Consider the following 137468-nt stretch of genomic DNA (forward strand, 5'->3'; position numbering starts at 1 on the left):
GGAGGTGCAATGCTGCACAGGCTTTAATGGCAGCTGCCTTTGAGGCAGCCACATCGGACGGACCCACCGTGAGCTTCCCCACCTGGATCTGGAAAGTTCCTTTTTTCTGCACTGCAGCTCCCAGAATCCTCCGCCATCCCTGGCCAATGTGCCCAGGAATGCTCTCTGCTCTGTGTGACAGATGGAATGGGTCTTTGTTGCATTGTGGTCTGAATGTGTGTGTGCTTCCTTTTTGGACTACATGTCCCACAAAGGGGAGCTCCTTTTTCAGACTACAACTCCCAGAATCAGTCAGGAAGCGTGCTGACCATGGATGATGGGAGCTTGTGTCCAGAACCAAAGCAAAGTCCTGCAAAGTTCTAGGTTTCTGGGTGTGGGAAACAAAGCCTGGCTCTCAGGGACTCTGTGTGCCCCCCAGATCTCTTCCTGTCCCCCCAACAACTGCCTCCGCCTGTCCCTTTAAACCCCCCTCCCGTCTCCCACGTGCCCCGTCTGGTTGTGCTGGAGACCATGACGCACTTCTGACGTCAATGGGGGCTGGGGGGGGGAGAGACGTAGTTTCATTTGCATTTAAAGGGCCAAGCTGTCTTGAGGGGGAGCAGATTACTTTGGAGGGGTGCACTTTGGAGGGTGCAAATAGGGAGAAGGAAAAGGAGGGGACCCAGTCTGGGAAAAGTGTGTGGAGTGCATCCCCGGTGGAGCCTTGCAAAAGTCTTTGGCTAGGCTCCCCATTGCAGCTGCCCATCAATGCCAGCAGTAAACAGGGTGTCCTTCCGCCATCATGGCCAGCCCCAAATAGTCCCTCTTCCTCCTCTTCTGTGGGGCCTGCAGGCTGGAGCAGAGGGGTCAGGAGGGGGGCTGCTTCTGTTGACCCTGGCCTGGCCTGCAAAAGCAGATGGCCTCCTCCTTCTGCTTTGCCAGGGCTGGGAGGGTGCCAACGTCCCCCTGCAGGCTCTGCTCCTCTGCCTTTATCACCTTCACAGCCCCAGATGGAGCACTTTGGGAGGGCTTTCTCCCCTTCCTCCTCCTCCTTGCTCTGCCCAAAAGAGAGCATCATCTCCAGCACCCAAAAGGAATGAAACCAAGACAAATAAAACTGAGTGCATGCACGAACATGCATTGCATGGGTTTCCAAGGGAAGAGGGCCAGTTTCCTTTTGCATCCATTGGAGCGTCTCTAAATACAAGGGCCCTTACAAGCAAACTCTTCTTTGCTGGCAGCCATTGCTGCTGTTGTTATCTGTCATCAAGCCAACTTCAAGTGTTGCCCGCCCTTTGAATGAACGATCTCCAGTATCCCATCATCCACTGCCCTGCCATTCAGGTCTTCCAAACTCCTGGCTCCACCTGTAATACAAACAGAAGGCTGGTTGTTGGTGCTTTGCTTTTGCCATGTGCAAAACAAGTCAGTTTCAACCCATGAGTTAGAATAATGCCCAAGACCCATAAAAAAGCAACACAGTGGGTCCTTGTTATCCGCTGGGGTTTGGTCCAAGACAACAGAATCTGTGGATGTCCATGTCCCATTAAATATAATGGCACAGCAAAATGGTGTTTCTTATACAAAATGGAAAATGAAGGTTTGCTATTTGGAAGTGATACTTTTTTGACTATTTCCAGTCCATGGATGCTTGCCTGCTTCCAGTCCTCACTGGCAGCTCAGGGAAAGGCTTCTTTCGTGGCTTCATTCCTGAGGCTTGGAAGGCTTGGGATGTGGATGAGGGACGGTCTGGATGGCAGCGTTGAAACCCAATGGTCCTATGAGCCGAATGCAGCCAAGGAAGGGGGCCTGGGTTCGATCCAGCAACCAGACCAGGGTCAGTGAAAGCTCCCATTGCCACGCATGGTTTGCGTGGGCAGGCTTTCCAGAGACCTTGGTCACCCAAACTGGAAAGTCATTATTATTATTATTATTATTATTATTATTATTTATACCCTGCCTTTCTCCCAGTAGAGGGACTCAAGGTGCACCCTGAAGCTGGAAGATGCCCTAAACAGTTGGAGGGACTCCCCCCAGGAAAGCATGGCTGCTGCCCTGAGTTTGCAAGACCTGAGCAGGCCTGGGGTGGGGGGGGCTCTCCTTCCAAGGGCTCTTTCCTAAGCCCCAGCCAACTTCAGGGTGGTTCATATACGCCCCCCCCCCCCCGCCTTGCAACTGTGGCCTGTCTCCTTGCAAATGGAAAGGAACCATATGTGCAATGTTTGCCAAATCTCCCCCGTTAAATGGAAAAAGATTTGTTTTCAAAAGGGGGGGGTGAACCCTACTTCTGCAACCCCCCTCCCTCCCTCCCAATTGAATGCCCTCCTGGGAGCCCCAGAACTGGAGCACCCCTTGGAGCCTTGGCTTGCCTTGGCCAGAGAGCGGAAGGATCTATGGAGCAGCTGCTGCAACCCAACATGGAGGCGCTCTCTCTCTTTTTTGTGTGGGGGGGAGGACTCTTCAGGGGCGGGGTCGTGCTTGGCCCCTCCCTCCCTCCCGTCCAGTCCCTGCCTCCCATTGGTCCGGGTGCCCTCTTTCCCTGCCTCCCCCAAAGGCCAGCCCCACCTTTGCCATTGCCTTGCCTTTGCCATTGCTGCTGCTTCTGGGCTGGGAGCCTTGGAGAGCCCCCTCCTTCCTTCCTTCCTTCCTTCCCTCTCTCTCTCTCTCTCTCTCTTTGGCTTCTGCTCCTCTCCATTAATTTATTTATTTTTAATTGTCGCCAGGAAGAGAGAGAGCTACACAAGGAAAGAAAGAAAGGAGGAAGGGAGGGAAGGAGGGAGGAAGAGAAAGCCAAAGACCTGAAGCTGGATTGCAAGACTGCTGTTGATTTGCAAGAACTTTACGCACAAAGGGTCCCTTTCTCCAGACAGAAAGAGACCGAGGAAAGCTCTCAGCGGAAGGCTCTTCTTTCCTTGGCCTGGCTTTGGGGAAAGGCCCTCGGCCTTTTTAACTCCCTTTTGCCCCCTTTTGGGGGACTGAGTCTCTTGTTTTTGGGGCGCAAGGAGAGCAGGAGGAGAGAGGTGAGTGCCAGGGGGGCATCGCTGGGGCTGGCACTTTGGGGGGCTTGCTTTCTGGGGGGGGATTTGTATAGAAAACGGGGGCTGTTTGGGGGGAAAATTGGAGGGATATATATATATATATATATATCTATCTATCTATCTATCTATCTATCTATCTCTAGCAAGCTCTCTGGGAGAGAGGAAGGAAGGGGGAAGAAAATGGAGAAGGGCTCTTTGCAGCCCATCCTGGCACAGCTGTGTTTTCTTCTTCTTCCTCCAAAACAAACCATCAAAATGGTGCAGATGAAGGAAAGCAAAAGGGGGAGGGAGAATGGGGGGCTTTGGGGGGAAGGAAAGAGATGGAGGCAGAGGAGGCTCTGTTTGCAAGCCCTGAAGCTGAAGAAGGGCTGATCCATTTTGTGTTGATGGGAGGAGACTGGATGTTGAAGGGGCAGAGAAGAAAAAGGCCCAAGGACTAGTCGAATAGATATATAGATATATAGATATATAGATATGGCTTTGTGTGTGTTTTGAAGTCTGGTGATGGAGCATTCAGGGTGCAAGCCCCTTCATGATGCTGGAAGGTTTGGGGTTTTTGGAGGGGATCAAGTGTTGTGATGTCCCTGCAAAGAGGGGAAAGGGTCCCCAAAGTCTGGCAAGGACATGAAACTCCCAAGTCTTGCTGGGGGCTTTGGGGACCTCCTGCAGTGGAGCCCTGAGGACTGGCCAGAGAGGGGCCCAAGGTCCAGGGAGAGCCACTTTGGGGGTTGGGGATGCTGGGGGTAAGAGTTGGTGCATCTCTGAAGGGGGTCCAGAAGGGTCTTTTGGGAACTGGAAGCCAGGTGTTCACCCTCCATCTCTTGGGCTCCTGGAAGTGGGCCACACCCTTTGGATCCCAGTCCCTAGAAGTGGAGGGGACCCCCATTTAGTCCAGCCTTGGTCCCCCCCCCCCATTTCCATCAGGGGAGAGTCGAGGCCTGGAGAGACAGGAAACCCAACCCTAAGGGTGCCTGCTCCCAAATGGGCTCCTGGGTTTGGGGGTCTGTCGGAAGAGTGCCCTCGGAATTGCCCAAAGCAACTGCCCCAGGATTTCCAGCCCTGGGTCGCTTGGATGGCTGGGAAGGGGGTCCTGGGGTTGTGTTTTTGGGGGGCAGCAGAGGGAAAGGCAGGGCAGGTGGATGGGGCCTCTGGCAGCAGTGTCCCCTCCTGTTGCAAAAGCAGGCGTGTGTCTTGTGCGTTGTGTGTCTTCCTTGTCAGCTGTCACAGTGGAGCAACCCATCAGGAGACTGGCCTCTCAGTCTGTCGAAGGAGGGCTTTGGGCCCAGCATCTCTATGGATGGATTGGGGTTTGTTTTCGGAGGTCGGGGGTCCCTGCGACTCCTGGTTTGTCTTTCACGCAGGTCAAGCCTCTTTGAGTATTTAGGAGACTCATGGCATGAATTCAGGGTCTTAATATTCTACTAGGAAGCAGAAGGCCTTGAAGCTGCGCTAAGCCTCTGCTTGGGATGGGTCCCTTCTTGGCCTGGGGCTGTGCAGACTCCGCACGGGGCACAATCCGAAGCCTTCTGCATCCCCTGGAAACCTCCTGGGTTTCTATGCTGTTCAACACTGTCCTGGTCACAATTCCCATTTCTTGGTGGCCTTTTTGTGTGACGAAAAGTCTTCTGGAGTTGTGTTGATGTGGCCTGCCATCCCATTGACTGAGGGTGACCATGTTGCTTTCTCCCCATGTGCTGGCATTGGAAGAGGCCATAGTCAATGGGGTTTATGGAAATGATGCCCATTGGAGAGGGAAGCATGCGTGCGAATTATGCAGCCCAGGTGGCGGCAGGGGACACGGGACCAAGTGTGTGTTGGAAAGACTGATAACTTTTAATACTATCCCCGTTGTTGTTGTTGTTGTTGTTGTTGTTGTGTGCCTTGAAGTCCTATCAGACTTATGGTGACCCTGTCCTGATGTTTCCTTGGCGAGTTTCTTCAGAGAGGGTTTGCCATTGCCATCCTCTGAGGCTGAGAGAGAGTGACTCACCCAAAGTCACCCAGTGGACTTCGTGGCTAAGCCAGGATTCGAACCCTGGCCTTCCTTGGGAGCCATTTCAGTCCCCTTGTTTCTGTGACCTCTTTTGGTTCATGCGCTTGCACTTATATGTGCAACCTTGTGGCTGTTGTCTGTACAGATTTCGGCTTTTGGCTTTGCTGTCTGCCTTTGCACCCTCCCTTGTGTTGGCGTTGTTTTGGGTGTGACTTTAGGGGACACATGCCACCCACAAACCCCCTTTTCACTCTCACATCCAGTTCCTCCTTTCGTCCCTTTCCTCCTGACCTTCCTTGCCCTTTAAAAAGAAAAAACATTGCAAGCCTTGATCTGTTGACGCTTGGCCTGGTAGGGACCTTAATGTAAAAGTGTGCATCTTGACCCTTCTTGGATGTTGCCCAGCCGCATGTGTCCTTATTTCCTTGGGAAGGGTTGGAGGGCATGGGTTCAGGTGTGTTAACCTCTCCCTTTACAAACCCTGAGCCTCATGCTATGCTCCGTAGATGGGAGGCAGCATCATTACATCTGGCTGATGTCCGCCCTTCCAGGCTGCACCCAAACATTTTTACTAAGGAGGAAGTCTAACTTTTAAGACTTCGAAGGATGTCTGGGTGCCCCCAATATTTGTACCAAATTCCAGCTTTCTGGGCGGCCTGTCATTTGGGGGACATCAGCCTGAATCCTGTTGTTAGTCCTAGACCCAGAGGCTTTGCATTTGCTTGACTCGCCATCCAACACTGGAGTCAGGATGGATCCATCCTGCTGTCTCTATGGATGGATTTCTGTGTTTCTGGGCAAATGGTTCAGATTTTTAGGCAAAGCATGAAGCCCACTGACTTACGGTATATTTTTCAATCTCCTCTTTTGCAAAGGATTTTTAAAAAGTTCAGTTTTCATACCCCCCCCCCCCCCACGCAAAAAAACCCAACCCCTTCTTAACCAGGCCACATTCATGGGATTTACGTCATGGGGAAATGGTTGCCCCAGAGGTGTGTTTATGGGGGAGTCTCCCAAAATAAGAACTTTATCATCCCAATGAAAGGGTCCTGTGTCCCTCAAAGTTCAACTTCTATCGAAAAGCTAGAATTTTCCTTTGGTCCCCAAACATCAAGTATTAAATGCCCCTGTTAACCTGTTTTGGTTTTGCACTCAAGCCTTTGCTCTCTCCTTTATCTCTCCTTCTGCATACATTAATGCCAGTGCGCTCAACTTTTGGGCCATTGTGCAACTGTGGCATTCGGTTCAAGCTTGAGAAAGGTGGAGTTATGCATTTGTGGTGCCTTTGAATATGGCCAGGTGTTGTTGTTGTGTGTGTGTTGTTGTGGTGCATAATGATGTGCAAGAAGCATTTAGTTGCTTACCCTCACCATACTCCCAACAAGGTGGTGCAGCGCAACCGAGGTGTGACTTGGTAAACATAACGTTACCTTATGCTGCGTTGTTGTTGTTGCTATATACATTTATATCTCATTAATGAGTTTCAAGGTGGCTACGGATGTATTTAGGGTTAGGGTCCCTTGTGTCCCATGGCTGGTTGTTGTCCTCCAGTGCCCTGAATAGTTTGAGGTTGGGGGAGACATGGAGGGGCCCCCCATACTGCCCTTCTCAGGGGTCTCTTTATCTCTTAGAAAGCCTTACTTTCTGGCACAATCTAGGGCAGCAGAGGAGACCATGCCACCCTCCAGACATTGTGGGACTGCAATGCCTACCCACCTGGGCTGTGATGTGGAATATGGGGCCTGCAGTCATCCAGGGGCTGCATGATTTCCCAGCCCTGGTTGGTAGCATTTCCATGTCTTTCTGTTGAGTCTGATTATGAAGATGATCCACTGGATCTCTCTGAGTGACCTCCTTAGCAATAGCTGGAAGGATGCCAGGCTGAGTTGGCCCTGAGCCCCTGACTGGGATTGAACTGGCAACCTTGTGGTTTGTGAGTGAGTGAGTGAGGGGCAGCAGTGCTGGCATGGAGCCCCTGTGCCCCCAGGGCCCCTACTCCCCCGTAGATCCACTTGGGCCTTAAGGGCGTCTGGAGAGGGCCTCCAAGGGCTTCTCCTTTGGGCCTTAAGAAGCATGCCCCCCACAATGCAAGGGTTGCCCCCATCCTCAAAGCAGCTTTGAAAGCAAGCGGATGGCTTTGCTGTGGCTCCCGGACTGGGGCTGGGTGACCAACTGATTAGGCTTAAGCCAGGCGGAGGAGCGGCTAAGCCGCCGGGGCCAAATGCCTTGCCAGACCTCAGCTGCTTTGCACGCACCCAAAGAGGCATCGCCAAAGCTGAGCTGCCAAGAACCAAGGGAAGGGAAGACGCTGAGCCCTATATTGGGAGAAAGGCAGGATATATAAGTGAATAAAGTATGAATAGTTGTGTGCTAAACACAGTGGATGGAAAAATCACAAATGGACACATGAGTTTTGCAGATTCCCCTTCCGCTCTGGAACTGGCATCTCTGTGGGAACCCTTCCTTTGTAATCTGGCATCTCCAGGTGATGTCATGGGACTGCAGTTCCCAGCAGCCACAGCCTGGGAGTTGGAGTCCATCCACATTTGGAGGGCTGCTCTTTCTCCTTCCCTTTGCGGCCCTCTTTGCTTTTTGATGCCCACTTTATCTGATGGGCGGCTTTTCGTCTGCCGTGTCGACGTTTGAGAATCCAAACCATGGTTAGGCCCCACCATGGTTTGGCGTTTCGCCACCGCTCTTGTGGCTTCCAAGAGCACCTTTGGATCTCTTATTTAGAGATGACTTGTTTTAAATAACACACAAAGATGCATAACTGATGTGTTTGTATGGGTTTCTTTTTTTAATGTTGATTTTAATGATTTCTAAGCCACCATCACTCCCCCCTATAAGAAGCTTATTATTAATTTGCCAATTTGGATTTGGTTTCATCTGGCGCTGTTTTTAATTACCTTTTTAACGGCTCCATTTTCTCTTAATATCAAATGGAATCAAAGCCCATTGCTGAGTTTGTGATTTTATTTCGTGGTTTTTGCGTGTCTGCAGAGGGCAGGACCTGAACTCGGACCTCTGGGTTGAGAAATTTGGGGCTGACTCGTTCTTTCTGGAAGGAAGTCGCTCTCAAACGTGAGCAAAGTTTTGGAACAACGATAACCGCTTTTGCTTCTTTTGCCTACTTTTGCACTCCATTTCTGCACATTTTGGGGGATTAAGGCTGTTTCTTTCCTTTAAGTGCAAGGGAACATCTGTTTCTGGTGTGACTTGTTCATTAAATGATGGCGGTGTTGCACCAAGGTTTCTGCCTTTTTGCTCACCACAAGCGCAGCCTCGAACCCAGGACTGGAGGGATTCGACTGCTCAGATTTAATTACAGTCGCCCCTGAAAGTCTGCGGACTTAATCCACGGACTTGAAAATATGCCAAGGGGTGACCACCATTAACCTTAATGGGGCAAGCACCCCGCACGCATGTGCCCCATCTAAGCCTATGGGGCTTGAATATGCATACCTACCTAAAGAATAGGAAGCTTTTCTTCTTGTAAGAGCTGTTCAACGGTGGAACAGATTACCTTGGACTAGGATTCTCCTTCTTTGGAGGCCGTCTTTAAGCAGAGGCTGGATGGCCGTCTGTCAATGGGGATGCTTTGACTGAGAGTTCCTGCATGGCAGAAGAATGGGGTTGGACTGGATCAGAGCCCTTCTTGGGGTCTCTTCTGACTCTGTTAGACTATGTATTCCAGCACGGAAGAATGGAGTTCAGCTATAAGGTCCTTGGGGTCTCTTCTGACTCTAGGATGGCAGGAATGCATAGGATGGCGAGTAAAGACGTTTTGGGGCTGCCTTTTAGGATGATAAGGGCTGGGTTTTTAAATGTTGTCCTACATGAATTTTAATGGTTTGCATTTTTAACACGTTACGTTTTAATTTATAACTGTTTTAACTCTTAAAATTGTTTAATTGGTTTCTAAATTTTATATTTATATATATTTTAATATAGTTGTAAAACTGTGCCGATTTATACTCGGGGTTCGCCGCCTTGAGTCCCTATATTGGGAGGAAGGCGGGATATAAGAAAATAATAATAATAATAATAATAATAATAATAATAATAATAATAATAATATCAGTTTCCGCTTGACCTGGAAAGGGACGCTAGAGCCCTGGACCGGCTTTAAAGGAGAGTCTCCTGACGTTGGAGCCTTCCTCTTAACCCCGGTTGGCGGCCTTTTCCCAGGTCAACTCACCCATCGCTGATTTTATTGGCGGCACACCTTCTGTGCGCTGGCGCCTTGGAAAGGGCTGACGGAGGAGCCTTGGGTTCAAACGCCTCAAAGGTCTGGAGGCCCTCCTGGTTTGAGGGCATTTTGTTGGAGGCGTCCTCCAGCCTCTGCCTCCCTCTCTTTGCTGAAAAGCGCCTCGTCCTAATTGCGAACCTTGACTTCTTTTACAGGCTGTAAAATGCTCCTCTGCCGCGAGGCGCTCGGCTCCAGCTGCTTCCGACGGCGTTCGTCCCGAAAGGAGGAAACCGATTGGATCTGAAGCCCTACGGAAAAGAGCAAGGCGGGTTTCAAGGTACGGGTTTTGCATCATGGCTGGTCATCTGCCGTCTCTTCTTGTTGTTTTCCTTTGCAAGAATTAATGCAGAATCCACAAGGCCCAGATCATGTCCTAACTTTGGGAAGACATTGCAAGATTGATTGATTGACTGACTGGTGGGCACACTCCTGGTGCCTGTGTGTGTGGGAATGTGCTTTAGTGGCCTGTCTGCTTTGGTGGCATTTTCTCAGGCAAGGCATCCTCGGAGGGGCTTCTGCCAGTTCCTTCCTCTGAAATAGAGCCTCCAGCACCCATAATAAATAAAATAAATACAGTAACTTTATTTATATACCGCCCTTCGAAACATCAGGGCAGTTAACAGCAATATTCAATACAATTTATAAAAACAATACCATTAAAACAGTAATAAAAGAACTTGTGCCAGATCACAAACAACTGACAGAAAGGGGAAGAGGACTCTCAGGGCAAAGAATCAGGGGTAAGCCTGCTTGAAAAAGAATGTTTTTAGCCCCTTCTTAAATTGGGCCAGGGAGGGTGCTGAACGGAGCTCAATGGGCAGTGAGTTCCAGAGGGTGGGGGCCGAGGTGGAAAAGGCCCTTCTAGTGGTGTTAACCGATCTAGCCTCCGGAACTCATAACAAATGCTGCCCGGTGGATCTGAGTGTGCGGGGCGGATTGTACGGAGAGAGGCGGTCCTTTAAGTACCCTGGGCCCAAGCCATTTAGGGCTTTATTCCAGGTGAAAATGTGCATCCTCTTTTTTTCTCCATTTCTTAGCGGCTTCATAGGATTTGTTACCCTTCTCCTCCTTTCCAGTCGGGAGCACCCATTCATTTTGGGGTGCGTGGATGGGGTTGCCCCAAATCTCTCTCTCTTAAGGGCAGTGCAGAAAAGGGCAATTTCAGCTGGCTTTGCTCCTGGTGGCATGGCAAACATCGCCATCCAAAGTTTTCCTTTTCCACCCTTCAAGGGATGGGAGGTTGCTCTGGTTTTCATCCTGGCAAATCCTACGGAGAGCCAGCGAGGTGCAATGGTTTGAACATTGCGTTATGACTCTGGAGGCCAGAGTTCAAATCCTTGCTCAGCCATGCGCTTCATAGATCCTCTCGTCCCTTCCTACAACAGTCCTGGGATCTCTATGTTAAGCTTTTAGGAGCCACTGGCCAGGGCACCCAGTAGCCCAGGGATGGCAATGGTCTGGGGGATGCTGGGTTGCCATGGCAACCCAGTTCCCTCTCCCCCCCCCTCCCCACCAGCAGCCAAGAGGTTTTTATTGCTCTTGCCCAAATCTAGGCCAAGCGACGCATAAATGTGTATTTATAGCCTGTAAGGGAAGCGATGAGTCTGTGTGTTTTTGTTTTATATGGAGAAGTGTGTGTGAAGAGCAGGAGCCCTGGATGCAGCGCCCTCCTGGCCTCCCTCCGCCTGCCTTCGGAGGCTTCCATGGCCTGGGGCTTGGGACCGGTCACTCCTGCGGTCAAGAGAAGAGGGACGCTGCCCAGGAACCATCTGCAGCCTCCTCTCTGGGACTGGAGGGGGGTCTCTTTTGGGTCCAACTTACATTTCAAAGGATGGGAACTGGGAGAGCAAATGGCTTCCATGTCACTGGATGCCAAATCTGCTTTCTACATTTTACTCCCAATTTTGGAGGAGCTCCCCAAGACATTTAATATTAATATTAATATTTGGGGGTTGTGGGTTGGAAAGCTGCTTTGTAGTTCATCCTAAAGCCAGGCGTGGATTGACTGCAGCCATCTCTTGCTGGGAGTCTTCAAACTGCATTAATGCTGCAGTGTGGCTGCAACTTAAGCCAAAGGTGGGAAGGATGCACCCTCCAGATGTTGTTGGACTACACCTCCCAGCATGCCTTGCTCTTAGCTCTACTGCCTGGGGTTGCATTTATTCTGCTGGGAATCCTATTCTGGCAACCTCTGGAGGGGATGCTTTGCTGCATCACAAGGCTTTCTTGGCAATGTTTGTTCAGCGGCGGTTTGCCTTTGCCTTTCTCTGAGGCTGAGAGAGTGTGACTTCTTGCCGAAGGTCAGCCAGTGGGTTTCTGGGGATTCAAACTCTGGTCTCCTGGAGCCCTAGTGCAGTGCTGAAACCACTCTGCCACACTGCTGCCTCTCTTCCCATTGTGTTTTCTTTTCTCCTCCCTCTATCCTGCGTTCCTCCTTTTCTTTTCTCCTCCTCCGAAGGGTTCTTGCTTTCAGCCTCAAATGCGGCGGTTGATTAATGAGATTAAACTCTTAAATTCTTAGTGATTGTGTTTTGCATCTGGCTTTCCCAGGATTTCTTTTCCCTCCCCTTCTTTTCGGTTGTGTTTTTGTTGTTTGAGTCCGAGGGAGGAACAGACTGTTCTGGATCCTGGTTTGGCTTTCATTTTGATTTTTGTTTTCAAGAAAAGCAAAGCGAAGGAGGGCTGCTGCGGAGGGAAGGGAGGGAAGCCCCTCTGGTTCCTTCGGGACGATGATTCTTTCGGAGGCCATTTGCGTCACCAGCAAACAGCTGGGCTGCCTCCAGACACTGGAGCTGGGTTCGCTCTTTGGGGCAGATGTTTCTAGTCCTCATCCTCGCTCTGCTTTGGAGGCGTCTCCAAAATGGGAGCCCCGGATTACTCTTTGCAAAGGACTGGGGTGGCTGCATGCAACATATATATAATACATATATATATTACATACACTTTAGGCTTTGTCTCTGACTTTCCCCGCAGTAGTCCTCTATGGGCAATTGTGCCTTCTGGAAAGAAACCTGGAGGGTCAGCCACAAAGCCTCCACAAAGCACCCCTTTTTGCAAAGTCTTCCTATGCCTTTTCCTCTGTCCAGCTGGAGATTTTAAAGCGGCTTTGGCATTGGGAGGATGGGGAAGGAGGGCTGGAGGAAGACAGGTAGTTCAGTGCTTGGGCTGCAACGGCGTCTTTGCAGTAAACAAAGCATGAAGTCTGAACTGGGAAAGAAGGGGATTCTCCTGTATGTGATCCCACTGTAGTCGTGTGTGATACACACCGCAGGCAAGGAAAACAGCAGCTTCACTTTGTGCTTTATGGAGGCAAAGCAACTCCATCTTCTCCATGAGGTCCCTTCAGATTTTTAAAGGGGCCCTGTTGTGTCGCCTCTTAGTCTTCTCCAAGCTGAAGTCACCGAACTCCTCCCTTGAACCTTGGTCCCCAGAGCCCTAGCCCAGCATCCGCGCCATTAAGGAGACTTTTCCATGGGGTCCCTCTTGATAGTCCCTTCCTCGGCGTCTTCATTATCTCCAAGCACAGCCCTGCCGCCTCCTTCCTTTCTGACTCAGAAAGTCTTGGTGTGCCGCGAGGACCAGTGTGTGTGAGTGTGTGTGGAAGTGTGTGTTTTGCACAAAGTCTGACCCGGTTTCCAGGCCTGTACAGTATAGGATGGCAGGAAGCCAAGGCTAATTATAGGGACGGAGGAAGCGGGATCTGGGAAAAAAAGAGAGAGCAGAGGCTTTGGGGAAGAGAGAGAAGGCAACGCCTCGCCCGGCCGGCCGGAGACGGAGGACGGAGAGCGTCGCCTCAGGCCTCGCTCTCTATAGGACACACAAACACATATGTACGCATGGGACTGCTTCGTGGCCCCCCAGGAAAGACACACTGATCCTTAAATAAAGGGCTTGGATTTGTAGGGGGGGTGAGGACCACCCCGAGGACACCTCAGAGGGGTCCTTGCCTTCCAGGGAGGATTGTGCCTCCATGCTTCTCTATGGACAGACCAAGGATGGTCCTGGGAAGGTCCTGGTCCACCTGGACACAGGTAGCAAAAGATTGGGAGTCGTGTCCACCTGGCAAGTGTGTCTCTAGACCAGTTCTCAACCTCTGGTCCTCCAGATGCTTTTGACTCCATCTCCTAGATGCCCTCCTTTATTCTGGCAAAGGCTTCTGGGTGCTGAAGTCCAGAACAGCTGGAGGACCAAAGGTTGAGAACCCCTGCTCTAGACCATGACTCTGGAAAGCTAAGAGGATCAGACCTTCCGTGCCAATATTGATTTAAAAGGGGAGGGGGTTCCTGGTCTTTGGGCCGTGTGTCTAGGTCAGAGTGGACAGGCCCTGGAAGGCCAGTGGCATGGAGAGGACCGCTGCCCTTCTCCGCAGGGAGGCCAGGACTCCTGGAGAACGAAGCTCCCAGTCCACTCTCCCAGAGGCGAGGAGGAAGTCTTGCCAGGATGCCTTTGGCGTTCACCCTGCACCATGATAGCCCTGGGATCTTGCTTGAACAACAGGCATGGCTCCGTCTCATGGAGCCCTGGGATTTGTAGTTTCGGGGGAGCAACTTGGAATCCCAGCTGAAGAGGTTGGAAACTGATATAACTGTGGAAATGCGGACAGCCCCTTAGAAGGTCTTTGGTATCCCTTGCCTTGTTCTGCTTTGAGAACTCCTGGTTTTCTTTCCTCGGCATCACAGTTAGCACAGTTTGGGTTCTGGATGGTGGCACCCGGGCGCAGGCGTTGTGCGGAGAGGGATGTGGTTTTGTGGTTCCTTTTGGATTAAGTCAAAGTGTGTTGGGTTGGCAGCTGGAGACTGAGCTCAAAAGGGGCTTATATGGCCTCTCTGCCCAGGACTGCTGCCCAAAGTCTCCCTCCCATTTCCAAAGTGTTTTCCTCTGCTTTCCATGGTTTTCTCTGTTTGTTTCTTTGCTCCCTTTGGGCATTTGATGTATTAATGTGTTTTCTGTGTACCTTTTGACTCTGTGTGTTGTGAACTGCGCTCGCCACAATAAATCTCCTTAAATGCGCTTTGTGACAGCTGGGCTGCCAGGAGGGTGCTTGGCTCTTCTGGCTAAAAATGAATGCCGAACGGCTGCTGGCTGTTCAAACGCCCCAGAACATGGGGCAAAGGTTGCTTTCTCCAAACAAGAGCAACACCCAGAATCCCCCCTGGCCTGCTCTGGCAGGAGGATTCTGGGAGTTGTAGTCCAAGGGCAGAGGCCTGCTGGTGCATGGCATGAGGCAGCCGGAGCGGTGAAGGAAAAGGAAGATGCCCAAAGTCTGGTAGCTCCAATCATTGTATTGTTGCCCTTGGAGAAGTTACTTTCCTCATGGCCATTGCATCCGGTTCTTTCCTGCCGTCTTCACTTATGTTTAGCTTGGAGAAGATGGAGAGGTGACTTGTGCGGCCATCTTTAGATATCTGAAGGCACCCCATAGAATCACAGAGCTGGAAGAGGCCACAAGGGCCACCCAGCGCAACCCCCTTCTGCCATGCAGGAACTCTCATGCAGAAGATGGAGCCAGCTTGTTTGCTGCTGCTCCAGAGACTAGGGAACGAACCAAGAGGAGTGGAAGGGACTGCGTCGTTGGGCAGAGGACTCTTTTGTAGGAGGTCTTCAAACCGTGGTTGAATGGGCATCTTTTTGGAGTGCATTAGTTGTTTGAGAGCCAGTGTAACATAGTGCTTTGGGTGTTGGGCAGCAACTCTGAGGACCAGGGTTCGAATCCCTGCTTGGCCATGGAAACCCACTGGGGGACCTTGGGCAAGTCACACTCTCTCATCCTCAGAGGAAGACAACAGTGGCAAAACCCATCTGAACAAATCTTGTCCAAAACAACCCCATGATAAGTTCAACTTAGGGGTCACATAAGTGGGAAAGGGACGGCTGGAGGGGTTGTGTGTCCCTTCCAGCCCTTGGATCCTATGGCTCTCCGGAAGGCTCCCAGCTGGCCTTCGCCTGACCATCCTCCGCCATTTGGGGAAGGAGCTTTGAACCCTGGCGCTCCTCTCCTTTGGCAGAGGAAGAGGGAGTTGCGTTGCAGATGGGTTTCTACCCTTCGCCGCATGCACCCATGAGTGTGTGTGTGCGTGTGCGTGTGTGTGTGTGTGTATGTGTGTGTGTTTGGTTGCCATGGCAAGGATGACAGGCTGGGCTGTCACTCCACCTTGAGAGGGGTTTGTGTGTGTTGTGTGGCTTTGTGGTGTGTGTGTGTGTGGGAGGGAGGCGTGGGCCCTTCTTGCAAGCTGCTGACTCACAGGGAGTGCAAGCATGGTGTGTGTGTGTGTGTGTTTGAGAGAGAGAGTTAGAAAGGAAGGAAGGAAGGAAGGAAGGGAGGAAGGAAGGAAGGAAGGAAGGAAGGAAGGAAGGAAGGAAGGAGGGAAGAGAGAAAGAGGGAGCAATCTATCCCTTTCTCCTCCTCTTCCTCAAACCCCTTTCCAAGCATCCCAAGAAAGCAGCATCACCTCCTCTATCCTTTGCCTTTCCCTCCTTCAACCCACTGCAATTCATTCCTTTAGTAATATTAAAACCCAGGGCTGCTGCTTTGGGCCAGTTTTCCACCTGGAGCCCCCTGAGGATTGCCAAAAAGCATTCCCAAATAGGAAAGGAAAGCCAGGAAAGCTGCTGGGTTCGAAATCTGGCGCGTATATATATATATATCACAAAATCCTGAGCAGTGACAGCATTCTTTGTTGTCGAAGGCACTCTTAACTAAAGTGTCAAACATAGCAGGCAACCAAGACTGTCCCAGAAAGGGAAGATCCAGGATCAGCTTGTGATAAAACAAAATCCCCATATTGTGTACACAAAGAATAGCCAGAGTTGTCTGTCTAGAAAGGAGTTTGCATACATTTTAAAAAGGCGACATACAAAGGGGCTTCTTGGTCAGAGGCTTCGTTGGCTGAGGTCTGCATTGACTTGTTTGAATGCTCTGTTTTTCAGTTCTGAGAAGAAAGGAGGAGGAAAAGCCAGTTTTAAGACAGGCACCTTCCTTCCTAAAATGCATCTTCTGTTTTGGGGAAAATGTCCTACTTTGCTCTGTTTGAATTTCATTTTAATCTGTTTTCTAACCTGGGTGAGCTTTCCAATTCATGAACCCAATGGATCCCAATGTACAGGGACCTAACCAACTCCTAGGCCAGAGGTGCCCAGGGCTCCCTTGCCAGGCTTGCTGTGGATGAGGGTTTGCATCGTCCTTTCCGACCCTTTAGGTCCGTGCAAAAGCCCTTCTCCCCGTTTCCTGCTCCATTGGCCAAACGAAAGAAAGGCCAAAGGCTTTCCGGAGCCTGTGAAACCCACCTTCTTAGGGCACTCTGTGTGTTTGGATTTGTCATTTTGCCCATGGGTCTCTGGAAAGCCAAGCATTTCTGACCCCGGATGGCAGAGGACTGGCTTTCCCATGCGATCGACTCTCCTGGGATTTTAAAACAAGCAAATGGCCAGTGAGCTATTCCAAGGGAGAGACGGTCTTTGTGAGTGTGGGTTTTTCGGAGAGAGGGAGGGAGGCTGCGGGGGCAACGTGGGAAGCACCGTCTGGGCTGGCAAACGTGGGAATCGGGCATCTGTGAAGCCAGGCCTGGTCCTGGCACCGGGTGCCCAAGGCCTGCCAACCGAGTGGGCACCAGAGAGCAACCCTCCTCCTCCTCCGGGGCTTGAAGGTGCCGCCGGGTGGCAGAGAGAAGCGGCCGGATTATATAACACTGCAGCCTTACCTTGGCATGCGATTAGCCAGCGGCTCCTAAATCATTAATGCCTTTGCAATCTTGCGCTTAAGTAGGTCAGAAAGGAGGCGAGGGTTTGGAGGGCAATGAGAGAGAGAGAGGGACCAAGAGCGGGGCGGTTGGCGAGGCTTACCTTGGCAAGGCTCACCTGGGCACCTTTTGCAAGGGATAACGGAGCAGAGGCCGCTGGGGAAATGCAGTGTCCCCTGCCTTAAGAAAGGGGCCCTTAGCCTTGCACCGGCAGCGTTGCCCTGGATCTGGGTTTAAAGCATTCCCTTGCTGTTGCTGCTGCTACAAATGGTCCTCTCTAAAGGACTGAATGTTGGATTAGGACTCCTCTGGGAGACCAGGGTTTGAGTCCCTGCTCCCCAGTGGAAACCCCTTGTTGACCTTGCGCAAGTCACACACTCTCAGCCTCGGAGGAAGGCAGTTGCACCCCTCCTCTGAAGGAATCTGGCTCAGAAAACCCTTCTAAAGGATTGCTGTAAATTAGAAATGCTTGCAGACGCTCAAGAAGCACAGAAATTAAGACTTAAAAGCACAACCATTAAAAAGAAAACGACAAATAGGCCATATACATACTGAACGGCATGCGTTCTGACCCGAGCTGTATGTGGCTTTATGGGTCGTGATCAGACTCTCTTTTTCACATGCAAACCATAGACAAGTGTGTTAGTTAGTTACTCAGAAAACCCAGCAGCCACACTGGCTGGGGATTCTGGGAGTTGCAGGGGGAAAAAGAGAGAGAGAGACCTTTTGCATTACCTCGGAAACAGAACTCCAAGTGGGTTGGACTTGGCTTGGACCCTTGATGCATTTTGGAAGGTGGGGTTTGAATGGGTAAAAGTAATGAGGAAGAGGAGGCTGGAGCTGATGGCCACTTCCCCCTGTCTGCCTTGAGACACCCTGCAAGATCCTGGCCACCCCATGACTTCCGTTTGGGTCATCTGAGTGACCAAATGCCCCACGGAGGAAGACCTGGCCCCACACCCTCCTGGCCGGCAATTCAAGGAGGGACCCTTGGCTCCCACCGACCCCCTGCCATCTCCACAGCAGCCATGCGCAGCCCACTGGCCTCCGTTGCTTGTGGTTGTGAGGAGTGGTGTGAACCCCACTGTCCTCCCACATGCATGCATGCACCTCTGTTCCCTCTCTCTGCTCCCTCCATCTGTGGGTTTCACTTCTGCCTCTCCTCCTTCAAGGAGGAAGTGGCTCAGTGAGAGCGAAACTCGTGGGTCTAACAGTCCCAGGCCCTTGTTGGCCTCTGGACCCAAAGCCACTTGGACGGAGCTCTTTTGCAGACGCTCCTGCCCTCCCTGCTGCATCCTGTTTTTCCTCCTTGATCATGTCTGCTGGCCTTCCGTCTCTTCCCCTTCTGAGCTGACAGACATTATGTTTGCTGAAAGGGCTGCCTCTTTTCCCAGCAGAATGAGGGGCATGCTTGCAGTTTGGACTGCAAATCCCATCATCCCCTTGCCCTTCGCTGATGGGCAGGAATGCTTGGAATTGCATCCCAACACCAGGAGAGAAGCTTGGTGTCCACAGTTGTTGTAATACGGCTGGTCTGTAGATGCAGATCCACAGAACTAACCACTTCCCTCTCCATGATGTGGTGCATCTTCCATTTACTCTCCAGCAAGCCTTCTTTAAGTGATTTGGAGGCCAGGAAGGTGTTTCTTCTCTGGGATGGAGGTTGTCCAGCGGGGAGTTCTGGATCTGGAGATCTGGAATGTGTTCTAGATAAGATCTGCAAGTGTAGAGATATCACTGAACACCAAAGTTAGGCTTGTCCATGCCGTTGTGTTTCCCATTTTGATGTATGGCTGTGAAAGCTGCATAATGAAGAAAGCTGGTGGGAAGAGGAATTATCCCATTTGAAACACAATGCTGGAGGAGAGTTCCACAGAGACTCCTGCAGAGGCCACTAAATGGCTCCAAGGGACCCATGCGCGCGCATGCCTGCAGATGGGGTCCGCTTCCCCAGCCCCAGCAAGGAGGGCCACCTGGGGTTAATGCTCTGTCACCTTCTCCTTGACAAGCCAGATTAGAGCTGGCACTTGCGTTTGGCCTTATCAATTAGAGCTAAGGAGATTACGCCTGGCTCCAGGAACGCTGGGAACTTGGGAGATCGCATGCGGAAGAGGAGGGGAGGGGGCCGCGAAGGAGGAGACCCTCCCTCCTCAAGGCCCTGTGGATGGGAAAACAATTCCAGTGGCTATTGCCGTGGGCAGTGTGTGTGTGTGTGTGTGTTTGCAGGAACACATGGCTGTGGTCCTCACTAGTTGCAAAGGAATAGCTGAGTGATCTTGAATCTGAGTCTGGAAGAAAGGCAAGGTATAAATGCACTTTCCCTTTGGGTCCAGCCATGGAAGCTGAAGTGGCAGCAAAGTGCTCTAGTTGTGCAAAAATGTTGTCCAGTGGACTGGTCTCCTCTGGAAGGTCATTCCACAATCTGAGGGCGGCCATTTTGAGTGGTGTGCGCCGGTTGTGGTAATAGCAAAGATTGAGAAAGGAAGATGAGCTAGAACAATGTTGCCTCCTCTTTCTCTCTCTTGATGTAAATGAACGTATGGCTCCATTTTCCCTTCATCTCGTCGTAATTTATATCCTCGTTTTGCTGCTGTTACTGTAAGGGCAAGCATCGTTTTCCGCCCGTAATGCGATTGCGGCCTGCCATGTGCGGAGAAGACTCTTCTCGGGTTTTTCTCTGTCTCTCCTCTACCGCTTTTTGAATTTGATAAAGGCTCTGGCTTTGGAGTAATGCGCATTCTGCCAGTCAGAAATCAATGAGGGGAAAGGAAAGAAATAAAACATGAAAGTCAATGTTTTGGGAGTCTCAGCCATGCACCGTAAATGGAGGAGTGGGCTCCAAAGTGAGGGCACCCTAATTCTCCCTCTTGTGCAAAATCCACACTGGTGCAAAATTTCAGAGGAGTTTGAGGGAGGAAATAAAAACCCCAAATCCTTGCTGTGGCAAATATTTCCCAGTGCACAAAATGGCAAGATCACTTGGGTCATCGCCAGGGCATGGCGTGCGTGTGTTTGTGTTGGCAAATTCTTCACACACACACACACATGCACACCCCACAGACACAGACCCCTCTTTCTTTTTCCCCGACTGAGGGCTTGGGCCTCCTTCCTGGGCCACAAAGGAAGCGTGCCGCCGGGGCTTTTGTGCAGCTGTTCGGCCGAGGCAGCCGCCTCTGCCCTCCTCCCTCTGCATCTGTTCCTGTCCTTTAGAGAGCCTGGCAGCCAGTGGCCACCCTCCCCAACCCACCCCAGGACTTGACCATGATGATGATGATGTTTGGGCAAAGGGGACGGTGGCTGCTCAGCCCCACAGCCGAGGAGGAGGAGGAAGAGGAGGGGGGAGAGGAGGCTGTGACATTTTGGGACATTTGCTCAGCCGGTGGGCAGAGCCAGCGGGGAAGAGGGGCCGAGCGTCTCCCTTTTGGGCAGGCTGTCCAACGCCAACCTGGCCTTGCCAACTTCCTCTCCCTCTCTGAGACTTCCATGGGGCGCATACGTGGAAAAGGACGGACGCCACCCTGTCTCCCGTGAGTAGCCCCACGCCTCACTCTTTCCACCGGTGAGTTAAAATTAGCCTCTCTCTTCACCCTCCGTCCTCTCCACCTCCTTCCTTCTTCCCTCCTTTTTCTCCCTCCCGTCTTCTTCTTGCAAAGGACAGGCCAGGCTTGAACGAGACCCAAGAACCGCAGAGGTCATGTTGCTTTTTATAAAGCCAGGGATGGCCTTTGACGTGTTTTGGGAAACCGGGGCCTGGAGGCGGCCTGAGGCCCGGGCACCTCATGGGCATTTTGGACTCAGAGAGAGAGAGAGAGAGAGAGAGAGCGCAGTCCTTGGAAGGCCACCAAGAGACTTGGGAATGCAGTCCAGTCGGGTGTCTCATTGTGCGCTTTTCCTGTTGGTGTCAAGCTCTTTCCGTTTTTGGGTTGTGTGTGTGGCTTTGTTATTTTTTTGGAAATTCCCAAAATAGACCTTGGAGGCGTGTTGGCTGGGATGGGGTTTGTTTTTCCCCGGCGCAGGGTGTTGTTGTTGTGGTTGTGGTTCTGCAGTGGCTTCTACAACTTCTCCCCTCCGGCTTCCTCACCGGATGCAGCACCCCTCTTTGGCTCCTTGGGGCCCGGCCCCTAACAGTTCTCTCCATCCGAGGGGCAAAGCTTTGGCAATCCCTTCTCCCTGTTGCAGCCTCATTGCAGCACTTGCTTCGTCGTGTCTCTTTAGGAAATTTGGTCAACCTGAGAGCCAAGACCTAAGGCCAGACCCAAGCCGGGGCATGGCTACACCAAGATCACTGCTACACCCATGATCCCCATAAATCCCGAGAGTTAGAAGACGATGTTTGCTTTCAGGAAGATCAGAAAGAGAGAAATTATCATCATTTAAGTCCCACCTTTCCCCAAAAGTAATGGGGCTCAGTGCAGCCTTTGTGTGCAATGTCTGTGCCTTCATGGCACTCATCCATTTATGGCAGTGGTTCCCAACCTTCCTAATGCCGCGACCCTTTAATACAGTTCCTCATATTGTGGTGACCCCAACCATACAATTGTTTTTCATCGCTGCATGCAAACATGTGTTTTCCGATGGTCTTAGGAGACCCCTGTGAAAGGGTCGTTCGACCCCAAAGGGGTCCCGACCCACAGGTTGGGAACCACTGATTTATGGAAACCTGGGTCTCCATTCCTCAAAGCCACCCCCAAAATGTGTGGGACTTTGGGGTGCATTTACACCGTAGAAATAATGCAAGTTTGACATCACACCAATGGGGCTATAGCACCATTCCATGGGAATCCTGGGATTTTACAAGGCCTTCAGCCTCCTCTGCCCAAGGGTTCTGGTGCCGCACCAAACTACAAATCCCTAGATTCTGTCGCATGGAGCCATGGCAGTTAAAGTGGGGCTGAACTGCAATATTTCTACCATGTAGATGTGACTTCTGACAGCTGTGCACATTCTTTTGGGGGACTTTGTTTTTGGGGGCGGCGTGGATCTCAACTGTGGACCATGGGAAATGGCCAGTGGTCCCAAGGGATGCTTGGTGTGTCCCTCTCCCACAACCTTAGCTTGGAAAAGTTACCTTTTGGGACTAGGTCTTCAAGCCCCAGCAAGTGGGCAAACTGGGGCAGGAGGTGTAGTCCCAAGAAGTGCATTTCCCAGGTTTGAGAAATGTGGTTCTGTGAGTGAGAAATAAAGAGAGCTCACTCAATGGAGGATTGTCCATACTACTGTTGTTGCCCTCTCTTGTTGAGACAGTCAGCCCTCCAGAGCCACAGATTCAGGCCTCCATGACTTGAAAATATTCCACACAAATATAAATTCCCCCAAACAAACCTTGATTTTGCCATTGTATACAATGGGCCCCATTCCACTATACCACTGTACTTAATGGGACTTGAGTATCCATGGATTTTGGTGTCTGTGAGGGTCCTGGAATCAGACCCCAATGGATACCAAGGACCCCCACTGTATGCCTTTTTATTTGCTCCTAAAGTCTTTGCTCTTCTGTGCCGTGTTTGAGTCCGAACCTCCAGAAAGACGGTTGCCCCGGCCCCTCCACTGTAGGGAGAGGTTTGTTTCTCCCTCCCAGCCCCAGTTTTGGAAGGAGGGCTTGGAAACAGCTGCCTTTGGGACGGAGGGAGGGTCTCGGCCTCTTTCTCTTTTGGAGCCGATGGAGAAGCTGAGTCATGAGGCCGCCGGGGCCAGTGCCGTTCTTGACGCGAGACGCAAAGCCCTGCCGCAAGGAAGCCACAGAAGCAAAGAATTTAGCACATTCCCAAAGAGGAATTGGACAATCAATAAAGCATTATACCCCCGATCAACAGAAGAGCATCTCAAACGTTGAATGGTGGCTGGTTGGAGACTCAGGAAGCCACTGCTCCGCTTCCAAACGGAAACTGGGCACATTGACCAATTGTGTTGAAGAGACCCAGAAGGTCATCCAGTCCATCCCTCCATCTCAGGACACTGCGGCCGCAGGGGAAGCGTCGCTCCTCCTGGACATCTCAGACGAAGGCCGCCGCTGGAATGTTTTGTGACGCCGAAGCCCAAAAATCCTGCGTGGTCAGTTTCCCTATAATGAAGCCTGAGCCAAACAGCTCAGAGAAGGGCTGGTCCTGTTTTGGAGTCCTTGCTGGGCTTATGACTCAAGGGAGAGTCAAGCGTTGGGTCTTGTCAGCTGCAGGATTGGATTATTCATAGCTAAGCCGCATGTATGGACAGGGCTTAAGGAGAGCAGCTCTCCTCCTCCTCCTCCATCGTGTGGTGAAACTGGACATGAAGGAGAACGTGAAGTCCTGACAATAGGTCCATGTGTTGTTTGGTTTTTAAAAAGCATATGACACAATTTCTTCAGAGGGCCTTGCAAACTTGCCTTCCAGCAACTGAGCAGAAAACAAAGCATGCTAGATGCAAGGTACAGAGGTGAGGACAAGGCGAGTGAGTTACTCGAGTTGTAGCAGCTGGGAAATAGTTTCTCCCGTCAGGCAAGAGAAAAGGCCAAAATGCCCGGATGGGGAGAAACTTCCTGCCCAGATGGTGATACTGGGCATGGTCCTAAGGGAAAGAGAGGCTGCTTTAGGGGAAGTAATGCTCTTCTCGTGGAGAGATGCCAGCCTGGGTCTCTGGGTTTGATGCTGGTGTCCAGGTGGCATCCCAAAAGCCCTTCCATTGGCGGATAGGCTTTGCAGACCCCAAAAGAGGGCCGTTTAAGGTTCTGAAGCCCCCCTGAGAGGTGGCCATGATCCAAACTCTGTTTAAAAGCCTCCAGTGAAAGAGGGTCCGTTACCTTCCGGCGGAGTCCAAGAGTTTCGGCAAAGCCCTCCATGCGCAGGAGAGTCCTTCCAGTTTCTCTGGATTCCTTGGCGGCTGTGTTCCTGCGAACGCTTCCCTCCCGGCTTCTCAAAATGTGCTTTTGTTTCGTTTAGGTGGGAGGCTGGGAGGGTGGTGGGTGCGCAGAGACAGATGCACACAGAGAGAGATGGAGGAGGTGCGCATGGGAGAGCGCTTTCTCCATAAGCCAAGCCGATGCCTCTCCCCAGAGAAGGGGGCAGTTGGCTTGGATGCCTCCCTGCAACCCATGGAAGGAAATGGGGGAGACCCTTGCAGCTCCCCATCCCAAACTCCCAGCCTGCTTTGCCCAGGTTAGCTCTTTGGCGTTCCTGATTCGCCACACCAAAGCAGCTGCTAATCCTTTATCGCAATACGCCCAGAAAGATGATCAACTGAGCACTGCTTAATGGCACATTAATATCTCTATTTCTTGTTTTAAAAAGTGACAACAAAGAGTGACTAACCGAGTGGGACTGCAAACAAACGGCTGCCACAGTTCCACAGCCTTTCTTTCCCTCTTGGAAGGCTGGGTTTCTCCTCCTCGGCCTCCTTCTCTTGCAGGTAGCATAAGGCTCTGGGTATTTTCTCTCTCTAAGGGCTTTAATTCATCCAGAGGGGATTAGAGCGCCCTGAGAATCCCAGGGAGCCTTCCCCAAAACTACAGATCACAGGATGAAGCCGCAGCAGTTAAAGCGGCATGGGACTTCTGCAACTGTGCATGTGCAGATGCGTTGTTGTCAATTGCTATCAAGTTGAGTTGGACTCAGGGCAGCCGTGAGAATGAGAGACCCCCCAAAAGCCCCTTGGGTCACCAATGGTCCTGCTCAGGCCTTGCAAACCGAAGGCCAGCTGGGGCTTCCTTGGCGGAGTCCCTCCGCCTCTGATGCAGCCTTCCTCTTTTCCTGACGCCTTCCACTTCTTTCTCTTGGGTCCTTTCTTCTGGCAATACGTCCAAAGTATGACAGCCTCAGCTTAGCCATCATGGCTCCGACGGAGAGGCCAGGCTTGGTTTGCTCTCAGACCCATTTATCTGACTTTCTTTTAGCAGTTCAGGATGTCTGCAGAACTCTTTGCTCCACGTTTGGAAGGAGCTGGTTTTCTTCCTATCAGCTTTCTTCACTGTCTGGGTTTCACAGCTTTACATAGAAACCGGAAGCATGATGGCATGAGCCATCATATTTCCCATGATATAATTTGATATCCAATGATATATATGCACACACACACACACACCAGCATCTGGTTAGTTCCTTCCTATCTGCCCTTCCAAGCCCTCTTCTCATTTCTTGACTGCAGTCTCTGTTTTGACTTATTTCCTTGCCCAAGAAAACCCTATGAAATCCATGAGGGTACCCTAAGTTTGCGACTTAATGGCAGATATGCACATGCTATACAAAACCTTTTAACTATTTCAGTCTCTTCACCACTTGCTGCCAATTTGTGCAAATCACCTGTGATCATAATGTTTGTTGTCTTTATATTAAGCTGTAGCCTTTCCTTCCTTGCCTTTCCTTGGTAGTCCTTCGGAGCCTTTGCCATTTTCTGTGCCAGAATGTCATCTGCCGATCTCAAACGTTTGGCGTTCCTTCGCTCAGCGTTCACACCTGCTTCCTCTCCAGCGCATCCTGCTCTCCGTATGATATGCTCTGCATATAAATGGAACAGATTGATGTGAGAAAGAGACAGAGAAGAGACAAATGCTCTAGAAAGCTGGGTTTGGGTTTGGGAGCTTGGTCCTCATCTCTCTCACAAAGAATCCTAGGTAACAGTTGCAATGGGGCTGGTGTCCGCTCCGGACTACAAATCCCAGGCCTCCATCAGGTGGAACTATGCTGGTTAAAGTGGCGCGAAACCTTTGTAATGATACAATGTAGAGACACACAAGGTGCATCCGTTTGGAGTTGAGGAGCATGGCTCCCTCTGGACTGAGAGAGGCCTTGCTTTATGGCCTCCAACCAAACCGATGCTCCGTATCTCATCCCCAGTCTCTGCCCTGAAGGCAAATGGTCCACTTCTGGAAGGTCTGTTTCTTCTGGTTGCACAAACACACACACACACACACACACCATACCAAGATCTGAACCCAGAACCCTCTCCTCTCACACTAGGGGCATATGAAGCTGCTTCTTGTTGCCTGCATTGTGTTGAAAGAGATTTCCCAAGGAAAGGCCCCAAAGTAGGGTCTCCTGCTGGCCTAGGCTTGTCTACTTGGTTCAGTAGAAAGAGGATTCTGCCATTGATTTTCAAGTCAGTCCATGGCAGGGAGGGTCTCGCCTGGTTCCTACTCTTCCGGTTTATGATCTGTTAATAGGCAGGTGCTGGATGGGAGTCAAGGACAGAGCCCCTGCTTTGCACACAGGAGGCCCTGGGTTCAAGTGCAGCCCAAGAAATGTTGCTGCCCAGGGCTGAAGGCAAGATGGTGCCACATACATACCCCTTGCAGAGGCCAGCTGTGGGGTGCCAGCTGATCCATCACATGTCAACAGTTGCAATGGGGCCAATGTCCAGCCCTGGCTTTATTCATGGCCCTGGAGGGGTTGTGTTGTGTGCGGCACGCACAGCTCCGTCCTTCGTCTCATGTTACAAGGCCAGGGAGGGCCTCTGGAAAACCCACCGGAGGCCAACTGGGCACCACCAATGGCTGACGGGGCAGATGGGTGCGCCAAGGTGCATTTTGCCAGGCTTGCTAGAGAATTGCAGCGTGCCCCGAAAAGGAGTGCCAGGCAGCCCACCGCAGACCCATTTGATGCTGGGAAACCCTTGCATCGGGGTAGAAAATGCCTCTTCCTTCTGAGTGAGCGGCTGCAGCTGATCCTCAGCTGTCCTAGTTGTCTGAGGGTTGCTCTGCATTTTCAGCTGCTGCTTAAAAGCCAGCGAGAGATGCCACAGGGTGGTGTGTGCGTGTGTGTGTATTTGTGTGTACCCACAATGGCACAGCTTTTCCATTTGCCTGGTGGTGAGAGATCATGGAGGCCCAGAGAGTGATGGAGAGGTCAGGCGTCCAGGCGGCCAGAGGAGTCGCCGCTTGCCCCCGGCCCTCATCCTCCAACAGTCCCTCTTTCTCATATATATATATATATATATATATATATATATATATATATATATCCCTGTTTCCTGCTTTGTATTTCAACCAAAAAGCAAACGTGGCTCTTGCCGTTTTATGTAAGGGATACCATTTCCCTATCCATATTATATAATGGGGCTTGGACTTGGACAGATGCTTGTCTCCATTTGGTGATGCTCCCGTTGAGGATGGGTCTGAAACCTTCATGTGCAATTGATTTTAGGGGTAGCGATTCCTCGTTGGGCAATTAATTTGTCACGTTGCGTTGTTAGCAAATGAATCTGATGTTGGGTGGCTCTTCTCGCTGAGCGCATTAATTTGTAATTTTTGCCATTTGAAAGCATTTTACTGGTTTTTGCATGTTTATCAGTTATTCATTGCAAAATATATACAGCCAAGAGTGGCTGTGATACATAGGAAATGGCAGCAGAATGAGCAGTCGTGGGCCATTAGTTATTTTGAGGCCATGATGGGGCTGTTCCTGCTCTGTTCTTGTCATGGTCTTTGCAGGAGCAGGGAGGGATTTAGCTGGTGAGGAATTTGGGGATATACCTTTGCAGTGTCTGGATGGTCTAACTCCCCGCATGGAGAAAGCTAGCATCTTGGGATACCTATGTGTTTTGGAGCAGTGCAAATTGAGCTTCCCCTAATTTTTCTATTTGGGGAACATCACATACACACCAGTCTATTATATAGGAATGCAAAAGCACATTCTTCCACCTCTAGTATGAAGCGATGTGATGGAGAAGGGACATGGCACTGGTCAGAATATGGCCCTCATTGCCACTTGCAAGTGCCCCCCATAATTTCCTGTTCTGAATCCTGGGGTGGCTTTGTGAGCAAGAAGAGCTCCTTCCTGGGAAGAAGAGGCACAAGGCTTCCTCATTTGCCTATTGTCTGTCTTATTTTTAACAAGCGCCTCATTATCTGAGATTTGAATTTCCAGAGTGACAGGGAGAGATCTCACTGCAGCCTCACCTCCGAAAGAGAGCAGGCGACGGGTGGTTATTTCATGCCCCGCAGCGGCGCCCAAAGGGGTCTGGGAGGGGGTCCTGGAGACTGCGCCAAGCTTTTAATGACGTCTCCTTCCTTCTGGTCCCAGAGGCCGGGAGACCATTTCAGTGCACTCCACCTGGGCCACGCTTTCAGGTGTCTTTGGGTCCAAAATTGGTCCCAGTCCGGTCCCCGTGACTCTCCATTCTTGTACTTGACTTCATCTGCTTCAGGATTGCAAGGCTGGGGTTTGCAAACCCCTGGGTTTGGAAGAAGCAAGTTACAACTTCTTGGTAAATTTAATTACCAGTGTCGTGTTATGTCTTTCCTCCTGGAAGTCAAGGCGCAATTGCTGGCTCACCTTGGAGAGGGAGAAGGCAGTTGGCCAGAGGCTTACTGAGAGATGCACCTCACCTGGGAGTCCCTGCCCAGCGCTCTTTCCCCGCTCTCTGTCCAGGGCTATCTTCCGATCAGGATCATGGGATAGATCAGACTGAGAAACACTGTGGGGCCTCTGGGATTTGTAGTTTGGTGAGGCACCATTGGTTCTGAAATGAAACAGCTCTATGGGTAACTTAGGCCCCGTACAGACAGGCCAAAATAAAGCTGCTTTGGGTTGCTTTGGAGGTCTGCTGTTTAAATGATGCATGTGTCCTAAGAGTCTGGAAGCCAAGCCAAAGCCGTGCTCAGTCCTGAGTGCAGCTTCTGGACTCTTAGGACACATGCTTCATTTAAACAGCAGACCTCCAAAGCGACCCGAAGCAGCTTTATTTTGGCCTGTCTGTATGGGCCCATGGTTACCTGTAACACACCATTTCTTTGAGCAGCAAATACACACTCCAAAACCTATTTAAGACATAAGAATGAAGATATTGTCTTGTTGCACCCATTCTGTTGTTGTTGTTGTTGTTGTTGTTGTTCTTGGATCTGACCTTTAAAGGATTTCTCACCCATGCCAATTGCTAGCCACGGGTTCAGGACCATGGAAAACAGCTTCCAAGTTCAGGCTTGGGATGTGATTCCTCAAGGCTTTTTGCCTCTTTGCTTCTGGGGATGGAGAGCTTTGGGGGCAGGCTATGGGTCTGGTTGCCTTCTCTGTCTTCTGCAAAACTCGGAAGGTCTCCCTATATAAGGACGCTTGCTGTTTCCAACCCGTTGCCATGGGCACCGGCTTTTGTGGCGATGCGGAAGGTTTGCCATCCTGAGAGTTGCACCGGTTTCAGTCGGAGTGGCTCCTGAGTCGGTCCCTGAAATTAGGCAGAGGAGCCGATGGACCACTCCAGGCCAAAATTGGCCTCCCAGCCCTTTGGGAGTCTGGGAAAATGCTTGCTTATGTTGATGGTGGCCTGTTTTGGGGGTGAGAGGATAAAACTGAGGGATTTCAGTCACTAGTGGGTCTGTGCCCACGCCTGAGAAACCTGGAGTCACCGATGGAGACGCAAGGGAGTTTACCGATTAAACCAGAGACAATATAGATGACACACAAATGGTTCAGATTGAGAAGCAAAAGCCTGTGGCTCCAGGGGACTTCATGCTGGGGCCCAATCCAGAAGCCTCCCATGAACGCTGGTGGCCACTGGGGCCAAGCAGTAGCCAGTCTCTCCCATGTTAACAGGTTGGAGAACCTGCTTTGTGTTGCTTTTAAAGGAACCATCCAGGGCTATTCTGAATAGGTTCAACACCAAGGAGAGCTCTTGGAGCCTCTTGTGGATGCACTGCCCCACGGACACAGGACCCACTGACCACCGGTGGCTGTGGCCACAATCCACTTTGCCACCGGCTGTCCAGCGTTTTCATTGGAGCCAGGGCTAGGCTGGTGCTTAAAGTGGGCAGAGCAAAGAGCGGGTGAGCCATGGGGGGGGGGGTCTTGCTTCTTTCCCAGAGGTCCATTAAATTTTTTTATCCTTTCTGAATCCAAGGGGAGGCTCCTCAGGGTCGCAGTGTTGCTCTTGCCATCCTTCCACAGCCGGGTGAGAAACTTGGCAAGGGCCCTTGGAGCTGCAGCCGGCACCCGATATTTTCCAGAGAACGCTCCAATCTGGGTCAGGAATATTATCTCTTCCTCGCTGCCGCCTGCTGCTCTCCCTTTCTCCCTCCCTCCTTCATTCTGTGCTTTTCAATGCCATCGGGTGGCATCTGACCTCTGCTTCGCTCTCCCTTCAGCTGCTGCCAACCTGTGCAGGGCGTGTGTGTGTTTGTGTTTGTCTGTGTGCTTGAATTTGCTCCTTGCAAGTTGGGGCAGGGGCCTGGCTGGCGCTCCTTGGCACAAGGGCAACGCTTGCCCTTTTCTCTCTCTATGGGTCTTTAAGCCAAGGGCAGACCTTCTAGACGATGCAAGGCTGCAACTCACAGCCTCCCTAACGCTGTGCTGCCCAGGGGATGCTGGGAATTGCAATCTGTTGACCTCTGGAGGAAGATGGAGAGAAAGCTGGCTTGGGTGGGCACTGGATTCACAGAGCAGGCTGCAGTTCAACTGGGAAAGGAGCTAGAAACTGGTAAAGGCCGCTTTGGGGACACTGGAGCTGGGCCCAGAGTCCAGATCTTGAGCGTGCGTTTCATAGTATTGGGACACTCAAAGAGGTTTATTTATTTCCATTGACTCTCTCTTGAACTCCAGGTTGAGATCTTCTGGGCTCCGTCTGTGAGATTCATTTGGAGAACCCTGCCTCACTTTCCCCTCCGGAGATTTTGCCTCCGTAGCTCCGTCCTCTGGTCCTTTTCCTCTTCTATCTCTTTCCTTTCCCAAATCCGTTTATTGTCTCCTGTGTGTATCGTTCTTTTCTCCCAGAAACGGACTCTTCCTCCTCTCCACTGTCTTTTACTCCTCCATTTGAGGCAATTTAGGAGGAGTTGGCTATGAATTCCTGGGGGCCTAAGAAGAAGCCCTCCTTCTGGGGCATTGACTGGGCTGCGAATGGCGGGGAGCATCGTCCTCCTCGGGTGCAGAACAGTTTCTGTGTATCTCTGTGTGTATGTTGCATTTCTAGCAGCCTGGAGCTTGCTTGCAAAGCCTGTCCTGCAGAGCTGGGCCCTCACTTCTCTCCCTTTGCAGGGGATGCTGGCTGTTTGTGGTCATCTTGGGCTTTGTGAAGCTTCTGGGATGCTGGCCATGCTGTTGTTGTGTTTTGCTGTTGTTGTTATGACAAACACTGTACTTCAGCACTACAAGCTTCTTTGGATTCCGCACTGGGAGAAAAACAGACTATAGAATAAATAACAATGAAATATATATGCGTGCATGCATGCACACTTGTTGTTGTTAACCCTATGAATGAGAGCCCTCCATGACCTTGTGCTCAGGCCTTGCACATTCAGGGCGGCCTTTGTGGCTTCCTTGATGGAGCCTCTCCGTCTGGAATGTGGGCGCCTCCTTCTCACTTTGCAGAGCATTTATAATCTTTTGTGAGTCCCATCATCTCATGATATCTCCAAAGTATGACAGCCTCGGCTTAGTCACCTTCGCCTCTTAAGGAGCGTTCAGGCCCCCAGGAATACTCTGACCCTTCCAGAAAACCCCCCAAGGGTTTCCAGCTGTGCCCATGATGCACATTTGAGGATCAAGCCCAACCCATGTTGCCCCTGGGGACACCATGCTTTTGGGTCTGGAGATGCCATCTTTTCTGGATCTGGCTTCCTTATAGCACCTTAAAAAACCCTTTAAAGAGTCTGTTTAATGTAAAGGTTTTTGTGTCTCCAAGGAGCCCCAAATGTGTTTATCCAGTCCATGCCTGATATCCCCCCCATCCATCCATCCGTCCATCCATCCGTCCATCCGTCCATCCTTCTTTCTGGTTGCCTACTGAACTGAGGGGAAGGGAAGGGAAGATGGGAGAAATAACCAAAGGACTGTTGCATGGTGATAGTTGCCATGGCGACCTCCTAGTCTGCAGCATCCCTGCATCCCAAGAGCTGCTGGCTTTCCTGCCCACTTCCTCTCCTTTCCCTTTCCCTTCTCTCTTGTCTCTCAGCAAATCTGAGAGAGAGAGAGCAAGGACCTGGCCAGGGCTAGGGCTGGCATTGAAGCGGAGGAGAGTAATTCCCAGCACCAACACCAACATCATGTTCAACGGCGATGGAGGGAGGAAGGAAGGAAGGGGAAGAGCCTAATTGGTGGGGAGAGTTTCCATAAAAGCCATTTGGGCTCCAGATGCCGTTTAAAACCATTTTGAGTTGGCAAAAGGGCAAAGAGGGGGTTGGAGAGGTTTTCGACGGTGTGCGCGCTTTGCTTTGTGCGTAGCAGATAGGAAAGCCTCCTGGTCACGCTGGTCGTTTGGCAAAACTTGGGCGCCTTCATACTCCTCCTTGGCGCCGTCTCTTTCCTTGCACCCCCAAGTCCTCTTTGCCGGTCTTTTCTGCCCCTTCTCATTGGGGGAGGTGGGTCTACTCCAGTCTCCACTTGAAAAGAGGGTCTCCAAGTTGCTGTGCACCCTTGTCCCCCCAAAAAAGGGGCTAAGCGCTTTGGATAGCTCCTTGAAAGTTCAGTCTGAGGCTCAGAGTGGGTCACCTTGGCTGACATGGGAGCCCCAAGGCAGGAGGGCACTTCAGGGTTAGGAAGAAGGGCTTGGAGCATAAGAGCTGGTCAGCAGTGGAGCAGTGTGCTTCTGCCTCGGAGGGAGGTGGGCTGTAAAGAGATGGCATCTGGATGAGCATCTCTCAGGAGGGCTTTAGTTGGGGGTCCCTGCATGGCAGCATCAGGCTGAACTGCATGGACCTTGGGGTCCCTTCCAGCTCCGTGAGTCTCCATAGTATAATCTGCTGTCCTGTCTAACATTTCATTTTGAGGAGGAGGAAACCCTGTGCTGATGGAACTATAATCTTATTATTGTGTGGATAAGACAGACTTGCGCTGTGAGGGTTGCACCGTTCTTATCTGCAGTAATCCAGACCAGGAGAAATGTTTTTAACCCGCCTCCTGGCTGGTAAAAACCCTGCTTCCTCCCTCATTCTGGGCTCTTTTCTGACCCCAAAGAGAGTCCCAATGCCTCCCGAGGGGCTACATTGGCCCCAGTGTTGACAGGAGCGTTTGTGGGGCAGAATCCAAACCCAAAGGCCTGGAGCCAGAAAAAGCATCTCTGAGTAGAGGCCTCCCCTCCATCGTTTCAAAACAAAATTGCAATGGATTTGCTGGGACAATTTTGGTGCCAGATTCCCCCCCCCCCTTGGTCTTTTGAAACTTGACTTGGGGAGTATTGAAATTAAGGGGTGTCATTGGCAAGGCTTTGCAAAACACCTGCCTTGCAGGTCTGGTCCCAGGTGAGAATTCAGCCGTGGGGGAGTCAAGCATCCCACTGACTTGGAGGAGGGTTGAACATGGAAATGGCGCATCTTGTCAGGAGCTGGACAGCCAGAAGGTCAACCTGCTGGTCTTTTCCTTGTGGCTTTGGTTGCCCAAGTCCCAGTGGGCATGAGGTGAGGGTTGGAGGATTATTTGGGGCTCTGATTAAGGGGAAGGTGCCATAGAAAACATGGCCCCGCTTCCATCATCATCATCATCATCACCACCACCACTACTAATGTGCTAAAGATGCCCGGTGTTCCCCTCCACCCCAAACTCAATGTAGCTGAGGCTCTTCTTGACTTCTGTTTCCTTAAACATGGGTTCTTCTCTGTGGCCCACATCGCCTCCACCAAGAGCTGCCAGGAGGCATGAAAGACGGAGCCAGTTGTTCGTTTTGTACCAGCTGCTGCCAGGTGCTCCGCGAACACCTTCCTGTTTACGGCCGCGATGCCTTTAGGGCGGTTTCTTTTTCTGAGTCGGAAAGGCTTCCTGGGGCTGAGGAAGGGGCTCTCCTCTCCATTGGGGGAACCTGACCCCCAGAAAGGAAAGGAAGCCAGGGTTGCTTCAGCCTTGCTGGCAAAAAAAGCGTGCACCATTTTGCTAAAGGAACACAGCAACCTTGTGGTATGCCTTAATGCCTTCTCATGTTATCCTTTGGCATTCTCTCTCTCCAACACACACACACACACACACACACACACACTTATGCATTCCAGAATATGGGTTAAAGAAAAGTTGTGACCCCCAGGTCTTTCTCTCAAGCAAGCAATGCCTGGTATTAAGAAGTTCTGAAACTCCTTCGTGAAGGTGCAGCTACACTGTAGAAATAACCCAGTTTGGCACCGCTTGGCTCAAGGCTATGGAATTCTGGGAGTTGGAGTTTGTTGTGGAGCCCAGAGCGGAGCAGAGCTGGGCCTTGCAGAATTGGGATGTCTCATCTATCTGTGTTTTGCCTGTCATTTTTAATAGTTACGTTCTTTAGCTGGTTTTAATTTTACGGGTACTTTAATTATATTTTTAACGTTGGAATGTGGAGCAGAAACTCTGCCCAGTGATGCTAAGATGCAGGCATATATCCGCCATTGAAGTTGGCTTGCCGTTTGCAACCAGTCCATGCTTCCTGCCTCTTGCACAGTCATGCAGTGATTTGAACTGAGACTTATCCTCATCTGAGTCTGGAGAACAAAGCCTAGGAGGAAAGGCGGAGGGAGCTGGGGAAGAGAAGATGGAGGAGAGGCATGGTTGCCTTCCTTAAATATCCCCAGGGCTGCTCCAGAGGGTAGGACCAGGTCTAAGGGCTGAAAGTTACAAGAGGATGGAGCCAAGGGCCTCTCTTTTGATGGAGAGCTCCCAAAAGAGGCTGGACAGCACTCTATCTGGAGACCCTGGACTGAGGAGTGGGTTGGATTTCGAGGCGTCCGGGGGACCCTTCCATCTCTACATTTCTAGGGTTGTTTGATTCTGTATCATGGGGAGGGTTTAGGCTGTTTTCTGCATATGGGCCATAAGAGGGGAGTTTTGCTACCTTCGTACTAATTCCTTTTCTCCATTTCTTGTTTTGTTGCAGGTTCCTGCTCCTTCCTCTTTGACCGTCCAGCCTCCCCTCCGTCCTCCTGGATTTACTCAGACGAGTGGAGAACCATGAACTGAATGCCAGGCAAATGTCTGTTTTTGCTTTGTCATTTTAAAACAACTCTCTTTATCTGGTATTATATTTTTGGCTTCTGAAGAAGAGCTCTTCTGGGGTTTTTGGATGACCGTGCTTTGAAGAACAAGGGTTTTTTCGTCTTCGTTTTTTATTTTGACTTGAAGAACAACCGCCTCACCTTCGGGAGAGTGAGGATCTCAGGAGAACATGGGGAGGAAAAAGATCCAAATCCAGCGGATTACGGACGAGAGGAACCGGCAGGTCAGTCGGAGCAACTCCATTCCCATTCATTAGGTTCCCTTTGGAAATGTCAGTCTTTCTTAAAGCCTTGCTACAGAAAGCATGGCACAGACTGGAATGGCTTGCACAGGAGTGTCGCTTGCCTTGTGTTGTCTGCCACCCAGGGATCTGGGGATTCTGGGAGCTGTAGTCCAAAAGACAAGCTCCTCCAAGCTCTAAAGGGACCATAGCAATTGCTGGCGGTTAAAAGTTTCAAGACAGGGGCATTTATTTGTGTGTGCATGACTGCAGAGGTGTCTAATGCGATGGGTTGCTCCTAGCTGCCTTTCCGACTTCTGCAAAAGTCTGGCTGGCGCAGATTCCTTCCCTGCCTTTCGCTGGGCACCTGAACAGCCGTCTCTGGCGCTGGGTGGCTGGCACAGGGATGGCTGATGGGCGGCGAATCTTCTGCGGCAAACCTTTCCCTCCCCTCCAGGGAAGCGCCCTGAAGGTTGCGAGGCCTTAAGAGTAACCCGTCCTGACAGGTGGCCTAGTTAGGGTTTCCAGCAGCCCAGCAGGTCTCTCCTCTTGGCAGCGGCTCCTGGAGGCTGGGGGCACCTGAGCAAACTGCAAATCCCATGACGAGGAATGGCAACACACACACACACACACACACACACCCCTATGTTGCATCAAAGTCAGGTTGGCAACATCCTGGGAAGGAGGGAGAGGTTTGGAAACATCCGGGATGCTTCTGCAGGGCTGGTTTTAAGGGTCTCCAAGACTCATAATCTGCTCCTCATCCTCTTTATCTCCTGTTGTTGTTGTTGTTGTTGTTGTTGTTGTTGTTGTTGTTCTGTGCCTTTCAGGTCATTTCCTGCCCCTAAGGTGAACTTCTCAAGGGGTTTTCTTGTCAAGATGGATTAGAGGAGGCTTGCCACCGTGGCTTTCCTCTGCGGCTGAGAGAGTGTGACTGATGGGGATTCAAAACCTTGGTCTCCCAAAGCCTTGCTCTAGCGCTCTTACCACTGAACCATGCTGCCCCTCCTAGGGCCTTCTTGGCCAGATTTATTCCACTGAGAGTTGAGGCTTGGTTTACTCCTCCGTTTCCTTATCGCTTTATTGTCAACAACCCCCTACATTGTTGTTGTTGTTGCTCCGCTTGGCTTTCAGGGTTTGCATTTGCTGTCTGAACTGTTTCAGAAGTGAATTCTAGGGTTGTTTTTAGAGAGCTTTTAGCAGTTTGCAAAGAGCATTTTAAAGTGGGTTTTTAAATCTTTGTATTGTTTTAATTGTTTTTAATTCCTTGCCTTGGAAGCCCTTGTGGGCTGGGAGGCGATAGAGAACTGCTTGGAATAAATGAATAGCCATCAAAATGGCTTTGGCTTCTGGAGACCTTCCAAAGGAGAGCCCTGGCCTTCGGCTTCTCTGCTGAGGCCTTGCAAAGGCAGAAGAGCAGCTGTGGCTTCTTGGGTGGACTCTGTCGTCTTCTTTCCCTATTGCCTCCTGCCTTCTATGGGCCTCCAAGTCGCCTGCCAACTTATGGGTGGCCCCCATGGTTTCCCATAGGGTTTTCTTAGGTGGTCTCCCATCCATGGACTCACCAGGGCTGCCCCTGCTTTAAGCTGAGAGGGGTTCCCCACCTTCACTGTTTGAGGTCCATTTCATGTTCAGCTTTGATGCAGCTTGGATTCCACTTGCATTAGATGCAAACCACACGCGACGGATTGAACGGTTTGGCATTGGCTGGCGCAGGCATAAAACACCAGCAGTCAATGCGTTGCCAGGCATTCCTCCAGATAACGCAGCCATAAATAAGTCCATCCTAGAAACGATGCTTGAACCCTTCCCCTTTCATTGACTTTCCTGCCTTAGCGGCATGAAATACGGACGAGGGCTGGAGGCTGAGACCTATTTTTCCCATCCAGGTGGAAATGCAATTGATTCTGTTGACGTTCCTTCTTGTGTTTCACTTGATCTGTATCTCGGAGGTTAGTAAGAGAATTGAAAGGGACCATTGATTTTTGCTAATTATGCTTTGGACAATCTTGTCTTTGGCATCCTTCAGACGCAGGGAAAGGGTCCAGAGAAGGGATAGAGGCATACCTGAGTTAATGCAGCAGATCTTATTCCTGGGCATGACCTCTTTAAACAGAAACGTTGGTACCAGAGGCAGAAATAGCATGGAAAGAATAAGGAGAGGTGCCTTTACCATCAAAAAAGGCAGAGCAGTTCAGCATGCTTTGGCAAACTTTTTATGCACCTGTGAAATGGCAGGCGAAGTCAACAAACACATTGTGAGCCCCCCAGAGACCACTTGCAAGCTTCTTCCCAAATGCATCCAGTTTTGTTTCCCTTCGCCGCTCTGTGCTTCTTCCATCTCTTTTCTCTTCCTCCCCTGCATCCTCCTCTTCATGCTGATGCTGCTAAAAAGCCTTCCAGTTAGGTTCAAAATGTGGCCAGATTTGTCCTGGCTAGGAAGGAGTTTTCTGGCATTTGATGTGGGCCAATGGAGGCTTGCATAATTTGCATTGGGATGGTGCTGAGCTGAGGTCAGGTTTAAAGGACGTGGCTTGATGCGTCTCGAACTCGCATCCCCTCCGCTCCACCCATGATTTCGCCTTAGTGAGCCTCTCACCCCCGTTTTGGGTCATCCTCTTGCAAACCGGGCACTGCTCCGAACAGCAGTTTCCATTGGACTGGGTTTTCTCTCTCCATCTCGGAACCAGTTTTCCTTACGAAAAGGTTTACTGGGAAAGTGCAGAGTGGCAGCAAACTCTGAAATCACCCTCATTGTCCAAAGCGTTATTTGGGTTTTAAGAGCTGCATAGTTGGTTTTGGAGTAGTTTTGTATTAAGAAAGCACACTGGGGGGGGGGGGGGGGTTTGGAGGGAGACTTTCTATTGAACCAGGGATGGGGAACCCAGTGCCACAGACACACCGAAACAAGGGCTGTTCTTGCCGCCTTTCTTGGGAGCTGCAAAAGTGAGCGGAAAAGGCTTTGCAGCCGAGGGAGTTGCTCAGGGCTTCGGTGGAGGCTCCAGGAAAGGAGGACTCTGGAGAGGAGGAGCAGCCTTCCTTGCCAAGGAGCAAAGCCAGGCTGATCCTCCGTTTCCATCCCTTTTTCCACTGCCGCTCTTTGTGTCCCTCTTGCAAAGGTCAGAGAACAATCTCTCTCTTGAGAGCAGCAGTTTGAGCCTATTTCTGCATTAAGATGTAGGTCTGTTTAACCTGCCTGTCTGTCTTTCTATCTCCTCCCCTCCATATTATCAAATCTCAGCGTGGCTGATGACTGAAAACCGTTGAAACCATGGGATGTGAAACAGCCAAGGTGGACCGGTTGCAACCTGTGGACTGTTTGTGGCCCTGAACCAATGTATTTACTTTTTGTAGGGTTCTTTTCCTTTTAAGGTTTTCCAGGATAGATCCAGAAACGTGAGATGGGGGTCCATGATGCAGCCAGTGGTCTGCCACAGAGGAAAGCACTTTCTGCTGGTGGGATCCAGCATCCCAAGAATAAAACTGGGGCCCCAAACAAATTCTCCCCAGGCTTCTCCATTGGCCAGCAATAATGTTTGGGGAGTGCCTGGGCTGGAATACACCTTTGACCAGGCTGAGACCCAGGGAAGATATAAAGGGATACATAAAGGAAACCCACATGTGACCCATCTCCTTCCAATAGCGATGGAAATGGTGCCAATAGGGGAGCAATAGAGGAGCATCCACTCCCTGGTTCCTTCTCAGCCTTTGTACTTTTCCCAGTCTCAAACTGCCAGCTGAATGCAGAAAAGTATTCAGTGTCAATGGATCCTTTCTCTATTCCAGGCAGGTGCTAGCATTTGGCCGTGATGATGCTAAGCTATCTGTTTTCTGGTGGCAGGACATTGCTCATTCCCTCCTGCCTTGGGGCTTCCCTGCATCCTCCAGGGACACAAATACACACATATACATCTACACATACACACTCAGGCGACTCCTGGGGTTAAATCAGCACACGGCCGGCCCAGTGCAAGCCCCAGGCCAGGGGCCCCCAGTGGCCTGTAATAGCCCCTAATGGCATTACCAGGATTTGCTGAGCCGATTTGCCCACAGAGGTTCAGTCCTGTGTTTCTGCCGGGGTCGGGCAAGAGAGAAGGCTGGGTGGGCGGCTGGGCAGCGGCCAGTTGTCCAGTCCCTTGGAAGGGGCCCTGGAGCCCTGCCCTCCCCTGGTCTATGGGGCAGGCTGGCCCTGGGGGCAATTCCCTTCCCAGCTCTCCTCCTCCTCCTCCTCCTCCTCCTCCTGCGAGCAGCTTACTTACGGCAGCCCTTTGGAAGGAGATCTGATTCCCTCTTAGTCTTAAAAGGTTAATGCCTCCAGATGAGGAGCAGGAGGAGGAGGAGGGAAACACGGGTAAACCTTAGCAAAGGAGGAAAGGCCTTCCATGTTTTGCCCTCCACTCCCAGACTCTGTGGATACAAAGGTGAGAGTTGGGCTGGAGGTTTCCAAGATGCCCCTTTTCTCATTCAGTTGGTTCATGAGTGGAAGCTTCTCTGCTATAGAGGAGAGGAGAGAGAGAAGGAAGGAAAGAGGGGCTTTCCGAATACAAACACGTTGGCTGGAATCCCATCTTCATAAATAGACTTGCGTCCATGGGATTAGAATTGGGCATTTCCGCAATGCCCATTTCTAGCAAGAAGCGGCTGGTACATTATTACGCAGAGGAGCTGGCAAAGAGACCGGTTCATGTTGGTGCCGTTGTGCATTGAGATCCAGTGTCACTGTGCAATTGGGACACTCTTTGGCCATGCCTGGCACCATTTTGAGAAGGACCGTAGAGGAAAAGGGAGGTACAGGTTGAGCATCCCTAACTGAAATGCTCCAAAATCCCAAAATTCCACACCTGACTTCATGAGTTGTGGATGCTGGGCTTGTTATATATGAAACAGTGTGGGGCAATGGTAGAGGCAGCGTTGGCAAGACTGGTTCAGAGGTGGCTTGCCCTGACCTTCCCCTGAAGCTTGAGGGCATAGGACTTTGCAAGGTCTCCCATTGGGTTCCATGGGACGCCTATGGACTGTCACAAAGGTCCCCTGCATCCACTGTGGGGCTTCATGGCAGGATGCCTTTCTGCCTCTGGTGCTTGGTATTTCTGCAACGTTTGGATGCAAATCTTACAAGTCTTACATTTTGAAAAGTGCCAAATGGAAGCAAATGCAAAACCGAAATTACCCAGAAATCCTTGTTTATTTTGACGATCTCTTCCTTATTCTTGAGATGTTACAAGATCCACCATCAAGTGCCAAGCTCTGGAGCGGAGGATATTTGTGGCTCAGCCGGTGCCAAAGAGTTGCAACATTGGAGATGTTTTGGTGGCAGGTTTTTTAGTCGCGTTTCGTTTTTGCTTCAGAGCATTAAGGGAGGTCATTTGGAGGATTTCTTGGCACTTTTTGACCTTTTCTGGAGGAGAAGGTTTTTGCAAATGTCTTCAAAATTAATTTTCAAAGGACACTCAGCCGACCATTAACACAATGCATCACTTTCTTGCTGATCAATGAGGAGAAGCCACAATGAATCGCTTTTCTGTTAAGTAATGCAGTCCGCTGGCTTTGGAAGCAGAAGGCAAGAACCATTCCACCTCCCGGGTACTTGATGGACTGCAACCCCCAGCATTCCTCACCGATGTCTAGGCTGGCAGAGGGGGGATGATGGGAGAGTCCCTGCTCTCTCTTTTCCTTCTCTCTTCAAGGCGGGGAGAAGGAGAGAGAGGGAACGTGGCATGGACAGGTGAAGGCAGCAGCAAGGCTTGTTGGCCTTTGGCAGCTGAAGGAGCGAAAGCGGAGGAAGGCCAAGCGTGGCAGCCGCCATTGAGAAATGGGGAACAGCTGACCCAAGCCCTGGGAGAGGAGAGAAGGCAAGGGCCCCCAGGAAACACTGTTTGCGCATCAGAGGCCATGCGCTTTTGTTGGGAGGTTGAGAGGTGGCTTTGCTCAAGTCGCCCCTCTTTGCTATGGCAGTCCCTCTGTGCAGCAGCAGTGCTTCCCCTGATATCTGGAGTGTAACTTCAGCAAAAGGTTTCCAAACCTCTGGAGGGTCTTCCTAATCTCCAAGTGGAATCTCTTCCACGTTAGAGAGGAATTTCTGGCGATAGGAGCAGCAGATTTCCTCCGAAGGCGGTGGGCTCTAATATAAAGAGAGGCAAGAAGATCATCTCTTGAGGGGGATGACCGGTGGATTGATGGGGCTTTGACAAGGTGACCCCCGAGGTCCCTCCCAACTCTTGGATCCTGTGATTCCCTGATTCTGCAAGGGTGGATTTGGAGTTGGACAGGCGGAAGCTATTTTCGACCCCAAAAAGCACTATTGAGGTGTGAGATTCCAATGGGTCAGATACTGAGTGCACAGTTGTTGGTTTATTCCCTTATTCTTCATGAATTTTATAACTGCTTCTGGCCCATTTTCCTCTCAGGGGGATGATTCTACCTTGCGGCGCTTCCCCCTCTGTTCCAAAAACAGCTTCTGGGTTTGGCAGACCCCCCCCCCCCAAAGAAAACAAAGGCATCCTTGCAAGGCCTGGAGGCTGCCGGGTTCCTCTCCTGGGCCAAGTTTCCCTTCAGGCTCTTCTGCTATTTCCCTCTTGGTTAATGATGGGGGCATTATATCCAGATTGTGTCTCATAAACCTCTGTTACACATTAATTGTGATGCCCAACTGCAATGTTAAACGGCAACATTGCGCAGCTGAACCAAGGCACCCAGTGTACAACCAAATGCTCAAAGAAAATCCATGCACAATGGTGCACCTCATGCAAATGCATCAGACAAAAATTCCCGTTTTCAAGGAGAATTTTGCAGACGAATAAGAGACCAATACGATTCCAGCTGGCAGGGACCATCCACACAGATACTGCACAGTGATTCCACTGTAACCGCCACGGCTATGGACTCCTGAGACTGGCAGAGATGCCTGTGTAAAAGGAAAGTACCCCATTTTGTGGGTCTGGCTAAGCCAGTACCATGCTGGCCTTTTGGCTCTTTGCCGTGGTGGCCATTTCTGGAGGTGAGAGGAGGTAGTCCTTAGAGCTTGGATCTGGGAAGCGGCAGCTTGAAAGGCTCCAACTTGGTCTCCAGGGTCCATTTTGGGGCATCCCCCAGACTCCTTGCCAGGGACCCAGTTGGGAGGATGGCACCCAGAAGCCAGGGTCAGTGCCCAGAGTGAGGCCTCCTCCTGGCTGTGGCGTGCCATCTGTTGGCAGGCAGGAAGCGCAGCAGCAGTGGAGGGAGGTCAGGGCCTGCCACTGACCCCAGCTTTGATGGCCGAAGAGCGTTCAGGGGGGCAGACGGGGACCCCGGCAACGTGACATTTGGAGGTGGCCAGGAGGCAGCGGAGAGCCCAGAAGACAACAGCCCAGCCGGCTTAGCCTCCTCACGTGGGGGGGAACAGCTGCGTCGTGTGCCATCCTTGTGCGCCCAGAGCGGCCGGGAGGTCGATTAGAGCCCAATCTTGTTAACCGCTTTGAGCAAATCGGGGAGAGAGAGAATGAGAAAGAGAAGCGGAGGGAGGGAGGGGAGGAAGGAAGGAATGTTCTCCATCCTGTGTTGCTGTTTCATAAAGCCCCGCTTTACACTAACCCTCCAGCCTTAACTGTATCAACAACCCCAGAGTGCCCTCCTTGGTGGCAAAATGTGACCCCCTTGGCCCCGGTCTGGCTGTGTTTGCCATCCCAAGGTGTCCCCCATCATCCCTTTTGTTTATGACCCAGCAAAGGCGGACTTTGTCTCCTGGGAGCCTTCCAGGGGGGTGATTCTCCTTTGCTGGTTGTGGAGTTGCTTTTCCGCCCCAGACCCATGCGCTGGGGAAGGAGGGTCATGGGCTTCCAGCCTTGATAGCTATCTTTCCTGGAGCATCTGGATGGGCTTGATGGGGACTGGGTTCAAGTCCAGACAGATCCTCCCTCTGACCTAAGAGGATAGTTCCTGCATCTGGTTCTCTCTTTCAGGAGGAGGGTACTTAATGCCCATGTTTCTCCTTGGTGGGTTATCTAGCCATGTGCCTCTCCCCAAAGTCCAGGGCAAGTTCCCTTGAGAAGCCTGGTTCATCCGTGGTTTCTCTTCTGCCCCAGACCTCTCTTGCTGAGAGCCTGACCGGCCTCCCCTTTCCCTGCAGGTGACGTTCACCAAGCGGAAGTTTGGGCTGATGAAGAAGGCCTACGAGCTGAGCGTCCTCTGCGACTGCGAGATCGCCCTCATCATCTTCAACCACTCCAACAAGCTCTTCCAGTATGCCAGCACCGACATGGACAAGGTGCTCCTCAAGTACACCGAGTACAACGAGCCCCACGAGAGCCGGACCAACGCTGACATCATTGAGGTAGGACCCTTCTTTCCCGCCCGAAGCAACACCCGCCCCATGCACTCCCTCTCCTCTCGCTCTCTGGGTGCATCGACACTGCAGAAACCACTCAGCTTGGCACCGCTTTAAGTGCAGTAGCTCCATCCCATGGAATCCTGGGGTTTGTAGTTTTGCAAGGCTCTTAGCCTTCCTGGCCAAAGAGTGCAGGTACTCACACAGCTACAAATCCCATTCTGTAGGATGGAGCCATGGCAATTGGAGCGGAGTCAAACTGCATGATTTGTACATTATAGATGCACCTTCAGAGGAAGAGGAGGAAGGGCTCTTCCATTCTTCCAGTCACCACCATCACCACCAAATGGAGCCTCCAATCTCAGAGGAAGTCCACCTTGAGCAAGCAAGCCAGCAAACAACAGCCTCGCTTGGATGGCCCTGCCGGCATAAAGGCCACTTGCACATTTTCTTGGCCTCAGTGAGAGCAGAGTTCTCCAATGGTTTGTTCTTGCAGGAACTCATGCCATGAGTGAAGATTTGCCATCCTAATGCTATGGTCACCGTGTTGGCAAAGCTTAACACTTATATACATTATTTAATGTACATCCCACCTTTCTGCCAACATGGGACCCAAGGTGGCTTCCAACAAGTTTAAAACCAGACACTGAAAAAACATGATTGCCATCAAAGCTTTCTTAAAAATCAAATTAGATATCATGCTAAAACATCATTGGTTTAAAATGGTGCAAAATGGAATGGAATTTAAAGCGCACAATAAAAATGTTGTGCCATACAGTTCTTACACAAATTCGATATCCTTATCTTTTCAGCTGTTGCTCCGCTAAGATAAAGTGTGGATGCTGATGTTCCAGTGCGATTTCCTTTAATGCTTTTGAACATATTTGTGTGTGTGTGTGTGTGTGTGTTTCATATCAGTGAATTACAAATGTTTGGAAAGTCTGTGAGAAGACTTTAACCTCTTTCGGACTCTTTGCAGGATAACTCTTGGTTTTGTTTTCCAAAGAGGACTGGAAACCTGTGGGTTACTCCTCACAAGTGATAGACCCATTGGGTCAGTGGTTGAATGGTGATTTCTCACGTGGGTAAATGATTCAGTGGGTCTATTCCAAGGTTTCCCAGCCTTTGGTCCTCCATTTGTTTTGGACGTCATTTTCCATAATCCCTGACTGTTGGCCATGTTGGCTGGGACTTCTGGAGCTGAGGTCCACAACAAACAGAGGACCAAACTTTGGCATCCACTGGTCTGTTCTAACCAAGAATAACAGGGGCATTTGCTTAGAGATATGTGTCTGTTCCTCAGTGGGTTGAGGCACCTTTTCTTGCCCAGAGTAAGCAGTCCTTATCTCCCGACCCAAAGGGAAAAGGCAAATCTGAAGCAATTGCCCCCCAAGAGACATAATGGATGGATCTTGGCCTCCTGCGCACTAGTTCTCCATCACTCTCTCCTCTCTTTCCTTTTTCGTTCCTTGTGTTTTTGTGCAAACACAACTTTGCAAACGCAAAGCGGCCAAAGCTCCGGCGCACGGCGCTTTCCGGAGAGTGGGACGACGTGAGCGGAGACTGCAGCCGTCACTTTGTCATTTTTCGATGGAGGGGGGGAGAAGCCACCCAAAAGCTCTGTGTGGGCAGCTCCTTTTATGCTTGGCAAGGTTTAGACAAATGAAGGGTTTTGGCTGGGTAATTATTGACATTACAAGCAAGCGGGAATTAAGGCACGCAAAACCTTTAGTCATTCAATTTATCTGCTCCAGACAGCAGGGGAGGGGGGGCAGCGCATGGTGTGTGTATGTTGTGTGTTGTGTGTCTTTGGGGAGGGGAGGGGAGGTAATGGGCCGGAGAAGACGTGTGCCGGGGGAGTTGTGGCGTTTGGTTTTTCTATATCATTTGGACTCCAGACGGCTGGGAGACTCTCTGGAGCAAGTTTTGAGCCACACAGAACTATAGCATCTTGGAAGGTACCCCAAGGGACCTATAGTCCAGCCTCCTTTGGCTATGCATCTAAAGCATTCCCAAGAGATGGCCATCCAACCTCTGTTTAAAGGACTCCAGAAAGAATTGTTCACCACACTCCGAGGCACTTCATTTCACTGTCAAACTGCTCTTGCGGGTGGCAAGAAGGTCTTCCTAATATTCGTGTGGAATCTCTTTCCTTGCTTTTGAGTCCATTGGCCTCTGGAGCAGCAGAAGGCATGCTTCCTCCATTTTCTCCATGGCATCCCTTCAGCTGCACAGACCATCTCTCCATCCTCTAAACACATCCAGCTCCCTCAACCAAACACTGCGTTGGCCTTTTGCTGCACAAGATGTGTTCTGCTGCGTGTGTGTGTGTGTGTGTGTGTGTGTGTGTGTGTGTTTGTATGTCCATGCTCGGCCATGGAGAATGTGGATCAAGAGAGCTGGGTGCATTTTTGCCCGTCTCTCAGAGGTAGGGCTTATGGGAACTGTTGGGGTGGGCACCTCCTCCTCAGATGCCAACATGGCACTGCTGTCCCTAAGCCCTTTGGGGGGCTGAAAGGCGAAACCAGTCCCTGGAACTGGGCCTGGAAAGAGACCGGGAGTCCTGCAGCTGTCTCAAGGGTGACTGGGTGAAATCCTACCCGCCTCCGTGGCTCCAGCTCCACAGAAGCAATTGAGGAGGGCATTGATCCTTCCTCATGGCGCAAGGGAGGGTTGCAGATGTTGGGATCCTGCCATGAGGCAGGAAGACAGAGAGAGGTAACCAGGTATGAGGATTTGGAAGGGTTTAGGCAAGGAGATGTTTAGGGCCACGATCCTTTTCTGAGCTGTGCCTCCCAAGGCAAGATGGACATTTGGACTGCAATGGCAGGAGGGCGGCCGCCCTTTGGGCACAGGCAGGGACTCCAAATTTCCTTTCCTTCCCTGCTCTCCTTCCTTGTATGCAGTCTGCATTGCACCATCTCCATCTTGGAGGATCCTGAGAACTTGGGTCGGGGGAGTCCACTGGGAGGGAGGACACCAGCCGATGTGGGAGATCCTCAGGACCCATGGGACTCCGGCAAGTGGCATTCGCCTCCTCGTAGCTCAGTGTATTAAGCACACTGTTTGGGTTGGAACACACTGCCAATAGCGCCACAAGTGTTGTCTGTCTCTTCCTTCTGGTCTTGGATCCAACATCTCCATCACTTGGGAGTCCTTGGCATTGGGAAGGAGGAACCCGCTGTTCCCGACAGAACGTCAGCAAAACAAGGAGTCATCCTCCCATACTCAGCCCCCACCTCCGAAATTTGGGTTATTGCTTCCTCTTAGGAAGAACAAGGTGGAAGGCGTGAGTGTGAGCAAATGGGAACCCTAGGCAGGGGTTCACATGAGAGAGCCCTCCTCTGCATCCCCCCAAATGGACTGAGATATGGAGCAAGGGAGATGTGGGACCGGAGCCTTCTCTGCTGTGGCACCTTCTCGTTTTCATCGATGGATGGACACCATTCATCAAGTTAGTTGCGTTAAATGCATTCAAGCACATGCCAAGCTCAGCACTTGAAAAGATAATGTGTTTTGGTGGGCTAAATCCAATGAGTCCTCCAAGTCCAGTAGACCCATGGAACCAATAGCATTTACACTTACCATATCTTGATACCACAGGCCTACTATAGTTGGAGGGGGCATGATACAGCCCTCTTTAAATATCTAAAGGGATGTCATGTAGAGGTGGAGGCAGCTTGTTTTCTGCTTCTTTGGAGACTAGGACACAGCTGTGGGTTCAAATTATGAGGAAAGAGATTCCACCTAAATGTTAGGAGCTTGTACAACACTGGAACAAACTGCCTTGGATGGATTTCCATCATTGGAAATCTTTAAACAGAGCTTGGGTGGGCCTTTTTAGGGAGTGTTTTAGTTGGGTATTCCTGTGGGGCAGAATGGGGTTTTGCTAGCCCTTCCAGCTCTAGGATCCTGCGTTGCACAGAGGTTGCTCTGCCTAGCCCTCCCTCCGGAGCCCATTTTTGGGGTTCAGGCAAGGGACTGTCTTCTCCGCTTGCTTGGCTCCTGCCCTGGGGTCCGGCTCAGGCTCACGGCCCCCACCTCAAGGATGCCGGCTCAAAAGGGTTAACGCCGCCTGGAAAATGGCATTCTCTCTTTCTCCCTTGCCCCTCTTTCGGTTTCTTGTTGGCACAGAAAGGAATCTTGCCTTCCAGGAAATATTCCAGCAGAGACTTTTGAAACCATATTGGCAAAGGGTGCTCCATAAACACGGAGGGACTAATTGCTTCTGGTATTTTGAAAATACAGTGATTAAGTGCGGCCGAGGAAGGCAGCCTTGTGGGGAAGGGGAGCTGCTCAAATGTTGCCCCTGACGCATCTCTTCCTTCCCCCGCCTTTGGGATGTGCCCCTCCGGCCGGCCCCCGAAATGAGTATCGCCTGCCCTTCTGGAGGAGGGAGGCGGCTGCCCTTGGAAGTGGGGGACCCCCTAAACTCATGGCAATTTCCTCCATCTAGGGGGACGTAATCGGTCGACATCTAAGTGGAGGAAATCTGCATGTAGTGGCTGTGGGGTGATGTCCCGCTCAACAGACCATGATTTGCCACTTGCCAGCAGACTCAAGTCAGAAATCATAGCTTGGAGGTGGGTTTGCAGATGGTGGTTTGTGCTGATCTTGGTTTGGCTCCATGTCTTCATTCACCAGTAGAGGCTCCTTGAGAGGCAATAACAGCCTATGGATTTGGGAAGGGAGGCTGTGTGGAACCGATAGGAACAGCACTTTCGTTTCTGTGGCCCCTCGAAAAGGGAACCCTTCCATCCCTTAGGAGGCCTGAGTGGCACCAATGCTGCCTTCCTTCCGGAGCCACATGGAAACATAGCTATCGACTGGGAAGCAGGAGACGCAGTGTGATGTGTTTGTGTGTGTGTTGTTTTTTTGGAAGGATAGCTATTTTGGCTGCAGTGCTGGGCAAAAGGCAGGGCATGCATCAATTAATTAATCCATTCAGTAAATTAAATTTTGCCTCTGTTTTGGTTGCCCAGTGAGAAATCATTCTGATTCTTTGTAAACATTGTTTGGATTCATGGGGAGGTTTGGGGAGGCCACAGAATTGGGACTCGGGGGCCGGGAGTCTATGGATTGCCATCTCCACTCCCCTGGTATGTGGAAACCGCCATTCGCCATGACAGATCCCGAGTGATGTGCCGTCCATCCCGAAGGGTCTCTCTTTCAGAATCCCCCCCTCGCTTTCCCTCCAGAGATATGGCTGTCCTGAGCGCCATTCCACTCCTAACCATCCCACTTTCCTCCCAGTTTCTTCCTCTTGGCTTCCAGGCCTCAACGGCTCTCTCGGTTGTTGCTTTCAGACCTTAAGAAAGAAAGGTTTTAACGGTTGCGACAGTCCGGAGCCGGACGGGGACGACTCCATTGACCAGAGTCCGCTGATGGAGGACAAATACCGCAAAGCCAGCGAGGACCTGGACATCCTCTTCAAGCGCTACGGCGTAAGTGGCCCCACTGCCGCCGGCCAAGCGTCCCTCACCCTCTCTCTTTTTCTTTCCTGTCTCCTTTCTCTCTGTGTTTGTGGAACGGACCCCTCCCCGCCCATCCCAAACCGCTTCCCCCGCCCGCCCCGACTATCGCCGCTCCCCGCGCAAAACAGGCGCTGAACAAGAAACATAGAGAGTGTGAGAGCCCCGACGCCGACGACGTCTTTACGTTGACGCCTCAGACAGAAGAGAAATATAAAAAGATTGATGAGGAGTTTGATAAAATGATGCAGACTTACAGGCTCACAGTGAGTAGCCAGCCGGGGCCGGCCAGCTGCCCCCTCCCCAAATGCCTCCCGTCGTGGGTACGGTTGCCAATTAAAAATAATGCCAATCATTAGCCTTGAAAAGGCGCCGCGTTGAAAATGTGCCATTGAAGGATCCCGATCTCCTGGCTCTTGCTGGCCTGGGCTTTCTTTCCTTCTGCTTAACCCATTTTTGCAGAACAGCAGGAAGCGGGCTTTGGGCATTTTGAAGCCCTTTGCTTCCTTTAAGCCTTTTGAAAAGAGGGAAGGAGAGAAAGCAAAAGAGGACACCCTTCCCAGGGAAATGTTCTGCATATATTCAGAGGCTCAGCGTCCTCCTTCCCTGTAGTTTCCTTTAAAAGAACCACAGATGAAAAAGGGCTATGCGCATGCGCAAAGGCACTGAGTCCATTAGACCCAGTGTTGCCATTTGGTAAGAATAACTGGTTCCTTTTGCAAAGGGAAGGAGGGGCTCAGCATGTCCCTGGCGGCCAAAAGGTTGGGGGCTTTGGAGGGGTTAGTGGAAGTTGGCAGCCGTACCTCCGGGGGGAAAGGATCGAGGGGAGATTGTGCATGATTTGGCTTTTACGGAGCCTCCGCTAACTTGCACCCCGAGACAGTGTATGAAGGATCATTGCAAAATGCCCCCGTGGCATTTTGGGGGGTTGTATAGAGCCTGTTGCTGAATAGTGTCAAGGCTGAGGGAAAACTCACATGTCTACTTTAAACCCCTTTTATGTTTTGCCCCAAGTAAGTGATAACAGCAGCGAGATACCAATAGCCCAAGGCAATATTCAACTAAATGATCCTATAGTATAGTACAGGAAGGGAGGTGGCTAGGTCATACGTCTGAAGAAAATGCTGCATTAGTGGCATTAGAACATGAGTAGGTTCTGGGGTGGTAATAAATACATGAATATAAACAAAGAATGCTTTTCTGGAGCATTTTTGCTACAGCAAAGTGGTGTCAAACTCCATGATTTCTACAGTGTAGATGCACCCTGAGCATCATACTAATCCAGAATAATAAAACTACCTGGGAAAAGGCCTCCCTTTGCTTGAGAGGGTGCCGTCCGTCCCCCAAAGTGACCCTCAGACTGGCAGGTGGGCACAAAGGTGGGCTTCTGGGGAGAACTGAGTCAGGCTCCTCTGCCAAGCTAACATGAGAGCTGCTTAATGCTCGGGGTTCATTGCCCGTTCGCCTGTCCACCCCATTGCTTCCTGTCTGCCTTTTAACTTTCTGCTCAGGGCTCTTTTGCAGCTTGCTTTTGGGGTGCCAGCGGTACCTGGAGGCATGAGGAGGAAGAGCGGCCTTGGTCCCTGGCCAACCCTTTGCCCTCCTTTGCTTTGGGGCTTTTCTCTCTGTGTCTTCCTAGTGGGTCCAAGGCTGTTGGCTGGACATAGAGCCCCTCAACCTGGAAAGTGTGGCTTCCCCCATTTGCCTTTGCTGTTGTGCAACCTTGCTGCTTAGCCAGCCTAACTGTAGCTGCTGAAATCCCCACCACCACTCTCCTCCATTAAACACACCTCTTTCTTCTCTCTCTCTCTCCTTCCCAGTCTGCAGTTCCAGCTCCCAATTTCGCCATGCCAGTTACGGTTCCCGTGTCCAACCAGAACAGCCTCCAGTTCAGCAACCCGGGCGGCTCTTTGGTGACCCAGTCGCTGGTGACCTCTTCGCTGACCGACCCCCGGCTCCTCTCGCCGCAGCAGCCCTCCCTCCAGCGCAACACCGTCTCCCCAGGACTCCCCCAGAGACCCGCCAGCGCAGGTAGCAGGGTGGCCTTTTGGGAGCAAATTTAGAAACCCTGAGCAAAAACAGAAACCTGAAATGAGTGGGAAGGTGACATTTGGGGTTTTAAGGTGAATAAACAGGATCCCAGATCCTACATAGCGTTAACCTCAGCATTCTCCTTCTCAGGGGCCATGCTGGGAGGAGACCTCAACAACACAAACGGTGCCTGCCCAAGCCCAGTAGGTGAGTCCTTGCGGGGGGAAATAGGGTGAGGATTGTGGCTGGAAACCTTTGGGAATTCAAGGTGGAAACCTGATACATCTGTGGCTGAACACATTGGTAAATCCCATGGGGTCCAGTGGGTCAACTCTGTTTGGGAGGAACCAACTAGACATGTGTTATGGGATCGTCTGAGCAGAACTTTGTTTGGAGGCATCCCTTTGTCTTCTGGGTACCACCTGCCACGTCCTTGGCCACCAGCAAAGCTTATGCTAAAGTGGTGATGTGTGTCAGCCTTTGGCACTGACAGAATGCTTGGTGAGGCTTGGAAAGACATTCCTGGCACAGGGCAGAAGACCGTACACAGCCAAGGGTTGGACGAGACGGTCTTTGCGGAGCCTCCGTCTCTTGGGAGAACAGATTGTGAGGGATTGCTCGAAATGCTCAGCATCCCAGTTAGACTGTGTCTTGGGCACCAAGTGGTGGCAAAGGGACCACAGGTTGAGAGCCACTGTCAGACCTTCCAACCCAAGGGCTATGTCAGTGTTGAAGGCTGGCACACATCCCTGCTATACCATAATCTTAAATGATCTTAGAGATGGATCTTTCTTGCTGGGCGTTTTCTGTGCAAGGGCAAGGTAATGCATGGGGATACTGGGCTACAGCTTCCACAATCCCCAATGACTGTCCATGTTGGCTGGGGCTTCTGGGAGTCAAAGCCTAAAACATGAAGGTTAGAATCCAGCTTGCTATGCTGAAGCCCCACACCTTGGCTGCTACCCCTCAGGAGGCTATGCCTGGTCTCTAGGAAACCACTGGGGGATATATATATATATATATATATATATATATATATATATATATATATATATATATATCTTGTGCTGAACATCATGCAAACCACAGAATAAAGCTCCCTGTTTATTGCAAAGCCGCAGTTGCACCACCGACCGTGACGAAAGTCCCTCTGCAAAAGACGTATCTCCCAGGCCGAGGTCTCTAACCGCCCCTTGGAAAACCTGCCCTGGAAGGGAGGCCGGGCGGTGCCTCGGAGGGCAAACTGGGCAAGCAGGTTCCTCCGTGCGGCTTCTAATTAGAGACTTTGGATGAGGCTTAGCCGACCTTGTCAGTTCCAAAAACCAGCCCTTGTTTTTAAATCCTTGTTAAAATGACAACCGTTCAGGGTGGCTTCAGAAATGTCGCCGGAATCCTTTTCAAATGATGCTTTGTTTGGTTTAATTACCGCATCTGCCGAGGGGCAGAGAAGGGATGGCTGAGCCGCCCCGGCCTTGAAAAGAAACGGACGGAGAGGTGAATCCGGGCGGAGGAGAGGAGAGGGTTTTGGGAGGAGCAGTTTTGTCCCCTCCAGCCGTCCCAAGGGGCCAGGAGCAGCCCCTGCCCAAGTGCTGCGCTCCCTGAAGAAGGGAGAAGGGGTTGTGGAGACCCTGGGACCCCTTGCAAAGCCCAGGGCTGAGCACAGAGGACTCGAACGCAGGTCTGCCTGGATGCTAGTCCAGCACTCAAACCCCTGCATCATGCAGGCTCTAAAAACATTGCAACCCTCTCCTAGGGTTTTTCTTAAGGGGAGGTTTGCCATTGCTCTCTTCCTCTGAGGCTGAGAGGATGACTTGTGCAGGGTCACCCATTTGGCTCCTGTGGCTGAGCAAAGGGAACTCAAACCCTGGTCTCTCAGAGTCCTGACATGCAAGGCACAAGGGTCCTGTTCCTGCCTCTGTGAGGCTCCCTCCATATTATTATTAGTAGTAGTATTAGTAGTAGTAGTAGTAGTATAAACAGTCCTCCGTATCCACAGATTCAACCATCCATGGCTTGGAAATATTCCAAAAAGATGTAAATTCCAGAAAGCAAACCTTGATTTTGCCGTTTTATATAAGGGACACCACTGTATTTAATAGGATTTGAGCATCCTTGGATTTTGGTATCCATGGGGGCTCCTGGAGCCAAAGATACCAAGGGCCGCCAATGTATCATCATCATCATTATCATCATCATCATCATCATCATCATCATCATCATCATCATCCTGCCTTTCTCCCCAAAATGGGATTCAAAGCGGCTTGGCTAAAAGCATCCAAAAAAGTGAGCCTTGGCTCAGGATGACACTCTTCCTAACCTCACTGTTGCTTTTCACTCAGGAGATCAGGATAGGCAGGAAACCTTTGCTCTCTGCCCCCTTGGATGTGGGGCTGGAAGGGGTCCGAGAGCTGGGCCTGGATGGGGGTCCTGTCCCTCGCGTCCTCCTAGGCCTGAGGGTCTCCCCCCGTCCCTGGGCCGCTTGCTGTCCCTGTCAATCAGAGGCCCGCCTCGCAGGGCTCCTGTCTCCAGTGCAGCCCCCCACCCGGCCTCAGCTGTCGCGAGCGGCTGTTCTGGGCCGGGCAACTTGGCAGTGCCTCTGAATGTCAGGATTGACGTCACCAAAAACATTCCCTTCGTTCCAGGAAAGTTGGGGGGAGCAGATGGGGAGGGGGCGAGGGGGATAGACCCTCGAAGCAGAGGCTTGGCATGGCTGGCCCAGGGAGGGGGCTTTCTCAGGACCTCAGGACCCCAGGGACTATGAGGCTGATCTCTCTGGGGGACCCTTGACCCTTGGGTTGGAAAGGGAAGCCCACCATGTCTCCCCTCTCCCCTTTCAGAGACCCCCTGAGGTTTGGATGATGGGTATCCAGGTCCCAGCCTGGCCCCGTGTCTTATATTGTGGAGGAGATTGTGAAAGTCCCCACTTTGGGACTGCAGCCCCCATAATCCCCCAGCCCCCTGCCCCTGGTTGGGGGATTCTGGGTATTGCATGGGATGGCCATGCTTCAGGACTACCTTAGTTGCATATCTCTTCATGACAGATGTTGCAACAAGATGGGGGAGCCTTTGAAGGTTCAGTGCTTCCATGCAAAGTCATTTCTTGTGTTGCACTTTGGACTAGCTGGCAGAGGGAACCAGGGAGGGGACTAATGTTTTGGATCCTCTTTTGGCATCCTCTTTGGTAACCTCTGCCCGTCTCTGGGGGCCTTCTTCCAGGGAACGGCTACGTCAGTGCCAGGGCCTCCCCGGGTCTCCTCCCGGTCTCCAACGGGAACAGCCTTGGCAAAGTCATCCCCGCGAAGTCTCCGCCGCCCCCCACGTCCTCCCATGGCACCCAACTGGGGCCCAACAGCCGCAAGCCGGACCTGCGTGTCATCACCTCCCAAAGTGGGAAGGGGCTCATCCAGCATTTGGTGAGTCCTCCGGGTGGGCGGGGCCTGGGGGCCTTTTGCGCCGCCCCTCCCACGTGGGGGTGGAGCCAGAGCCATCCAATGGGGAGACTCTTGGGAAACCTCTTCCTATGGTCCTTGCAGTGATGGCCTTGAGGCTTTCTGTATCATTGGAAGGAATGGTGCATCCACTCAAGTATCAGACAAGATGTCCTAGGAGCCATGCAAGGGGATCAAGCCTTATCCCTCCCAAATGGGTGGTTCTTTTACAGTTCAGACTTAAGCCCAGAACAAATTCATGCGCGCACACATCTCACAATGGCTCAGGGCATGGATCCCAAGAGCGTTTCCAATGAGTCTCTCATTGGAGTTGGAATCCACTCTGGACTTTAGTCCAAACTGGATAGGAGCTACACTGAGGTGATGAGCCCTGTCTCACACACACATGAAGATCGGGTCCACTGGGATTTCAGATTCTCCCTGAGAAAGTAATAACAATAAAGAGCAGAGTCCTGACTTAATGCCAGAAGCGGAGCACCTGTGTCTCCAAATCAGGTGCTGAAGGTAACCCTTTGCTTTGCTTCCGTTTCTATTTTGCTCCCAGACAGAGGATCATCTGGATCTGGTGAGTGCCTCTCCTTGCAGCCTTGTGTGTTTGTGTGCGTTTGTGTGCGTATGCATGCAATTGCAACTCTCTTGCTTTTGTTTCCCACACTTCTTTCCCACCTGCCTCAGGTGTGTTGGGGGAGAAAGGGGAGGGGAGTGATCAGGGTCCCCTCTGGCTCCCTCTTGGCCGATCTTCCAGTCTGGCCAAGGAGAGGACATTTAACAGACCGCCCCTGATGCCCGCTTGGCACCACCTTAGCCACCAGGTAGATTTGGGTACAGAGCCCCAGCATTGACACCTTTGTGTCCTAAGGAGCAGGAGAACCCCTTTGCTTTCATGCACTTTCTAGCTTTCCTTTTGCCTTCTTGGGAAGGACAGTTCAGTTCCACTCTTTGGAATTGTCTGTGCTGCCGAATTGCAGCAGTTTGGTCTCAGTTTAACTACCATGGCAGCACCCTGTGGAATCCTGGGACTTGTAGTCACCTGCAGGGGTCCCTAGAGATCTCTAGTCCCACTGTCATGCTTTTTAACAGAGGGTTTTCAGTGCCTGCTGCTGTCACCTGGCTTGATGTTCCTTTGTGGGGTACTCCCTCCCATCTGCAGTGCAGCTTTTGGGGGGCCTGGCTTTGACCCACATCTCCGTGGTGCCTTTCCTGCCCCCTCTTCTCTCCTTTCAAAGATGCAGGGGTTGGGATCAGGGTTTGGGGTACCTGACTGCATGGGTCACTGCAAGGAGTCACTTCTGCCTCCCGCTTCTCTGCATGCCTTCTTTGAGGGGCGGGTGCCACCTCCCCGATGGCCCTGCTCCCATTACTGCCCTGGAGACCTCCCCTCACCCTCGTTTTACCTGCTTGCGCTGATTTATTGATTAGAGCTAAAATGGGACTCAAGGTGGCTTGTCACCCACAATCCGTCTCGCTTGGGCGCATGGCCTCTGTGCGAATTCTGTGCTTTCTGAACTAAAAGGCTGAAACCAGACAAAGAAGCTCAGGCAGAATGAGGGAGTCTTTCCAAGAGCCTGGGAACGTGAATAATTCCTTCTGTGCACTGCAAATCCCAGAATCCCCCAGCTTCAGTCCAAAGATGTAGCCTCGACATCAAAAGAAATGAGAGAGAGAAAGAGGAGGGGGCACGGGTTCAAGGCATAAACCAAAAATGTAGGGAGAAAGGAATAGACGCTTGAGAAAGTGATAGGAGGAGGAGGATTCACACTTGTGTTCTTCCTCACTTGACATCTGAAGCATCAAAAGTTGGGGGGCCTTTTCATGCTGGCAGAGCCCTACAGTCTATAGGCGCCTGTTTCCTTGGCTCCTGACCTGCCTACCCTTCTTTCTTTCTTTTCCTGCAGAACACACAGAGGCTTGTCGTCTCCCAAGCGACCCACTCTTTGACCACGCCGGTTGTTTCGGTGGCTACCCCGAGCCTCCTGACGCAGGGGTTGCCCTTCTCGGCCATGCCAACAGCATACAACACAGGTAAGATGCCACCCAAAAACCCCATCCCTGCTTCATCGCTCCAGAAGCCACTCTGCAACACTGAGAGGGCAGCCCCTTGGTGGGCAGCCAGTGGGGCAACGGACCCACTATCCATTTCAAGCCAGACTTGATAAGGAGTTTCCCAAGTGGATGGATCCTGCCTGCAGACCTTGCAGAGGGGGAGCATTACTCCCCAAAAGTTGCACAGTGCCTTGGAGAACCCCTCTGAAGTTTGGGATAAAACCCCAGAGCAGATTTCACACCCCACTGACATGGGGGCTCCCTGCCACCATTGCCCACTTTGCCTATATTGTGATCATGTCTGCATGGGATCCGCCATGTGTACAGATTGAGGTGTGACTGTGACTTGATTTTGTTCATGGTTAATTTCAGGGGCAGTACTTGACTTTGGTGTTGCCCTTTAACAGCCAAGCTGCCCTCTGCCCTTCTGTTCCAAATGGCACCCTTTGGGTCCATTATTCCCCTCCATCTCTGGGCAAAGGAGAGCCTTCCAAAAGTTGGGCTGCAACTCAGTTAGTCTCAAAGGTGCTACAAGATCCCTTTGCATACTGCAACTCTCTTGGTCCTTGACCCTTGGCTTGGCTAGGCCTGATGGGAGTTGCAGTCCGATATAGTCTGGAGGGCTACACATTCCCCATGAGACTCTCCCCAGCCTGGATTGCTCTGAGTCTCAGGCAACGACGAGATTTTGAAATGGCAGCTCTCCCTGGTGCATTTTTGGCTATATCTTAAACATCTGAAGGGCTGGAAACCTAATTTTGTCAATCTCTGGAGAACAGATGGGGTGGCCAGTGTTGTCCATTGGCCACTCTTCTCTGCCAAATTTTGCTTTTGGTCGCCTTTTTAAATGCATGATTTGGCCCCAGTTTTTCTTTCCGTCCTTGGCATGTAAGAGATAAATGCAAGGAATTTATTCTTTCCCAAATGTCCTTCCCTTTGGATGGCTCAGAATTTCCCAGCTTAGCTCCATCCTTCCTTTAGAGTGTTTTGGAGGAGGGCAGTGTGTCTGTGTGTGTTTTGGGGTGACCAGAGACTGCAGGCACCCCCAAACAAGAACAGGATGAGAGAAGATGGAGGAGAAGCAGAACAAAGGGGTCCAGCCCCGGTTGCGTTGGGTTTGCATCCAACCCTGGGAGACAATCCAGCAGAATGGTGGCCTCTCGGGGTGTTTGGTCTGTGAGTTTCAGCTCCATGGAAGGCAAGGGAGCCTCCTCCTCCTTCTCTCCCTCCTCCAAATATTTGAAGAATGGTCCCCGGTGCTCCGCGCCTCTCTTTTCGGTGGGAGTTTCGGCCAAGACTGAGGGAGCCTGGGCTCCTTCCCTCCGTTGCAGAGAGGAAAGCCCTTGTAATTTCAAGGTGTTGGAGAGAAACTTTGGGTGTTGGAAGCCAGGTTCCGGGGAGTGAACCCAAGTGGAAGGACCGGCGTCCAGCCTTGCTCCAAAGCCGGGTGTGTAGGGAGGGCTGCCTTTGCGTTGCCAGAAATGAATTATGCAGAAAAACCGGAGGGAGGCAGGTCTTGTCTTTCTCTTGGAAATTCTTTCCTTCTTTCTTTCTTTCTTTCTTTGGTGGTGACAACGGAGGGTGTGTTCTCTACGTGTTAAAAGGCTTTTGGCACCGTCCCAGTCTCTTCGGCAGCCTTGGTTTCAGGGCTGGATGGCTGCATGCTTTTTAACCCCTAGAGTCTAAAATGGCTGAACTGGGCCTGCGCCAGGGCTGGGGAAAGGCAGAGGAGCCCTGTCCTTTCTCTCACTTGGCAACCCTTGTGATGCCCAGAACTGAGATCTTTGCTTTTGGTGGGAATGCCTGGCGATGGGATCTGGAGACCCATTGCCTGCCTGCCTGTGTCTCCTACGGACGAGGAGGGGACTGTGGCCTGGTGCCACCAGCAGCTGGGCGCCTGCAAGAAGTCCACTTCCTTCCTGGCAGGAGGGTCACGTGACCAGACTCTCCCCCCCCCAACCTCAGCCCCCCTCCCTTCCTGCCTGTGTGACCTAAAATCCAAAAGGCTGGTTGTGCTTTTCTCTCTCTTGTGGGCAAAGGGCTCCCTCTTGCGGCCAATGGGACCCTTCACCTAAGAGCCAGCATGGCTTAGCAGTGGTTTAAGTGTTGCATTGTAACTCTGGAGACCAGGGTTCGAATCCCTGCTCGGCCGTGTAAACCCATTGAGTGACCATGGGTGGCTCACACTCTCTCAGCCCCTCAAAGGGGCCATTGCAAACAGCCCTTGAAGACCCCATGATAAGTTCCCCTTAGGTTCACCATAAATCAGAAATGACTCAAAGTCACACAACAGCAACAACAGCATCATCTGTTTTGCAACCTTTATTCCCATTTCCTCAAAATTGAAAGCCTCGGCTCATGAAATCTTTGCAGAGATAGCAGTGGCCTAGTTTAACTCATTTTCTATTGTGGAATTGCCCAGCATGCTCTTGTGCTTTTTAAATCATCCCTTGCTGTTATCTAAACATTGTCTTTGTGTTGTTGTGTGCCTCATGAGCCTGTTGCATGGCTCTCTGGGCAGGATTTATTCCAGGGAGGTTTGCCCTCTGCAACCCTCTTTCTTTCCTGGCTTTCAGACTACCAACTGACCAGCGCAGACCTCTCCTCCCTGCCGGCATTCAGTTCACCCGCTGGCCTCTCCCTGGGCAACATCTCTGCCTGGCAACAACAGCAGCAGCAACAACAACAGCAACAACAGCAGCAGCAGCAACAACAGCAGCAGCAGCAACAACAGCAGCAGCATCTGGTTCCTGTATCCCTAAGCAACTTAATGTAAGTCCCTTGCAATGGACTTCCCCATCATCTCCCTTTGCAAGATCATGTCCCTGTTGCCCTTAATGGGGAAGCATTGCCTCATTCATGATTTAATTGTGAGTTTATTTCCTTCATTAATGACCGAATGACCGTTGGAATGATGAAGGCATCAAAGGCTTTTTGGAACTTGACTCAGTCAGTAGTTGAAATTGAGACCGGTAGTCAAGAAATCAGAGGACTAAGGGTGCAGCTGCACTGTAAAAAGAACACAGTTTGGCACCACTTTAAGTGTTGTAGTATTTGTAGTTTTACAAGGTCTTTAGCCTTCTCTGCCAAACAGTGCTGGTCCTTCACTGGAAAAGAGGATAATGCCGGGGAAAGTGGGAAATGGCAGGAAAAGAGGGAGATGGCATGACCATCATGGAACCTTCAATGGCAGTCCCTGGCCCCAAACCCCATCCCTTTTGCATTGCGGACACACCTGGATTGCCCCACAATTTGCAGAAAGGACTGGGCTTCAGACTCAAGTGTGCAAATGGAAGAGCAGTTTGTTCAAAACAGCAGATGTCTGTCGCTCTTGTGGAATCCTGGTCCAGAGCTGTATTAAGGAGAGCAGGGACTAACTGGGGGCATGTATTGTGGGGCAGGGGCTGGATGGTGGGACACTGCGGAAAAGGCCCTGCTTCCAGCCAAGGAAGGGACCCTTCCCGACGGCTGGGCCCCCGTCTTCTGTGCCAAAGTGCCCTTCAGCCCCGCTCTCCCTTCCACAGAGGAGCGTTTCTGCCGCCAGTGGCCATTTCTGCCATGGAGGGTTGGGGCGCCAGTGGGTCAGGAAGGGAGGCGAGGGCTACCCCGATTCTGTCCCAGGGCAAATGGGGCAGGAGCAGCCAGTGGCTCGGCTCCTGACCTCTCAGAGAAGAAAGGCCAGTTGGTTACATAATCCACCGCTGCCAGCTAAACTGGGCAGACAAGGCACCCGTTTTTTGTCCTTTGGAAAGTGTGGGGCGGGAAAAGGCAGATTGCTTGCCTTTTCAGTACAAAGGGTGGTCCTGGAAATGGGATCTGAAGGGTTAGGACAGGACTCCCTCCATCCTGGTCCAGATCTTGGAGCAATCCAAGGAAGCCATGTTGGTGGTGCTGGGCCTCTGTTGGCATGTCTCTCTCTCAATGCCCATTTTTTGTTGTATCTACCTTACAACAGGAGGGAAAATGCGCCAATGCTTTGGTTCCTCACTTGGCCACTCTCTTCTTCTTTTCTCCCCCACAGACAAGGGACCCACCTCTCCCATGCCACCACTTTGACCGTCAACACCAACCCCAACATCAGCATCAAGTCGGAGCCCGTCTCGCCCAACCGGGAGCGCAACACGGCCACCCCGCTCTCGGCGTTCCCCCACCAGCCCCGGCATGAGGCCACTGGACGCTCGCCCGTGGACAGCCTCAGCAGCAACGCCAGCTCCTACGAGGGCAACGAGCGAGAAGAGCAGCCCCGGGCCCCCGACTTCGGCTCCTCCCTCGGCCTCCTGAGACCCTCCTCTGAGGCCGATGGCGAGAACCCTTCGGTCAAACGCATGCGCTTGGACGCTTGGGTAACATAACCTCCTCGCACGCAGCGCACGGCCCCCCATTTCGGGGCTGTCCTTGGCCTCACACACGCGTGCGAGTGAGCGGACGACACGGGAGGGAGGGGAGGGGTGGTGGTTGGGGGGCTGAGGAGGAGGGGAGGTTGGGAGAGGGAGGGGGTGGCATGGGGAGGGGAGGGGGCGGGGGCGGGCGGGGGGCTTATTATAAAACTGCCTGAGAAATAGCTTTAGGATTTTGTAGGCATCTGTTCTAGCAACCCTTATGCAGTCCGTGAAACAAAAAAGGCTCTCGGGGAATCTTCGGAGAGCTGCTAACTATATATATATGTACCCCTCATGTACATATATATATATATATGAACCCCTCATTGATAAACCAGACTCTCTGAAGGCGCTGGGCTGGACCGGAAGCCGGCGGAGGAGACTTCTGGCACGAAGGACGGAGGGGGTGGGAAGGGTTGGTGGGATTGTGCAAGGCTTGTCGGGAACGCACCCCTCAGCAATGCGGTGTGAGTCCTGATTTAGAGAGGAGAAGAGTGCCTTCAGTATGGAGAGTGGCTGCTGCAAAAGACTGGGGCGGGGGGTGCTTCTGCGCAAGCCTTTCTTTCCTTGGGCGGCCCCCCATGGCTGACCCCCAAGTAGGTGTTCGAGGGGGACCGCTTTAAGATTTGGGGCTGATCAGGTTTCCCGCGGGGCCCAAGAGGAAGGCGAACGCTGCCCTGAAGGTTGCCTGCTTCGCTTCTCAATGGACGGTTTCTTCCCTGGGAGAAGTCCTTTTCCGAAATTAGCTGATCCAGGTCAAATGAAGGCTGGAGATGAAATGCAATAGCTTTAAGAGAGTCGGCTCTCTCTAATCCGGTGTTTCCCAAACTTTTGAGGATCTGGGGCACAGGGTCTTTCCTTTTGTTTCCTTTTCCCTTGGATCAAAACCGGAGGCGATGCTTCAATCATTCATCCATTCATTCTTGCACTTCAAAAGAGACGTGTGGGATTTCTCCGCCAGACCCAAACATTGCAAGGGACTGGGCCTATTCTGCCCAGCCTTTTGTCCCATCCCAAATGTGGCGTTTGGGGTTCCCCCGCAGCCGTTCTCGATTGCACAAACCCTGAGTTCAAGTCAGCCTTGACTGTGCCAGTAATCCTTTCGTGGGCAGAGAAGGAGAAAGAGCTGAGAGGATTGCTGCTTCTCAAGGCTTTCTTTGTTTGGAGAAGCCCCAGCCACTGAAGCGGTCCACTTTGGGAATGCTTAAGTCCACTCAAGTTGCCCAGATCAAGATTGGGACCCTTGGAATAAAGGCATTTCCAAGAGTCCATCTACTTTTGGGGCAGGAAAATGAAGAGGGTGCCATACATCGCCAGTTGGAGGCCCTGATGGCCGCTTGTTGAGGTCCTTCCATGCATTACCCAGCATTCCCTGGGCTCAACAGGAAGCTGCAACCCATCATCCACAATAGCTGCTTGTTACCACCCACATACCACCCCTTTGAATCTTTATCTGGATTTAATTTGGATAAGGTTTAGTTCAGGAATTCATCTGTTAAATAGTCACAAACGGGAACCTTGGCGGTTGGAATGGGGCAGCCATTTTAGAGTGAGGAAAGTCTTTTGTGTCTTAGGGGGTGAGCGTGTGCCTCGCACTCACTACAAAGGCCATGCCTCTTCTCACATGCCCTCATGTGCAGGTTTTGTGGACGGTTTTGCACAAATGTTTTGATATATTTTTAAAGAAACAAAAATCTGCCACACTGATCAGGGCGCCTTTTTTGCCACATGTTTTGATGCGCCTCCATCACTTGACCAGAGCGGCTGCAGCCCTGTTTTGGGGTGTCCAAATGCAATGCGTGGAGTGGCTCTCAGCCCCCTTCTCCAGCCCCGGCCATCTGGAAAACAGCCCCGGCATCCCAAGCTGTCTTTCGGTCGGCAAGAGAAAGAAATGCCAGTTAGGATTTTCATCCGTCGTCGTCGGTGTCGGATGGATCCAGCCTCCTTTGCAAGACAGAGGCCGCATCCAACTTTAGCGCTGCCATTTCATCCATGCTTACCTCATGGGCAATTGCTTTTTAAAAAGTTATTTATTAAAATTACAAGACGTGAAGTTTAATAATGCAACAACAACCACACACTCGCTGTGGGGCATTGCTGAGGTTTTTGCTGCTTCCCTTCTTCTTTTGCAAAGCCCTTTCCATCTCCGCCGGGGACTTTTCATCCAAAGGGAGAAGCCTTTTGCAAAATGGAACCATGCGCTGGCCAAACGGACCGGCGGCCAGAGGGCCCTCCGGCCAAGATGGCTGCCCTTTCCCAGTCTCTTGCACCTGGAGGACGGGGGAACATCCTCCTCCTCCGTGGGAAACTTAACGAAGATAGACGTCGTTAGCTCAGGAATCTTGTACTGAAGGGCTCTTTGGGGCTCCGCAGAGGAGAGGGAAGAGGAGGCAGAGGAAGAGGCATGAGGCATGGATGAAGAGATAATGTTCAGGGTGAAGGATGCTCAGTTTCTCCAGGCAAGAGCTACCAAGTAGGAGTTTATGGGGAGTTTGCAGAATGTATGGGTTTCCCAACATTGAATGCATGCATGATTTTCCTTGCACCGTCCTCTCACTCAACCCCAGAATGGAAGCCCTTTTGGGTCGACTCTGAGCCCAGAGTTCTGGTGATGATCTCCTTGTGAAGAGGTGTAGAGCAGCAAGCGGTGCTGCCGCAGCGTATCATACCCCCCTCCCCAAAATGCCTCCTTGGTGGAATAGGATGAGGGTAGAAGGGGATGCAAAGCTGAGCCTTGCAGGAGGAATTCTGGGTTTTCTTTTTAGGGGGCAGAAGGGGCTCCGCTTGTGGGGAGCTTTAGTAAAATGCCCGGCAGGATTGTTCTGCTAAGCATGGGACCGCACACCTGCCTTTAAGCAGAAGCTAGACGGCCATCTGTCCAAAGGGGTGCTTTGATGGTGAGTTCCCACATGGCAGAAGGGGGCTGGACTGGATCAGGGCCCTTTTGGGGTCTCTTCCAACTCTGTGGTTCTATGGTTCTATTCCATGATTCTAGGCAGTTGTCATGGCATAGGAGGGTGGCATGGCATGGCATGGCATCCAGACCCACAGCTGTTGGTTTCAGTGGAGAGGGGTGAAACCACCCCAGATTTTCACCCAAACTGTAAAGGATGCTGAACCTGTTTATTACTATTATTTTGGGGTTTAGCACCTTTAAAAAAAGTTTCAGCGCCCCAATACTGCCAAAGCATTGGTTGGTTGGTTGGTTTTGTGCCCAAATCCAGGCTTCCAGCGCATCCCAAAGTTCTGAGGACGCCTGTCCCTTCTTCCTCTTTCTGCCCCACACAGCTCTGCGCTGGAATATATATGTTTTTGCTGGCGTGTCCTGATTTCTCTCCTCCTCTCCTCTCCCTTTTCTTCCCTTCTCTTCTCTCAGAAAGGTTGACCCTTTGTTGGGGGACATTTCATGGACGTTTCCTTGGTGCATCTTTGGCTTGAGAGAAGCCACCAAGGCAGAATTAATGCAGATTGACCCCACTTTGACTACCATGGCTCCGTGATGTGGGTTTGTGGGATCTGGGGGAGACTCAGCCTTCTCCGGGGCCACAGCAAATGACTTTGTAGCATGGAACCACGGCAGCTGAAGCGGGGTCAAACTGCATTAACTCTTTGGTGTGGCAGCATCCTAACTCCTGGGCTGCATTTCTCTGGCATAGCAAGGACGCCCCATAACCATCCAAAGCTGAGATGGCGGCACACCTTGGGGCACAAAGCGTGGGTCCTAAAAACCGTGGGTCTTGAATGCTTTCTTCTCCCTCTCTTTTTGGAGGGAGGGCATTTTGGAGCGTCCAACTTGGTAGCTCTACTTTGGTATGGAGACCTTGAGCAAACGTTGACCGTTGACCGGTGGACATAGCAAGGAGAGGAAGGAGTCGGTCAGTTGGTAACTGACCCATTGTTGGCGTCCAGTTCAGGCTCCGGTGTGGAGACGGTGCCACTTTCATGGGCCTCTTGGACTTGCAAGATGGCGACTCTTCGCCCGTTGGTAGCCGGGCGTTAAAAAAGGTCTGCTGGCATTTTGCACCCCGGTTTTATGCAAGAAGGTTTCCGTTGTGTTTGTTTCGCACCCGGTCCTTGGTGTGTCCGTTGTCCCAGACTTTGGTTCCTCCTCCTCCTCCTCCTCTTCCTCCTTGTTTTTGAAGGACAAGCCGAAGAATGACAATCTACCGAATCGACGCCCGTGTTTGTATTTCTATGAACCTCTTTCTCGAGACCTTTTAATTTTATTCCTGGTGTCCATATATATATATATATATCTCCGTACTGTTGACAGTCACATTTGTGTATATTATTGTTTTTTAATTTGGAAAACAAGAAGCAGAAGAAGAAATTTGGCGTTTGTATAGGGTTTTAGTTTTAAAAAGAAAAAAAGTTATCTATATATATATAAATATAAATATAAATATATATATATATTATATATTTTCCATTTTTAAAAAACAAGGGGTGTTGCAAAGAAACACAAAAATTGCACGATCTAAAAAAATATGACTTTAGTTGAAAAATGCTGCAGTTTTTAGAGATGTTTTTCGGGGGGAAATGCGGAGCTTATTTATTCTCAAACGGCTACAAAAAAAGTCCGTCGCATGTCGAGAAAACGTTTGCAAAAAAGGCAAAAAAAGACAAAAAAGTGTAACCTGAACAAAAGTGTAGCGTTTCGACACAAACACAACACACACACACACACTTTAAACGACAACGAAAATGGCTAATATATTGTGTTTGGCTGGTTCGCTTTCGGTTTTTAAATGTTTCCTTTGTTTTTTCTTTGAGAATGAAATACAAAAGTGTATATTTTCATATAAGAAGTATGCACTGATATGTTTAAAGAAAATGATATATTACTTTCTAAAAGTGTGGTTACTTAACGAAAGCCTGCTTCCGATCTTTTCCTTTAAAGCAACGCAACGCAACGCAAAAGGTTATGTTGGGTCCAGATGGGTAAACTATAGGCGACTTTGCCCCCGTTTCTATATGCTGCCCTCAAGTTACTATTTCCATTTAGAAAACACATGCCGATAATAGCTTTCCTGGTGGATGAAATGTTGGAAACTGGAATTGCAAAGGCTTCTGGATCTGGATAGAGAGGTGCCAAGGGATGCCCTTGCAGCAACCATTTGCCACATACCACAAAATGGCAGGGTTTGGGTTGGGAGCCCCTTCCAAAGCTAGCCTTCTCCAGGAGCGAGGTGGGTTTCCCTCCCCATCATTGGGGACAAAATGGGATCTTGCCTCTGGAGCAGTCTTTATGGCGTTGGCCACACGATGGCACTCAAATGGCGATGATGGAGCCGCTCCAGATCCCGAGAAGCAACGCTTTGGGGCTGCGTGCCTCTGCAGAGCTGGCACACGCTTTGCCTCCAGGCCACATCTATTCCTCCCCAAATATATGTTTCCTAAATGGGCATTTTAAAATGTAGCGGCGTGGCAATTGCACAGCACCGAGTTAAGACTTGGCTGTGCCATGGCCAGGGCTTGGCTCTGGCTGCTCTGCTTTACAAGGCTGTTGCAAGGAATGTGCCAAAGGGAGACGCTTGAGGATGACTTTAGCTGGAAGGGCCAAGGTTTGGGAAATGGAGGGGATTTCAGGAAAAGAGGGAAGTATGTACTGTATTCCCAAAGACGGGGAGAAGAAGGGGGCAGGGTCCCAGCCGCTTGGCCTTCTCTGTCTTTCTCACCCGTCCCCAATCTCCATTCGCTCTCTCTGGGGAGATGAGAGTGCCCCCACTCCTCCGCCTGGTCTTTGCATTCTTCCTCTTTTCCCGCTGTATTATATTAAAAACCTCCTTTGCAGACTGTGGGTGTCTGGAAGAAGGAACGTGGGCCTTTTGCAAATTTGGGGGTTTCTTTTCTTGCTGCAGCAGCCCCCAGGCCTTTCTCTCCTCTTCCTCCCAGCAAGCTCCCTCTGGTTTCCATGGCAGGCCCAGGATGTCTGTCTGGCCCCTTTTGCAAAGCGACGGAGGGCCTGGGTGGGCTGCTAATGGGCCGGGGGCAATCCATCACCCTTTGGCCTCTGGCTGCCGCAAAGCCAATGCCACCGGGCACTGCCACTCCATGAAACAGGCTGCCCCTCTGTTCAGTGGCGCTTTTCATTGGGGCTGATGGAGGGAGGCTGGATATTCATCACCCCAGCCTCCAGGACCCATGTCCACTCTTTGCGCCTTTAGTCAAAGGGGGCATTTCGGATGGCAGGCAAGTGGCAATCCAAGTGGGCAATGCTTCTGAGTGGGAAGGGGCAGGGAAGGCCAGCAAAACCCCACAGAATGGCAGAGCTTGGGTCAGGAGCTCTTTTAAAACCAAAATCAAGAAACTGTTCAAGTAGCGGAGGCTGCGGTGGTTGTCGTAAGCGGGGAGGACTTGCTGGGATATGGCCATTGGCCCAGAGAGGATTCTGGGGCACTAAGCAGGGTCAGCCATGGTTGGTCCTTGGGTGGGAGACCTTCAGGGAATCCCAGATGCTCTCAGGTGATATTTCGCATGAAGGAACTGGCCAAACCATCATCTCTGAGGGTTCAGTGCCTGAGACAACCTCCTGAAATTCATGGCCATAAGTCGACAGATGCCTCCTCACACAGAGGGCCAAGGCCAAGGATGAGGCTGCAGCTCTGAAGGACCTCAGCCAACAGCCTCCTGCCCTTGACTCCTTGCTCTGCTGGTCACTGCAATCTGTTGGCCGGCTCCCCAGGCCAAGGGGCCAGAATAGCCAGGGTCAGGCTGTGCAAACACCCCCGGCCTCCCCCCCTCCTCCTGAAGGCCAAGGACCCCTCTTGCCTCCTCCTCTTCCATCCCCAGGAGGGATTGTGTTGCAAGAAAGCAAAACAGCTCTTGTGTCAACAGAATTAACCTCCGGGGGTCACCAAGGCCAGGCACAAAGCCATTGGATTTGGGGCAGGAGGCAGGCTGGCAAAGCCCACCAGCCCAACCTTGGAGCATCTGCAGACTTTGCCAGGCGGCTTCTGGCGCTTGCTGGAAACATGGGACTTTGGGGGGATATTCAACCCGCCTTGAAAACTCCAACAGAGCAGGCCATTTTGCATTTTTATTTGGAACCTGCGCTTTTCTTAAGCAGCCTTGAGTCCCAGTTTTGGGAGAAGAGTGGGATATAAAACCAATCCATCCGTCAATCAATAGGTTTGTCCTACCTGCGCAAGACTGGCTTTTATTTTAAAGCACATTTGGAATATTACAATCCAATCCAAATGAAAGCCCACTTACAATCATGCCCATAAAAAGGACAATCGCCAGGAGTGCCTTTGCCCAGTGAAAACTAGCGCACCCGTTCCTGGAGATGCCGGATCTGGCCCACTTGCATTTCTCTGGCTGAGTGGATCTTGCAGCACCTTTCAGACTCACTGAAAGAAAGAGGTCAGTAGCATGAGCTTTCATAGACTTGAGCCTCCAGATGCATCTCCAAAAGCTCATGCCAAGTTCTTTAAGTGAGTCTCAAAGGGCTACAACATCCCTTGGCACACTGGTTCTCCAGACTATCATGGCTGTGTCTTCTCTTTAGCCAAGGCAGAAGAATTTTTAGCAGTATGGATCGCTCCCAAAGAGATGAAGACGATGTGACAGCAAAACTTCTAGCTATCAGAGGCTGAGAAATGGATCCCCTGTCTCCCCACATTTGCAGGAGAGAGGGGCAAAGGGGCTCTTTGCATGTCTGGGACAGGCGCATGGCCCCGTGCAGCCCTGCTTTGCCATGAGGAACCCTTGCACCTGCAAAATGGTGGGAGAGCTGGTGCAGGGCTTCAATGCCTGGCTGAACCAAGAAGTGTGTCTTCCCCTCTTAACCAGCCCTGTAGGGTGGGGGCCTGCAGACGGTGCCCCCCAAAAGCAGGCTGCCTCCTCCTCCTCCGTCGAAGGTGTTTTAATGCTAATCCTTTAATCCCCTCGATTGCCTTCTGTGCGCTGGAGGGGATGCTCATTATCCCTGGCTGCTCCCCACCTTCCCTCCTTCAGGCCCAGGAAGGGCTTTCACCGCCGGAAAGGAGAGGCCTTTGGGCACATGGGTCCAGGGACACCCCCCCCCCAACACACACACACACACACTCAATTCCCATTTTAAATCAAGACACCCTAAATCTGTGTATTTGCAGGAAGGCAGAGGACTCTTGCTCAAGAGCAAGTCTGCTTTGGTTTGCCCAACTCTCTCCAGCATTAAAGCTGCTTTCTCTTTCAACAGAAACCCCATTCATGGGTGCCACAATGAGAGAAAGCCAGGCCAGGTGTGGAAGCATTTTCCAGGTCTCATAAAGCGACAGAGAGAGAGAGAGAGAGAGGGACCCCCGTTTGCTCGCTCTTTTTCAGGATCAACAGCATCTCTCAGACCCAACAGTCATTAGCAGGGTCCGTTCCTCCTCCTCCTCCTCCGACGTGGGATTTCTCTTCTTCTTCTCCCCCAGTTGACCAGCCTTAAAAGAAAGAAAGGAATCGCATGACAATTAGCTCATTTGTGAAAGCACGAGGCTTCGCGTTCCCATCCCCGATCAAATGGTGCGGAATTTGTCGCGACTGAATGGCGAAGAACAAAACCGGGGGGGGGGGGGAACCCGTAAAGGATCCTAAATGCCAGTCGTCTGGCCCGGCATTTTGTATTCCGCAGGGAAGGCAGCGGCGGCCTTGTCTTGCAGCTGAGCTCCGGCGTCCGGTGATCGGATGGACTGCTGCGGCGGAGGGAGGCCCCATGGCATAGTGCTACACATATGCGCAAATTAGCTAGCATTCTTGCATTCTCATAAATGAACATATGTGCACATAACTGGGTAGTTTTGCAAAATTCAGCTCCTAGGGGTCTATCATGTAATGGCAAAGTGCCACGGTGTGATGCGCAAGGGGCACCGGTGTGCATTGGGCTGTGCACCTGGACACCAGCTAAGAAGCATGAGGGCAACAGCAGCCCAGTGTGCACCAGAAAGGTCCGATAGGCATCGGATGCACATCTTCCCAATTCACGAGCAGGGTTCCATTGCATTCCAGTAACATAAAACTACGAAACGTAGACCGCGAGGGGGAAATTGTGCTGCTCTGGTCAGGCCCCACCTGGAATATTGTGTCCAGTTCTGGGCGCCACAATTCAAAAAGGACATTGAGAAACTGGAGCCATGTGTCCAAAGGAGAGTGACTAAAATGGTGAAGGGTCTGGAAACCTTGCCCTATGAGGAAGGACTCAGGGAGCTGGGGATGTTTAGCCTGGAGAAGAGAAGGTTAAGAGGTGATATGAGAGCCTGTTTAAATATTTGAAAGGATGTCATATTGAGGAGGGAGAAAGCTTGTTTTCTGCTGCTCCAGAGAACAGGACCCAATGGAGCAATGGATGCAAGCTGCAGGAAAAGAGATTCCACCTCAACATTAGGAGGAACATCCTGAGAGTTAGGGCTGTTTGACAGTCGAACACACTCCTTCCTCGGAGTGTAGTGGAGTCTCCCTCCTTGGAGGTCTTTAAGCAGAGACTAGATGGCCATCTGCTGGGGATGCTTTGATTTGGATTCCCTGCATGGCAGAATGGGGTTGGACTGGATCAGGGCCCGTGCGGTCTCTTCCAACTCTATGATTCTATGATTCTAAATGAGTTTTGCATCGTGTGTAGGAAGGAGACTCTGTGGTTGATGTTGGTGGGAGATGGGGGCCCTGGTTGTGCAAGAGAGGATGGTGGTAGCTGGACGGGGGTCCTTTCTGCCCACTTTCTCCCTTCACCCCACAGATCCTTGCTCCTCCTTATACCTCAGCCGCACAGGGGTCTTAATGGTGCTCAGCTTTAAAACCCTAAAACCATTTTGGAGCCCAACTGCCCCAAGAAAGCAACCCGGGCATTAAAACAGTCGTGGGCACTGCTTGCCCAAAGGCCTCTGGGCGAATGGGAAGGTGAGCCTAAGTTTTGAAATACCTCCCCAGGGAATGAATCCTTGCTGTTTGTGCCCTTTGCTGTCCTGCTGTCGGGTGAAAGCCCTGTTGGCCCAGAGAAGGCCTTCCTCCTGGGGCTTAAACAGGCAGCAGCTCCTCCCTGGTGCTCCGTGAATTAACTTGAGATTGATGGCAGGATTTGGGGGGTCACTGCCCCAGAGGCCTGAGAGATCAAGTGGTCCTTGGGCGGACAAAGGGCCCTCTGTGTGGGTCGGGCGGCAGGGGTCCCTGGGCCATTAGCTCTGGAAAGCAAACAGACTCAGGATGGAGATGGAGGCGGATGGACTCCTCTCCCAAAATATCTCAGTGTGTGTGGAGTAGGCAGAACCAGCTCACAACTTAGGACCTGTTACCAGAGCTATGCAGGGCACTGTTGCCTCTGTGAGTCTTCCAGTTGTCTCTGAGTTTCCTGGCAAGATCTGCTCAGAGGGGGTTTGCCATTGCCTCCCTCTGAGGCTGAGAGAGTGTCACTTGCCCAACGTCACCCAGAGCGTTTTCATGGCTGAGCAGAGAGTCAAACTCAGGTCTCCCAGCGCTCAAACTGTGATGCCACAATGGCATTATTTGTGTGCGCCTGGCTGCATGCTGACACTCCTTTGGCTTCACACGGTTTCCCACCATGTTTATACGCAGCCATGCTCCCTCTCACCCCCAATACATAAACCTGGAGGTTCCTAAGTGCTGGAGTTAAAGACAGCTCTCAAAATGTCTTTTTTGCCCTATTTCTCCCTTTCTTGGGGACTTGTGTTTTCCAGCATGCAGTCAATGCACCAAGAGTCTGCTTCCTTCCTTCCTTCCTTCCTTCCTTCCTTCCTTCCTTCCTTCCTTCCTTCCTTCCTTTTTATGGGACATGGGACAAAAAGAGTTTCCAGGATCAACCAGTTCCATCACTCCTCTCCTCTCCTCTCCTCTCCTCTCCTCTCCTCTCCTCTCCTCTCCTCTCCTCTCCTTCCTTCCTTCCTTCCTTCCTTTCCTTCTTCCAATGCCTCCACATTAATGAGAACCAGCAGGAAACAAAGCAATCTCCCTGTGAGCGTCTGTGGGCTCCTTTCTCCACTGTGTTTTGGCTGCTTGTGCACATGGATGATAAAGCCACATGAAAAGCCCTCTGATGTTGCCCCTGTGCGTTCCTTCTTGTCCTCACTTGGGCTTTCATTAAACTGAGTTCCTGGATCCACTTCCTCCTTGTTTACTTGCCGTTTCCCCAACTTCACAGAGAGCCTCCTGAAGCCAAGCAGACTCTTGCGCATCTTCTGGGGAAGGAAGCGCCCTTTCCTTGTGGAAGGCTGAGTCCTCCTGGATCAGGCCTTTGGGTGGTAGGCCCTTCCCTTCGTCCAGCAAAGAGCCTCCCAAAGTCCTTCTCTGGGCTGGAGACTGATCCTGGGAGCACTACGTTTCACAGGTGCTTCAATGTTGAATAAAAATGAGGGACCCAAGAGGTGGCCCTGATCCTGAGCCAAACCCTTGGACCAGAGCAAGGCAACTCTCAGGGGTCCCAGGGCCATAGAGGATTGCAATCCCAAAGGATGTAGGGACCTTTGGGCTCCAGTCCAAGGGTTGTGGGGCCAGTCTTGGTTTTGGTCCTCTCTGGGCCAGGAAGAGGGACAACTGGTGGAGCCCATGCCAAGGAGGCTGTGGATGCGGTTCCGGTTTTGGACAGCTATGAAACACTCCTCAAGAGAGGAAGAAGCTCTTCTGCAGAAAGGGTTCAGCACTTTGGACAGATCTCTTGACTGGTCTCCAAAACCCAACCGCTGTGGGACCTGCTGCCACTGGTCAACAGGAAGTGACCAGGAGTTGGACTTCCGGGTCATCTTCTGTAGGGGGAAAGGGCTGCCTCTGGACCAGGAGAGTGGCTTAAGCACTGGACTATGACTCTGGAGACCAGGGTTCGAATCCCGGCTCAGCCGTGGCGCTCAGCCTCCGAGGATGGCCATGGCTTCAAGGGGCCAAGAAAACCCCATGAGAGGGTCGCCATAAATTGGCCATGGCTTCAAGGGACCACCGTAGTCCTCCTTCCTGTATTAGCCCTGAACCTCATGCGCTCCTCCCGCAAGGGCAGCAATCATAGAATCGCAGAGTTGGAAGAGACCCCAAGGACTATCCAGTCCAGCCCCATTCTGCCATGCAGGAACTCTCCATCAGAGCACCCCCAATGTGTGTGGGTCTCCTTCGGCATCGGCCTGGCAGTCTGGGTGGATGCCCATCTACGAACAGGGTCCCTTGGCACCTTTCTTTCCACCCAGCGAAGCCCAGCCCTGCCTTCCCAAACAAACCTTTGGGCACAAGGAAAACCCAAAGGAGTGTCTGGATGGAAGCCTCCTCCCAAACATGATTTATTAAGATGGGGAAGGAGGGCCAGGGAGGCTGGCATGAAACCGTGGGAAGGCAAGGGAAGGGGTGGCTCCTGCTGCCAGGGCTGCCCCATTGCTGCCCCTCTGCCAGCCCTCAGAGGGGCAGCTGGGAGGCATTGAAATCTGGGGAAGGCGGAGGGGGGCTCTGTGCCTCTCTGTCTGTCTCTCTTTTGCCCCCCCCCCCCAGTTCCCAAAGAGAAAGGAGGGGGAGGGGCTCCATAAAATCGTTAGCACTAATTATCAGGAGCAGGGACCAGTGATTAATTTGCAAGTCAATTAGCATCAGGCTTCCTGTTCCCAGCCACTGAGGAGGAAAGAGAAAGAGAAAGAGAAAGAGAGAGAAAAAGAAGGGAAGGGGGGGGGGAGAGGAGCCAGCTTTGATCTCTGGGGAGGGGTCCAGGGCAGCCCCCTTCATTTGGGGCCAACTTTTTTTGGGGGGGGGGGCTGGCACAGAAGCAGGGAAAGAGGGGTGCTTTAGGGGGGTCTTTCTGTGCCAATTGAAGGGGGCTAAGTGGCCCTAGATCTGGACTCCTCTGAGGCCAGAGGAAGGTGCATCCACACTGCAGAGATAATAACCCGGTTTGGCCTCGCTTTTCAGCATCCTGGCTCTCTGCTATGGAATTCTGGGAGTTGGAGTTTGTTGTGGGGTCCAGAGCGGACAACAAACTCCAACTCCCAGAATTCCATAGCCTTGAGCCAGAGAAAGAGTTAAAGCGGTGCCAAACCGGGTTATTATCTCTCCAGGTATCGGAAAGTAACTTCGTTACCCGCCGCCTCCCAACGTAAAAGCTCCCAGAGTCCTTCGCCGCAACTACCAAACCCATCATCCCCCATTTTCCCCTTTGAATAATGGAATTATTCGCTGCCATTTATCGGAAAGGAATTAAAAACGCGGAGGCGGTAACTCGTTCCTCGTTTTCGGGCTGGTTTTATTTTAATCTGGGAAAATGGAAGAATTGGTCGAAAACCCAAAATTGTTCTCTGTTTTTGGTCGTTGTTTTCCCTCAAAAGGAATTTTGTGGTCCTTTTAAATTGGAAAAAGAGCCACAAAAGTGTTGTTGTTGTTGTTATTATTATTATTATTATTATTAATTTCATTTCTTTAAAAGAAAATCTCATTTTTAGTTAGTTTGCTATTGTCGTCGTCATATTATTATTATTATTACTGTTGTTATTTCTTAATTAATATCGCATTTATCGTTATCCCTACGGGCAAACAAACAAACAAACAAACAACCGAACGCAATAATGAATGAACGAATAAATAAATAAAATAATTCTATTTTTAACAATTAAAACCAATACATTCCCAATTTCCAGAAATTTCCAGAATCCCGCCCTCCTTAAAATTTAAATTTTAAACATTAAGTTAAACATTAAATTTAAAAAAAACCAATTATAAATATCCAGTTTCTTTTTAATATATATATTCTTTATTAATATTTTATGTATTTTAAATAATTGACTTTAAAAAAAGAAGGGCTCGTTTTTGTTTTTAAACCTTTTTTTAAATTCAAATGGCGATTATTCCAATTTAATCATACGATTCTATGAGATTTTCTTTTAAATAAATAGAATTAATAATAATAAGAAGAATATTTATTATTATTTAAATTATTATTAAATTATTTATTCCGATTTATTTTAGGTCCTTCTTTTGGGGTTTTTTTTCACCCGGAGGAAATGCGGGAAAATAAATTAATAATAAATAAATAAATAATAATAATAATAATAATAAACTATAGGGTTGTAAGATGTCAATTTAATTTATTCATAGGGGCTTCTCTTTCTTGGGTGCCAGAGACCCCCCAAAAGCCTCCCAAATAGATTATAACGAACGTTTAATGTCATGAACACAAACCCTGATGATTTTAAAAATGAGCTGATTTAGCCAAAAATGCCATTAATAACTTAACTGGCAAATTTGCGGAGAGTTTTCTTTGCTCCCGATTAGCGAGATATATATATATATATATAATTAATTTTAATCAATTTTAATAATTTTAATTAATTTTAATCAATTAATTTGTTTAATTTAGATTTTAAGCCACCGGTCCGTTTCTCCAGGTATTTTTCTATAATCTTTTCAGAACTTACAATCTGGTTAAATAATAAATAAATACATATTTTTATGCGTTTATTTTAATGACTTTAATTATTTAATGACAACCTGGTTCCCAAAAGCTGGTTGATTTCCCCCGATCTCTGGCCATCTCCATCCCTTCCCTTAAAACCTTCATTCCTGTCAAAGGCGAAGGGGAAGCTCCGGGCTTTAAAACCAGACTCGGCACTTGGGTCTCCCATCATTTCAATTCCCGTTTCAAGTGCCCTGAATTCGAATCCGGCCCGGGTTTGTGGGAGCGCTGGGGCTTCTGCCTCCGGCCGAGGTTGCCACCTTTCCTTTTCGCCGGTGCTCCTGTGCTCTTTGAGGAGCCGTGAGGAAAGGGAGGCAAAGGGAGCCAAAGGGGAGAAAGCGCGATCGGTTCGAGACAGAAGGATGCCCTCTGTGTGTGTTGTGTGTGTGTTGTGTGTGTGGAGGAGGCGTGTGTGGAGGGGGTTGTGATGCCCCCTTTCCCTAAATCCAAGGGGAGGGAGATCTTGGGGTCCTGGAGTATTGCTGATGCTAAAGGAGCACAAGGGGAAGGCCGTTCCCTGAGAATGGGGATTCCTCCTTCTTGTTGTTGTTGTTGTTGTCTTTTGTGGTCTCCTCTTGTCCTTCTGCTCCTTCGAAGTCTTTCCCAGCTTCCCACTTTTCTTCCCAGCAAGATTTCTTCAGGGGTCGGGGTTGGCCCTCCTCCGAGGCTGAGAGAGTGTGCCTCAGACCAAGGCCTCCCTGGTCTCCCGAGTCCCTGCAAAGGAGGGCCCTGGCAGCCCAATGGGGGTCTTTGGGGGTCTTTGGGGCGCTGTCCCTGAGCTGAAAGGGCCTCAGCCCCTGGTCCAGACAGGCTGGCCCTGGCCCTCCTCCAAGGCTGAGAGAGTGTGACTTTCCCAAGGGGTCACCCAATGGGCCTCCATCGCCTCCAGCCAGGGATCAAACCCTGGGAAGTCCTGTTTGCAGTCCATCACCAGCCCTGAGAAAGGAGTGGGGAGGGACCCAGGTTTTGCCACCTGCCTGCCCTCCTCTCCCCCCCCCCCAGCCCTGCTTTGGCCATTGGCACCGGAGGTCTCTCTTGAGGTTGCATTGTGTGTCTGTGAGGAGGAGGAGGAGGAGGAGGAGGAGGAGGAGGAGGAAGAAACCAGTGACTGATCTGGAAGGTGGCAGTGAGACCTCTCCTTCCTCCTCTTTATAGGACTCTTGGAAGTGACCAAATCATTGCCAGCATTGCCTTCCTCTGAGGCTGAGAGAGTGTGGCTTGCTCAAAGCCACCCATTGGGTTTCCATGGCAGAGCAGGGAACCAAACCCTGGGCTCCAGGGCCATAGTCCAGTGCCCAGACCACTAGGCCAGACTGCCTCTGGCTTGCAAAACAACAACCACTGCCACCCAGGCGAGTGCGCTTTCCCAGGGCCCATGGACTGTGGCAAGGGGGCAGCTGTGTTGCCAGGGAATGCCTTGGCATTTGGGGCACCCTTCTCCCCACTTCCTTCCCTTCTCTGTCTAGACAGGAGAGCCAAGGCCCACCTCCCTTGCCTTGGCTGCTTCTGCTGGAGGGTCTTTGGCCCCTTGCTTCCATTTGCATGACAAAAGCGCCCCGTCCTTGTGAACGAACGCGGGGACCCTTGACCTCACCATCTTGGGGAGTCCTTGGCTCTGGTGGTCTGGGAGCCTCCTTCGTGTCATTTTGATGGGCGCTTGAAGAACACCCTCCATCCTGGGAGGGGGACCCCTGCCCACCCCCCACTGCCTTCCTCATCCCCAATCCATCCATCCATCCCTCCATCATTCCCCCAGAATGGGAGAATCCATGGGGCGCCTGCAATGCCAGTTTTCTCTGGGTGCAAAAGGATGCTGAGGAGACTCCTTCTCTCTCACCCTCCTCCTTTCATCTCTGTATCTCAAGAATGTTGGGCCTGAGATGCTTCCTTTGAAAGGCAGAGAGAGGACGGGCGAAGATGGATGGACAGGGCTGGCTTTGGCCATTGGCAAAGGCCAGGCCAAAGTGGGGCAAGGTCAGGGGAGAGGGCTGGAGAGGACCAAGGGCCAGGCCTTCCTCTGGGCCGTGCATGCTGGCCTTCAGGATGCCTCAGGGGCCTCTGGTCGCCACTTCGCTCCTTCTTGGAAGGAGGCCCAAGGCTCCATGTTGCCCCATTTGCCTATTTACCAATGGCTTCCCACTGAACCATGGATCCAGTGGGTTGCCTTCCGCTGGGACCCACCCAAAGGACTCCATTCAGTCCATTTATCCCTTTGTTCGCTTCTTTATATCCCGCGCACTTGGAACAGAGGAAGGTGTTGCTTAAAAGACAGGCACCGTTTTGACTGAAGGGACAAACAAGATGGCCTTCCCTGACTTGACTTTTCTCCGCTGCTTAAATCGGTTTCTGGGAAAGTGGGACTCCAATCCCAAAGGAGCCGACTGGCACACCTTCGTGAAACAGGGGTTGGCAAATGTGTGGGATTGGGAGTTTTGGAGGAGTTCACCGCTATGATCTTTGGAATAGCGGTATATAAATAAAACAAATTATTATTATTATTATTATTATTATTATTATTTTGGGGTGTGAAGATCCACCTTGGCGCATATGCGCCGTGTTTCCTGCTTCCATTTTGATTTTGGCACCATTTCAAAATCTAAACATTAGGACACAAAACACCTTCATTTCCCCGTTGACTTTTAGCAATGTGAAACCTTTTGATCTGACCCAGACCTGAAACTTTATGGGCAAGAATTCTGTGCCGAAATGAAGATTTTCAAGTGGCAACGCTTTTGCAGGTTTTTTATTTACAGGAAAGCCATAACCTCCACATTGAAGCCACAGACCTCTGACCCGGCGCACGGTGGGCTCCTGTCCGCGGGAAAGGCCAACTCCTGCCCAGCCTCCACCGACTTGGCGCTGAGAGAAAGCGGCACGATGCCACCCTCCTTCTGTGCCACGCTGGCAACGGGTTGCCATGGAAATGAACGTGACAGAAGGTGGCAGAAGGCAGCGGAGATAGCAGAAAATGGAAAAGGAAAAGGGGCACATCAAAGCATGCACAGGCGGGGAGGGAGGCATTGCACGCATGTACACACGTGTCCCTCTCTTCCCTGCTGCCCCTTACACACTCACTTGCACACATGCACACATGAAACCCCTCCACTCCCTCATACATACTTTGAGAGGATCCGGTTTCTATTTTAAAGATAAATGTCCCTACAATGAAAGGGACAACCGAGCAAAAGGAGGGCTGTTGTTGTGTTTGGGAACGGGGGCTCTGCCTCCAAGACAAGACCAGGGGCAGCGCCTGGGCCTTCTTCCCCCAAAGGGCAGCACAAGACCAGGCTGGGCACCAAGGGGGCACCCCCAGACCCCCATCCCACCGCCACCAGAGCCCCTTCCGGCCCTTGAGGAGGACAAAGAGGATGCCCAGGACTCAACCTGGAGACTGTTTTGGGTCCAGGATCAGACAGGGTCTGGTGCCAGGAGGGCATTTGGGCATGTGCCTTCAGGTGGCCTATTGGCTTATGGCCACCCAATTACTTTGGCAGCGTTTTCTCAGGCCAGGAATCCTCAGAGGCAGTTTTGCCAGTTGCTTCCTCCGAAACCACCTCCAGCACCAGGCATTCATACTTTCTTATAATCCTTCCTCACTAGCCATATATTGTCCTCATCCCTTCTGGAGTCTAGCCTTCCCTTTATTCCATCCTTTTGTCCCTTCTCTTCTCTTTCCTTTTCTCCTCCTTCCTTCCTCTTCTTTCACCTGCCTTCCTTCTTTCCTTTCTTACCCTTTTCTCTTTCTCTCCTTTCTCCATGCTTCCTTCTCTCATGACTTCCATCCTTTCTCACCTTTCTCTTTCTCCATCCTCCCTCCGAAATCCTGTCCCCTGCTCCCTCTGTTTGGTGCATGAACCAAAGCAAGTGGCGTTTGGAGAGGGAGGGGGGCTGTGTGGCAAATTAGCCAAGATGCCAGGGCTGCGCATGGGAAGCAAAGGCCTTTTGTCTCAGGCGTTTCGGGGGAGACAAGGGCGGCGGCTATGGCTGTAAGGGGGGCTCATTTGCATGTATGCACTTGGAATAATTCAGCCCAAAGTTTAAGCGTTCCTCCTCTGTTTCCCCTTCCCTTGGTGTCAGTCTTTATGGCTGGCAAAGAGAGGGATGGATTTGCAAAATTGCAGAGAGGATGGGCAAAGTCAACAGAGGGGAGAAGGGAGAGGAACTTGGGGGGATCCTCTCATTTTGGGAGTTTGGGGCTGCAGTCAAGGAAGGCACCGGGAGATGAAATGGAGGCCAAAGAGGGTGCCCTGGATGGTATGTTTGAGGCTCTGCCTTTGGCCCAACATCTGGGCCTCAGCTCCACATCTATTTCAGTACTGCTACGATGCAGCATCCAAAGTGCAATGCCACTGTGTTGTGATGACCTTAGTGCAATGCCACTGCATTGTGGTGCCAATTCAGTGTAAATAAGTGCAGTGCCCCTGCATTGTGATGACCTTAGTGCAATGCCACTGCATTGTGGTGCCAGTTCAGCGCCACTGCTTTTTGGTTTCCTGAACGCTGTGCCACTGCGTTGTGAGGCCAGTGGCGCAGTGCCATTGCCTTGTGGTGCTCTTAGCCCAGGAGCACTTTCTCAGGCCTTGCCACCAACAAAGGAGCGACACACATTCTCAGGCATTTGAACCGCATTTATTATTGCAATAGTCACACATCAACACACACACATCCTTTTAATTCCCCTCCCCAAATATTCTGGACAATCAAACCAAAATTGAAAGGGAGAAAATGCACCGGACAACATGCTTTGGCTTGTGGCTGTTACATTTTGGAAGATGCTGTCGCTGTGATATTTTCTTGGAAAGGTAAGAAAATGTGTCAGAGAGTGGCACCATCTGAACGATATTTTTTTATGGCGCAAAGATGCTCAGAATTAAGCCCTTTGGGTGAAATGGCTACGACTGGAAAAACCTGCTGTTGCTGTGTCTCTCTCTTTCTCTTCCTTCCTTTCTTCACCTTCCCTCTGACAAAAAGAAAGAGGGAGAAGAGGAGTAAATTTTAAAACAGCAAAAACATTAACAAAACTCCACACATTTTTGTGCATGCACACAAAGCAACACGCCGCTGTGTGTTTTTGGAATGTGATGCTTTACCAAGCCTCTGGCATCTACTTCTGCTAAGGAAGGGAATGGCCCCAAACTATCCCAAAGTGCAGCGTTTGCCTTTCCTTTTCTCTTTTCGGCAGGGTTTAATCCGCGGTCACAAATAACTGGGAGCCGAGGCCACAGTCCCAGCCCCAGAACACATGACGGAGATTATCCCAGTTAAAGCAGGATTCTGGGGAGACCAAAAGGCCGAGGAACAGCCCAGGAGCAGAGAGCCCTGGAGGCCTCTCTGCCCTTGAAGCCCCTTGAAGAGACAGGGGCTACTAGGCAGACATGGACGGCTACTGACACAGCTTTCATTGGCCCATTCCCACCATCTTTTGCCCCTTTCCAACTTCGGTTTCCCTATCCTCCAGGATGACTGCAATGCCCATCACTCCTCCATATTCCCTTCTCAAGGGAAAACCTATCCATCTCCCTCAACTGTTCCTTGCAGGACTTTTGGCGCCAGACCTTCAGTCATCCCAATCACCCTTTTCTGCCCAGAGCCCAGCTTCTCCGTTTCCTTGCGTTTGGCACATTATGCTCTCATCGTTTCTCAGCACCTGGATCTTAAAACCCCATAAGATTTTACCTTCACCACTTTCAACCCCTTTTCCAGGTTTGTTTTGCAAAAAGTGGCCGATAGCGGCTGTGCTTCCAGAGGCAAAAACAACTCTTTTATATCTGCCAAGTGTTAGCCGAAGCCCGACGGCTGGAATCGGTTGGTACCAAAGAGCCGGGATCCCTTGCAAGCGGAGGCATGTGCTCAGATTAAGAGCGCCAATCCACCGCCTTGGCCTTTGATGGAAAGGAAATCCGAGAGATTCGAACGAAGGGCTTAGGACTCAGACGCTCTCTGGTTGAAGCTGTTTTGCAGCTACCCATGCTCAATGCTCCTTTATTTCTTTGCCACAGACATATAAAAACGGTGGCATCTCTTTAGAAACCAGCCAGTATTATGCTCAGCAACCTGGACGCTAGCGGTGGAAAGGATATTCAGAAATGCTTTTTAGAGTGATCCAAAAATGTGTTTGGGAGCCCTGATAAAGAGGCCCCTGGACTCAGGAGGATCTTTGCATTACGGGGGCTTCTCTTCGCCATATTCTCCCAAAGGCTTCTTGCACAGAAAGCAGCATTGGCTTTGCGGGGATCTCCGTTTCCCATTAACAGTATTTCTGCACAGAGATATTATTTTCAGGACAGAAAAAGTAATGCCATTTCCTGCACAAAAAACAGAGATTTTGCACAGAATGAGTCTTGGAAGCTGTTTGGTTTTTAAGGACTTTCTTGCAGCAGGAAGCAAATGGCTAAAATAACTCACTGCTTCATCGGAGATGAAATCGGTGAAGGCCTGGGCTCAAGGGCCCTGTTTCTCTTGCTCTCCACCATGATCCATGAGATTTCCTGCATTTGTATTTTACTTTTGGGCTGCTAGATTCCTTAACACACTCCTTCCCTTTTCTCTTGAAAGAGAGTAACATTACAGTTATCCCTTTGCTCTCCGCACATGGCTTCTCTCTGGCAGACGCACTCAAATGCGAGGCAGCCTAGAACCCGCTCTTTTCTACAGACGGAAATGGTCTGAACCCCAACACTCAGACCAGAAAAGATCACCACACATCCATGAACTGTCAACAAAACAATAGATGTATCAGAATACATTACAAAATATTGTGCCTATGTTACGCAACTTTGCTCATACTTAGCTATGTAGCAGAGCGGGTAATGCGTTGTGCATTGCAAATGTGACTGATGCAATGGGACCAAAGGCATGCAATGAGTGTCCCAATGCACAACGGGATCAGAGCGCATTGGTCCCACTGTGCATCGATCACATTGCTGGTTCTTTTATGCAAAAACATAGCAGCACTCTTTGACTGGATATGGACGTTACAGAACCGACATGTTCTAGTCCCCAAACATCCACTTACAATGACTTACATCCTCAACAGGATTTGAGCCAACGAGAATAATGTCTACAGCCAAGATACAGGACACCGTCTGCAGCCAAAGTATAAAGTGAATGCAGAAATTCAGGACCAAACAAAACATCACCACTTGCACTGAAAAGATAAACCTACACAGAGCACTACCATCAGAAATCATTAGAAAGCATAGGGCACACAATGCTAGCTCAGTTAGCACAGAATAGATGAGGTATGGGCAGCCTTTCCTGCTGCTCCTGGTGCCAGATCTTCCCAAGAGATTGGCTCAGCAGATCCCCAAACCTCTGGCAAACCCTTCGAGGCAACAGATCCCTGGGACTCTCTGTGCCTGCCCACCTCTTGCGGAGCTAGCTTTCCACTCCAATCCTATTGCCTGGGATTTGGCCATAGAGCAAAAGAACCAGATATGAAGAAATGTAAGCGTCTTTCCAGGATAGGCCCCAAGGCAATCTGAGGCTGGCTCTTATAAAATGGGACCCAGGTTGGAACTGGGGCTTGAAAATCCTCTCTGGGCCTTTTACAAGGAAGTATCACAAGGAACAAGGCCAAGGAACTGCAGTGACAAAGCTGCCATTGGGATGACTGGGTGCATCTTCCCATCGACACATCCTTTGCAGAGGCCCTGCTTCTACAGAGAGGTCATTGCAAATGTCTTTGGCTTGCTCAGAAGCCTGCAAAAAGGTCTGTCTGTCTTTGATCCCTTCTCAGATCTCCCCTTTTTCTCCAAAGCCAGCCTCCCCCTCCCAGGCATTCCTGAGGATGAGGAAGGATGGGGATCATCCCCTTCTTTACAGTGGGACAGAGGACAAGCCTCCCTCGCAAGCCATTCTCTGGCCCAGCCTGGGATGAATGGCGTTTGGGCAGGGAGCGATTGTTCTGCCCAAGGCAAACCCTGGGGGTAATTTATGGATGTGGGTACATGGCAGGAGGAGAATGGCCCTCAGGATCAGTATGCAAGGGAGGACGCAGACAGGACTCAGAGGGCGGATGGATGGGGGAAAGGGCCCAGGGAACCTGCCCAAAGCAAGCAGCCATCCTTCCTGAGAAGCCCCTGGCTGTGAACCGGAGGGGGATCTCAGGGGCTCATTCCCAGGCCCTCCTTGCTCCTCTGCCTGGGGCCACCCGCCTCTCATCCTGCCAAGGAGGGAGGCAGGCCAAGGCCCAGAGGGGCCGCCAAAAGCCCCCTCGCCACCTCCCCACATAGCAATGGGGTCCAGAGAAGGCCCCTTGGCAACCGTACAGTAGCCGGGGCACAGCAGGGGTCTGGGAAGAGAGGGAAAGGACTGGGCTGGGCACAAGTGGCACCAGACAATGCCAGGGCAGAGAGAGGAGGGAGCCGGCCTGACAGGCAACAGGGCAGCAACAAGAAGAAGGTGGGCATCTCTCCTCCCAGGGAGACCCAGGATGGAAGGGCTCTGGAGGCTCAGCCACCGCTCTGAGAGAGCCAGGGTCCTACTCTGGCATAAAGGCAAAGCCAATGGATACAGCGGTCTACTCTTGTGGGCCATCCAAGTGACTTTGACTTATGACAGTCCTCTGAATAGAGGAGAAAACTAAAATGCAACTAAAAAGCTATTATAAGTGGTGCAGTTTAAAACAATGCAGCACTTTCTCTGCTGCCTTTAAAATGTCCAGGTTCCTCTCTCCTCCCCTACATTTCCCCCTTTGTCCGCAGCTGACTTCAGTTCCTGCAAAGTGAGTTCAAAGCGCAAAGGTCTTTCACACTCCATTCACTCAATTGGCTGAGCAGAGGGTCATTTGAACCCTGGACTCCTAAAGTCCTAGTCCAATGTCCAAACCAAGCTGGGCCTGTAAGCCCATTTCCTAGCCGAGGCACAATGCTCTCTGTCTGTGGGTCTGTGTCTTGCGATGGGGCTGGCCAGTGGGGCTTTGGCCCCCAAGAGCCACCGCAGGTGAAGCCCTGACCTGGGAGAAGACTGGACCACCTTTGGCCATTCGTGGGGGAAATGGCCCAAACGGACTTGCGGACGAGGGAAGGGAATGCCACCGACTCCCCGGAATACAATGGGGCTCTATGCTGTTGATGGGGGAGGCTAATCCTCTTCGTTTTTAATTGGCATCGGAGCTAAGCTGATTTAAACCTCTTCACCCTGTTGAGAGAGCCAAGCGTCCCCCCGACGCACACACAAACACACACACACACACACATCACACCGACACCAAGACACACACACACACACCCAGCCAGCCTCCTTTCCCCACTCTCTGGCCCAAATAACAAGGCGGCCACCACCGCCACTGTTTGGTCCCCAACACAATGGCATCTTTGTCTGCGGAGGGGATGGCAAGGAGGGGGACGCTGAGCCCGCTCCGGAACAATTAGGAGTTTTGTGTAATAAGCAGGTTGCTGCCAATGGAGCCGCTCTGAAAGGCCTTCATTGAGGAACCAACGAACGAACGAACGAAGGCCTTTCCCCGGCTCTCCCTTCCCTGGCTAACTCCCCTTGGCTAACTAACCTTTCATCCAGGTTATCCTGCAAGAAGTTGATCCAGTGGTAGGAGGGGATGCACCCCTTCCAACAAAAGCACACCCCACTTATTAGGGGTATTGGGAACAGGACCCAACTGCTGTACTTTGGACACATCACGAGAAGACAGGACTCACTAGAAAAAGAAAAGAGCAGGGCCGCATTACAGGTAGATCGATTCAATGAGGAAAGTCACGGCTGACCTGTGTTTGCAGGACCGGAGCAGGGCTGTTGGTGCCTTTGGGGTCTCTTGTTTATGACATGGCATGACCCATGAGCAAAGGCTTGCTAAAGTGGAAGGCAGGAGGGAAAGAGGCAGGCTGGAGAGGTTCCCTCAAGGAAGGCACCTGCAAGAGCTGGATCTCAGCGGCTCTTGTGTTAAGAAGGAGACCAAAGAAGGGAAAGAGCAAGGCCACATTTCCGGTGGATAGGCCCAGCAAAAGGATCCCTGGCCCTGAGTCTGCAAGACCTGAGGCAGACAGTGGGTGACCAAAGGGGCTCTCGGAGGTCTTGCTTTCATAGGGTTGCCACAAGCTGAAGTCAATGGCAATTCACAACAACCATCTTCCTCGATGCCACTGTGGCCAGCATGGCCAGGCCTCTCAAGACAGCTAAAACAGAACCAGAGAAATGAATCCAAATCTGGATATTGGTCCAGGCAAGACCCAAATTGTAAAAATTTCCTAACTGCTGGAGGCATCGTACAATTAAAGCTTGGGAAAGTGTCTGGATGGCAGTGCCCAGAATCCCCCAGGAGACATGGATGGAGGCCAGGTCGCTCTGGGAGCTATGGTCCAAAAAAGGGACTTTCCGAAGCTGGGTGTGTGCCTGGTCTTCTGAGGTGAAGCCAGTGGCTGCCAAGGATGGCCCTTGGCCACTGGACCACCCTGGCTGAGGAATGCCCACCCGGAATGTCTTTGGTGGGCATCTTCCTTCATTAGTGCTAATTGTTTTTAATTTTGAGAGCATTTAGAATTTTCTCATGAGCTGCTTGAGGACACGGACGGATTGTGGGGGAAAGTGGCACGTGCATTTTAGAAATACAGTGAAGATCTACAAGGCAATCCAGCCCTCCATCCAGCCCTCCATCCAGCCCTCCATCCAACCACCCAACCAACCTATGGAAGATCCTTCCTTATTTATCTGCATGAAGGCAGGGCTGTGTTGCTGTTGAGTGCCTTCAAGCCCTTTTGACTCCTGGTGATCCTAAGGCTTTCTTGGCAAGATTTGCTCAGAGGAGGTTCGCCTTTGCCTCCCTCTGAGGCTGAGAGAGCGCGACTTGCTCAGGGTCACCCACTGGGTTTCCATGTCTGAGCAGGAGAGCTCCTGGCCCAGCACCCAAAACATTACGCCTCACTTTGGCCTTTCCAAACCATGCTTACTTTTAACATCTAGTGTCCATTGCACCTTCCTCTCCTCTGCTCTTTGTCCTGCTGAGCTGAGAGCAAACTCCTTTTGCACTTTGGATTCGGTTTGCAACAACTGAGAGTCAAGCAGAAGAGAAAGAGGGGAAAGTGGGAGGAGGAGAGAAGAATCAGGGCATTATCTACGCATCTGGAAAAGTGGGACAAGGGGGGTTCCGTTCACCAGGGCTACCCCCTTTTAAATTGGGACAAGATGGAGGGTCTATGTACAAGTGCACCCATGCTACTGAGTGAGTCATACGAGGCAAACCTTTGCAGGATAAATGCCTCAGAGCACACAGAAGGGCCACATATTTTGAGAAGGGTCTCCACACGTCCTCCACCAGACCATTGTGCCAAAACCATCTTCAAATTGGGCCAACTTGCCTCCACTCACCCACAGCCAGTCCATTTGTGGGGCAAGTTATGATGGACGCCAGGCTATGAAAACAAAATGGAGGCCATTCTTGGACTACGCATGGGAACGGTTGGCCATTTTACGGAAGCTGGCTGCCTAAGATGGCAGCGCCGCTTGCGCGCTCTCTCTCACAAACACACACCTGACACATAGACAACTCTCATGCCCTCGTAAAGCACTTGGGGGGAAGAGCCCAGGCAGATGGGGGCAGGAAGGGATGTTGGGCAGCTGAAAGGCCCCTCTGTCTGTGGCAAAGCAATCCAGGGCGGCCATGCTAAATTATGCGCTTATGGGGAACGTCGTCGTCGGGGACCTCTTCCTTTTGTCTTTGCAGAAAGCCCTTCCCTTCCTCCCGCTTCCCACATCGCCCGCTTTGACTTTTCCCACAGAGGTAGCCAACAACCGGGAATGCAAATGAAGTTCATTATGCAAATGCATGCAAATCAGGTTTAACTATAAAAGGGGAGGGGGAGGCGAGGAGGGCTCAGAATGCCTAATGAGGGCGCATGCGGTTGCGGTGAAAGGAGCCAGTGTCTGACTCTGGCCTGGCCTCTCTTGTTCGTGGCCACGGTGGCCGCGGTGGGCTGTGGCGGCTGTTAATTATGCGCCCGTCACAAGAGCGCACCGTTCCCACCATGGCTTTCAGAAAGAGCCTCTCTTCCTCTGGCCACTCCCAAACTGGAACAGACTGGTCATTAGGAAGAAACACACACATACACACAACACAACAGACACACACGCACAACCGTGCCGCCCTCCTCCATTGCCCGCTTTGCCAAGTGCGCCACAGCCTTACGCAAGCGCGGAGCCGACGCTGGAGGATGGATGTGGACCAAAGGAAACTGCTCACAGTAACATGGTGCAGGATTGGCTGCTTCCTCAGTCAGAAGCATCTGTGGAGGAGACAGAGAGGAAAAGAGACAAAGCGCCCCAAATTAAGCCCAGTATTTGAATGGCGGATGCCAAAAACAGGGAAATCGCTGCAGATGGTGTGCAAAAATGTGAGCCAGATCTGCTTAGTCCTTTGACATCGGCACAGGGACCAAAGGAGGGAAGTCCAAAGGGACTGGGGCCTTTTTGGCAAGGCCAAGGATTGGGTCCCTTCTAGGCCACTCAGATTGGAAAAGTCCCACCTGTGCCACTCCTGGGTCCATGTTCTGGGGATCGCCATGGGGCCAAGCCCCAAGGATGTAGCCAAGGGGGGGGTCCAGGGGGCCCGGACCACCCCTTGCATTAGATACAATGAATGGCGTGCGCTGCTGCACCCATGCTCCACTATAATGGTGGCACTTAGTCTGGACCCCCCTCTTCCCAAAATCCTGGCTAAGTCCCTGCAGGCCCACCTCCTTTGTCTGAGGAGATATGCTTTCAACTGAAGGCTTAACCTCCATTGATAGGGACACCTCAGGAGAAAATCCATCCCATTTTTAGTGTTAAAACACCCACTGCCGCCATCCTGCCATAACCTAAGAACCATTCAAACCATGGTCAGGGGCATCCCAGGGACCCCCCTCCAGCCCTGCCTTTGTCCATTCCTCCGGATGGGACTCAGGAGCCACAAGCAGGACCCATGGGACAGGACAGGCCTTCTCTCCCATGGGCCAGGTCAACACCAAGAGCACCCCTGAAGGGCCCAAAGGATGCTCCAGAAAGCAAAGAGCTGCCTTCCCTCTTGTCCTGGGAGCGCTTGCGATGAAGGGGCCGGACAGACAAGCAATATCTGGTTATTTTGAAAGGAGCTTCCCAGAAATTGTTGGGGGAGCAACCCCAGTCCCCAAACGGAGGGTCCTTCTGGGGGCCCTTTGGCGCATGGGAAGCTAGGAATGGGAGGGGGGTCGCACGTCTGGCCCCCGTCCTTTAGCCAAGCTGCGTCCGCATGTCTTTCCCAAAGCCAGCAGCCTCTCAACAAAAGCCTCTTTCAAGGTTTTCCAGACACAAGTCCTTCAGCTCAATTAGTCAGACACACACACGCACAGACACACACAGACACACACGCACAGAGTCACAAAACACTTTTGGGGGGAGGAAGGCTGGGACCCCACGAATGGGTCTTTCTCCCAACCAAGGTCTCAGTGGGACCAATGGCAGCAACAAGGACAGCCACAGGAGAAGGATAGGACCTGGAAGGGCGGCTGTGAAGGAACTCGACAAAATCCCTTAGTGCAAAGATATATTCTTGAAGGCTAACGTTTGGGGCGTCCATTCATTTCCCATTTCTATGTATGGTTTTGAGGCTGGAGAGTGAAGAAGGCAGATGGGAAGGGGATCGGTCCATTTGGGGTGTGTTGCTGGAAGAGAGTCCTAAAAAGACCAACAAATGGCTCTGAGAGCAAGTCAGACCCAAACTCTCTCTAGAAGGAAAGGTGGCTCAACTGAGGCTGTTGGGCTTTTCCGTATCAGGAGAAGACAGGGCTCTCTAGAAAACACACCGATGTTTGGAAAGGCAGAAGGCTGGAGGAGAAGAGGAAGGCCCCATTCCAGGTGGATGGATGCCATCAAAGGAGCCACACTGCTCACTTTGCAAGAGCGGAGGAGCAGGGAGGCTGAGGGGAAGGTGGCCTGGAGGCCTCTCATTCCTGGGGTCTCCATAAAGTTGGGGACCCTCACATGTCTGGATGCTGCCTGTTTGAGGGGGACTCACACTCTTCTGCACAAATGAGGGGGTGTCAGTGGGGGGTGACGGAGGGGAGGAAGACGAAGGAGGAGGAAGACGAGAGGGAAAGGAGAAGGAAGGAGGGACGGAAGAAGAGGAAGAACAGAGAGAGGAGGAATTTAGCCAGGCGCTGCGCCCTGCTTTTCCCAACCTCTGCGTGCATTGCCTGTTTTTCCTACCAGTGAGCAAGTGCCACCCAGCAAGCAAGCAAGCAAGCAAGGAAGCGCATGCACACAAACGCACACACAGGTCTTCAAAAGGGAAGGCTTGCTTGTGGCTGAATCATGATTTTTCCTCCATCAAATGTACCACAAAGTGGACTTCCATGGGGAGGGCCAGGAAAAAGCCCCCGCCCCAAGCGGAAGAGGAGCCAAGACCCTCCCGCCCACCTCAGCCGACCCCACATGGCCATCGCTTTGGATCAAGGCTGGCAGCATGGGAGCATCCCTCCGGCCAGAGCCTGACACCTGCTTTGCCCGAGGGTCCAGCGGGTGTCTCTTTGGCTCAAGGGCCAGGCTTGGCTGGTGGTCACTTCCGGTCTCTCTGGCTCCAGGCCACTGGGCCTCCTGGGCAGGCTTTGCTAAGAAACATACACAAACTTGTGTAATTTTGCCCATCTGAGATAAAAACTGGAGTGGGTGTCTTCTTCTCCCGTGGGAGAATGGACTGAGCCCTGACTGAGGCTCCGGGAGGACATCTTTTCCTTTTGCTGATCAACTTGGGGATGTGTTGATCAGAACGTGTTTAGCTTCTTATTACAGAACCATGCCAGGCCTTTGAAAGGGGGCTGAGTGGGCAAGAGGACCCAGCTGCCGCAGGAAGTCGCCGGTGCCACTTCCTGCCCATCCAAGAGGGCTGCGCCACCTCCTTTTGTGCTGAAAAGCAAACTGACCCCAAGAATATGAGCCCAGGCACCTGAGGAAGGCAGGAATGCCCAAAGCCGGCCTTAGTCCACTAAGCCACTCTTGCAGCAGAGGAGCCCAGGCCTTAATGCCACGGCTGAGCTCTGGACGTGGGTCACGCTGGGCCCCCAGCGCCCCTGCCCTCCATTCCCCAGCAGATGCAGATAAAGGGCAGCTCGGGCACACAGTGCCCTGCCAGACGCACAAAGAAGCCCAGTTCTGAAGGGGCTTGGGTTCAGGCAGCCCAGTTCTGGGCAATTCTGCACCCTCCATGAACCCTGTGAAAGAGTGAGCAGGTTTTGCAATGGGGCCAGAGCAACTCCTGCCCTACTTCTCTGCTTCAGCGCCAACTCTCAGACGCAATGGAGAAAGATGGCCCAGGTGCCACACTAAGGAGATGGCGCACAAGTCGGTGCTCACATTGCTCAGGAAGAGTGCACAGCTGCACTGTGCTGGCGGACTGTGGCCACTGAATGTCCTACCCATCGCGGGGATGTGGGGAAGTGACCCTAACCCTAACCCTCTCCATCTCTTGCCAAGGCCACTGAGGCCATGGGGCTCCTTCTTGGAGACAAAGCAGCTCATGGATGGTCTGGGCCATAGTCTCTGTTTATGTTTCCCAGAGCTAGCCTCTGAACACATACAAAGTGCTCACCTTTTGCCCGCAAACTGATGGTTGGCTTGGCAGCTGTCTTCTTTGGAAAGAGTGGTGTGGGGTTTGGGGGAGATTCAGCTCCGTGAACAGAGGACTCACTTGCCAGGAGATGAACCCTGGGCCCTTGTCTTCCTTTCCCAAATGGACTCCTAGAAGTGAAAGAGCAGCCAGGGCAGGAGAGCCACCAAGGCCTCACTAAGCCCAGGTTAGCAAAGCTGCAGCGAAGGAGAGCCAGGTTCTTCTACCGCCAAGGCCTCTCTGCCCCTGGCAAGGCACTCTCTCTCAGCCTCAGGAAAGGCCTTCTCTGGGAGCGCTTCCCGGGACAAAGGGCCCCTGTCTTGGTGCCAAGGAAGCCTCAGAGGAGGCTGCCACGTTGCCTTGAAGGCCCTCAGCAACCACCGCCTCCAGTTTCTTGTCTTCCTTCTCTCTTTTCCCCATTCATAAAAAAGAGCGGAAGGGTTATGCACATCTTGGATGCTTTCCTTCTTCTTTCCTTTCCTTTCCTTCCTTCCTTCCTTCTTCCTTCCTTCCTTTCTTCTCCTCCTCCTCCTCCTCCTCCTCCTCAGGCGTGTAATGGGGTTATTTTTACTTTCGGTTATCTAGCTTTATGAAGACTTGACCCCACTCATACAGCTAGATAACCAAAGATAACAACCAACCCCGGGATCTACTCCGCTTCTTCTCCTCCTCCTCCTGCTCCTCCTCTTCCAACGAAGTCAGGATTCTTGGTTGATCCGGGAAAGGGATGAATCTCTCTCTGAGATCCCTGTGAGATTTCCTCAGAGCAGAAGAGAAGGACAGGGCCCTTGCCTTTCCGATGCGGCTCCTCTTGGGACCCTGGCCTTTGCTGCCAATGCATTGCTAGTCCTGATCCTTGGCTGCTTTGCTGGGAGGCATGCATGCCCCCCCCCCCTTAAAAATCAACTTAGAATAAAAAAGGTCACAAGCACATCTTCTCCTCCACCTGGAAACGGAGAGCAGGGTTAAAGCCCATGGGAGCTGCTCCCTGCCAGGAATAAGGAAAGCTAAGGCACAACTGAGATAAAAGCTGGGCTCCTACAATCCTGGAGATGGAGGGACCCCAGAAGAAGACCCCCAACCCAAACCCAGCCAAAGCCAAGGCCAAAACAAACACAGGTTTGGTTTTTCAAACAGAAAGGCAACCCTAAAGTTGACAGAAACCGGTCAGGATCCCAACACAAGAGTCAGTCCCAGGGCCTCAGTGGGTCTACTCTCCTCTGGATGAGCAGCAGGGCATTCTGTGGCCCCACTCTCCACACCTGGAGCCCTTTACGCACTGCCTGGATTAGGAGGTCCCATCACACACACACAGCCCTTTCCCGTGCAAACGCGAAAGGAGAAAGCCAGCCAGAAGGAAGGCTGCCACAAAAGAGCCGGCCTTTCAGCCTGAAGCCAAAGGGCTCAGCCCAGGCCAAGGAGGGACCCAGGGGCACCCAGGGGTCGCCCAATCGGACCCTTTCGGAGGGACAAGGGCCGCTCTTTCTTCTTCCTGGGTCAGAAGGAGCCCCAAAACCTCCCCGGCGCCTCGGGAGTCTCTCGGGAAAGGACCCTCTGTCTGCCTTTGGCTCCAGGGGCCCTCCTCCTCCTCCTCCTCCTCCTCGCTGCCCCTTTCTTTGGTGGCCGGGATGGGACCTTCCCAGCCCCCCCCCACCCACCCGCTTGGCCCCTGGGGGCCCTCCAATGTCGCAGGGCTGCCTGGGGGCTCCCTCCCTCCCTGGCAAAGACCCCCCGGAAAAGCAGGGCTTAGTTCTCCTGCTCCTCCGGGGCCCCAAGTGGAAAGGACTGGGGTTGGGGGGGGAGACGGGGAGACACACAGAAGGGGCCACTCACCCTCCTCCTCCTCGGTTCTGGGGGGCAGCCCCTTCTCTCCAGACCCGGCTTTGGCAAGGCGCTCCCCAAAGTCCCCTCCGAGACCGAGAAGGGAGGAAGGCCCCCTCTGCCCTCCGCCTTCCTCCGCTCCTGCGCCGGGATCGCTCTCTCTTTCTGCGCGGCTCCTTCGGGAGGAAAAGGGGGGGCTCAGGAGGAGCCATTCATGCTCCCGCCCCCCCCGCCAGCCCTCCTCCCATTGGCTCCCCGGCCCTGACGTCATCTACCTTGAGTCCCCCCCCCCACGGAGGGAGGGAGGGAGGGAGGGAGGGGGACCCCCTAGACCCCCGCCCTCTGTCCCTGGGCAGCTGTCCGGAGACCCCCCGAGGGCCATGGGCGGGGCGCTCCCAAAAGAGCCGCTGCTGACCCTCCTGGGACCCCAGGAACCCCCGATCAGCCCCCGAAGACCCCAGCCCCACTCCGGCCTTCTTTAGCTGCTTCCCTTCTGGGCCGCCTTTCTCCTGGGAGCCAAGGCGGCTCACAGAGCGAAGAGGCGCCTAGTTTGACTCATTCATTACTTCATTTTTATGCCGCCTTTCCCCCAGAAAGAGACCCAAGGCGGCTCACACGATGAAAAGACACGTGATTAAAAACCGAACCCAAAATAGCTGTCAGTCTGCTCTTGGCGGGAAAGGCGGAGGAGAGGAGAGATTTAGGGAAGAGAGGAGAGGGTTCGGGGTTCGAATCCCTCGCCTCTGGAGCCTCTCGATTGGGCGAAAGGAGGGAGAATGGCTCTCATCGGGGCTGTTTCTCTTCCTGGACCCGAAAAGAGGGCAGGAGAAAGCGCTCCCCCCCGAAAGAAAACATGGGCCGCCTTCGCTCTTTTGAAACTGGTCTTAATTCTAGGGCGAGTTGTTCGGCAGCGTTTTTAAACTAGGTCTCTTTCAACCCTTGGAAGCCGCCTTGAGACCCGGACGAGGAAAAAGGCGGAACAACAACAACGATACTACTACTACTAATAATAATAGCAATAATAATAATAATAATAATACAAGAGAGATCCCGTTGTTGTTGTTGTTGTTGTTATTCCTGGACCCGGCTTTTGCCTTGACTGGCCCTGAATCGGAGTAGGAGTAAGAGTAGGAACAGGAGCAGGAATAGGAATAGTAGTAGGAATAGGAGTAGGAGTAGGAATAGGAATAGGAGTAGTAGGAATAGTAGTAGAAATAGGAATAGGGAGTAGGAATAGGAATAGGAGTAGTAGGAATAGTAGTAGGAATAGGAGTAGGAGTAGGAATAGGAGTAGTAGGAATAGTAGTAGGAATAGGAGTAGGAGTAGGAGTAGGAATAGGATTAGGAGTAGGCAAAGCCTGGTTGCCTCAGTTCTGTTTTACTTAATGAAATGCCGAATCAAATGACCTCGATCTCCCCGAAAACCTTTTCCAGGAAGGGAGCTTCGGGAATGTCTTCAGAGGGACAGATACAAGGAGAACAACAACAGCAACAGCAACAACAACCACTACACACACACAAACACACAAACACATCAGGAGGAATTAACTGAGAGGACTTTGTCGACGGATGGTTCCCGAAGCGTCCGGGACCCTCTTTCCTTCTTCGTTTGCGGCGGAATCAAGCCGCCTGGCGCCGAAAAGGCTGCTAGGAAGAGAAAGAAGGCTCTGTGGATGATGGGATCCACATGCCCCCGAAGTGCCCCCCATAAAATCCATGGGGAGAAAGGCATCCCCCTCCAAATACATCCATAAAGACACGTTGAGAAATTGGGCGAAGAGGCAGGGCTTCCTTCGGTTGTCTCTTGCCTTTGACCTTCTGCCTCTTCTCTCGTCCTCTCTTAAGGGATTTGTATTCTAACACACACACACACACACACACGTTACGTATAGATATATATGTGTGTGTGTATACACACACACACACACACACACACATTACGTATAGATATATATGTGTGTGTGTATACACACACACACACACACACACACATATATACACACGCATATATATTTTATACACACCCACCCACACACATATATACATTTCATACATATATATATATATAGAGAGAGAGAGAGAGAGAGAGACTCTAAAAGCCCCTGCCTAGTTTTAAGGCCGATTGCCCTTAGGAAAAGCCCTGCTGCCAAGGGTTCCGTTTCGAAGCCCAAAGGGCGCTGGCTCTGGATCCCCGAAGCCCTGAGCCTCCTTCCTTCCTTCCTTCCTTCCTTCCTTCCTTCCTTCGACGCCGAAACGGAGAAAGGGGCCCAAAGAGCCGGGAAGCGCCCGGCATCTATTTAAAGTTTAGCCCAAGTCAGTTCTGCACCTATTTTATATATATATATATATATATAAAAAATTTCCAAAATGTAACATATATATATATATATATATGTGTGTGTGTGTGTGCGTTACATATATATAACATATATATATATATGTGTGTGTGTGTTACATTTTGGAAATAGGTTTATATATATATAAGCTATTTCCAAAATGTAACCAAAGGCAACATCCAAAATATTCCTGGAGGCGCCTTTAATCTCAAGGGATTCCCGAAAACCCTCCGAAGCAGAAGGTGCGTTTTGAGCCTGAAAAACAGCCTCCAAGGACTTGAAAGGCTTTGAAGGCTTCTTCCTCTCTTTAAACCCGGACGCTTTTGGGAAGATGCTCCTGGCACAAAATGCCGGCTTCTCCCCTCCTTTCCTGCAATGCTTCCATTTTTATTCGGTCTCCTCCGATGAAAGGCTTCCTTTCCTTCTTCCGAAAAGTGCGGCTAAAACCCCCAAAGATGCTTATTTTTTAGAAGAGTAAAACTCTATTAAGTCTATAATTATCCCATTGAAAGACCCCTAATTTCAACCTCGAAGGAAGGGAACCAAAGTACACACACCCCTTTTTAAACCCCCCAAACCTTGTGCGGAGGAAGGAGCGGCTCACCCTCATCTTCCTTGAAGAGATCTCCTCCCTTTTTAGGACTGGCATCATCCCGGTCCCGGGATGATTATTATCCCCGCCGCCATCCCCGCTTTGAAGACCGCCGCCCTCCTCCCTTCTCCCAGGGACGGCTCCTAATCATGGGCCGGGTCTCAGGCACCAGGCCCCAATCCCCCCGAGGCTCTGGTCCTGGAAGACAGGCGAAGAGAGGTCAACCTCAGCCTCGGAAGGAAGGAAGGAAGGAAGGAAGGAAGGAAGGAAGGAAGGAAGGAAGGGGAAGAGGGAGGGAAGGGAAGAGAAAAGAAGGGAAGGAAGGGAAGAAGGGGAAGAAGAGGAAAGAAGGAAGAGAGCGAGGAGGGGAAGGGAGGGAGGAAAAGGGAAGGGATGATGATGATGATGATGATGATGATGATGATGATGATGTTTATTCTGTCTCTTTATATCCCGCCTTCCTTCCTCCCAGCAGAGGGACTGAAGGCGGCCGACAAATCTAAAACAGCCCAAGTTAAAACACTACGAAACATGCAAGAGAAGGAAGGAAAGAAGGAAGGAAGGAAGGAAGGAAGGAAGGAAGGAAGGAAGGAAGGAAGGGAGGGAGGGAGGGAGGGAGGGGAGAAGAGGAGGGAACCCGGGGCTCCTCTGGGGATCAGGGGCAGAGAGGAGAGGGGTCTGGGGGGGGGGGGTTCTGGGTTTGGGACCCCTCCCTTTTCCCTCCGGTTTGGAGTGAGGCTGAGGAAACTTACCGTCCGACCTTCCTCCTCCTCTTCCTCCTCTTTTCCTCCTCCATTTCCTCCTGTGTCCGTCGGGGCTGGGACTGCGCTCCCTCCGGCCGCCCCTCGGACTCTTGAGCAAGGAAAGGGGGGAGGGTCACGTGGCTGAGAGCGGCCCTCCCCCTCCCTCCCCAGAGAGAGGGGGGGTCCCTTCCAGAAGGGCGCCTTCTTGGAGGCTTCCAACTCTGCTCCTCGGAAGCCCCTTCCTTCTTCAGCCCCAGGGCCCTCGGGTAGACTGCCTCGGAGGAGGGGGGCTCCGTCGGGGCCCCGGAACCTCCCTCCGGCCCAGAACCTCCTTTCAACCCAGGAGGAAGGGGTCAATGGAAAGGCCGGGTTTGTGGGGCTTGCTAGGGCTCCTTCCCTCTCCTCCTCCTCCTCCTCCTCCTCCGAGGAGGAGGAGGCCCTTGGGAAGCGAAGCCTCCTCTCTTCTTAGAAAAGGAAAGGCAAGCCCCTTTCCTCTCCAGCCAAAAGCAAAGGCAGCCGTCTTCCGGACTTGGCTGCACAGGATCGTGTCTGTCCAGAGTCGCCCCAAAGTGGAAGCCCTGGGCCAAAGGAAGAGCCCCTGGGACTGAGCCCCGTCTCCTCCTTCCGGGGCTCCAAGCCTTTCCCCTTCTCCCAGTTCGGTCCAGCGCAATCCCGAGGGGACCAAGGGCTTAGGGCCCTTCTCCCGGTGAAAGGATGGGATGAGATTACAGCAGGCAAAGGGCTGGAGGATGCCAAAAGCATGCCCTTGTTGCGCATGGCTATAGATTGATTTGGGGGAGAGAGATATTCCGCCTCTCGGATCACCGGGGCCCTAATCCCAGGATGGACAGAAACATTTCAAACGGCACCAGGATAAAACGAATGCACCTGAGGAAGTGGACTCAAGTCTAGGGAAGCTCAGGCTGTCTCAAAGGCTCTGCAAGAGCTCTTCACCTACAGACCATGAAGGAAGGAAGGAAGGAAGGAAGAAGAGAGAGAGCTCCAGGGAGAGAGAGCCCAACGCCGAAGGAGCTCTCCAGGTGCTGAAACGCTCCGCCGAGGAGCCTCGGTGCCTCTTCCCTGAAGGCCCTGCCCAGGCCCCTCACGCTTCGGACTGAAATCCAGAGAGGGCATCCCCAGGGCCCCTCCTCTGGCCCTTCCCCATTGGGACTCCCTCCAGGACTCTGGAAGGCCCTGGTGGGGAAGGGGCTTCCAAGGCTGCCTGGGGATGATGGGGAATGCAGTCCAAAGGGAGGGAGAAAACCCTGTTTCCGGTGCCCCCTCCACTGGCCGCCCCAGGAGCCACACAGGGGCCACAGGCCCCCTCCCCATCCCTCCGTCCCTTTTTCCTCGGGGCTAGCGCGCCCCCTGCAGGCTCCCTGGGGAACTCTCCTGCCAGGAAGGGAGGCACAGCAGTGGCCTTCAAGAGCAAGAGCGTTTCCATGCCGCTTCTTCTCGGGGCACTTAAGCACTCCCTGAGCGGCTTGCAAAGTGTGCCAGCTCATTGCCCCCAACAAGCTGGGGACTCGTTTGAGCGACTGCCTACAAAAGGATGCCAGGCTGAGCTGACCCTGAGCCCTGGCTGGGACCGAACTCACAGCCTTGTGAGGGCCCTGGAGCAAGCCAAGCCTGAACTCTCATGAGGAGCAAACGGAGGCCGTTTGGCAAAGTGGAAGGAAGCAGGGAATGAGGGAGACTGAGTTACTGCAAGCAGATGGACTCCGTCCAGGAAGCCACCGTTTCCCACAATCTACAAGACCTGAGAGGGCTGTGGATGACCTTTGCATGCACCTGGCCCTCTTCAGGAACCCCAAATTGCCCGCTTGGCACAGCCATTGGCTTTGGGACAAGAGGAGGGATCTCAGGAGGAGGCAGGAGAGGGGCCAGGGGTCATCCGATGGACGGCATGCGCTCCCTTGCGCCTTTCCTCCATCTTGCAGCATCTGCTGACCTCCAGTGGAAAGAAGGAGGAGATGCACAGAATCAGGAGAGAGAGGGATGCGCCTCTCTGCATCTCTGTTTTCGGAGGGAGCTCCCAGGAGGAAGGCACCTGACCCACCAAAACCAGGCCACATGGGGGGGGTCCAGTTTCAGTGGGGCAGGGAACCCACTCTGGGTTTGAGACTGAACTTTAAAGGCTCTTACAGTCGAGATGTTCTTCCTACAGTTTAGGCGGAAACCCTTTTGTTCTGTTTTTGCCCCTAGATCCCCAGTCCTCCCCAAAAGGCATCTCATCCAAGGACTATCCAAGCCAGGCCTTGCTTTGCTTCTGAAATCTGAGGAAGGTTCTAGTGTCTCCAGAGGGGAACAGCGATGAAGCCAGGTATCAACTCTTGAGGTTGTTGTTGTTGTTGTTGTGAGGTTAACCTGGGGAGGAGAGGCCAGCTGCAATGTTACAATCCACAAAGGATTTATGTTGGATTAGATCCTAGTGTGACCCCTTTTCTAGGGGTAGGAAAGATGGAGTCTGGAGGCAAAAAAGGCAATTCAAGGGGGCCGAAGCGACACGAGAGCATTTGCTTCCGTCTTCCGGTGGCCGCAACAACGGACAGAGTGTGAGGCTGTGTGGCCACACATTCAGCCATCATGGCCTTTTATGAAGTGTCTCTTTTCCTCTCCACTCTTTTCAGACCCCCCCACACACAACACACACACACAGAGAGAGAGAGAGAGAGAGAGAGAGAGAGAGACCAGGTCCATTTGAGATGAAAGGCTGAACCCTGCCTCAGCGCATGGACCGCAGGACAAGTGACACTTTGTGGAGAAAGAACAAAGAGTCCCAGGCCCCATGGAGCATCACATGCTGGAGAAGACAACCAGCCCAACACACACACACCCAGAGTCTCAGGAAGAGGGCACAACAACAAGGGCCCAGTTCTCCTGGGCTTTCTGAGCCTCTTCCCGCACTGCAGGCGGTTGCACTGGAGGCGGTAGGGGAAGGCTGGGCAGGGGATCCTGACAGTGGGATGCTGAAGTCGCTAGGTGCAGCCTTCTCCAAGGGGATCTTCCATTGGGTTTTACTTTGCTCCGTCTATGTTGCTGTGTGTTGTGTGAAAGCGTTAAACCATCCCCGACTGTTTTCACTTACAAGGCTTCCTTGCAACCTTTCTCAGAAACAAAGAGTATAATGCCCATGATGCAGTGTGACTATGAGCAAAGCACTCAGGCTGGGGTTCTGGAAGAAAACAATTCACATCTGCTCTGCTTGGGCCATTAAACCCATGGAGAGGCCTTGGGCAAGTCCCATTCCTCTCCCTCAGAAGAAGGCAGTGGCAATCCTCCTCTGAAGAAACCTGGCCAAGCAAACCTAGAGTTACCACAACAGCAAGGACAATATGAAGCATGAGGTAAGTTCCGCCCATCCGCTACACAAATGACCCACAAGAAAACCACAGCTGAGCTTCCTCAGGAAGAGGGACCCAAGTGGGACGGGGCAGGAGGGCCAAAGGCTTAGGTCCCTTGTTGCCATCTGCTGGCTCTTGAATGCCTGGCCTTCAGAGGGAAAAAGACTGACTAATAATCAGAGCATTTGAGCATCATAAGCTCTGGAGGCTGAGCACATCCTTTTCTGGGTGCGCAATCTGGGCGCCCACCAGCATGACTAAGAGGCTGCTTCTCTCCTGCAGCCTCTGGTTTCCTGGGCGCCGAACTGGGCATCCTCTTTTGGGGTGATTGGGTGGGAAGACGCCCTTCCCTGGTGCCTCTTCTGGAGGGAAGGGGTCTCCAGGGGCCTCCAAAGAAGCCCAGCCAGGTAAGGGCTTATGTACTGGGATACTGGGCTGGAGGCGTGGGCCCAGGGATGGCGGCAGCCAGCAGCCGACCTCAGCATTGTGTTGACATTTGGTCTGAATTCTCTTGAAATAAAGGCAAGCTTGTTTGCTGAGGGTAATTTTGTTTGCCAAGGAGAACAATGAGGAATCTGTTTCCTCCTCCTCTTCTCCCTCCTTCTCTTTAATGTATTCTTGGGCTGGAGAACAAAATAGGAAGAGAAAAGTGCAAAGTGTTTATGAGGACCTTTCGTAGAGAGAAGAGAGAGGGAGAGGTTGCTTTCCAGGGAAGGACCAGGGAGAACCCTCAGCCCAGGAGGAACGGTGGCCGCCTTTTGCCACCTGGACCTCCGGTTCTGACCGCCCTCCGGATCACTGTCGGTGGCCTTCCTGGCACCAATGTGGCCCAATGGGCCCTGCTTCCCCTCCTGGGGCTCTGTCTTGGCAGCCTTGGCAGCCATAACCTTTAGCTCCTCTCTTTGACCTTCACAGTCAGAGGAATTTGGGCGCGGAGGTGCTTCTGGCCTTGGTTTGGGGCTTCCATGGGAGAGGAGGAGATGGGTTTGGAAACCCCCAGTGGCACCTATTGACAGCTGATACAAGGCTTAGCAGGTACGTCTGGGCTCTTCGTGGTCTCCCAAATGTAGGCTTGCGGCAAGTCAAAGATGGCAAATAACAACAACTGCAGAAGCACCCCAACCCTAACCCTAACCCTTACCTGAAATATCCCAAAAGAAGTGCAGGGGCTCAGGGGGGAATTAAGGGCAGCAGCGTTCAGGGACATAATCCCTTTTCTGCCCAAGGGACAGGCCACTATTCTTGTTATTTGCAGTGAAGTCAGCTTTGGCCTCTTTCTGAATGAGAGACCCCAGCACTTCCCATCATCCACAGCCCACTCAGGTCTTGCAAAGCTAGGGCCACAGCCATGGCCTCTTGCCATGCGGTCTCCCTCTTTTCTGACTCCCTTCCCATCTTGCCAAGTAATACCATTTTCTGGGCCTGCAGCACTAAAGCTGCCAAATCCTAAATTTGTCCAAATCAGCTCAGGTAAGCTGGGGATAGAAAGCTAGTGGGGCGTAGTGGTTTGAGTGGGAGACCTGGGTTCAAATCCCCACTCAGACATGGAAACCCACTGGGCAGCCTTGGCAGAGTTGCATGCTCTCAGCCTCAGAGGGAGGCAAAGGCACCCACCCAACAAATCTTTCCAAGAAAGTCATGTAAGTCAGAAGGTACACAACAACAACAACAGTGTTGAAGATTCAGGAGTCGCCTTCTGACTGCCACACATCCCTTTCTCCCAAAGCACCCCTTTCCCTGCTGGGGCTGTTCTGCAATTCCTGGGATGGGGAGGGAGGGTTGGGGGGCTTCTCTTCTCCCCAAACTCAAAGGGTGTCCTTCTTTTTCCAGGCCGGACCTCCCGCTAAGCATGCCCCCTCCGCGCCTCCTCCTCCTCTTCCTCTTCCTCCTGGCTTCCTTCTCTCTTCCCAGGAGCTTCTCCATCTACCAGAGGCCAACGGAGCCCCCCGGTATGTATGGCACCAGTCTCTTTCGGTCTGAGATGTCTGGTCATGGTTGCTTCCATTTCCACATCCAGTCCTAAAATACCAGTTCTGGGCCCTTGCTGGTTGCGCTAGATCTGAGCAGCCCTGGACCTGTGGGCTACCCTTTTCTCCCTCCTTTGGTGGGGCTGGCTTTGGTTCCCTCCTTCCCCCATCAGCTGCAGTCATAGAGCTAAAGTGATAGAAGGCAACATGCGCGTTTTGTCCTGTTGCTCTAAAACAGGAAGCAATCCTCTCCCATGGTCTTCCTTTGCACATCCTTAGCTCTGTAGCAGAAGCCAGGTAGATAACCCCACAGGTGAGGCCTCTGTTCTTTTTACCAACTGGAATTTGTGAATTGTGAAGCTGTGTAATGGGACACCAGCAAATGTCTCCTGATGCACACCAGGATCCTCCAGTGCACACCATTACTCCCCACCCGATGTCCTGATGTGGCAGAAAGGCCCGCAGTGGGGTTTGCAAGGAGTGCAACTGTGTCCTTCCCAGCTCACAAGGGTTTTCTTCTCTCCTCACACCCCACAGCCGCCCCGGTGCCCCTCCAGTACCTGCTGGAGCCCACCAGCCAAACGGTGCAGACTCAGCGGGGGGCAACGGTCATCCTGCCCTGCATGCTGAAGACCCTCCCCCAGAACTACAAGGTCCGGTGGAGCAAGGTGGAGCCGGCTGAGTACATGGAGGTGGTCATCCTGATCACCAACGGCGCCCACCACAAGACCTATGGCCCCCTGGGCAGCCGGGCTCACCTGAGGCGCAGCCACCGCTATGACGCCTCCCTCGCCATCTCCGACGTGGGGCTGGACGATGAGGGGCGCTACCGGTGCCAGCTGGTCAATGGCCTGGAGGATGAGACCATCTCTCTGGTCCTCCAGTTGGAGGGTAAGGGCTCAGGGCCAGGGCCCATTGGTGTGTGGTCAAGAAGGGTTTGCTTTCTCTCAAAGACAAGAAGGGCTTGAGAATGTCTGGTGTGCAGCATCTGCCATCCATTGAAGGCCACAGAGGTGGACTGGCACAGGTGGGCACTTTAGATGCACACATCATTTCACATTTCAAATCCCCAGTGGTCAAAATTTGTCAGGGACACTTCTGATTAATCTTCTGCCAGGCCACTGTAAAAATAAAGCAGTTCAGCACCACTTTAAGTACAGTAGCTCTGTCCTATGGAGTTCTGGGAGTTTTTACCAGGTCTTTAGCCTTCCCTGCCAAAGGGTGCTGGTGCCTCAAAACAAAACATTCCCAGGATTCTGTAGGATGGAGCTATGAGAGTTAACTGGTGTCAAAGCGCATTGTCTCTACAGTACAGATGCAGCCTCCGTCTCCCAAAGCGCCTTCCCTGTTCACCATCTCCCCTTTTCCTTCTCCATTGTCCGCAGGAGTCGTCTTCCCCTACCAAACCAGCCAAGGACGCTACAAATTCAACTATTTTGATGCCAAAAAGGCTTGCCAAGACCAGGATGCCCGGCTGGCCACATATGGACAGCTTTACAAAGGTAACTCACACTGTAGGAACAAAAGGAGCAGAAGGAAACCTGTGCATCCCTGATCAGATGCAGCCCAGGATGGCGCAAATTATTAGGCGAATTCTCCTCCCAATCCCAGTTTCTTGTGATGACTTGCCTTAAATTTGTATCCTTGTGTTGTGACTTGTGTGCAAAACAATCCAATGTTGCCACTGTTCAGTTAAGACCTCTTGTCTTCTGCTCTAAGAACCACATGCATTTTGCTGGTGTCAGAGAGAAGGAATACTTCAGGAGGATGTCTTTACTCACTTTGACTCAAACTTGCAAACATGACTCCAGCCGAACCTTTCCTTTATTTCTGGAGCTCCTGGTCTTGATGTTTCCTTCCTCTCACTGCCACCCTCTCTATTCTGTCCCTTAAATCATCTCATTGTTTCATTGCTCCTCTATGGGGCAGAGGAGAAACCCCCCAGATCCCATCTATCAGTAATAGCCGTGGGGGGAGAGGGATTATGGGGGGACATGCCAATCCATTTGGGTTGCTGTGTGCCAGGCTGTTGCTCAGAGGCGTAGGAGAGGACTGCCATGCCTGACTCCATCAGTCTCATGCTCTTTCTACTACTTCTTCTTCCTCCTCTTCCTCGCAGCATGGACCGAAGGGCTGGACTGGTGCAAGGCAGGCTGGGTCATGGAAGGGACAGTGCACTACCCCATCATCAACTCCAGGGAGCCCTGCGGTGGCCACCTGCTCCTCCCCGGGATCAGGACCTACGCCAACAAGGACAAGCTGAAGGACCGCTTTGACGCCTTCTGCTTCGCATCCGCTGTGAAAGGTAGGCAAGAGGCACAAGCAATGCCTGGTGCTTGGCATTCTCTAACCAGGGCTGGGGATGTCCCTGGACTATAGTTCCCATCATTCATTCTGGATCACTGCCCATAAAGGATGGGCTGTGGCTGTTTGAGTCCAACCTCTGGAGGTCCCTGAATTTTGTATATAGCAAGACAGACCTTTGTTTATCATCATTTCCTTTTTTTGGAAAAGCTTAATTGTTCCCAGCTCTACTGGCTGGACTTGTGGAAGTCGTCTTCTGCAAATGGTTCTGCCATGGCAAACCTCCAAAGAGGTCTTTGGGATCTGAATGTTAGGCTAGGATACTGGAACACCAGAGTTTGAATCCCTTCTGAGCAGGCCTGGAAAGGCACTGGGTGCCCTGGGCAAGCCAGACTCTCTCACCCTCAGAGGAAGGGAAAGACAAATCTCTGACTACAGCAGAGCCAGCAAAGTGTGGTCATGAGAGTGCTTGGCTAGGATGCAGGAGAGCAGGGTTCAAATCCCCGCTCAGCCGTGGAACCCCCCGGGTGACACTTTCTCAGCAGCCTCAGAGGAAGGCCATGGCCCTGACCCTAACCCTGGTCTCAGGATAGCTTCACCTTAGAGTCACCCTAAGTCAGAAACAACAGTAGTCACGCACCTCTCTGGCACCATGCGGAGGTCACATCTCTTGCTCTTTTTCCTCCCTAAGTCCATAGGGTTAGGGTTAGGGAAGTGTTTCCCCAAAGGTGGGCTTGAGGATATAATACTTGCAAGATTCCAGGGGGACTATTTTCTGAACGAGGCACCTGGTGATCCCAACCTCCATCCGTTTATCCAGTCCCCTCTCAGAGATGTCCAAGCTGGCGGCCATCACAGTGAGTTGTGAGTCCCTCAGCCAGCCCTGTGTGGTTGTGCTTTTCTCTCTTTCTCGCACCCAGGCCGGGTCTACTTCATTCGGGGCCACCTGAATTTCAAAGAGGCCGCCCAGGCCTGCCACATGGATGGAGCCGCCATCGCCAAAGTGGGCCAGCTCTATGCGGCCTGGAAGTTCTCCCAGCTGGACCACTGCCATGGCGGCTGGATGGATGATGGGAGCGTGCGCTACCCCATCACCGCCCCCCGGGCCCATTGCGGAGGAGTCCCTGACCCCAGCGTCCGCAGTTTCGGCTTCCCCAGCAAGCTGCGGAAGAAGTACGGTGTCTATTGCTATTCGGGGAAGTAGGGGAGGCAGAGGGAACACCAGCCCCCAAAGAGAGGGGCAGAGGAGGAGGAAGAGAGGACCACCCCTGGCAGGGGCCAATGGCTGCCAGGGTCCCTTCCGGTCTACAGTTCGAGGAGAAGCAGCTGCAAAAGGGCCCTTTGGGCAGCAAAGAAACATGGGGCGCATTCACCATAGAGCTTACGGCTGGCAACAAAAGGACTGAGGCATCCACTTGCCTGACCACCAAAGCAACTGCCAGAGACTGGATGCTTCCGGTCTCCACAAAACACGCACACCTCTTTCTTTAGGAGCCAAATCTGTCTCTCCTGCCAAAGATGGAGCAGTTCCACTAATGTTGATTAATTAATTAAACGTTACACGAAAACCCTGGTTTCTAAGGCGTTTGTCATATTGTGCCTTGTGTGCCTCGCTTTGGGACCAGAGCTGGAGGTAAGGGGTCAGTCCCTCTGCCATCCAGCCATTGTTGTGGGTTGAATGGGTTTTGGGAAGAAGGGAGGGATGTGAAGGAGAAGGGAAGCATAGAAAGTGCGCTCTGTGCACAACGTAAACAGCTACATTTAACCATTCAACTGAGAAGGCTTTAACAGAAATCCTTAGTAATTAGAATTTCTTTTATATATATATATATATATATGTATAGATATATACACACACACATAAAGACATACAACAACAACAACAACAACAACAATAAAGAATAGGGATGGGGTGAGTGGAAAGAAGGCACCATGGTTGTTCCCAGTTGGTTTTCCATGTGGTTTATCCAAAACTGCCCCTTCCGCCATTGCAGTCAGTCTGGGGCGGCATCCAGCAGCAGGTGGGTCTCCTGTCATCAGTCCTGGGCTGGATCGGTCCCTTCTTTTGGAGGAGAGGAGAGAAAGAGGGGGAGCACCGGTCACATGAAGCCAAAGATGGCCGGCATGAGAGGAAGATGGCCAGCCACACACCCTGCAGCCCCCTTCCTTCTCTCACAAGCCAAATAGGGACATAGTTGCTGCAAGGAGCTTTTGCCTAACACCAGCCCTATTGCCCAAGATCTGCCCCACCAGCTGCCCCCTTTGCCCCACAGCCAGCCAGCCACCCCCTGACTGCCCTAATAGCCATGGGGTGATCCCCTTCCTCTGGTCAGGAACGCTAGTAGTGGACCATGGATCTGCTCCAGGCCTGTCTGAGGAGCTGAAATCTCTCTCCAGGCAGGTCCAGCCCTTCCAAAATGAGCTAAAATCTGGAATGTCTACATCCGATGGCCATTGAACTGCCGGCTCTGTCCTTTGGAATCCTGGGATTTATAGTTTGTGGGAGAGTACTTGCAGTTCTCTGCTAGAGATTCTAGCAAAGCATTCCAATAGATTGCCTCAGACTACAGGGACAGAGTTCCTTAGCAAAAGAGCCATGAGAATTAAAGTGGCATCCAAGTGTCGCGTAACAGGCCGTCCAGATTCACCCCTGAGGTGCCCATGTGCCGCCTTCCTCAGAGACTTGGCTGCTGTTAAAGGAGTGTTTCGAAGGAAGGGTGCATGGCTCCCTCGTGGCAGGAGGAACTGGTGGGCGAGACTCACGTGGGGCACAGGTGAACTGGGGGGCTTCCCACTGGCCATCCTCTTGGCAGCGGATGATGGGCGAGTGGCGCTGGACAAAGCCCTCCTGGCACCGGTACCGGATGATGGAGTGGATCTCATAGTGTTGCTTTGGTTTGCCAAAGATCTGGGCATCTTCCACCTCCGGCGGTGAGCCACACAAAACTGGAGAAGATGAACCGGGTGATAATGAGAGGGAAGATGCTCTCCCACCTTGACCAGCACCCCCCTCTTTGTGACAGGCAAGGGCCTGGGTCTCACTGGTCAGTCCCAGCTGGAAGTGACCCTTTGTCCCAGCAGTTCAGTGCTGAGTCTACATGGAGGCAGATCCCACTGATGAGTGGGTCTACTCTGGTTGGGGGACCAACTGGATGCTGACCTGGGCAGCCTTGGCAGCTTCTGTTCTCTCTCGGCTGAGGGTTGGGCAGCAGCTGGCCAAGTTCTCCTCTGGGCACCTTGACAGGGCAGAGCAGGAGCCATGCCAGCCGGGGAGCACCCCTTCCTCCCCTATAGGGCCACCCCACTTACCCAGCCCCATCTTGCAGGTGTAGGAAAGGTGGTAGTTGCAGGGCACGTCGCTCCACTTCCCATCGTCATGCCAGACGATCACCACACAGTTCTCCCCGGAGAGGAAGTAGCTGTCTGGCTGCCCCGGGTGCCAGTTCTCATAAAGCTGTCCAGGAAGAGAGAAAGTCAAGGGACACGCTGGCTCCGTGGCCTAAATGCCCCTTTGCCCCCCTGGACCACCCTCTCAGGAAGGAAAGGACAGAGCGGCTGAAGGAGTGGATCTGCCTCATTCCTTCTGGGCCTCCACAGATCCACCTTGGATCCCCAGAAGAAGGACTGCTTCAGCCCTTGGGGAACCTGCTTTTTTCTCAAAACCTGGCCTTCTCACAGTCCTCTGAGAATCCCTTTGGTCTCTTCCATCTGGCTTAAATGGAAAGCCCCAAATGCATGATAACAGATCTCTGTCCAGACTTTCAGGAGACAATTGATGGCTCCCTTCTTGACCTCCATATAATTGATGAAAAGATCGGAGAAACCCAGCACTGCCAGACACTCACATACTGACCATCAGCCAGAAGAAGTAAAGAAGGGATAAAGGTTCCTTGGCATCAGCAACTTACAAGCCTATCCTGAAAACGCAATGACTGCAGTGTTGTCGTAACTTATATCTCTTATATCTTTGTGGGAGGTGCGGAGGCTGGATAACTCTCCTGGCTTTCAGCATCCAAGGCACAGATGTAAATGTTTTTGTTTTGAAATGTTGAAGCCGTGGGGTGAGGAGAGCTTTGCAGGGGCATGGCTTACCAAAGGGCTCCCATCAGACCATTGGAAGTCTCCTTCAATTGTCCGGTCATTCAGGCCAATCCACTGATACTCCTTGTAGCGATCTGGAATCCAGAGACATTTATTGTCAAGAGGAAGAAGGGAAGGAAGGAAGGAAGGAAGGAAGGAAGGAAGGAAGGAAGGAAGGAAGGACTTTCAGTCCAGGAATGGGGGGATCTCCAAGGCTGCTGCCCCCTTATGACAGTCTCTCCCACATGGGAACCTCTCACAGCCACCCATAACGTAAGCCCCACCGTGACGAAGAACATGCGCAGATCCTCTAAAAACCTGTGGCGGTCATACTGTTGATGAAGCTCTGCTCCTCGGGGGTCATGATGTTGGCCAGGTGCCCCCCGTGGAGGCGGCACTGGGTCTCGGCCTCCTCCCAGCTCCTCCGAGTGGAGAAGTGCTTGTAGCAGAAGCCCTGGAAGGCATCCCAGCCGGACCGGCATTGCTCCAGCTCTGGATGGGGAAGGAGGGAAGGCGAGAGGAACCAAAGAGGAAGCCAGGTTAGGGAGCTGTTTCATACAAGTCTTGTTTTATAGAGACAGCATGAGCAATGTGTGTGTGTGTGTGGAGGGGATTCTGTGCATTTTGAAAACTGAACATGGGCAGCTAGAGCCACATCCTCTCAGCACAATGTAAATATCCCCCTGTGGAGGCACACAACACCAGTACTATGCCACCTGAATGCAAAACAACAACATTGCATGTCAACGACAGGGTGCCATTGTGCAATTCTCAACATCCAGTGCAGTGTGCAACCACATGTAACTACAGTGCATAACTGCAAATGTCACCCAGTCTACAGCTGTAATGCACAGTGTTGCTATGTGCACAACTCCACCTCTGCTGTTGCTGTCCAAATAATGCTGTGTCAGTCCAAATAATTCACCCCACATGCCTAGGGCAACTTTGCCATGGTGACTGATCGAATGCCAACTATGGGGTGTCCATTAGGCACCCAAATGACACAGTTTGCCAAACCAGGAGATTCCCAGTTTTGACAGGGACTCATTTTGACAGGAATTAATGGACTCAGCCTGCAATTAAGCAATTCTGGGACCCACCCTTGACGATGTTCAGGGGGCTTCCAGAATTTCCTGCAAGTGTTTCTGCTGAGATGATTCTCCCAAATGCTGCTGTCAGTGGGAATGCCATGAAAACCAGGTTTGGTGCTTGACTGTATAAACCTTAGTACGCTAATTGTGGCTGAGATCGTATGTGAGGACTGAATAAATCTCAGTGTGAGGAGTTAGGTCTTACTTGTGCCACGCAGCCCTTGTAACGTTGTGCCACTGAACCAAGACACCCACCAGGTGACCAAATGCACATCCATGCACAGCTCCACTTCTGTGCCCTTGACATCAGCCAAAAAACATCCCACTGAGTCCAGAGGAGAATTTACACATGTGTAGGGATGGGCAGGATTCTGGCCCACATGAGTTTTAATTCATCCACCCATTCATAAACCTACAGACATTTGCCCATGAGGGAGCCCACCCATTCTGAGGAAGAACACTTCCCGTTGGGCTGGTTGTCAGAATGGCACTTTCCACTGGCTCTGATGGCTAGGGGCTGGTGGGAGTTGTAGTCCAATTACACCTGGAGAGCTGAGGTTTGGCCCACCGCCCCATTTCAGGCGAGGCATATCTGGGCCACACAGGAGGAGAAGCCGTTTTTGAAATGGGGACAGGACAGTTCCTTGTAGTACTTCACAGGGCTTCCTGCAATAATCAGGAGCATCTCTTATTTGGTCAACCAAAATGCTCCTTGCGTGTGGCTGAGTCAGCCAAGCCTCCCCCCTCTCATGTGCGGCATACCCATCATCCACACCAGGAGGTTTTCCACAGCACTTCCACCTTTTGGACAGGTTTCACACACTCACCGATCTCACAGGCCTCCCCTGCGTAACCTGGCAGACAAAGACAGGCGCTGCGCTCCTCTTCCTCCAGGCAAGTGCCTCCATTGCGGCAGGGGTCCGGCATGCAGCCACCTGGAAACAGACACCGCTGGAATGAGAGCGAGGAGGGTCCCTGGGGTCAGTGGCGCTTGGGAAAGGCCCCGATCCTTCAGGAGGGGCACCCCTTTGACCCTTCAACACACCTTCAGTTCAGTCCAAGAAAGAGCTGGACAAGCTGGAAGGTGTTTGGAGGAAGGAGACCAAGATGGCCAAAGGTCTAGAAACCTCCAAGCCCTGTGAAGAACGGCTCAGGGACCTGCGGATGCTTAGCCTGGAGAAGGGAAGACTGGGAGCTGAGATGACAGAGCCATCTTCCAAAAATATCTGAGGGGATGTTGGGGAGAAGATGCTGCTCCTGAAACTAGGAAAGGTTCCCAGACTCTAAGCCCAACACTCAAACCACTACAACACACTGCCTCTGGAAGAACAATTCAATTGCCATTGTTATGTGCTTCCTAGTTGGCTGACTTATGGCAACCTGCTTCTGGGGATTCCTTCAGCGGAGGTTTGCTGCCATGGCCTTCCTCTGAAGCTGAGAGAGTGTGACTCACACAAGTCACCAAGTGGCTTTCAATGGCTGAGCAGAGAGTTGAACCCTGGTCTCCGGAGTCTGTGCCCAACATTCACACAGCTGCACCAAAGTGTTTCTTTCTGTGTGCTAGCAATGTACATTCTTGGGGCTGCCAGTGCATTTTTATTATGTTTCCATAGGGAGCCAATCCCAATCCATCAACAAGTCCAGGAACCCCTCAAACAGACACTTACAACTTGTGCGTTATCCTCTTTTCCTTGAGAAGGCACATTTATGAACTGATCTTGGCCAAACTTGATATTCCAAGTGCCTCCGTCAAGTCTCACACACTGGGCAATTTCATGCCAAGTTCACGCCTGATCAGAAAACTTTAGGAGGGAGGCGGGATAAACTTCCTTGTGTGTTGTGTGTGTGTTGTGTGTACCTATCTGTCTGCCACCCCCTCCAGTCCTGGCTCTGCCCCGCTGACCAGCCCACCAAGGCCTTGGCCCCTTGCCCTCTTGCAAAACTGTTGTCTTCAATTTCCCTGGGTTATGAGGCAGTCTCCCTCCAAAAACCCACCTTCTCTCTGGTGCCTTTCCCCCATCCCCAAACCTGTCTCCTTCCATCCGCTCTTCCATGCCCCAGACCTTTGGGGGCTGACAGTGGGGCTGGAGGAGGTCTTTTTGGAGGGAGAGGATCCACATGGCTGGGGATGGCATGCCAGGGACGGTGCCCAGGCCTCGGTAGGGATGCCCAAGGGAGAGGAATGCCAGCAGCTGCTCCTTCCCAAGGAGGCGTTTGCTCCCAGGTTTTCTCCCTGCCCAGAAGAAGCCACTTCCTTCCAAGTGTGGATGATGCAAGCGGTCACAGGAAGAGGCCACATTACAGCGGCAGGAACAAGAAAGGCGTCCCACCAGCCCTTCGGAGTGGAACACCGTTTCCATCCAGAACCACAAAGGCTCCCGCTGTGACAGGTTTTTCTGACTCTTTAAAGGTGCCAGAGGCTCCACTGCCGCTTGTGTTCTCAGACGTGGATGCGTTCTTTTCTGGGAAATAGCTTCCTCTGTCTCTCTCCTTTTTAGTACTTTTCCCTCTTATTAAGGCTCCTCTGGCATGTTGGAAGGGAGCCAGAATGGTTTATGCGTTGGACCAGGAGTCCGGCCAACCGGGGTTCAAAAGAAATCCCTGGCCAACCGTGGAAACCCTCTGGCTGCCCTTGGGCACCGTCCCTCTCTCTCAGCCTCCAAGGAAGACGAAAGGCTATCCTCCTCTCAATGGATCTGTCCAAGAAAACCTTGGGACAGGGCTGCCACATTGCAGACAGAATGGTGTGATGATTTGAGTGTTGGACTAGAACTCCTTTGAGAGACTGGGGTTTGAATCCCTGCTCCACCACTGTTTCCCACCCATGTGATGTTTCTGGCGCATGGTCCACAACGGCCAGCTTTCCAAAAGCCATTGAGGTCTCTTAATATTCACTTGTCCAAAACTCATGACCGCTGACTCTAAAGCAGGGAAGAAGGCACCCCACAATTCTCCAAGTCGACTGATACCCCCTGCATCCCCCACCAATAGCTGGGAATAGATCCAATCCTCGCTGGAGGGCTGCATGATGTTTTAAATCAAGGGAAGAGAGAGGTGGGCTTTCTCTGTGCTCCTCATTCAGTAGGATCAGGCAAGAGGACCCTGGCAGTGGTTTCTTGGGAGCTGTGGGGCAAGGGGGGTGACCCTCTCCCCGTGTCCATCTGTGGATGGTTCCCTCGCATGTGAGTGATGCCCCAGGGAAACTCCACCATAAGGGTTGAGCCACATGCCCCGGAGCACCTACATAGAGGTCACAGGCACAAATGTGGGCCAGGACTCCTCTACCTTCAATGCATTCATTTCAGCAGGTGTTCTTTGTGGAAAGCAACTGCTCCAAGGTATAAGAGCCCTGTGCTGTAATTTCAGCCCCTTGCCCCTGTTTGTTTCCAAAGGCCCATGTCCCAGTCAGGGCCTCCCTTCTTCCTTATCCTCCCCACGAGAAAACTCAGCTCCTGGGCTAAGAACAGTCTGACCTGCATCCTTGATGGGAACACGCCAGAGTCCTCTGAGCTGGTTTGGGAGACGAGGACATTGCTTTGAAGAACATGTCCTCTGCTGGTGATGGGGAGGGCTGTGGGATGCAAGGCCTTTCCATCCATCCATCTTTCTGTCTCCTGAGATGTGCCAGATTTGCCAACAAGGAACTCATTGGCTTTGCTTTGGGGCAGGTGGGGAGAGCTGTGGGGTGTCAGGAAGCGGGATTCCCTGGGCAGCTCTCCTGTATTTGGATTCCGCCGCAGCTTCGGATAGAAAGTGACAGCGTTTGGAAGAACTGCCAGTGCTGGCATTTTGAGGTCTTCCTCTCCCGTGAGATGCACTTGGTGACCCAGGGCAGAATCGGGCCTCCCCCGGCCGCCCCCAGCCCCCTGTGCCCCACAAAAGGGTCATTCAGGTAGGGGTCCCATATTAAGCTCAGAAGTTGAAAAACCCTCTGGATCTCCCCTGAGAAGAAATACCAGTTGAGTTTGGGTGATCCCCCCATTGCCTCTCCCCACACACACACACGCACACACACATGCACATGCGCACGCACACACACACTTTGCTGTGCAAACTGAAGAGGAAGAAGGAACCTTTCAAGGGCAGCAGAGGGCATCCTGACCCCAAGCCAGAGCCAGAAGTGCCATGTTTGCATCCCACCCGGAGTGTTAGTCGGTTAGTGTGAGGACAAGGAAAGGCACACAGGAGGAGGAAGGAAAGGCAGGCGAGGCGAACACAGAGAGAGAAAGAGAGAGCGAGAGAGAGACAAGGGGTAGTAGAGGCATCCAGCCAGCTGCGTTTTCTTTAGAAAGCTGCTTTTTTGTTTGTTTAGTGAACTTCTCCTCCCTTTTTCTGCTCGCACCATGAGTCTCGGTGTGGCCAGCAAAGCCAGTCTCCTTCCCTGCTTGTTTTTCATGGAAACAGTCATTAAAACACTTCACAGAAGTAGGAGAGATTTAGAGAGAGCATGCACTCCATTGGAACAAGTGTCCCAGGGTCTCTTGGACAAAATGGTGTGCTTCTCTGGTTCCCAGTCCTTCCCCAGTCCAGGAGGAAGAGAGAGAAAGAGGGAGGACATGGAGGGAGGGGTTGGGGAAAGGTGGCTTCGGAAGGGGGCCCTGGCGGCAGCCGTTAGTCCGGGTTTAGTGGGTGAGATCAGCCAAAAAGGCGGCCAAAGCCATCAAGGCTGCGCAGCCCAAAGGGTTACCTGAGATGTTTCCCCCAGCTCCCAGGCTGGCCCTCTCGGTGGGCAGGGCGGGCAGAGGGTGCGCGGTGGTCAAGGAGGGCGCTGTGAATGCCCTGCTCATAAAGGGCAAGCCAGGCAGGTCTCCTCCGTCATTATTGCCATCCTGCCCTTCTTGGCTGGTGACTGGAATGGGGGTGGAGGAGGCACTTTCCCTGCCCTTGGCCAGTGGGCCACCTTGGCTGCTTCTCTCCGGCGTCTCAGTGGTCTCCTCCCCATCTTCCTCCTCCTCCTCCTCCTCCTCCTCCTCCTCCTCAGGAGGGCTGGCACCAACTGGGCGACCCAAATCAACCATGGCATCCCCAGAACCAGACGCAGAAGATCTGGTGGCATTGCCTGGCAAGAGCCACACGGTACCAATGTGGTCCTGGCTCTCCTCCTTCAGGGTGCCAGCCGCTGTGCTCAGGGCTTTGGGCAGTGGGGCAGCCCATGCCACTGTCATGGTCCCTGGCATGGCCGGCCCCAAAGGCACAGCACCAGAAGACTCCCCTTCTCTTGACTCACTGGCCTGGGGGGTCCCTGGAGGGCTTGGCAGCCCCACAGCTAGGGTGCCCTCTGGGGCTGTGGCCACGTCGGGTGGCAAGGTCATCATCCATACTGTGGTGGGGGCAGTGGTGCTTGAGGCCTCCTCGCGCCACCCGCCATCCTCTTCCTCTTCATCTCCTCCATCCCCCTCAAGGTGACCATGGCGGACGGAGGCATTCCTAGCCATCTGCTCCAGAGGAAGGATGACCTTTTGCTCAGCAGCCATGTCTGGAGGGGTTTCTTTGGAGTCATCCACATGGTCACGATCTGCCTCCCCTCCATGCTCCTCCTGAGAAAGTGGCAGGGCAGGATCCGCTGGGCCATGGACACCCCGGGGCCCATTCTCCTCCTCCTCCTCCTCCTCCTCCTCCTCCTGGCCTTCAGAGCTGCTGCTGCTGGCGGTGGTGCTGGGGGCCACTGGGGAGATTTCAGTCCCCTCTTGACCAGTCTGGAGTGTGAGGTCTGCCGCTGTGGTCTCCTCGGGAGTGACCTCTGGCGCTGCAGATGGATCATAGTCCTCCGCCTCTTCCTCTCTGCCTCCCTCTTGTATTTGGATGGGATGCATCATCCACTCCTCCTCCTCCTCTGTGATGAAGGCTCCATTCTCCTCTTCCTCTGCAAAAGCCAAAGGGAATAATAAATGGGAGGGTGAGCCATGCACACATTTTGCACAGAAGTCCCATGCTGCAATGATTATTGTCAGTCTGGGCTCCTCCTAGTCATGGCCTCCCAAAGAAGCATCTTTCTATATAAGATGTAGGTTTTTGAATTCATCATGACCTGAATTCTATGTTTAGTTCTGACAAAGGGAGTCCCATTGAATCTATGGGATTTACCAACACGGGACTCCGTGGGTCTACTCTGTTGAGCCCTAACTGCAAGATTCCAGGCAGACAAAGGCAGGCTAGGAATGCTGCCCCAATGACCATCCCCCCCGGCCACCCCCAACAGACAGACCCCCCTTGCCCTTCCTCCCCACCTACCCATCTGCCTGTGTCCCTCTGTGCAGCCTCCTTGCCCTGTCTCCTCTCCCGGGGGGCTGAGATGGCACCTCCCGGGGCCTGCCTTGGGCTCTTCTTGGGGGGCCACAGCCTCCTCGGTTTCACTGCTCAGCTTTTCCTCAGGGAGGTCCTGGGAGAGGGGTACTGCGTAGATGGCCCCCCGGGACTCCTTCGCTGCCACATCTGCCACGTCGGCCTCTGCCCGAGGCAGCCACAGCTCTTCCATCCTCTCGGTGACGGTCACCACCTCCCGACTGCCCTCGGCCTCGGAGGCTGGAGACTCGGGCAAAGGGTGGCTCTCTTCTGTGGGCAGAAAGAAAGGGGCGGTCATTATTGAATTCGGACCTCCTTTGGGGCAGAGGGGGGACCTTCAAGCACAGGGATGCCAGCCCTACACAAATGTGCATATATATATATATATATATATATATATATATATATATGCACATTTCAGAACTTCTTTTTAATAAATTCACTTATGCAGGAAACCATGGGTTTCCAAGGAGCTTCTGTAGAGAAAAGCAGCGTGTTTTTGCAGTGAGAAAAAGTAGGGAAGGTTTTAAAGTGCATTTTTCACAGAGAAAATTCTCTAAAGTGCAATAATGCTCAAAATTTCACCCAGAAGGGAAACAGTGCCACCATCTCAGCTTCTCTGGGCTGAGCTTGCCCCTTGTTTAGGCACAGATGGAGCAGGTGTTGGCCCCCAACGGAGGGGAAGCCGGGTCTTTACCTCGGAAGCAGAAGACGTCATATTTGCTCTGGGGATCAGGGAAGCCGGTCTGGTTGCGGAAGAGGAAGAGGGTCTTGACCCCGGGCACGTTGCCCCCGCACTTCTCCCGAGGGGTGACGATGGGGTAGCGGGCGCTGCCATCGGCCAGCCAGCCAGGGTTGCAGTGGTCCAGCCCTTCGTTCCACGCGGCGTAGAGCTGGCCTGTGGTGGCCATGGTGGCCCCAAGCGCCTCGCACTCGGCTCTGCCCTCGGCCCACGTAAACCTCTCTGGGGAACTGACCACAAAGAGCTCTCCTGCAACAAGCAGAGATGAAGTGTCAGGCGAAACACACAACATGGGCATTAGCTTAACGCTCCCCTTAGATGGATTCCTGAGGACTATGGAGGGCAAAGGGAACCAAGCTACAGAGGAGTGACCCACTTGCCATCCTCATGGCTATGACAATGGTACAACCAGTCAAGTTTATGCTCCAGCTCCATTCTGCCAGCCTAAAACTTCCAGGCTGAAGGGAAGCCACCTAGCAGAGCCCACCAAATACCAGCGAGCCCTTCCCATGCCACTGGGCAGCTGCTCATATTTGGCCAAGGTGACAAAAAGGACTCTAAAGACCATCTGCCAGGTCATGCCCTCTGCTCCATCTGGGCCGCGGCAGGAAGCGCCCCTTTCTCCCTCAGGCCACTCCACTCACCGTAGAGCTCCTCCACGTAGCAGTAGACGTCATACATGTCTTCGGGGTCCACCACGCCATAGTTCCGGACACCCGGGAAGCTCTCCATGTCCCCGTAGCAGGCTTCCCTCGGGGTCTGGATGGGGTACCTGTTGGGGCAGAGGGTACAAGGCATGGCTCTTTCTACCCACAGGAAGAGCCCAGGGGAGGTGAGACTGGAGGAGGTCCCATGTTGGGCTGGGTGGGTGGACTCTTCTCTGGCTGTTAGTCCAAACATTAAGCCTGGTCCCCTCCAGAAAAAAGAAGTTCAGATTCACCTTGGAAAGTTTCTTTTAAGCTCTAGAAGCCTATCTGGCTGCAGGTGTTTCCAGCAGAAGGAGACCAGGGACAGGGCCATCTTGGCCTCCCTGGGGAGGGAGGGAGTGAGGAGCAGCCACCAAGAAGGCCCCGGCATCTCCCTCATTCCCACCAAAGGAGCCTGTGGAGGCGGCGGGACTGGAACAAAACTTGCTTTGGAAATCTAATGTCCCTCCCTTCCAAAGTGTCCTATAGAGGCCCATGGCTCTCTTGGGCTACCTGACGGTTTGGTCGGCGATCCACCCCGCGTCGCATTGCTCATAGCCACTCAGGTAGGCTGCATATAGCTGCTCAGGGATGGCGATCTCGGCCTCAATCCGGGCGCAGGCCTCCTGAGCCTCTGCAAAGGTGTAGGCGTACCGAGAGGAGCCTTCTCGGTAGAGGAACACCACCCCTGCCAGGCAGGAAGGGAAGGAAGAACATTAAGACATGCTTTGGTTCTGAAGATCTCAGGGGGCCCTCTCCAGAGTCTGAGCTTCAGACTAAAAGCAAAAGTGGATCCGCACCCACAGCCCACCTTGGAGCTGCAAAGTAGGAGGGGCTGGGTTTCACCCCTTCCCCACAGACCTGGCTCCATCACACACTCTGAAGGGGCTTTGGTAGTTTCAATGTTTGGCAAAGGAATTCATGGAAGATCCCCATAAACTCCCTTCAGCCTCCCGTCTCGTGCTACATCCAGATGGACAAGACCCTCTGGCCAGGTGCAAGGGGGTTACCTTTGACCTTCACCTCCAGCAGGTCATGGCCGTCCTCAATGCCATGCTGGACATCGCAGCGGTAGACGCCGGAGTCGTTGGAGCGCAGCTCGTTCAGGACCAGGGTGGCGTCCGTGGGGGAGTCTGGGTAGAAGGGGAGGGCCACCCGGTCTCGGTAGCCCTCACTCACTTTGACCTTCAGGCCACGGGCCACCAGGATCTCTGCCTCCTGGCCCTCCGAGAGGAAGGTCCACTTCACCCGGGGCGCCCCCTGGACGGCATGACGGCCCCCGGTCCCAGAGGTGGGCAGCGGGCGCAGGTAGGTGACGTAGCAGGGGAGGGTCAGGCTGCCTGCCAGCACCGCTCGGACAGGAGGCTGCCTGGGGATGGAGACCTGCAGGGCTTTGAGGTCGTCTGGAGGGGAGAAGCAAAGAAGGAGTCACTGATAGGGCTTCTGGGTACACACCCGGGACTCTGGGTTCCTTTCCAGGCTCTCTGGGTGGATCTGTACTGGAGGCTTATGCCACTTCATTCCCCCATGGAACTGGTGTGGCTCCACCGCCTGTGAAATCCTGGCATTTGACATTTGGGTGAAGAATGGAGAGCTCTAGTAGAGCACCCCTGCACCACAATTCCCCAGGCTTCTCTAAGAGGAGAGGAACTGGGGATCAGATCAGGAAGGATGCCTTGGGAACTGTAGGAGAGAACAGGAGAACAGACACTAGAACTCTCTCTTGGGAACTAATGTGTTCCTTCTGAGGAAGAGCACAGAAATCTATGAAACAAATCAAGAGTCTAAGAGGCACAAGACCCCTTCTCTTCCTCCTCCTCCTCTTCACCCCACAGTTCGATGTGATCCTGAAACAGATGAAGACAGACTCTCTGAGAAATAAATAACTCTCTTGCAGGAACTTTCACAGAAGAAGGCTGCCATCTGCTGACAGGCGCGAAATGGTGGCGCTTGAGCTGGAAAGCCAAGCTCTGCCATGTGCAGCCCATGAGCATCATCTCCACATTTGCCCTCGTGTTGAGGCTTTATTTGACCCACAGGAAAGATGTGCACAAATGCACGCCTGCTTCTGGAGTCTCCAGATCTTTCCATTAGGCAAGATGCGGGGAAAGGTGTGGGTGCCGAGGGATTCAGGGTTATTCCTCCCCCTAAATATACACAATGACACAGATAGTGGATGCTTCTCCCCAAGCCTTCCAGCGCCCCTGTGGATAAAAGCAACCTTTTCCCTTTGCAAGACTGACATCCAGAGCTGCCCTTGTCCAGCCCGCCCCCTCCCCACTGCCGGACGGCAGCCATGGGGCCTGGCGCAGGGTGAGACCGGCAGTCTCTGTGCCCCCGCCCTCACCCCCATCATTACCTGTGCTTTCCCTGGAGAAGTGGAAGCCCCCCGTGGGGGCAAACTGGGCCAGACTGGAGATGAGCACCAACATAATGGTGGAGGCCATTATGGCATCTGTTGGGGGAGAGATATTTAAAAGGAGTTAGAGGGGCAACCGGTGGGGGCTCCTGGATCAAGCGGGGGGGGGGGGGACAGTACGGTTGCTCCGAGTCTTAGTCCAAACGTGAAAGGAGCAATCTAAGGTGCTGAACCTATTTCAGAGGAAGAAGAGCCCAGTTCTTCTTGGATGGAGCTTTGTTAAAGTTCAGGCTAAAGCCTGGAGCAGATTCGCCATCCCCCTGGCATGGGATGCTTTGGCATTTTAAAATGTCTTCATTTATTTAATACCATGCCTTTCTCTCAAACTCAAGGCAGCTCACAAGACAGGCTGAAACAAAAGCACAGATAAACAGTGTATTGTACCCGAGGCTACAATCCAAGAAGCAATCCCATCAAGAAACACTAATTTAATTCAGTTTAAAAGCACATAAAGCATAATAACGAAGAGACAGATACAGCCTCAACCATTAAAAGGTCCCTCTTCCATGCTCTGAGAGGGCCTGGCCACTCTCAAAATGTCAGAACCCTCGGACCTTGGTCCGTAAGCGGCCCAAAGGCTGGCCTTGGTCCATCCAGGTCCCTCTGGGGCTCAGCTGCTCTCCAGGGAAGATCAACAAGGAGGGCCTCTGCTGACCTTTCCCTGGGACCAGACGCCATTGTCTCTGCTTCATTTACTCTGAGAATTTATCTGTCTGCCTTCCCTCTCCCTTTGCCTTTGCCTTTTGCAAAACAGCCTTTCGTTTGGAGCTCCTGAAACCCAGGAGGGAAAGGAAGCCGGTGGGGAGGAGGGCACAGGGCTCAGAAGAGTTGCCCTTTGGATGGGTCCCAGCCAGCATGACTGCTGGGATTCTGGACACTTTCGTGGAAGACTTGTCCACAAAGGGAGAGGAAATGACCATCAGTGGATCACTCTCCAAGGAGTTCAGTCTTTTAGAGGGCAGAGAAATGCCCCAAAGTGGGGAAACCATGAAATGGAGGCCGTGAACCCCTTATTCCTCAGGATGGAGCCCCATGGAAGGGCACTGAAGGGAGAGAAAACTTTGGGGGATCTGGGAGGGCGATCTCTGCCTCCGGATGCCCTGCAGAAGAGGCCTGGCAGCTCTCTCAGCCGAGCTCAGCAAAAAGGAGACTCAGATGGAAACTCTGAGCAGAACAAATCCTCCTCAGGAAGACTGGCAGGCCAAGATTTCCCCTCTTTTGTGGCTGAAGGGAGCCTTTAATTACAGGCCTTGAGCAAAGCCTCCTTTGCTCAAAGGGGTCCATTCGCTCACCATTCCCACAGTGGCCTTTTCCTTTGCCCAGCTCAGCCGCACCACGAGGGGCGAGGGAGAGAGTGGGCACCAATCCCTGCCTGCCATTAGTCACAAGGCTGAGCCTCTGCCAGCCCCGCTGCCCTCCAGGCCCTCCTTCTCCATGGATGCCAGGGAGAGACACTGACCCAAGACCCCCTTTCCTTCCCTGGGCCTTTGGAGATTTATTCTCTGGGAGAATACAGGAGGAGGGCAGGGAAAGAGGGCTCCCTTTGTGCCAGGGCAAGGCATTCGGAGCACAGCTTGCCTGCCACGCCACAGCAGGGCCTTTTCTCTCTTAAAGCAGGAGGGGGAGAAGAAAGGAGAAGGCTTCCGCAGCTGCTTCTCAGGCCGCTCACGTTGCCCTGCCAGCCCCGCCGGTCCCTCTGGTCCAGAGCCAGGGCGCTTTCCTTGGCCTCCCAGGGCTTGAGCTATGCAAAGGGGGCCCTGGCAGCCTCCCTGGACGAGGACTAGGCCCTGCTATACAGAGCCCTGGAGGGAGATTTGTAGTGAGTTGAGTCACTAGATCTCGGTCTGTGAGAGAAGTCTGAAGTGACAAAGCCCAGGGTGCCACTGGAGCATCCTAACTGGATGCTGTGAAACTTGGCACCCAACAGAGAGAGAGAGAGAGAGAGAGAAGTGCCTCTGCCTCAAGTCTTGAGCCTGGATTTCTTGGCACACACCACACACACACACACACACACACACGCAAACTAGCCTATTTGGGGGGGGGGCTGCTTGTCCTCCTATTTCTATTTCTTTTCTTTTTAAAAACATTATTATGGTGGTACCTAGACTGTCAAAAAAAGTCGGGGATTCTTGAAAGCTTGCACACATCGGTGAGCTAGGATTTGGTCAGTCCCCGACTGTGGGTTTTGCATTCACTCAATGGCTTTTAAAATGCTGCAAAATGCTGCATCAGCATTCAGAGAAGGAAGGGGGCATGCCTCTCTTCATGCTACTTCCCTTTGCCTGTCGTTCACATGCACCTGTCCCATGCGCATAGACACATGCAGGAGCTGCATCCCGGGCTTCTGCAGCTGAGAAGTGAGTCAGCAGCATTGCGTCCACCTCTGGCAGCCGTCCAAGGAGCATTGCAAGCAGCATGTGTGCCTTTCTTCTGGGGGGAGCAGCATTGCGTCCCCTCCTCTTTTGGGGTGAGGGGGAAATAGGGCCATGGACACATTCAGTCACTTCTCCCAACATTTGGGGAGAAGAAAAGAGGGGCTAATTCTAACACCTTCCTCTACCTGCCTTTCATACCAAGGACAGATTTGCAAGCTCACCTCTCCAAATGTGAGACATTGCAGAGGACACCTCTGCCACCTGCCTCTTTGTTATGGCTTCATTTCCTCTGCAATAGCCCCCCGTCGATTTAGAAGTCCACAAGATGGTCAGAATAATGATGCACTAGAAGAGAACATGACTGTCCTACAAACAAGATCAGGGGTTTAAAGCCCGTTGCTGCAGGTGTGAAACGGTGGGCTGCAAAGTTGTGCATGCTATTACCAAGACCAAAAGAGGCAGACAGGATGAGGCCCACATTCAGGCGAAAGAAAGGCATCTGACTGTCCCAGCACAGGCTTTGCTCTCCCCTGGATGCTGCCAAGGAGTTTGGGGATTGGTCATCAGGAAGTAAGTAAAGCCTTCCTTTCAAGTCTGATGGCTCTGAAGACACTGCATTGCTGGAAGGGAAATGTGCCATCCTCCTCCAGTCCTGAGCTCAAGGCCTTGAGGGAGGCAGAGAAATACCCCTCTGCCACCCCTCAACTGTGCCACCGGTGCCCCCCTTGCCATCTACTATGGCACTGGCAATCCCATGGGGCAGCCGGGATGGGGTTCAAGGGCCAGTCTCATTTGGGGAGCCCCTTTAAGCGTTTGCAACTCAGTAAGAATGAACCAAGTGTTGTGCTGGGATTCCATTTCTTAATAATGAGTGGGAGAGAATGTTATTGGTTAATAATAAGGTCAGTCTTTGGAAATGCTAATGAACTGAGTGTTAATTGGGAGATTTTATTCGCTTGTAATGAAATTTAAACACAAAAATACAAAATGAAAGAAATGACCTGTTTTATCTGTTTTGTATGTCGTTCCTTTTCAAATATGTGGAGCTCCATCCAGTGCCACTAACTAAGGGGTACCTTGAGGGCAAGGTATGGGCCCTGAAAAGTGGGGCCTGGCATCAAAAAGGTTGCCCTTGTCTGATGTGAGGGAGGGCACGAGGGTCTGCTTCACTGCTGTGGGGGCAAAAGTGCCTTCGTGCCTCTTGGCTCCCAAAGCCCCCCCCCCAAAAAAAGCACAGAGGACTCCTGCCCCTCCCTCCCTCCCTCCCTCCCTCGTGGGCCATGGGTTCAGGGCTCAGCCTCTCTCTGCCGGGTGAAGGATGGGGCCTGGAGGCCTCCCTTCACTGGGCCCCGTCTTTGTCTGGACTGTGGAGCAAGGAGAGAAACCCTGCGACAACCCAGAAGCAGCCTTCCAGCTCCGTCCCAGGGCCAGAGGCAAGGCCAAGGAACTCACAACGCCCAAATCCGGAAAGAAAGCCAGCCACAGAAGGGTCCCAGAAGCCCCCCTGTTTTGATAAGCAAGATGGGGGCAGGCTTCCTGAGATGGCAGACTGGCGGGAGAGCCATGGTCCAGCCCAGCTGGGGAGACCCCCTTCTGCCCCCAGCCCCTGCCCAGCCCATGCCTGCCCTACCCTCCTTCCAGGCCAAAGACCCCCTCAAGAGCTCAGAGGGAAGCCCACAGCCTCCCCAACTCCTTGCCCTCAGCAGATGAGCAGCCCTTGGCAGAGGAGCCCCAGGGCAGCCTTCTGGGGTGGCAGCAGAGGCACAGTGGGGAGGAGGAAAGGTGGCCCCTCAAGGCCATCCCTCGCCCAGGGCCCCAGGGAGCCAACAACTTCCCTGCCCCAAGGGCCACCTCCAGTGACCCACCTGCTTAACATGCAGGAACTCTCTCTCTCTGTGTCTCCTTGGGCCCAGCCAGTTCCTGACCTCCCAGAAGGCCATGGAGGCCCCTGGAGCCTGGTCCCCCAGCCCCAGTGGCCCCTAGGCCCTTTGCCAGGCGCCCCCTGCCCTCCCTCCGCTTCCTCTGGGATTTGCTCTCCCAAATGGAGCAAAGGCCACCACTTTCCGGGGGATGATGGGTGATGCTGTCTGGCAGCAAAGAGCTCTTCTTCCCCCGGTTCCCCAGAGCTCTTCCAAGTCAGTTCAAAGTGAAAGGACTGGGAGCCCCGGGGCAGGACTGGCCCAGCTGCCCTCTTCCATGGGACCCTGGCGAGGGCTTTCTGGGCTGCCCCTATGGAGACCCCTCGCCCCATGGAGAGGGCTTGCTGCCGGCTTCCCAGGGCCAGACTCCCCCCCCAAAAAAAAACCCAGGGGCCCAACTGAAGGAGGGGACTGTGTTCGGTTCCCAGCAGGAGTTGGCTGCAGGCTCCTGGTGCCTTCCTGGGGGCAGAAGGAGGGCAAATGGCATCTGGGACCCGGCTGAAGCAGCCTTTGGCAGGGCTGGCCCGGGACTTACCTGGGAGCCAAGGCCTCTGCTGGACCTGGGTTCAAATCCTGCCTTGCCTGGAAAACTCAAAGGGACATGCAGGCTGAGCCCCAGCCCCTGGTCTCAGGGCGAGGATGCCCCTCTTTGCCCCGCGGCTGCTGACTCTGGCCCCGGAGGAAAGGGGCCGCGCCAGGCAGGACCCCCAGCCCTGGGACTCCCCTGGAAGAAAGGAAGCAGACGGACCCCAGGAGACCCAGAGACCCTTTGCCAGAGGAGGAGGAAGAGGAGCCTCACCTGCCCCGGAAGGAAGAGGAGGAGGATGGAGCTCCGGAGGGGAAGACCCTGCAGCCAGGAGGAGAGGAACTTTCCCTTCCTGGGCGCCGCTGGCGCAGTCTGTGGGCAATGCAGCACCGAGGAGAGAAGGAAGGAGCCCCGGCCAAAAGCAGCAGCAGGAGGAGGAGGAGGAGGAGGAAGGAGCCGGGAAGGTCCTCCCCTCCCTCCCTCCCTCCCTCCCTCCCCCCTCCCCCCAAAGACAGCCAGAAAGACATTGGGGGAGTGGGAGGAGGGTCCCTTGCCGGGAAAAGAAAGGACTGGCTCAATTCTCACTCAGGACCAGCCCGGGATCCTCCTCCTCCTCCTCCTCCTGATCCTCCCCATAGGTCCCCACAGGGCCCCACAGGGTTTGCCCCCAAGGCCCAGGCAGAGAGAGGAGGGCTGGGGTCCCCGGGGTCCATGCCCGGCCCTTGCTGGGAGGAGAGAGGCCCCTGGGGCCCAGAAGGAGAAGAGGAGGAGGAAGAAGAAGGGCCAAGAGTGGCCAGAGAGCCCTTTCCCTGCTCCCTCCAACCAGCCATGCCCATCCCTTGCCTCTGGTCAAGCAGGGGGCACCAGCAGGGCCCACAAGTCCCTGTCCGGAGGGTCCCGCCGAGGGCAGGGAAGGCATGGAGCCTCCTGGCAAAGAGGCCAAGGGCCACCGCATCCTGGCACCCAGGGGCCACTCTGGAGTGGCCAAAGAGCCCTTGGTCCAGGAGCTCCTCTTTGGAGCTGGGAGGCCTGGGCCCCACGGGCCACAAGAGGAGGCCTCTCCCCGGGGGCCATGTTGCCTCCCTTGGGGAGAAGGAGTGGGGCCGGGACCTGAGCTCTGCCGCCTGGGCCCAGATCTTGAGCAGAGCCTCCTTCCCTCCAAGTGTCCCTGCGTGGCCCACAGAGACCCAGGGCCTCCTTGGTGGCTGCTCCCGTGGGGCAGGAAGGGCAGCAGCAGCAGCAGCAGCAGCAGCAGCAGCAGCAGCTGTGGGGCTTTCTGGGGAAGGGGCCAAGGCGAGGAGCGTCCCTGGCTCCCTGCCCTCCTGGGAGACGGAGGCGGAGGGAGGGGCCTTTGGGTGGGGGTCTGGTGGGTCCTCTCCCCAGTCCCCTCCTTGTTGCCAAGGGCTGGCAGAGCAAGGGAAGGCCTTGAGCTTCCCCATGGAAACCGGCCTCCGCTGCCATGCCCCCTTCGCCCCTTCCGCTCCACTCCGCTTTCTGGGAATAGACTCGGGGCTTTTCTCTGCGGCCAACTGCACTTTTCAAATGGGAAAAAGCAGGCCTGCCTTAGGCTGGACTTGCCAGCCCTCCCTCTCCAAATTAAGCTGCTCCTTGGAGCCGCTTTGAACATATTTCAGAGGTCTTTGTAGCCCTGAGGAGCCCAGCTTGCCTCTGGATGAATAACACCCAGGACTGGAAGGAAGTGGGGCTGGATGGGGGGGGGGGAGTGGGGCGGGGGGAGAAAGAGGCTCCATTCGGCTCCTGCCAAATCCGGCCCTTGGCAGCCAATGCCAGGAGCAGTTCCGTGCCTTGCCTTGCCTTGCTGCCCGGAAAGCCAAGTGGGCCTTTCTCTGCAGCAGCCAAGACCCCCCCCCCCCCATGGCTGCCTTCCATGCCACAGGAGCCATGGGCCGGATCCCACAGCCCCCACCTGGCATTATTGCTGGTGCGTAAAATGGGGAGCCTGGGAACAAGACAGAGAAGACTTGGCTGTTGCTGTTGCTTGCCTTAAATCCATCTCAGAGTTATGCCAGCCCTGTCAGGAGGCTTTCAATGGCAGGACTTGCTCAAAGGTGGTTTGCTGAGAGAGTGTGACTTGCCCACAGCCAGCCAGGGATTTCCAGGGATGAGCAGAGGCTTGAACCCAGGCCCCCAGTCACCACAAGACCATGTGAGCGTCTGTGTGAATGGCTGGGGACAAGCAAAGCCTCCTGGGAAACGTGGCCCCACTTGGAGAGCTGGGGGAGATGGTTATGCCATCCCTCCCCAAAGGGGTCTTCCAGGCCTCTCCCCAAAATGGTTCTCCAGCAGAACCCCTTTTCCAAAAGCAAGGCAGAGCTGGGCACCGATCCCTTTGACTCTCAGCCTGGCCTCATCTGACCCCCGTCTTTCTCTCTCTCTCTCTCTCTCTCTCTTCCCTGAAGGGTGACTTAATGCTTCTCTCAGACGTGTTCCCAGATCTTTCCAGTTCCACAAAGTCCCTCTTGGCATCCACTGCCCTCCTGCCCAGCAGCCTCAGGAACCCATCCAGGCCAGGAAGAGGGCCAGGCAAGCTGAGCCCTGCCCTTTGTTGGCGGGTCTTTGGGGGGGGGGGGGTTGTGTGTGTTGTGTGTGTGTCTCAATGCAGACCCATTCAAGGGAGGGAGGTCCCTCCACCGCAGGTCAGCAAAGGCCAGCGCACACTCTGCGCATTAGTTTGGGGTTTAGTCCAAACTCTAAGGGTACTAGCTAATGTGCAGAACCCTAATCTTCCCCAGTTGGTTTCAGCACCTTGGAGAGAGCCTCTGAAGTCCAGACTTGAAAGCAGTTGCTGTTCTTCTTTGCTGCCAAGTTGACCTATGAATGTGGGACCCTCAGGCCCCTTGGTCCTCTGTGTTTGCACTCAGGCCTTGCAGGCCCAGGGCAGCCTTTGGAGCCCCTCCGCCTGCAGAGCGGTCCCCCTCTTGTCCTGCTTTGCCAGGGATTACCCTCCCTCCCAGTGGTCACTCTGTCTTGGGATGTGGCCGAAGTGCAACAACCTCAGCTTGGTCATCTTGACTTCCAGGGAGAGCTCAGGCCTCATTTGCTCCAGGATCCATTTATGAGCCTTTTTCGCCATCCATGCTGTCCATAGATCTCTCCTCCAACATCACTTTAACAGACCAGCATCTCTGAAGGGCCTTTCAAGTTCCTACTAAAACCCAGAAGGGATCCACCCTCTTCACCTCCCACCGTCATTGGGGCCACTGCTTGTCATTGCAGCAAATCTCCCCAAAAGCCACAGAGTCAGGATTAAAGAGGGGATTGACTACCCCAAAACACACAGAGAGAATCCCTTTGACAGCCTGCTTGCTGGCTTCCTGGCTCAAGAGTCCATTACACCAATAAAGAACTTCATTCTTGTTACTTATTTCTCTTCCCCAGTGACTTCATTACATCCTAGTTAAGCCGCCCCAAAACTAGTTCTGGGCAAATCTCCCAGACTCCCCAAAGTCCAGAGAGAGGCCTAACCCATGAGCCCCAAAGGTATCCAGAAGGAGAAGGACTGAGATGCATAGCCCCACGTGGGCCATGGCTCCCTCCTCCTCCTTCCCCCAAAGGCCCGCAGGGACCGGGCGGCTTCAGCCTGGAAGCTCCTCCTGGCCTCCTCTCCTTCCCAGGCCCTTCCCAGGCCCTCCTTGCCAGCCTGGTCTGGAGGACGGGGCCCATGTTCCACCGCACATGAGCTCATCCACAGGACCCACGGCTGTGCTTGCGGCAAGATGCCCGAGGCAGGAAAAGGGGAGCGAAGGAGGGCCAGGCAGGAGACCTGCAAGCTCAGCAAGGAACCCTGGAAACCACAATTAAGACCAAATGCTCTTTGCTCAGCTGGCTGGTATCTGGGCCGCTGGCTCAGGGCAGCAGAAAGAGGAGGAGGCTGTGCTAGCACTGTGCGTACGTGAGAGAGACTGTGTGCAACACACATGTGTGTCTGTGGGGGGGAGGTGCACCCTGGGTCCCCCCCCCCGGGCCTCACCTGAGGGTCTCTCAGCCCTGTCTCTGGAAGAGGGTCATATCAGACAGATTTCTGCAGGAGAAACTACCAATGGCTGCCTGGGAACTCGGGGGCTGTGGGTTTTCTGAGTGGCCCCTGGGCTAGAGGCTTCCTCTGGGCCCCTGTTCCAGCCTCAGGGCTCCTCAGACCTTGCAGGCTGCAAATGCTGAGGAGTCCAGACCACTCTACCATGCTACCTCTCTCCAAACCACCGGGTTCTGTTGGGATGAACCCAGGTGAGCTTGGCCCTCTGAGCAAGAGCAGCCAAAGGCCCTCCATCGCCAGTCAGGCAGATCAGAGGTCCTTTCCATCCCCTCCTCCATCAGTCCCTCCATTTGCTCTTTGCTCTTAATCAGAAGAGCAGGGACCAGGGTTCGGGAAGTGGTGCCTGTGTTCTATGGACCAGAACAAAAGCCAAGGAGAGGCAAGGGGAGCTCAATGGCCGCTGGGAGGAGGAAGAGGGCAGACAAGAGCAGGTCATGGCCCCCTGCGGTTGCTGCTGCTGCTACAGCTGCTATGCCTCCTTCAGGGCCGGCTATGGGTCCTCTGGTGACCCTAGCCAGACCTCCTCAGATGGGCACCACTGCCACAATTAACGCAAGAAGTCAGTCTCTTCCACGAACAAAACCCATATCTCAGTTGTGGTCTGTTTTGCCCCGTTGTCTGACTTTTGTCCCTTGGTTGGAAATCCTCAGAGCAAGGCCTGTCTCCATTCCATCTGTGGAGGGCTGGAGGGAATGAATGGGAGCCCTTGCAGACCATCCTCCCCCCACACTCATCCCTTCCTCCAAAGAGCTAGACAGGGAAAGGAGACGCGACCCATGGCACGTCTGAGCCTCCCCCCACAACCCTGGAAGGTCCCCCCTCTGGGCAGCCGCAGCATCTCCATGGCCCTTTCATGGCTCCAGGCCAAGTGGCTCCAGGGCTTTGGGGCAGCCTCTGGGTCCTCCTCCAAGGGGGCTTTACAGCCCCACTTCCCAACCCATCGCTCCAGCCTGCCTCCTGTGCCATCCTTCCTGGTGCCAACCCTGCAGGTGGCTGTTTGGGTGCCCCAGTGCCCAGAGGTCAATGGGGCTTTCACTGGGCACTGAAAGGAAGGACTGAGGCTGGTGGGGGCTGCCTTGGGCAGAGGCATGGCTGGCTGGGAGGGAGCGGGCTCTGCCCTTGAACGCGGATCCTGCTTAGCACCACGTAGCACCAGCCAGACAGAGATTTCTGCCACCAAAGCCAAGGCACCAGCACCCATCCGATCTCTCTCTCTCTCTCTCTCTCTCTCTCTCTCTCTCTCTCTGCAGAGGGCTGGGAAAGGCTGGCTCCCTGGTGCTCCCTTTAGCCACAGCAGACACCGGCTTGCAATTGTTCCTCCAGGGACCCAGGCAGACCTTCATGACTAGCCAGGGAGCTCAAGGGGGTGTGCATGGCTCTCCTCCCTCCATTTATCCTCCCTACAGCCCTGTGAGGTAGGCCTGGCTGAGAGTGACCGGTCACTCATTGAGTTTTCTGGCTTAACATAAACTTGCATGCTGGCCTCTCCATTCCCCACTGGCTCCCTGGAGGCTTCGGTCTCCCCGAACCCCTCTCCCCCTTCCCAGGTCGGATGTGTGGCCCCTGGACAGAAGGGACCCTTCTCAAGAGAGCAGTCGGCGGTGGTGGGATCTGGGTTTATTGGCGCAGCAACATTCGGGGTCACCAGTGGCCTTTCTCTCCTGGAGCGTGCCTCTGTCTCCACAACCTTCCCACCCCAAGAGCCTCAGCCCCTGCCTGAACCCTTCCTCCTCCTCCTGAACATCACCTGGAGGACATTCCCTGGAAGGAGCAGCCTCCCTGGGAACCATCCCCAGAGGAAATGCCAGCAAGGCCCCCCTTCTTTCCTGGGGATGTAGGTCTCGTTTTCACCATGGAAGAACAGAAGAATCCCCGTTTCCCCACCACTACCATGAGGCAGGACTGACAGTTTACTCTTTCCTTTCACACTGTAGGGTTTCTTCTTCTTCTTTTTCATATTCTTTTGCAATAACTTCATTTGTGCCAAAACATGAAACAAAAACTAAACGCAGCCACCCTGACCTTCATATTTGATATGAATGCACACATTAGAGAATAGTTGGAAAGTGTGTTTCTCAACTTTGGGGAAACTTTACATGGAGAACCTGGAGCCTGGACTGATGAGGGTCTTCACGTTTTGGGTTGTATTCTGCCTAAAATCAGCACATGGTTTTTCTGTCTAGCCACTTGCAGCAATGGATCCCATCCGTCGCATGTGCATCATGTGCCACAAGTTTCCCCATAAGACCCTGAAGGAGGAGTTGCACATCCGTTCTTTGAAATAAATTAAACATTGCTTTTCCATCCAACATGGAGACCTGAAGTGTGGCAAAAAGGAACTCCATTGCAGACTTCGGGGCAGATCTTCTTTCCCTGACCTTGTGGTGTGCATGTGGTCCTTCTCCAGAGATGGCACCCCAGAAGATCATGGCCCCATAGAAACAGACCCTTCCTCCAACCCTGCCGCCATGATGTCCGTGTTTCTGGTGCTGCTGACAGACAAGGAACGGCTGGGGGCAGCCATGGTACCGCAATGAGCCTGGCCCTGCTCCTGTCCTTGAGGCATCAAGCGGGTCCAGGTGGTTCTTTGCCCTCCCCAGGCTCCTGGCCGAGAGGCTGGACTGGCGGAGCTGGGGAGCTGGCTGGGCGGCTAAGGGTCAGGCTGTAGACACCGGCCATGAAGGTCTGCCAGCCCCTCCGGAGGACATGGCTCACCTGCTGAGGAGAGGAACACACAGCGTCAGACTGGGGAGGAGGGTGGAGTGGGGGCATGCTTTCCCCTTCCCGCATGGATTTCTTTATGGCTTTGGGGGAAACACTGCTGGCTATGGGCTTCCTGCATAGCTGGGGAGGGAGCTGGGCTGGGTCTTTTGGGGTCCCATTTAGCCTGCCCTTCCCTGTTCCCCTAAACATTTTTCTCCATCTGAAGCAACTGTTTTGGTATGAAAACACCCCTGAAAGGATGCAATTTTGGCCAAAAGGCTATTGCAGGCCCACACAAAAAAGCAGCCCACTCCCTGCTCCGCAGCCCAGCAGTAGTTGAAAAGTGAGTGGCAATGATTTCTAGTCCTTCAGAAAGTTACTTCCAGTTATCACTAAAGGAGAGACCCTAACCCTAAAGGGCCAGAGGTCTCAAAGCCGGCTAGCAATCCCTGGTGTGCAGCAAAGGTTCCCTCCAGGCCACACTGCGCTTCCTTGCTAATTCCTGGCATGCCAAGGCAACTGACCTTCTGGCTCCTTGGCTACCCTGGCCCTGGGGCACCAGTCCCTTCTTTCCTCCTCCTCTTCTCACCTTCTTGTGCTTCCTCATCCTGCTGCCCGTCTGGCCGTGCGTCTCCCCAAGGAGCATCTGCCCGTCGTCCCCTGTGCCCAAGGGCTGGGCAGTGCCCACCATGGCTGCTTCTCCTGTCCCACTCGGGGCTGCTGGTTCTCCTTCTTCCTCCACTGCTGTTCCTTGCCTGGCCTTCTGTCTCCCCAGCAGGCTCTCACCCCTCCTGCTCCTGCCCCTCCTGCCCCGGCCTCCTCCTCGGCCTGGGGAGGTCCTCTGCCGGGAGCCTTCCTCCCCTACGGCCCCCCAAGTGGGCTCAGGCTCCTCCAGGGGGCCGTAGGGGCCGATGGTCCTGGAGGAGCCAGAGGCCTGCAGGAGGCTGGGGGTCTTTGGCCCCCGCAAGGAGGACCAGGCCCTCCGGAGCCTCCTCTGGTTGGTCATGGCCGGGCAGAAGGGACCGGAGGGGCCTGGCGCAAGAGCGGCTCTGCCGGCTGCCTCCCTCTTCCTTCCTTCCCCTTTTCAGAGGGTGATTCACCTTCAGGTGACAAAGAGGAGGAGGAAGGGCAGGGAACGTCTCAACACAAGGGCCCCGAACCTCCCTCTGGACTTTCCTCCTTGCAAGTGGATCCCTTATCTGATGCTGAGCCAACATCACAGAGAGAGAGAGAGCGAGCAAAGGTCAGAAGGGCCCCCTCCCCACAGGTGAGCCTCCACCTCACAGGGCAAAGGGCAAAGGGCAAAGAGAAGGCTTGCTGATGCCAACACTGCCCTCAAGGAGCAAGGAAGAGACGGACTCTGGGCCAGGAAAGGAAGGTGGCTAAAGTGGTGCACTTTGAATCAAAGTCACAGGGAAGCACCCGGGGGACCCTTTGGGGAAGTGCTCCATGGGTGCGAGTGCGAGGGCACATGTGTCCTTGTGACTCAGCTGGACAGAGACACGCGCCGCTGGCAGCAGTACCCTTCACGGCTGGCTCCTCTGCCCAGCCACCATGCCATCCTGGGATGTGTCTCTCCTTGGAAGGACAGATCTGCCCCCCCCACCCCCACCGCAGCCAACATCCAGCCATATTCCTTGGCTTCTCCTGAGTCTCGCTGGACGCCTGGAGGAGCCCTGAGAGAAGGGCAATGGAAGAAGGACCACCATCCCTTGGCCTCTTGGTGCTGGGCCTGAGCCAGAGAGGGCCTTTGCTCCACGCATGGCCAGAGAGAGACTGGAGGAAGGGGCAGAGAGGCCTAGAGGAGGAGGAGGAGGCTCTTCCACTCCGGTCCCCAGCCGTCCAAGCCCCCTTTGTCCTTTCCTTTGGGAGCCATCCAGCCTTTGCTCCCCAACCCAGCCTCTCACAGAAGCAGCCACTCTTCTGTGGGCCTTGATGTGTCTCTGCCAGCCCCACAAAGAGGGCGGATGCCAGACCAGGAGGGCTCTCTGGGGGCCAACAGGGACTTTGGGGCCATTCTCCCTTGCTATAGGGGCCCAGGGCAACACCGGGGGCTTCACGGCCGGATGCCAGCAGGTCTGGCCCCGGTCTCTGCTTGGCGCAAGGAAGGGCCACGCTGGGCCCACAATGTGCCCCACTCCCTCCTTTTGTGGGGCCCCTGGCCCCTCTGCTGCTGCTGCTGCACTTGATGCACCGTTTTCCCTTTGAAGGGAGCCAATGAGGCCTCTGTCTTCAAGGGCAGCCATGCCCCTGAAATGCGCTCCTGCCCCGAAGCACAGGCCCCACTCCCCCCTCCAAGACAAGGGGGCCCTTGGGGCAGACCCTCGGGGCGCGGGGCTCTGGCTCCCTCTGGCGGCCGCCGGGGGGATCCCTCGCTCTGCCCTTTTCTCTGCGGGACTGAGCCTTTAAGGCGCCGGGCTCTGGCGCCCTCTGGTGGCCTCCGGTGGAGTTCCCTCCGTCCTTCTCGCCCTTTTTCTCTCGCTGGACTCTTTGGGCGCAGAGCTCAGGCGCCCTCTGGTGGCTGCGAGCGGGATTCCCTCTCTCTCGCGCTCTCTCTCTCTGGCTCAGAACTCCGGCGCCTTCTAGTGGCCACTGCCAGCAACAGCCGCAGGTGAGTCAGGGGCGGGGACAGGCTCGACGTCTTCCTCGTCGACTCAGTAGGAGCCTGAGGGCGTGAGGGCCGGCGGAGCCAATGGAAAGGCGCAGAGGATAGGCTGGCGTGGCGCGCGGCCAATGGAGACGCGGGGAGGCGGGAGGCGAGAGCGGGCGGCCAATGGGAAGCGGCGCAGGGCGCGAAGGCGCGAGGCTTGAAAGGCGCGGTTGAGTGACAGGAGGGCGAGGGGGCGGGGCATCCGGAGGCGGGTCAGGTAGGAGTCTCCGGCGCCGGCCAATGAGGAGAGCGGGCCTGGGGCGCGCGGCCAATAGCGGCGCAGTGGGCGGGGCCTAGTCCGGGCGGAGGAGGAAGCGGACGCAGGAAGAGGCGGCGGCAGCAGGAGCGGTTTCCCTGGCTGCCTCTCCGCCGCGAGAACCGGAGACGGGGCCCTTCGGCGGAGGGTAAGTCCGGGAGGCCTCGGTTCTCCTCAGCCGCGGAAGGAGGCAGGGCCTCGGGGGAGGAAGGCCCTCGTTCCTCACGGAGCCCGGAAAAGCCTCAGGGCCGCAGCGCAGAGGCCCCGGGAGCCCCTCTCCCTCCGCTGCTGCTGCTGCTGCTCCTCCTCCTCCGCGGAGCAGTCCTCGCGGGAGGAGGAAGGCGGCCGCCGGCTCCCCGGGGGCCCTCTCTCCCGGCCCCTCCTGGCTTCCCTTCGGGGCTTCCCTGGCTGCTCTGCGGGAGCCAGGGCCTGGGAGGTGTTTCGGTGGCTCTTAAGCCGGCGGCATCCTGCCTGCGGCTGTGACCCGCCTGGCTCCCTGGAGAGGCGGTCATCGCCCGGCGCTGAGTGGCCCTGGCTGGCTCCCCGTGGCCTTTGTGGGCCTTGGCTGAGCTCCAGGGCTCCGGAGAGCCTCCTCTGCCCCGGAGGGGCCACGGCGAGTTCCCACTGGCTCCGCCTGCCTCTCGCGCCCCTCTTGGGAGGCCCCCGCAGCAGCAGCCCTGGCTCCCGAGGCCCGCAAGGGCCACCATGTCTGCCGCCTCCTGCCTTGCTGAGCTTTGCAGAGAGGGTTATAGCGCTTCCCCTTGCAGGGCCTACCTGCCTTCCCTCCAGGCCTCTGCCTCTGCTGGGGGGGAATGTGCTGCAGCCTCTCCTTCGAGAGGGCCTTGTGCTCTGCCTCTGGAGCCAAGAGAGGTCCCTCAAGTCTCCGCATGAAAAGCAGCCCAGGAGCCCAGGCCTCCGAGGAGCCTCCCCTTCCTGGCTCTCCAGCCAAAGAGAGAGAGAGAGGGGCCCTGCTGCTGCTGCTGGTGCTGCTGCTGGTGCTGGTGCTGCTGGCTCTGGGTCTCTGCCTGCTTTGGTCCCTAGTCCTGAGGTTTGGGGCCGAGGAGGTGGACACTGGCCTGGGCCTGGGCACCCCCCCATCAGCCCCTGATGTGTGTTGCATTCCAGCCCTTCAGAGAGACGGCGTGGGCAGCCTCTTCTGCTGGAGGCCAGGGCAGAGGGAGGGCCTTGGCTGGGCTCCCAGAAGGGCCAAGGGCCTTGGAACCATCTGCTTCATGAGGGAGAGGTGGGTTTTGGTCTTCTCAGCCGCTGCCTGCCTTTCCTAGCCGGCCACAGAAGAAGGGCGCTTGGGAGTGTTAGCCAGAGCCCCCATCCTCCAGGGCTCTGTGCCTCCTGCTCTTAGCGGCCCTGGCACTCCCCGCCTGGCTCCTTAGAACCGGACCCTGCTTGATCTCTTTCTTGGGTGTGTTGCTGGTGGCTAATCTTCTTGTCCGCTTGGGAGCCCTCAAGGACTTTTGCCCGGCAGCGGCTGCCAGTCTCTGCCAGGCGCTGGGGATTTCGTGCCCAGCCAGGAGCACCTGACAGCCTGGGAGAGAGGGAGCCCCAGGGCCCTGGGTCTGGGGGGAGGGAGCCCCCTTCTCTTGGGGGCGTATGGGGCTGCATGGAAGTCTCCCTTGAGCTGAGCTTCATGCTCATCTCCTGAGAGGGGCTGCCAGGGAGAACTGGCCCTCTGGCCTTGGCTAGGAGTCAGGGAGCTTGGGTCTCCTTCGGAGGGGAAGCCTGAAGCCGGGTTCCCGCTGGCTTCCAGGTGCCAAGAGCATGTTTGGAGCAGCCAGGGCTCCCTCCGTGGGGAGAAGGGCCCTGGCTTCCCTGCCCCACAGAGAGTGCAGCCTCCATGGGGCTCTGTGCAGCTTTTCTCCTGCCCTGTGCCAGGCTGCTGTTGGTGCGCCAAGTCTGGTGCCCTGGCACTGTTGCTGGCAGCTTCGAAAGAGGGCACGCAGTAGTGCTTGAGACAGGGCCATGTGCTAAAATCACTTCTGGTGTACTTAAGGTTCATTTGTGCGTAAGGTAGAAGAATGTCAATAGATAAGGAAGGGAGGGCTAGTTTGGTCTCGCACTGAGCTGGGAAACTAGGTTTGAATCCAGACTCTGGGGGACTGTGGGCAAGTCAGACTTATCTCTCGGACTCCTAGGAAGGCCGTGCTGGAAGCCTCCTTTGAAGGGATCTGGCCGAGAAGACGCAGCTGGCATGGTGTGTCATGCGGCTCAGGAGTTGTACTGGGACTCCTTGGTCAAGCCACACTCTCTCAGCCTCAGAGGGAGCTTGTGGCTGGAGACCTTCTCAGAAGCAGCCTGGCCAAGGACATCTTAGGCAGGATCAGCATAAGTCAGAGCTGGATTGAAGGCAAGGGAGTCTCCTCTTGGAACCCCCCTCCAAAGGCCAGTTAGAAAGAGACCAACAAGCCTATGATGAAATCCCTGTAAGGTCTTCTCTGGGGTGGTGGGTGGTGGTTGTTCTTACGGTATTTATAGCCTGCCCTTAAGCCCTAAAGGCTATAAGAAGGGCTTACAATTCTTATTTCAATTAGACAATGGATCCACAAAATCCCTTTCTGCGCTTCCAGGAAGGCCAGGCCTTGGTTTCCAGAGGAGAGCCCAGCCAGGCACACTGGCAGCCCTGAGAACAGCCTGGGGCTGTTGCTACAAGAAGGCAAACCTTGTTTGTTCTTCCTTTGCCATCTCCCTGCCAGGCCCAGGAGGAGGGGGCAGACTTTGTTGGCCGGTTCCCTTGTTGGGGGAGCCCCACCCGGCAGACTCTGGCCCAGGGCCTCCCCTCCCTCCCTCCCAGGGATGGCTTTCCACAGCACTGGCCCTGGCCTTTCTGGGAGGGCCAGAAAGAGAGAGAGAGCCAGCAGATACACTTCATTTGTTTCATTTCTGTCTCACCTTTCCCCAATTCAGGACTCAAAGCAACTTAGGACAAAGCTAAAAATAAGCTTTACAAGAGTTTGACAGTCAGCATACAATTCTTACAAGGACCCATCTCATGCAGAGCTTGAAGATGTTCCTTTTTTGGACTACAGCTCCCAGAATCCCCGTCAGCTGCCATGGCCAGGAATGATCATCCCCAAAAGCCTCTTTTCTGAGCCCAGAATTGCGCTGGAGCCCCCCTTCTTCTCTCAGGTCCCTCTTCTTCTGGGGCCCTGCATTCCAACCAAGTGCAGGACAGAATGAAAACAACAGAATGATGCAACCCTTTGGTAGAAATTAATGAGGCAGACATCTGCCTGGCCTTGGAGAGCTTATCTCCAGTCAAAACAGAAAGAGCTGAGCCCAGAGGAGCCTCCCCAGCCGTCCAGTTGGCCTCCAGCTTGACCCAGGCAGGCTCCAGGTGGCCTTCTGGCTCCCCATCAGCCTTGTCTGCAGTGAGGGAGTAACTGGCACGTCTCAGGGCCACTTTCCTGCCCCGGACGCTCAGGGGTTGCACAGACTGGCGGGTGATCCTGCCAACCTATTAAAAGGTGAATTGCTAATGGGCTTTGGACAGTGACCAGGAGCTCTTTTGCAAAGTTAGGGTTTGTGCACCACCTGAACGCATGTCTTGGTCACATCCCATTTGGATCACGCTGCAGGGAGCGCACAAGGGACCGTTGACATTGTGTGTTGTCTTTATTCGATGTTTCTCTTTGTTTTATAATGGTTTGTTTTTAACGGATTTTGATCGTTTAATTATATTTTTATCTTTTGTAACCTTTTTAGCTGTATCTGTGTTAACTTTGTAAGCTGCCTTGTGCCTCAAACTGAGAAAAAGATGAGCTACAAATAAATGCAGCTGTCCTTGTTGTTGTCCTCCTTTGATGGGGCTTTCCTACCCAGTCAGTCTAGGACTGCAGCCAGGCCAGGAAGCTGGGGCAGCCGGCTCCCCCA

At 53.0% G+C, this 137468-nt stretch overlaps 5 protein-coding genes across 29 annotated transcripts; 2 read left to right on the forward strand and 3 right to left on the reverse strand.

Moving 5' to 3' along the window:
* The first annotated feature begins 2738 nt into the window (after positions 1-2738).
* On the forward strand, positions 2739-60790 carry MEF2D (myocyte enhancer factor 2D). Of its 7 annotated transcripts, none has more exons than XM_089482832.1 (12): positions 2739-2999; positions 9418-9539; positions 34723-35064; positions 43166-43369; positions 48670-48807; positions 48966-49100; positions 50655-50865; positions 51016-51072; positions 54082-54278; positions 56210-56336; positions 58934-59129; positions 60379-60790. In XM_089482832.1, exons 3-12 carry the CDS (start codon positions 35011-35013, stop codon positions 60707-60709), a joined length of 1650 nt encoding a protein of 549 aa, XP_089338958.1. In that variant the 5' UTR covers positions 2739-2999; positions 9418-9539; positions 34723-35010; the 3' UTR covers positions 60710-60790. The 7 variants fall into 7 exon arrangements, with proteins under 7 accessions (XP_089338958.1, XP_089338952.1, XP_089338955.1 ...); XM_089482826.1 differs by lacking the exon at positions 48966-49100 and adding an exon at positions 54859-54879; XM_089482829.1 differs by lacking the exon at positions 48670-48807 and adding an exon at positions 54859-54879.
* An 18953-nt stretch (positions 60791-79743) lies between these two features.
* On the reverse strand, positions 79744-96520 carry LOC149302243 (uncharacterized). 17 transcript variants are annotated; one of them, XR_016272135.1, is made up of 8 exons: positions 96195-96520; positions 94064-94161; positions 92527-92690; positions 87262-87358; positions 86027-86126; positions 84634-84780; positions 82151-82210; positions 79744-80085 (listed from the first exon to the last, which is right to left on the reverse strand). XR_016272135.1 is itself a non-coding variant. In XM_089483284.1 (6 exons), the coding sequence occupies exons 1-5, from the start codon at positions 96236-96238 to the stop codon at positions 82155-82157; spliced, it is 459 nt and encodes a 152-aa protein (XP_089339410.1). In that variant the 5' UTR covers positions 96239-96520; the 3' UTR covers positions 79744-80085; positions 82151-82154. The 17 variants fall into 17 exon arrangements, 7 of the variants coding, with proteins under 7 accessions (XP_089339410.1, XP_089339409.1, XP_089339408.1 ...); XR_016272134.1 differs by having other exon boundaries at positions 82141-82210; XR_016272138.1 differs by lacking the exon at positions 82151-82210 and adding an exon at positions 86445-86488.
* A 641-nt stretch (positions 96521-97161) lies between these two features.
* LOC149302244 (hyaluronan and proteoglycan link protein 2-like) lies at positions 97162-105366 on the forward strand. Of its 3 annotated transcripts, none has more exons than XM_089482975.1 (9): positions 97162-97225; positions 98391-98508; positions 99299-99532; positions 100445-100564; positions 101360-101478; positions 102034-102387; positions 102882-102998; positions 103616-103801; positions 104721-105366. In XM_089482975.1, exons 3-9 carry the CDS (start codon positions 99528-99530, stop codon positions 105002-105004), a joined length of 1185 nt encoding a protein of 394 aa, XP_089339101.1. In that variant the 5' UTR covers positions 97162-97225; positions 98391-98508; positions 99299-99527; the 3' UTR covers positions 105005-105366. The 3 variants fall into 3 exon arrangements, with proteins under 3 accessions (XP_089339101.1, XP_089339102.1, XP_089339103.1); XM_089482976.1 differs by having other exon boundaries at positions 101441-101478; XM_089482977.1 differs by lacking the exons at positions 97162-97225; positions 98391-98508; positions 99299-99532 and adding an exon at positions 99819-99936.
* Positions 105367-105657: 291 nt separating this feature from the next.
* On the reverse strand, positions 105658-124302 carry BCAN (brevican). Its single transcript, XM_089483011.1, has 14 exons — positions 124194-124302; positions 119041-119136; positions 117692-118084; positions 117195-117369; positions 116640-116767; positions 115951-116244; positions 115203-115523; positions 113659-114834; positions 109799-109906; positions 108199-108372; positions 107893-107975; positions 107110-107254; positions 106564-106746; positions 105658-105862 (listed from the first exon to the last, which is right to left on the reverse strand). The coding sequence occupies exons 2-14, from the start codon at positions 119126-119128 to the stop codon at positions 105837-105839; spliced, it is 3294 nt and encodes a 1097-aa protein (XP_089339137.1). The 5' UTR covers positions 119129-119136; positions 124194-124302; the 3' UTR covers positions 105658-105836.
* Positions 124303-129724: 5422 nt separating this feature from the next.
* On the reverse strand, positions 129725-131683 carry CUNH11orf86 (chromosome unknown C11orf86 homolog). Its single transcript, XM_089483632.1, has 2 exons — positions 131267-131683; positions 129725-130692 (listed from the first exon to the last, which is right to left on the reverse strand). Exons 1-2 carry the CDS (start codon positions 131681-131683, stop codon positions 130540-130542), a joined length of 570 nt encoding a protein of 189 aa, XP_089339758.1. The 3' UTR covers positions 129725-130539.
* Between the last annotated feature and the right edge of the window lie 5785 nt (positions 131684-137468).

Source organism: Sceloporus occidentalis, unplaced genomic scaffold (assembly GCF_023333645.1).
Source record: "Sceloporus occidentalis isolate IW3139 unplaced genomic scaffold, rSceOcc1.0.p SCAF_20, whole genome shotgun sequence".
In the NCBI taxonomy this organism is placed as follows: Eukaryota; Metazoa; Chordata; class Lepidosauria; order Squamata; family Phrynosomatidae; genus Sceloporus; species Sceloporus occidentalis.

Coding starts and splice junctions, on each gene's coding strand:
- LOC149302243 (XM_089483278.1), bottom strand. CDS start 96,238: ATGGAGGAGGAAAAGAGGAGGAAGAGGAGGAGGAAGGTCGGACG. Junction 94,162..96,194: donor AGGAGGAGGAAGGTCGGACG/GTAAGTTTCCTC, acceptor TTCTCTTCCTAG/CAGCCTTTTCGGCGCCAGGC. Junction 92,691..94,063: donor CCGTCGACAAAGTCCTCTCA/GTTAATTCCTCC, acceptor TTCCTCCCGAAG/GAGCCGCGCAGAAAGAGAGA.
- MEF2D (XM_089482832.1), top strand. CDS start 35,011: ATGGGGAGGAAAAAGATCCAAATCCAGCGGATTACGGACGAGAGGAAC. Junction 49,101..50,654: donor TGCAGACTTACAGGCTCACA/GTGAGTAGCCAG, acceptor TCTCCTTCCCAG/TCTGCAGTTCCAGCTCCCAA. Junction 51,073..54,081: donor TGCCTGCCCAAGCCCAGTAG/GTGAGTCCTTGC, acceptor GCCTTCTTCCAG/GGAACGGCTACGTCAGTGCC.
- LOC149302244 (XM_089482975.1), top strand. Junction 101,479..102,033: donor GAGGCCAACGGAGCCCCCCG/GTATGTATGGCA, acceptor CACACCCCACAG/CCGCCCCGGTGCCCCTCCAG. Junction 103,802..104,720: donor CTTCGCATCCGCTGTGAAAG/GTAGGCAAGAGG, acceptor TCTCGCACCCAG/GCCGGGTCTACTTCATTCGG.
- CUNH11orf86 (XM_089483632.1), bottom strand. CDS start 131,683: ATGACCAACCAGAGGAGGCTCCGGAGGGCCTGGTCCTCCTTGCGGGGG. Junction 130,693..131,266: donor GGATGAGGAAGCACAAGAAG/GTGAGAAGAGGA, acceptor TCCTCTCCTCAG/CAGGTGAGCCATGTCCTCCG.
- BCAN (XM_089483011.1), bottom strand. CDS start 119,128: ATGGCCTCCACCATTATGTTGGTGCTCATCTCCAGTCTGGCCCAGTTT. Junction 116,245..116,639: donor CTACGTGGAGGAGCTCTACG/GTGAGTGGAGTG, acceptor TGCTTGTTGCAG/GAGAGCTCTTTGTGGTCAGT. Junction 115,524..115,950: donor TGACGTCTTCTGCTTCCGAG/GTAAAGACCCGG, acceptor TTCTGCCCACAG/AAGAGAGCCACCCTTTGCCC.